The 144,179-nt window shown below is 41.4% G+C and overlaps 1 protein-coding gene and 1 non-coding gene across 5 annotated transcripts; both read right to left on the reverse strand.

Annotated features, from left to right (window-relative positions):
- Positions 1-51,624: 51,624 nt before the first annotated feature.
- SIEL (ARM repeat superfamily protein) lies at positions 51,625-103,542 on the reverse strand. 4 transcript variants are annotated; one of them, XM_087398887.1, is made up of 9 exons: positions 102,479-103,542; positions 102,217-102,291; positions 78,764-79,039; positions 68,621-68,812; positions 61,132-61,272; positions 60,570-60,659; positions 52,951-53,199; positions 52,722-52,828; positions 51,625-52,622 (listed from the first exon to the last, which is right to left on the reverse strand). In XM_087398887.1, the coding sequence occupies exons 1-9, from the start codon at positions 103,463-103,465 to the stop codon at positions 51,719-51,721; spliced, it is 3,021 nt and encodes a 1,006-aa protein (XP_087255013.1). In that variant the 5' UTR covers positions 103,466-103,542; the 3' UTR covers positions 51,625-51,718. The 4 variants fall into 4 exon arrangements, with proteins under 4 accessions (XP_087255013.1, XP_087255006.1, XP_087254998.1 ...); XM_087398880.1 differs by having other exon boundaries at positions 51,626-52,631; positions 52,960-53,199; XM_087398872.1 differs by having other exon boundaries at positions 51,626-52,631.
- A 13,349-nt stretch (positions 103,543-116,891) lies between these two features.
- Positions 116,892-116,980, reverse strand: LOC147903423 (small nucleolar RNA Z43). Its single transcript, XR_015540832.1, has one exon. It is a non-coding gene; the product is annotated as a small nucleolar RNA Z43 (small nucleolar RNA).
- Positions 116,981-144,179: the final 27,199 nt, after the last annotated feature.

A 144,179-nucleotide genomic window follows, 5' to 3' on the forward strand; every position in this document is an offset into this window, starting at 1 on the left:
TACTTTTTAGCATCTACATTAAAACCAATACGAACAAAATTCACTCTTAAACTTCTACAGACATTTTTTTGTTTACAAGTATGTGTTATCTTTATACAAGAATTATCATTATTATATAAATAACATAAACCTTAAGAAAGAAACATAAGTATGCCCCTAACTATCTCTGTCCATTCTCTGTTGCAGGTTTGTGACAGGCTGAAGTGTCTGGAGCCTCTTTTCAGTGAACAAAACAGTGTATGACAAGTGGTTTATGCATATAAAATCAGTGCAATACCTCATCTGAGGTGGGAGAAGTGTCCAAGACAGCAGTGTTTTGTGCTTCGTCAGCTGATGATGCACTGATAAAGCACTTGTGGAACAGCTGCATCATTCTGAAATTACTGTTTTATGCCTATTTGAGCATGGTATAGTGTGTCAGAAGGTACAGTAACTGGAGGGAAAATTTTCTGTTTTGCTGCAGATTTTTTTTTTACAGTAAAAACAGCACTATTGTGAGTGCTCCTGGCTCTTGATAGAGTAGGTTTTTCTGAGAAATCAGAATTTTATTTAGTCATTTTTTGACTTACAGGGAGTCAGGTACTTTCCTTATCTGATATGACATCAGGGGGAAGTGAATCATCAATTCTGAACATAAAGAAATTGGAAGGGGCACACAATTATGCATTATGGGTAGAACAGTGTTTGAATGTACTTCTGCTAAAGAAGATTTCTAAGCCCATAAGGGTGAAGGGTGTCAAGCCATCTGGGATGTCAGATGATGAGTGGGAGGAGCTTGATTTGTCCGCTAGGGCTGCTATCATGCTTACTCTCAGTGATTCTCTTGTGTTCAATGTTCAGGCTGAAAAGACCTCTTATGGCCTATGGCAGAGGCTAGCAGAGTTGTATGCACAAAAGAGTTCAGCCAGTAAGGTTTATTGGTTGAAGAAGCTGGTTGATCTTCGCATGAAGGAAGGTACAGCTATGACCTCACACTTGAGTGAGTTCAATGCCACCTTTACACAGCTGATTGCACAAGGGTTGAACCTTGATGAGGAGTTCAAGGCTACTTTCTTGTTGTGTACCCTCCCTGAGAGTTGGGACACTTTCAAGACCACCCTGTCTAATTCAAATGTCACTCTTATGTATGCTGATGTGGAGAGCTCTCTCCTTATGGAGGAGATGAGCAGGAAGAATAATGTGGGCAGCAAGTCTTCAAATGCTTTGCAGGTACAGGAAAGAGGCAGGACTCAGCAGAAGGGGAGATCTGCTGGAAAGTCCAAATCCCGCAGTCAGTCCCGAGGCAAAAAGGATATTGAATGCTTTTACTGTGGCAAGAAGGGACATGTGAAGTCTAAGTGCTTCAAGTTTATACGGGATCAGAAAGCCAAGAAGGCTGAGACAAAGGATGCAGGCAGTGGAAGCAAAGGCAAAGGCAAGGCCAAGGCAGATGACTTGGATGCAGTGAATGTTGCAGCAGAGGACAGTGAAAGTGACAGACATGATGTTTTATGCTCTTCTACTGTAATTGCACATACATTGGTTATTGATGGCCATGACATGCACACCTGGCTCTTGGATTCAGGTGCTTCTTTTCATGTTACTCCTCATAGGGAGTGGTTTACTTCCTACACAGGTACTCATGGAGCTGTTCACCTTGGGAACAACTATGCATGTCAGATTGCAGGGATTGGCAGTATACAGATAGTATTCCCTAATGGATGCACATTTATGCTTGATGGTGTTCGCCATGTGCCGCAAATCAAGAAAAATCTGATTAGCACTAGCTTGTTGGATGACAGTGGTTACCACACCACATTTGGGGATTCCAAATGGGTGATTACTGATGGCCAGGTTGTAGTGGCTGAGGGTTATAAGAGTGATACCTTGTACCCTCTTTATGTTTCCAGTGTAGGTAATCATGTTGTTGCCATAACCGAGCTGCCAAAGGTTTCATTGTGGCATAGCCAATTGGGACACATGTCCGTTAAAGGAATGCAAGAACTATCACGTTTGGGTTATCTGTCGTCTCTTTCATTTTCAGATTTGCCTACTTGTGATCATTGCATATTTGGCAAGCATTCTATGACTCCTCATAAGAGGAGAACTCCCCAAAATAGAGCACCGCTTGATCTAGTGCACACTGATTTGTGTGAGATGCCACAGCTATCACTAGGGGGTGCAAAGTATTTCATTACTTTTATTGATGATGCCACACACAAAGTGTGGGTCTATTTCTTGAAGCATAAAAGTGATGCCTTAGATGCTTTCAAGAAGTTTGTCGCTCAGGTTGAGAATCGGACAAGTCGCAGGCTGAAATGCCTCAGATCCGATAATGGGGGTGAGTATGTGTCACATGCTTTTGTACAGTTTTGCGAAGCTAAAGGCATTAAACAGGAACTCACAGCCCCTCATAATGCATCTCAAAATGGTGTGAGTGAGCGGATGAATCGAACTATTCAGGAGAAGGTTCGATGTATGTTGTCTTATGCTACATTGCCCAATGGCTTTTGGGCAGAAGCCATGCAAATAGCAGTTCACATAATTAACAGGTCGCCGAACAAGGCTTTGGAGTTGAAAGTACCAGAGGAGGTGTGGTCTGGCAAGCCACCTTCATATAAGCACTTACGTGTGTTTGGCTGCAAGTGCTTTGCTCATATATGCAAAGAACTGTGCACCAAACTGGAGCCAAAGTCTTCTAGATGCATCTTTATGGGTTATGGTGATGAAGGTGAAATGGGATACAGGTTATGGGATCCCGTCAAACGGAAGATTATATGCAGCAATGATGTCATCTTTAAAGATGATAGTGTACACAAAGAACCCATGCAACCTGTGGAATACAGGAGGGTTGTTTATGATGATGTCGGACATTTTGTTAGGAGGAGCACCCGTGTACAACGGCCTCCTGACAGGTTTGTTCCAAGAGCCAATAATGTGGCTGATTTTATCATGCTGACAGATTGTGGTGAGCCTTCCAGCTTCAATGAAGCTATGGGAAGAACAGAGAAAAGGAAGTGGGAGAAAGCCATGCAGTCAGAAATGGACTCCCTACTTCAAAATGATACATGGGACTTGGTGCAGCTACCTGCAGGCAGAAAGGTTTTGCCATGCAAGTGGGTTTACAAAGTCAAAGTGGATTCAAATGCTTTACCAAGGTATAAGGCCAGATTGGTTGCCGAGGGATTTAAGCAAGAGAAGGGCATTGACTTTGATGAGATCTTTTCCCCTGTAGTCAAGATGACTACTTTGAGAGCAGTGTTAGCTCTTGTTGCTCATGAGGACATGGATTTATGTTAGATGGATGTGAAGACTGCTTTTCTTCATGGAGATCTCCATGATGAGATCTATATGAGTCAGCCAGAGGGATATGCTGTTAAAGGGAAAGAGCAGCTTGTGTGTAAGCTCAAGAGGAGCTTGTATGGACTCAAACAGGCACCAAGAGAATGGTACAAGAAGTTTGATGCCTTCATGCAGTCCCAAGGGTATCATAGGTGTGAGACCGATCATTGCTTGTACACCAAACGGGCAAAGGATGGCAGTTTGATGCTACTCATTCTATATGTGGATGACATGCTGATTGCCAGTAAATCTCAGCAGGAGATTAGTGCTTTGAAGAAACAATTGCATAAGTCTTTTGACATGAAAGACTTGGGTGATGCAAACCATATTCTTGGCATGCGGATTACTCATGACAGGTCCAAGGGACTTTTGTTTCTGTCACAGAAGGAGTACATTGACAAAGTACTGCAGAGGTTTAAAATGGAGGGGGGGAAGTCTATTAGTACCCCGTTGCCTCCACATTTAAAACTCAGCAGTAAGGACAGCCCCAGATCAGATGATGATAAGGCTAAAATGGCCAAGGTTCCGTATGCATCTGCAGTTGGTTCTTTGATGTATGCCATGGTTGCCACTCGTCCGGATATTGCTTTTGCAGTGGGAGTCATCAGCAGGTATATGGCAAATCCAGGCAAGCGGCACTGGGAAGCAGTGAAAGGTGTCTTGAGGTATCTCAAGGGTACCAAAGACTTGTGCATATGCTATGGTAGGCAGGATGCATTGGTGCATGGTTTTACAGATTCAGACTATGCAGGGAATGCAGATAACTGGAAGTCTACTACCGGTTATATTTTCACATTTGCAGGAGGTGCATTGTGATAGTCAGAGTGCTATCATGTTGGCAAAGAATCCGGTCTTTCATCAAAAGACCAAGCACATAGATGTGAAATACCATTTCATCAGGGAGGTACTGGAAGACAAGCGACTTGAGCTTGTGAAGGTGCATACTGATGATAATCCTGCAGATTTGCTCACTAAGAGCTTGCCTATAGAGCGGTTTGCACATTGCCGCCACATCATGGGATTAGGATGAGACCATTCTTATTTTATGGTCTTGTATACAGTAACTATATATTGCTGTAATTTTTATTCTTTTCTCCCCTTTAGGCACATTCGCCTTTAGGTGGGAGGTTGTTGGGGTAAAGGCACATTGCCACCCTTTTATTAAAGATATGACACCTATGACTATCTTAAGACAGTCATAGGGTGAAAGCCATTAATAATCCTAATAAAACCTATGAGTTTGTGGTGTGGCTCAACACTTCACACCCACATCTTTTGTGTCTCCCCTTCTCTCTCTCTGCCTCTGTCTTCCACTCCCCCATTCTTTCCCTCTCATACATTACTCTAAATCTCGTCCTTGCATCTATTCTTTCTGCTTTGGCCACTTCATATCTCTCAATCCACTTCTACATCTCAGAGCTATTGAGGATACAAAACTTATTGAATTTCTCCATTTGCTCTGCGCTCATCTTTCTTTCAATCCCTTTTCCCTGGGGAACCTCACCAACGATGCGATCATCATCCTTGTTATGCCAAGCTTGCGGCATATCGGGATGCGTGGATGCAAGAAACTCCATGATATATACTAATGACTCTTGCACAAGCCATCCCTCTGCCATGCTTGCTTCTGGTCTTACTCTTTGTCTTACAAATCCCTTCAAAGTTTTCATAAACCGCTCGAGAAAAAACATCCATTGACTATGAACGGTACCTGCAATAGCCACCTCATCAACTATGTGCACAAGCAAGTGGACTTGAGTTGCCATAATGCTCGAGGGGGCTCAAGCAAGCATACGGCTTCGATGGATTCCACCCTAGCCTTCTCGATGCTTGATATGGAGATATCTTTTTGAGATATCCACCTATTTCACATGTCCATGTAAGATATTTTCATAATCAGTCTACAGATTAATCAGCTTAAATTGAAGAAGATGCAATCAATGCGATTTGATAGTAAGCATACCTCACAATACCACTGATCTTGAATATAGCATTTCTAACATCTTCTTGTAAGCACCCTTTTATTGTAATTGGGAGGATGAACTATCAAAGCAACAAAGAAGTCATGTCAACAATATAACATAATCATAATTACGCTAATGCATCACGATTATCTGTACACTAATTCTACAGCTTAGAATACCTGTAAGACCTTGTGCCAATCATGGGACTTCAGCCCACTAAGCTTATTGTCCTTTACAAATGCTCCTTTCAAGCAACGCATGTACCCTGTCGGTGTTTGAAAAGAGGCAATGTCCGCCTTGACCGCTGCCTCCTCCCTCGTAGAGAGGATCCACATTGCTTTTAGGAGGACAACTTTTCCCGAAGCATGCACTTGGGGCCACAAACGAGACATCCTATTCATAGCACGCAAGTCTTCTTGCACTTCTCTCGAGTCTTTGGAACCAACCAAGTGTGCCCAAATAGTAGCCCCCACATTCTTGAAGATATGCATGGGATCCAAGAGATGATTGATTTGTAACTGACCCCAATAAGGAAGCTCGTGAAAGATCGATAGCCTCTTCATACCAGGAGGATGTTCCTCTCCATTCGCCCTCCAAGCTTGAATCCAGTCACTTGCCTTCAAATATGATGGTGGTGGGTCAAGCTGACCTCCATGTGTGAGATGGTCCAGTAGAAGGTATCGAGCATGACCTTCATAAACATTTTTCCTCATATGTTTGGAGTATCATGCAAGCGATTTCAAACCCGATCCACAAACAGGACAAGCATGGTACCCACTTGTAACAAGTCCTGCACGCATGCATGAATGTGTTAGTATAAGACATGCATGTGAAAGAGAGTCATAAAAGCATAATCCTATATTATAGGGAAGTAGCAAGCTAAGGGTGTCCACTTTTTGTTCACTCCCCAATCCTTAGGAGGTGGAAAAACAAGCTTTTTAGCACACAAAAATGTAAATCTCACCTACTTCCCTATGGATCTAGTCTTTGAAGTCTTCTGACATAACATCACACTTGCTATTGTGCACACAATCGTATAGTCTGATCGAAAATTCGATGCACACACAAAAAATTTCTTTGTGTCACATGGCATGGTTCCAGGGTGGTCACATGTTTGTCACAAACAGAGAGTGTCATATTAAATTCTAAATTTCTCACTCATTTTAGATTAAATGTTATTAAAACTCTGTAAGTGGTCTCTTTGCATTATCTAGAGCTTAACTTGATTTATTGGTAATTTGTTGAATGATTTATCTAATTATAAATAATTATTTATAATAAATAAAGTCATAAAATACATGCATTTTAGTAGCACACCACATTTTTTTAGTATTTTGAATAATTAAGCAAATCCAATTCAGTGGAAGGTTAGTAGGCACATAAGGGTGTGTGGTTGAATCATCAAATCCCAAATCCAACGGTTAGATTTAGGAAGATTGAAGTTTAATTTTTACTTTTACTCCTTAGAGGATCAATAAGGAATATTAAAAATAAATCTAGTAATTCTCAAACATGACCAAACATTTCAAAAATGTCAATATTTTTAGTCCTCTGCATGATGAATAAGAGGAAAAAGTTTTGGTTAAATTTGAGTAAGGGAAACATATGATATGGCCTCCAAGAGTGAAATCTCCCTTTTGTGGGGGAAAAAGGGCCACCAAAGCCTAATACCAAGACAAGGTAGGCTTGGTATTAGGCTTGGTGAGGTAGGCTAGGAGCATCACTGACCCTAGTGGCAAGCCTTTGGAGTGTGCATGCTGCCCATGCGGAAGGCTGAGTCATTTATTTTTGCCTTGCAACCATGCCACGTTGTTAGACAACGTGGTGCCATGTCATCAAGGAGATGTGACATCACTCCTTGCCATGTCACCTTACATTGCCACACGTGCAGCCACATGTAACACCTCATCATTCCACATCATGAGCCATGTCATCACACCTTGCCACCTTGGCATACCTTATCAACCTTGCCATGTCACCAATCCCTCCACCTCAATTTGCCATGTCAATCTACCATATCATGAATGCCAACTCATCATGCCACATCACCTTCCCACGTCATGGAAGAGACTATATTGCCACATCATGACCATACATGGTGCCACATCAGCCACATGTATACACATCACGATGTGCGAGGCATAGAATACCTCGATCAAGGTATATGACCTGCGTGAGGCATAGAATACCTCGATCGAGGCATATGACTGAGGGGTATGTGCTATGACCGAGGGGTACCTCGATCGAGGTTTATACCTATGTGAGGCATTGAATACCTCGATTGAGGTATATGATCTGGGCATAGCATACCTTGATCGAGGTATGTGAAGGTACAAAACTGGAATAAAATCAAACGATGCAAATATTCGAAATTAACGTTGGATTCCAACCAATTAGTTTCGATCTTAGCACCTTCTCCACCAATAATAATGAAGAGCAATCTAGTGGATGAGAGTTGAGGCTCTCTATAAGACACCACGTTTTGGTTCATTTCACCCATTCTTAGCCATTCTTGCCTCCTCATCACTTTGTCACACCTTCCATCCTACTTTCAATGAGAATGGGTTCTCAAAGCCGTAGAGCTAGTAGACGTGAAAGATGTAGGAACCCCCCCCAAATCTCATTGACGAGGAGCGCAAGCGGAAGGCTCGTGAGTGCAAGAGAGCCTCTAGAGCTAGAGCTCGCACTGCCACCACCGATCCACCTCCACCTCTACCTCTACATCCCACCTCCACCTCCACCCCCACCCCCACCCCCACCTCCATTGTCCCCCCATCCTCATCCGCTCCCCTACCTCTAGCCTCCGCCCTTCCCCTAGCCACCTACATTTTGGCCTCCACCTCTACCTCTTCCCCCTCCACTCTCCCCCCTCCCCCTCCCCCCATTCCCCTTGGCGCCTCCCTTCCCCCGTCCACCCTACCATCTCGCATTGATCCCCTTGTCCCACCTTGCAGCAGCAGTGTTGCTTCATGACGTGACTTGCCGAAGTCCACTATCCATCATCGTACTAGCAAGATTGTGTAGTCTTTTTTTTGTGACCTCATGCCAGCTTCGTAATCTTCTCTTCTCGCATCCCTGATTGATCATCCTGGCTTGGTAGAGTGTAGGAGGCTTGTTGGTCTTGGTGCACGTAGAGATAGGGTTGTATCTAGCGAGGTCCTTAGCAGTGTTCGACGTTCCTATGCTTCTATTAAGCATAGGAATTCTAGTGATGCCTTGGCAGCACGTCGTGCTATTGTGGCTGCCATTAGTAGACCTCATATGATAGGCCATGTGCGTACCGCTTCATGTCTTCTTCAGATTGCACCGTGCACATTGCGAGTAGGCATGATTAGGAGGCAGAGTCTAGAGGATAGTGAGACTGATGCTCTTTGGGCTTCGAGTGGTCGTGCACCTCACAGCGATAGATTGTTGGATGATTCCACTAGGTCCTTCATACAATAGTTTTGGGAGGAGCATTGCAGAGCATCCCCGGTGTTCAAGAAGGCATTACAGAAGAGGGTGTCACGTGGTGTGTACATTGAGCATGGTGCATGTTTTTGGAGTGTACCCAAACTGAGTTGTACACTCAGTTTGTAGAGGTGCACCCGGAGTTCAGGATTGGGTAGAGGTCATTTGAGCGATGCAGGCCATAGTTTGTGCGATGCTCTCAGGAGCGTGACACATGCTGTTGTCGCTACCATGTGGATTTTGGATTGATGTATGATGTATTCCGTTCCCTTGATGGTCATAGGGGAGTGGTTCCTACTAGCCCTCGCGACTTCATTCATTCCATATTGTGTACACGAGATGGTGATGCTTTATTCCACTCCCTTGATTGTGTGGAAGGCAGGTGTACTTTGTGTGGTGACTTTGCTAGAGTGCCACGAGTTGCACTAGATACTTGTGATGTGCAAATGGTTCGTTGGCAGCAGTATGAGTACAATACCTTGACATTAGATGGTGATGCACAGTCGAGGAGGTTGTAGCTTGTGGGGAAGGAGACACCACGTGTTGTATTCATTGACAGTTTTCGAGGGAAGCTGTACCACTACATACGCCACTCGCACACTGCGAAATGGGAGGATTGTCAGTTCCGTGCATGTTTGAGGACATTTCCTACAGGGGTGGTTGTCTCAGTGGTGGACTTTGCGGAGAATTACACCTTTGCACCACAACATGAGATCCAATCGGAGTATTATTTCTCCGAAGAAGTGACGTGTGATTGAGTATTGATTTTTTCCCCGCCTCATTATATTGAATTGTTTTAATAGTCATGTTTTTTTTCAATGCCATATTGCAGGTTGCTATATTTGTGCACATTAGCTATCGCCATGCACAGGCTCATGTGGATCGCATTGATAGCACCATGGACTCACGCATCATTGTGCGAGAGTATCACTTCTACATTAGTGATGATCGATCGTATGATGCCCATTTTGTGCAGCATTGCTTCACTTTGCATGATAGTTTCTTGAGGGATCATGGTGTCACATGGTAGCAGTGCTATATTGAGTTCCAGCAGATACAGAGGCATGGTCGCTATATTGAGTTCCAGGAGTACATGGAGGATCAGGAGGCATACATGTATTCTCATCTTGTTGTTGGGATCAAGATTACTTTAAGTCGTGTTCGCACTCGCAAGGCGACATCCACTCCACGATGGCACCTTGTATTGGTGGATCACGAGAGCATACTTGCAACTATTGGCATGAGAGCTGATCCTGAGGAGTAGCACATTACATATCATATTTTTTGGGATCATCAGTTGATCAGATGGTTGTATACATGGACTCATATTTTGTATTTCACTCTGATGGTTGTATACACGTTCATACACATCATTGTATTAGATTCTATTTTATACATGATGTCTAATGTCTTCTCAATGGGATTTGTTGTGTTTGTAAAACAAAAAAATTTTTATTAGTAGTAATGTTGTAATTTGTTTTGTGCTTTAGGACATTTTAAAAATGTGACTAAGAAAATTCGTGCATGTACTAATGAAATACGCATGTGGACTTATCTATTGGTCCCTACTAGCATGATTACATATGAAAAATGGTGCACGTACTAACGAAATACACATGTGGACAGTTCTGTTGGGGATGAAACTTTGCACGACTCTTAGGTCACCCTAGACATACATCCATGCAAGATTTGGTCTCCAACTAATTTGGTATGTGCCACGTGGAAGGTCATGCATACATTTTTACAATCCCTACTAGCATGACTCCGGCAAAGCTATGGCGCACGTACTAACAAAATATGCATGTGGACTTATCTGTTGGGGATGAAACTTTGCACGACTCTTAGGCCACCCTAGACATACATCCACCCAAGATTTGGTCTCGAACTGATTTGGTATGCGCCACGTGGAAGGTATAATGCGTACATTTTTACAATCCCTACTAGCATGACTACGTATGAAAAATGGCGCATGTACTAACGAAATATGTGTGTGGACTTATCTGTTGGGGATGAAACTTTGCATGACTCTTAGGCCACCCTAGACATACATCCACGCAAGATTTGGTCTCAAACTGATTTGGTATGCGCCACGTGGAAGGTATAATGCGTACATTTTTACAATCCCTACTAGCACGACTACGTATGAAAAATGGCGCATGTACTAATGAAATATGCATGTGGACTTATCTATTGGAGATTAAACTTTGCACAGCTCTTAGGCTACTGTAGACATATATCCACGCAAGATTTGGTATGCGCCATGTGGAAGGTATAATGCGTATATTTTTACAATCCCTACTAGCATGACTACGTATGAAAAATGGCACACGTACTAATGAAATACGCATGTGGACTTATCTATTAGGGATGAAACTTCACACGGCTCTTAGATTACCCTAGATGTACATCCATGCAAGATTTGGTCTCGAACTAATTTGGTATGCACCACGTGGAAGGTACAATGCGTACATTTTTACAATCCCTACTAGCACGACTGCCTACGGCAAAGCTATGGCGCACGTACTAACGAAATACGCGTGTGGACTTATCTGTTGGGGATGAAACTTCGCATGACTCTTAGGCCACCCTAGACATACATCCACACAAGATTTGGTTTCGAACTGATTTGGTATGCGCCACGTGGAAGGTATAATGCGTATATTTTTACAATCCCTACTAGCACGACTACGTATGGAAAATGGCACACGTACTAATGAAATATGTGTGTGGACTTATCTGTTAGGGATGAAACTTCGCACGACTCTTAGGCCACCCTAGAAATACATCCACGCAAGATTTGGTCTCGAACTGATTTGGTATGCGCCACGTGGAAGGTATAATGCGTACATTTTTACAATCCCTACTAGCACGACTACGTATGAAAAATGGAACACGTACTAATGAAATATGCATGTGGACTTATCTGTTGGAGATCAAACTTTGCATGGCTCTTAGGCTACCATAGACGTACATCCATGCAAGATTTGGTGTCCAACTGATTTGGTATGCGCCACGTGGAAGGTATAATGCGTACATTTTTACAATCCCTACTAGCACGACTACGTATGCAAAATGGCGCACGTACTAACAAAAGATGTATGTGGACTTATCTATTGGAGATTAGACTTTGCACGGCTCTTAGGCTACTGTAGACGTACATCCACACAAGATTTGGTGTCCAACTGATTTGGTATGTGCCACGTGGAAGGTATAATGCGTACATTTTTACAATCCCTACTAGCTCGACTACGTATGAAAAATGGCGCACGTACTAATGAAATATGCACGTGGACTTATCTGTTGGGGATGAAACTTCACACGGCTCTTAGACTACCCTAGATATACATCCATGTAAGATTTGGTGTCCAACTGATTTGGTATGCACCACGTGGAAGGTATAATGCATACATTTTTACAATCCCTACTAGCTGGGTGTATTTGCACAATTGAAATTTGATCTTCATTAGAACCCTCTTTAATAAGATATCGTGTTCTATCAAGTAATGCTAAGGAAAATCTTTCCATGTTACTAAACACTTTTAGGCTCTAAAGCACAGAAGCCTTCATTTTAAAATGTCCAAGCTCATACCTATGTTGCTACACTCTTTGTATCTACACACTAATTTGGATATAGTACTCCATTTTGAGCTCCATGCAAAAAATATGATGGTTTGAATTCCACCAACTCCCTAATTAACCCATTTTGCCATTTGTACTAACAAGATCCACTTTTTGCACCACCTTTAATAAAAAAAGTTATATTCTACATTGTTTCATCATGTTATGGATTGACATGATCCCCTCCATTAGTATTGACCCATATTAATTTCTTGTATTTGATAAAATCCTCAAATAGCAAAATCTCGGATGTTTTTATTGAAGTTATACTTATTTATTAATATAAAATCTTGGCAAAAGTTTTTTGAAGTAAAAGATGTAAATCTAGCAGAAATTTATTTTTTGTAGCATAAAAGTTTCAAATCCTGGCGAGCGTTTCAAACATTTATTTCTATTAGTCCATACAAACTTTTGACACCAATATAAAAGTTTCACTTCTTAACGAAACTAACATGAAAAAATCATCCATGAGCACAACAGAGGCAAAAAAACATTATTGAAAAGCTTTCAAACAATCTCAGGGAGGTCACTAAGAAATATGTACAAGATAGTATGTGCGATCAATGGAAGGGGTTTTATATTTTTATGGAGCTATAGAAAATATGCATATATAAGGTGTTTTTTAATTCAAAATTTATAAAAGGGGTGTATCTTGGTTATAAAGACCTATGGGTAGGGGGTTTGCCTAATATCCCTTGATCACACATGCTATAAAGCATTTTTACATAGTGGTCCCCTTGGGCAAACAAGTAGCTGAAGATTTCTTGATTGAAGAGGTACTTTGCCTGGGTAAAAAATATGCAAGAATACTAGTAAACAAGAGCTAAAACCCATGAGGCATAAGGCATTCTATAAGAGTCTCCTAGCCTCCCGTACCTACAAATCCACAAATTTCCACACTTTTTTGGCACATAGGTAAGTAATCAAAAGGCATATTTTGTAAAAGCTTGTACCTTTACCTTTCCTCTCACTTTTACAATTGGTGCACATTAATTTGTGGAGGCATGCTTTATTATGGTTACAGAGTTTTGTTCAAAGGATATCTCCTACTGAGAATCCCATGGGATATAAAGTCTATATCAAACTTAATTGTATAAAGCTCATGTTAGTACAGATACAAATCAATCTTCTACCCAAAACAAAAATAGAAAAGCTTCCAAACAATTGTAGAACAATAACACAACTAATTTTTATAACAAGTCCATAGGCCAAATAAACTACTAGAAATACAATACGCTCATACACATCATTTTTAATCTTGATATATGAGTCTTTTAACTTTAAATTTGACAAGCACTTCAAAGAATGATAGGATGAAAGCAATTTTAGAGCTATTTTAATTGTCTACACTACTACACATGGGCCTTGTTCCGATGGTTAAGTGCCAATGTTTGGCATGCACAGTGCGCTAATCGTCAATATATATGGTAGGTTTAAAAAGGTGGGTGTATAATGACCTTTACTAGACTTGTAAATGGTAGGTATATACTGACCTTTTATAGAAGTGTAAAAGGTTGGTATATAACAAATCTAAGACACTTTTCTATACTAACGTTTTACAGAAAGTGTTTTTCCCCATACCAACCTTTAAAGAGAGTGTTTCCCAATGACAAATTTGTTTTCTTTTCATACATCTTTGAGCTGTACATTAAGTTTGAAGCATGTACATCAAGTTTGAAGCTCATATATTCATGTCCAAGTTTGAGATGAAAAAAGTTAATCAAGAGCATTTACATCAATGGCTTCATCCTGAGCTAAGTCCTGCGTGCCAAACAAGTCTATCTCCAAATCTATACCGAGTTGATCCCCTATATCATCATTGTACTCTGGCATCGTACATTCACCTAAGAATTGATCTTCTTCAATAAAGTCGGGTGATTCTTGATCGTAATTCCTCTTGACTCATATTGTGATCTTTATCTTCTTCACTACATCCACCTGGATCAATTGGATCTGGCATTGGTAGTGGCATCTCCATATCCACATCTCTATCTTCAAAAATCTATTTACTTCGTGGTGCAACTTGGATCATGTACCACATTCTTGGATCAGAACGATCCGGATGAAAAACCACCTACATTGAAGATGGGTGTCAAATGCCATCAATTATATGAATTTATACTTAAGTACATGTACCAATTGATCTTAAAAAATGAAAGCATTCAATTAATAAATCATTAGTATGCACCTACTCACAATGCTTGAGAAGAAAAAAAATATCACTTTCATCGGTCCAGAGTTTGGTGGAGTGTATTGCAAAGAGACCACTAGTGTCTTTCCTAACTATAGCATGGGGACCGTTGTAAATAGTTGTAAACCATTTTACATCAAGAATGAAAATACTAAATTGTATGAAACCAATTTCATAGATTTTGCATATGGTCCCACAATAATCCAACTATGAGGAGAGAAGATTGGTATCTGAAGCACTTGCTCAGCTATCTTGTGTGAAGTTAGCCATGACTCCACAGTCATATGTGAATCTCTTTGAATCGATGCATTCCACGCAAAAATATCATCCATATGACCATAATGCAATGTACTTTTTGTACTGCAAAAGAGCATCATTAAAACAATGAGGACTCTTCTATTTTATAGTGTATATTTCCACAAATAACTTAATTATGTCAAGAGTACATGTACCAATTGATCTTTAAAAATGAATGCATTCGATTAATAAATCATTAGTATGCACCTGCTCACAATGCTTGAGAAGAAGAAAAATATCACTTTCATTGGCTAGAGTTTGGAGTGTATTGCAAAGAAACCACTACTGTCTTTCCTCACTGTAGCATGGGGACCGTTGTAAATAGTTGTAAACCATTTTACATCAAGAATGAAAATACGAAATTGTCTGAAACCAATTTCATAGATTTTGTGTATGGTCCCACAATAATCCAACTATGAGGAGAGAAGATTGGTATCCAAAGCACTTGCTCAGCTATCTTGTGTGAAGTTAGCCATGACTCCACAGTCATATGTGACTCTCTTTGAATCGATGCATTCCGCACAAAAATATCATCCATATGACCATAATGCAATGCACTTTTTGTACTGCAAAAGAGCATCATTAAAACAATGAGGATGCTTCTATTTTATAGCGTATATTGCCACAAATAACTTAATCACGTCAAGAGGTAAGAAACTTACATGCATCATACATCCAGATGATAACTCTCGCTCGCGCTTATTTATTGTCTCTCCATCGTGTTCGGCTTTATGTAGAGCCAGTTGTAGCCAATCAAGTGAAATTGTTTTAAATACCCCCTTATGTAAATTATCTTTTGTTAAATTTAGATATTAAAAACATTCTTCTGTTGAACTCGCGTGATAAGGTTACATATGGTGAGTGACCCCCCCGAGGCATAACTTGAAAGCGTTCACACTGTCCATGGCAAGCCCAAGATATAAGCTACATGGCTCCCTCACAAAGTTCGGCCACTAGTTGTCTATGTGCTTCCAAGTAGCACAATCTCTAGGAATACTCAATGTATCATCAGTGGACTGATGTGTAACATGCCAAGTCATCAACTCCACTATGGATTTGCATCGAAACATGTGTTGTATTCTAGCAATGATGGGAAAATGTCTCAAGACCTTTACTAGGATCTAGTCTCGATCTGCTCACCCTGCAAGTCATCTCTATATCATTATTCCCCACACTCTGGACAACTATCCAAATCTCCATGCTCACGAGGAAAGATAATACAATCATTACAAAACTTTATTTTGCACACTTCTCTAGGGTCCAGCTAGGTCTCTGCAAATCTTGTACAAGGAGTCATCCAAAATAATAGTATTGGCTATCGACAAGTGAGTGAAGTTGTTCTAGATGGTCAGCAAGTCCTTGAATAGAACAGACTTTGGTGTAATATTGTGACTGTCTTCCTGCACCAGGACCGTTATCTTTCGAAATAGTTTGGCAAAGCATATGCTTAGGATGTTGGTTACTTTTGTTCTTCTAGCTATGCTCCAAATAAAAATTCAAACCATGACAAACAGAATTCCAAGAAGGCAGCAACATCTTTACGAATAAACGCGGTCCGCTGTCCCATGTGCCCACCATTTCTTTCCGTCAATGTGCATAGGATGGGGGTGCATCGCCATGATATGACTCAACGACCTTCACTAGTAGGCCATTCAAATCTAAGATTACATCTCTTATTTCTTAATGGAGAGGCACTGGTACCACTATCAATGGAATCACTGGAGGTGGAGGAAGGGACAGGAGCTACGAGTGTGATCCATCAAAGGGATGTCTACAAGTCTTGAAGGCTTTGGCTTCAGTCTTTCCAATATGTCTAGACACCTCTTGTGAATCTGATCCCATTTTTTTTCTTCCCTCCTCTATTGCCTCTTCTGCCTCCTAGTGACACATTTTTGGCATGCTTTCTTTTCATGATGGTAGCTGCTAATGTAGGTGGCCAACTGTAAGCCTGCTTCCCTTTTTGCCACATACATCGAATCTTGGACCACATTGTTTGGCTAAAATACATCTGGATAGATTAACATGATAGGTTTAAGTACAGGAATCCAATAGTCAATCACATTTTAAATACAGTTTTTAGAAACAATATATATGGATAGAAATTAAATACAAGTTTAAGTCCAGAATTTAAAATAGGTTGTAAATACAAAGGATAAATATAATTTAAGAACACATGTTGAAATACCTATTTTAACTATTATGGAATCATTCAAATCTGGACATTTTAGTTTGAAGGACACTTGAACAACTCATTTCATCCACATTGACATTGATGGTGAACTAGTTCAAATCTTACTACATACAAGACAAGGTCAATGACAAATAAATCCACTACAGTGTGCTAATGCTCTTAATTGAAAGCACATGTAAATCAGAGGCAAAATTTCAATTGTGTAACCACAAAATCATACAAGTCTCAGTGATGAATTCAAAAAATGCTTCAAATTGATAAACTTTGCATAGATCCATACAAGTCTCAGAATACTAAGTTTTTTGTCAAAGCTCTTGATATTGAGCATGCCCAATAATAGATACAATGTAGGCTATAAGTCTTCACTGCCCATAGGGCCATCAAGGGCTACAACTTCTTGCAGGCTCTGGGCTTTAAGTTGGGATCATGTGAGGGAGGTGTTTTTGCTTTTGGACCAGTAGCACTACCTTATGGAGGCATCGGTGTGCTCTGCTTTTCTACTGGGACATATGCAGGCTTGGCACTGGAGCCTGTGGCAATTGCAAAACTTTTTTTCTTTTGTTCTCAGTTGGCAGCTCCGCTCGTGGTCTCTGAGGTTCTTCTGCACCTTGGGACATGTGAAGGCACAGACTGTAAATTTTAGGCACATGTTCATCTTTCGACTCTAAATTACTGAAAAGCCAAAACTGTCTCACCTTTCTCCAATCCATCCGTCTTTTGTTTCTTTGCTCTTTTGCTAACAAAACTCTGCAGCAGCAGGTCATCCTCCTCTATAGAAACATCCTGCCCTGAAGGTTCATCCTCCCCTGTAGAGGATTTCTCTTTCTCTTTCTGTTCAGTGGATGGGAATTCCCCTTTCCACTATTGTGCATTTCACTTACATCCTCCTTCCCTATGAAGAAGTCAAGCGGAGACAAATGGTCACGCTCAGGCCGCTTCTGTGATGAACCTGCTTGAGACATTTGCTACCTTGCAAGTAACAATAGTCAAATGACTGAATGTTAACAAGACTTAAATGCAGGAAATAGTCTCTAATAGTGCTTATGTTATTTGCAACTCTTTTTTGAGCTCTAATAGTGCTCTACTAGTCCTAATTCATGCTGCACTTATGCCTTTTAGTGCAAGTTAGTATTTAGTTAGTGCTATAATAGTGCTCTAATAGAGCTTTCTACATTATAGTACTCTAACAGTGCTCAATTAGTACTTACTAGAGTCCCAGTACCTATTAGTCCTCTAATAGTGCTGAAATAGTGCTTGTTAGTGATCTAATAGTGCTTCTTAGTGCAGTAATAGTTGGTTTGATCTATGCAAGATCTTACTAGAGTTCTGATACCTATTAGTCCTCTAATAGTGCTATAGCAGTGTTGTAATAGTGTCCTCCAAGGCTATGCTATAACTTGATATAGTCCAAGTGCCTGGTACTATTCTAATAGTGCTCTAATAGTGCTATAATAGTGCTATAATAGTGCTTGTTAGTGCACTATTAGTGTTGGTCAGAGCTATGCTAGAACTTCTTAAGAGTTCAAGTACATGTTAGTCCTCTAATAGTGCTCTAATAGTGTCGTAATAGTGTCCTCCAAGGCTATGCTATAACTTGACATAGTCCAAGTGCCTAGTACTACTCTATTAGTGCTATAATAGTGCTATAATAGTGCACTCAGTGTTGGTCAAAGCTACACTGGAACTTCTCAAGAGTTCAAGTGCACGTTAGTCCTATGATAGTGCTCTAATTGTTTTTAATAGTATTCTCCATGGCTATGCTATAACTTGACATAGTCCAAGTGCTTGGTACTACTATAATAGTGCTCTAATAGTGATCTATTAATGCATGTTAGTGCACTATTAGTGTTGGTCAGGGCTACACTAGAACTTCTCAAGGGTTCAAGTACATGTTCGTCCTCTAATAGTGCTCTAATAGTATTCTAATAATGTTCTCCAAGGCTATGCTAGAGCCACACTAGAACTTCTCAAGAGTTCAAGTACATGTTAGTCCTCTAATAGTGCTATAATAGTGTTGTAATAGTGTTCTCCAGGGATATCCCAAAACTTGATATAGTCCTAGTGCTTGGCACTACTGTAATAGTGCTCTAATAGTGCTTGTTAGTGCACAATTAGTGCTAGTCAAAGCTAAGCTAGAACTTCTTAAGAGTTCCAGTACATTTTATTCCTCTAATAATGGTCTACTAGTGCTACAATAGTGCTTGTCACAGTGTAGTAACACTGCAAGTCAATGTGTGTTGGTACTTGTTATGTGCTCCAATGGTGCAGGTCAAAGATGTGCTACTACTGTAATAAATACTGTAAGTCCTATGCTAGAGATCTAAACAATGTCCAAGGTAGTGTTGGTGAAAATTTACCTCCAAAGCTGATTGAAGCATGTAGTTTTGTGTTGTGGTTGGTCGATGTGTACCTACTGTTAAATTACACGGTGCAGCGGAACAGAACTGAACAAAGAATAGAGAGTACATAGCAAACTGAAGATGAAAAAATTTTCCTTCAATACTAATGTAGTACAAATGATGGCTTTCGTCCACCCGTGCACTCTCATAGTGGAGCTTAGATGGCGATCTAGACAGATACTAGGTGAAGAGCTACTAGCTGGAAGATCTCTGCTAGAAGATCTAATCTAAACTGATATGATAGAATGGACTGGGGAGGTCGCATCTTTATAGCTATGAGGGCGGTAGTCGGATCAACGTAGTCGGTGGAACCGACCAGTCAACCTAGTCGGTGGAGTCGACTAGTCAACCTAGTTGGTGGAACTGACTAGTCGTCCATGGAATATTCAAGGAATATTCCCTATGCCATCACCTCGGGGGCTCTCGCCCCCGAACCCCCATCAGGGGGGCCACTGGCCCCCTTGGGACCCCCCAGTTAAGGGCCAGCTAGCCCTCAAGCCCCAGTAAGAATAAGGGGCTCCCACACAATCACCTTTCTACCATCAACGGTCTCATTGATAGACCTCATCTGACATGCAAGTCAAGATCCATCCAGTGTCCCAGGCTCACACATGGCTTCTCCTCATATGGGGGCCTTACAACTTGAGCACCTTGGACCACTGGTGGTTACTAGGAGGGTGAGGCATTGAGAATATCTAACACCCCCCCTCAATGTCCACCTGTAGGTGAACTACCTTCTTGGCCCAATGCCGAGTCTCTGAAGATGACCTTGAAGTTGATCCTTACCGAGTGCCTTGGTGAAGATATCTGCTCCATTTTGTTGTGTTGGACAGTAGACCAATTCGACTATCCCATCCTTAATCAAATCATGCACATAGTGATACTGAATCTCTATATGTTTTGTGCACACATGGAACACTGGACTTTTAGCAATGGCCATGCAACTTTGATTGTCGCACCTCAGCACAGTTGCCTCATCCTCTTGCACTCCCATGTGCCATAAGATCCTCCTCAGCCACACTGCTTCACAAGTAGCAAAACATGTTGCCTTGTACTCAACCTCGGTAGAAGACAATGCCACTGTTGGTTGTTTCTTACTGATCCAAGAGGAGATACCTAAACCTAAAGAGAAACAATATCCAGAAAGTGATTTCCTGGAATCAACATCTCAGCCCAATCTGAGTCATAATGACCAGCCAAGGAAGTGCAGTACCATAGGTGATGCCATAATCAAGAGTGCCCTTCACATACCTGAGCACCCACATCCCTGCATTCCAATAATTCTCCTAGGGCTTATTGGAGAACCTACTCAAAATGCCAACAAAACTGATGTCTGGTCTGGTGTTGCACAGATAGATTAGACTGCCGACCAACTTCCTCTACCTCCCGATGTCTACTGGTGGTGAGGCATCTTCCATAGATAGCCTCGCATTTACCTTCATAGGTGTAGCTATCTCCTTGCACTCGGACATACCAAATGCCTTCAAGATCTCCCTTGCATATTTTTGCTGAGAGATGATCTTTCCTGGCTCTTGCCATACTTCAATCCCCAAATAGTAGTGCATTAAGCCTAAGTCTGTAATCTCAAACTCTTTGCTCAACGCCTTTCTAGTCTACTGGATCATGTCTTCATAGTCACCTGTAATAAGGAGATCATCCACAAATAGAACAATAATAGCATATTTTCCACCTTTCTTGTACACATACAAGTTAGCATTTGAGGCACATCTTTTGAAGTTTAATTTATGAAAGAATTTTTATATCCATTGGTACCATGCTCTTGGGGCCTATTTTAGCCCGTACAGAGCCTTCTTCAGCTTACATACCTTGTTCTCAGAATGGGGGACCTCAAACCCAAGTGGCTGAGCCACGTACATCTCCTCCTTGAGGTCACCATTCAAGAATGCTGATTTAACATCCATTTGATAAACTGGCCACTTTTTATGAGCAGCCACCGATAGTACTATGTGAATAGTGGTCATTCTGGTAGTCGAAGCGAAAGATTCCTAAAAATCAAACCCTTCAACCTGTGAAAATCCTTGTGCAACCAATCTGGCTTTGTACTTTTCCAAAGTGCCATCGTCCTTGTACTTTACCTTCCAAACCCACTTGGTGCCAAAATAACCTTTCTGCTAGGTGGTCGATCTACCAGCTCCCAAGTTTCATTCTTCGTGATGCTATCATATTCTACTTGCATAGTGTTTTTCCAATCTCAGTCTGCAAGTGCTTCCTCCAAACTCACAGGCTCCTTACCTCTGTAATAGTCTCAGCCATCAAGGCCATATTGACTATGTGAGCAGAAGACCTCCTTTGCTCCTCGGTTCTCTGAGACCGCCTTGGTTCATCTGCATGCTGCTCAATAGACATAGGCATCTGGTTATCATGGTCATAGAGTTGCCTTACCCATTGCGGCAATGGCTTTTCCGGTGGTGTAACAATAGGTTGGTGACTTATACCTTCATCATCTGATATTTCCTCCTCCTTTATAGCTCCTGGGACAGGTCCACAGTGAATTACCTCTTTGCTTGATGATAAAGTGGAAGAGCTCTTCTTTGCCTCCATTGCATGTGGCCGCTCCCTAAACACCACATCGCGGCTCGCTATGATCTTCTTTGCCTCTCGGTCATACAACTTATAGGCTTTCTTGTCGTCACAATAGCCTAAAAAGATACATTTGGTGCTGTTTGGTTGTAGCTTATTTCTCTCTTTGTCTAGTACATGTGCATAGCATTCACACCCAAATGTTCTGAAATGGGAGACAGATGGCTTCTTACCTGCTGTAAGCCTCATGTGGTGTTTTACCTTTTAGTGCCTTTGTATAGCTACGATTAAGGATGTAAACCGCAGTATTGATAGCCTCAACCCAAAAGTGGTTTGGTAATCCAGCACCTTTCAACATACACCTCCCATCTCCATGTTGGTCTGCATTCGGCATTCAACAACTGAATTTTGCTAAGGCATATGTGGTGTCATCGTTTGTCGCTTGATCCCTTTGCTCTTGCAAAAATCTCCAAACTCTATAGAAACAAACTCACCACCACCATCCGATTTGATTTTGTTCACTTTTCTCCCGGTTTCATTTTCAACAAGTTGTAGCCATTCTTTCAATTTACCAAAAACTTGAGCCTTTTTGCGAAGAAAGTACACCCACATCTTCCTACTATAGTCGTCGACAATCAATAAAAAATAGGAAGATCCCCTCAAGGCCTATGTAGGCATCTTACCACACAAGTAAACATGCACCAACTCTAGAGGAGCATTTGCTCTATTCTTGCTTTCTTATGGGAATGCCTTTCTTTGTTGCTTGCCCATCATGCAAGCTTCACATGGTTCTTTGATTTCTGTGACTGCAGGTAAGTGAGCAACCATACCTTGCTTCTGCATCTCCTTCAACACTGCAAATCCGATGTGGCCGAATCTTTCATGCCAAAGTCTACTTGTGCCCAATCCAACGGTGGCTGTAAGAGCACTTAGCTCACACAGGTTGTTCCTCCTTACTCCTGTGCCAACAAGATTGCTTGCACTATCTAGAATTTTTGCTCCTACCTTGTTGAACTACACCTCATGGTCAAGGTCAGTTATGGAAGCAATTGATAGCAAATTTCTCTTGATTTATGGAACATACATCACATTAGATAGTTTCTTAACATCTCCATTTACAGAAACAAATGAAACCGTACCTATACCCTCAATAGGTCATTTTGCATTACTACCAACCGTCATGGTGATGGGTTCCTGTAGAGGCTGCATGGAACAATATAGACCCTTCTTACAGGTCATGTGACAGGATGCACCACTATCCCAACACCCATGAATCATTGGTTGAAGCTTCTTGAACTGAGGAACTCTCTTCCTCTGGCCAGAAATAGATCCACAACTCTAATTCCATTGTGTTAGCTGTCTCTTTCCCCTTATCGGTCTTCTTTAGGGTATTATTCTTTTCATCTGCTTTCTTGACCCGTCAATCTGCAATCACGTGGCCCTTCTTCTTGCAGTAGAAGCATTCTCCCTGAAACTTCTTCTTGCCGCCCTTCTTCTTTTTATCACCACTAGTAGAGGACTCACCTTTGGTGGAGAAACCACCTTTGCCTTTTGCAGTGGCAGAGAACGCAACATCCCCATTGCTACCTCCATCTCGAGCTTTAATTCTCAATTCCTCCTCCATATAAGTAAAGCACAAAAATCCTCAAATGACAATGGTTGGGGTCTGACATGAGTGTTAAGCGCTATTACCAATCCATCAGACCTTGGTGGACATATCTGGAGACACTGCTGAGCTAGCTCTTCGCTAGTCTTTTGTATCCCATCACCAGCCATCTGGTCACATAGATTTTTTATTCGGATTATGAATGCCTCTGCTATCTCTCCTTCATTAAACTTCTCAACTACTGTTGCAAGCTGATTCTCTAGGTTCTGGATCCTTGTTTGATTCCGCATCTCATACTGACTCTTCAATATGTTCCAAGCCACAGTTGCCTTAGATGTATGCTGAAAAGGTCAAAACACTATCAGTAGTACTTGTAACCAGGGCACACAGAGCATCTGCGTTCCTACATTTCCAAGCTTATAGAAGGTCGGCATTAGGAGGTATCATACTGCCCAAATTTGTTGGGTCGGGGGTTCCTTGTGGTTCTGAGTCAGTCCCCAATATTGTCTCCAAAAGCTCATATGAATCCAGAATAGCAGTAATTTTAAACTTCCACAAAGTAGTTCGTACCATCTAGCTTGCCTTCAGTGAAGGCTAATGGGCAAATCCTCAACGCCTAGATTGTTGGTGCAGCGGGTGCAGCTGTAGTTGCTGAACTCAAGCCGCTTCCTATTGCCATCACTCCATATGCTGTTGAAGCCCTCGCCTCTCTTCTACTCTTCGATACTTAGAGCCACCTGGGCTCTGATACCATGTTAAATTACACGGTGCAGTGGAACAGAAACTGAACAAAGAATAGAGAGTACACAACAAACTGAAGACGAACAAAATTTCCTTCAATACTGATGTAGTACAGATGATGGCTCTGTCCACCTGTGCGCTCCCACAGTGGAGCTTAGATGGCGATCTAGATAGATAATAGGTGAAGAGCTACTAGCTAGAAGATCTCTGCTAGAAGATCTGATCTGAACTGATCTGATACAATGGACTAGGGAGGTCGCCTCTTTATAGCTATGAAGGCAGATTTGAAATTCTTCGACCTGGCATCTTCTATGCCTGGGGTTGGCCACCCTTGGCTACTCCCATCAAAACAAATGCTTCCACCAACAAAAGCTTGGGAAGCTAGAGGAGTTCTATATTTCCTCTTGTTGTCATTCTTCTTGTTCCTGCTCAGCCTTCCTGCTCAGCCACTTGTCAAACTTTTGCTAGAGCTTGTCTTTATGTTGGACCAGGGAGATTATGCTCTTAACAAAATCTGCCCAAGCAATCAACCCTATGTTTGTACAACCATCCTGTCCATACTCATGAGCAAATCCTCTCACAAACGAGAGGGACAACTCCAGGTTGGATCGGAGGTTCTTGATAGACCTTCAAATCAAATTCCAGAAGTTGGGAGTACACCTCGGGCCTGACAAACCAGCACTTTATTTTTTCTTTCCCCTGTCGAAGGTGGGGAAAAACAATCAACCAGAACCTATCCAGAAAATCAAGTTCTATGAGTTGGCGCGTGTTCAAGCCCACCAAGCTTAGGCCATACTCTATGTGGAATTCCTCGTTGGTCTTGCAAAACACCTTCTAGCATGGAGTGTCAATGTGGGGTGCTTTAAACCTTAACATTGCCCCAAAAATTGAATTGAATACTAATACTACAAATTTAAAATAGACACAGTTAGACAAAAATCTTATATGGACTGCAAAAAAGGAAAGAGATATGCTATTAAAGACACAGTTAAAACAGATATATATTGTGTCACACTTACAAAAACAGACAGATAGAGAAACACACTTACATAAATAGATAGACAGATAGATTGTGTTACACACCTACAAAAATAGACATATAGAAACACTTACACAAACAAACAGACATAGGAAAATTTAATAGATATAGATATATTGAAAAAATACTTTGACAAGAGGTTCAAGCAGAGGATTATTCATACTATTGTTCAGCATCTGCATACTTGGATTTATTAGTGTAGCTCACTAGGATTTCTATACAGTTCTCTTGATTCAGAGTGTAAGTTAAGAAACAGTAACGCTGATTTGTTGCTACATGACATTCAACAAGACAATAGCTATGCTAAAGAGGATTCGAAAAGGCAAGACACAGAAGTTTCATCACCAACCAAGCTCTTCTATGAAGTCTTTATCTAATAGCGTCCTATCTTTGCAGCTCATTTTCATGCATGCACAAGCTGAACATGCATTTGTATTGATGGATTCTCTTCCTCTTATCATTATAGAGGGCCTCACCACATTAGTTTTACAATGGAGGGCTCCGAGCTCATTTAAAAGAAACAACAGCCTTACATTTCAAAGCTTCACAATGGATGCTACAAATAAGTAAGGAGCTCGTTTTTACAGAAAGAATAGTCCTACGTTTGGAAGCTTCACAATAGATGCCTACAAGCAAGGAGCTTGTTAAAAAAAAAGAACAGTCCTGGAGCTATGTCATCTCACCTGGTCCACTTCCTCGTGCAAGAAGGATGTCGTTGGGTTTTATTTGTAGCTCGATCCAGCTCATGATCAACAATAGAAGAAGCAAACTTTAGTAGAAGGAAGAAGAAGACCAGGAAGGAAGCTTTGCACGTGCTGCATAGGGCTTGGTTCATGCACAACTTTCGTTTTGTCTATGGGTGTGTGTGAGAGATGGAATCTACAGTCAATGTAGTGCATGTCGCCAAAATCATAACAATTCGTTACATTGAGTTAGTTGGTAAAGGCTTTCACTCATCCATAATTCAATTACACACTTTTTAAAAATATTGTTCGCCCCTCTACTTATTGCTAAAATATTACTATTGGTGCACCACTATTTAGCACATGCAATTGTACCACCTTACCATGCACCCACCCTATGACAAGCATGGATGGTTGGCATAATCCATACCCATTGTTATCAGCATCTTCTTCGCTTCATCTCTTGATGCGGGCATGGTATTTGGTGCAAGCAACATCTTTTGGAGCAACCTATCGCAATTCAAACATACATAGGCTTCGAATAATGAGAAACTATGATGATTCTCAAAACATGTGTGTGTATGGGGAGGAGCTCGCACTAGTACCGCCTTGTACCGTCGATATATGACAACATTATACCATGTTCCATTGGCCGTTGTTGAGGATATACAAAGTTGGTATATACTGACTCTAGGAGCTAAAACTCAAAACCTATGCATTGTCGCCCCTCACAATTCTATTGCGAGAAAAGCAAAACCTCTTTCGGCCATCCCGTGTGATTCATATGCAAAGCCACCTTCGTTCCAAACTTACAGTGCTTTATGTGAACAACAAGCTGCTCACAATAGTCTGGAATGGCTTTCTAGCCTTCCTTGCGAGTACTTATTGGATTTGCTTACAGAGCCTCCAAGTACCTTGTCGGATTTACCATCGCTTTTGATGAGTATCGACACTGGAGACTGGATCCAGTCTAAAGCTGATGGAATGGGAAACAAGGTGACTTTTCGTTTCACCAGCAGCAGCACATGACGGATACCAATCTCCTGAAAAAGCGGCTTTGAATGTGTGTCAACAGCATTTCATGTGTTTAGGAGTTGGGGACCACATGGGGACAAGGACACTTGTCATCCTCCTATGTTTTGAAATCCCTAAAAAAGGGGAACCCATTTTGGTTGCCAGGGTCTAGAGGCCATGGTCCAGGATGGGAGAAAAAGTGGCTACTCCCATTGTAAATCCATCCTAGACCATTTGGTCTAGGATGGGTGTAATGATGACAAAAAGATTCCCATCCTAAGCCCATGCTAGCCCCATCCATGTGCTAAGGCCCTAAGTATGGGCTTTGGAGAGCTCAGAGATCAATGCTCACATTCGGAGTCATGCAGGGCAGGCAGCGTGCTTGTCTCGCAAAAGTTGCATTGAGGTGAAAGGAGCAAGTCACGGTTGGAAAGGTGATGATGCTTGGTAGAGGAGGAGGAGGAGGAGGAGTAGGCGGGATGCGAGGTTGGGGTGACGGAAGGCCAAGAGGCATGGTTGAGGGAAGGAAAGGGGAAGAAGAAGAAGAAGATCCATCATCAGAGACAACTTACAATACTATTGAAATTGTGCAAAAGGGTGGAGAGTCGTGGCAAAATGTAACTAGGATGGCATGAAATATGGAGGTTATTATTTTGGAGATGGTTGTGGTATTAAGTCTTTCTTTGGTTTTTAATCTCACAAGATCACATAAGTTTTCTAAAGTGAGACCGAGAGGGAATAAAGGCCCTAATGCGGATGCTCAAAAGCAAGCTAAAAGAAGACCAATCATTTTCAAATCCCCTAATGTAAGATTGTTTGGGGAATCAAGGATTATTATAAGGGTTGTTGGATGATTCTTTGCATGCAAAGAATTAAGTGCCCATCTTTAAATGTCCCACCTCCCATCATCTCCATGGCTAGTACATTAGAAATCTTGAATTACTTCTTTTCTTGTGATTGTTCTTATCTGGTTACTTCTTTTTGTGAGATAACTTCTTTTCTTGGCCGTCCTTAAATGCCCACCTCCAATCATCTCATGGGGAGTACATTACAAATCTTGAGATTACTTCTTTTCTTGTGATTGAGAAGTCTTGAGAATACTTCTCTTCTTGAGATCAAATTGTTCTTATTGATTACTTTTTTTCTTGTGATTGTTCTTATTGATTACTTCTTTTCTTGAGATTACTTTTCTTCTTGTGATTGCTACTAGCACTGCCTTGCAAGGTGACTCTTTTTGAACGCTTTTGAAAACAAGTGTCCTCGCAATCAATTTTGGACACTCATCCTATACCCATGCCTTAATTCACTCCTTATTCTAATTTTGCTCCTCCAACGCTCCATAAAAGCTACAAACATCAATAGAGCACATCATGTGCTCCTCAACGCTCCATAAAAGCTACAAACATCAAAATAGCACATCATGAGCTCTCTTGTTCTCATCTGATTTCAAAATCTCTTTCCCCAACACTTCTACTCTGAAGAAGATCTCCATGCCTACGCATTCCGACCCATCCCCCGCCTTGCCTCTCTTCCTCATTTCTATGGTGGGAGCTCTTGGGCTCATACCTTGGTGGTTTCGTAGAGAAGAATCCGAAGATAATTCCGGTCTTGAGCTAGGTGATTTTGCTGGCCTTGCCGTCTTTTTAATTCCCGTGGGAGTTCTTATCGCGCTGCAGTTGCTATGTGATCAGCCATCTTCTGCTAGGGTCTCTTCTCCATACGATCTTTCTCAGCGTTCAGCTACCGATCGTTCTGAGCCTGCCTGCTTTGCTTGGGGTCTATTCGGTCTCTTTATTATGCTCCTCCTTTTGGTGCGTTGGAGTCAGCGGTAGGATTCTCAATAATGCACGCTGCAAGTTCTTCGACGTCAAGAAGCAACGCTAATGGTCCATTTTCCTTTGCATTTGATTGACGGAAATCTTGAGGTCCATTTTTGCGTCAACATTCTCGCTGACGGATGAGCATTGCCAGCGAAGATTCAGATGGGTGACAAAGTTTACCGCATCCAAGTACTTGTGCTGTGGAATGAGGCAAAGCTTGAATTCTCTCGAGTTCTCTATATCAACTGCACCTAAGCTACAGAAGCAGTTGTTAAGGTTAAGAGAGCAGAGTTTCGGACATCAACGATTAGAAATCGAAACGATATCTTGATTGCCTATGTACTCTATTTCTTTCTTCTATTTCCCTTAGAAATTTTCCATGTGTAATGGTTTCACAAGATAAACAAATAAGCTTGAATTCTCTCGAGTTACCTATATCGACTGCGCGTAAACTACACAAGCAGTTGCTGAGGTTGAGAGAGCGGAGTTTCGGACATAAACGACTAGAAATCGAAGCAATATCTTAATTGCCTATGTACTCTCTTTCTTTCTTCTAATTTCCCTTCCAGTATAATGGCTTCACAAGCTAAACAAATCAGATGAACCATTCACACATCCTCAGAGTAGCAAGAGGATTCATCATAAGTAGGTAGAGCGCAGGAGATTAATTGGAAACAGTCTATGCAAGGAGATCTACAACGGCAAGCGAGAAGCAAAGCGTGCAAGAAACGCGGAAGATAATAAATGCGTATCTCGCTCTGCGTCTCCTTTGTTTCCTCCATCGGCACCTCTAATTAATCTGTCCGTGTCAATGTGTATGAGTAGCTGGCTCGCTCGCGCTCCCCCTCTCCCCCTCTCTCTCTCTCTCTCACACACACACACACACACACACGCACGCACTCACACTCACGTCTCTCTGGTCTACGAGGACGAGGTTGCACGAAACCATGCAGTTGTGTCCCGACGAAATGCTTTTTTGAGTTCCTGTAAAGACCTCCCATTATAGCCTCTACTTGCGAGTGTGCTGACCGATCGTGAACATAAAGACAAGTTCACGACAACACTATGTGTATAATGCATCCGCGACCATGCAAACCATATGGAATAGGCTCGATACTTTGCATGTGCATCAACATAGGTGAGATTGACATGTGTGCAAATGATCGTGCCTATCCACGTTCGAATAAGACATCCTACTCACATCCTAGAGCATGTTTTTTGAACATTGTGCATGATACTTGGTGAAAAAAATAGTGTAATGTTTTACCGACTATGCAAACCATATTCTACAGGCTTGATACTTTGCTCGCACCTCAAGATAGATGGCATTGACACGTGTCACCATCGTACACTCGCGCATTTCGCGCGCTCGAATAAGGCATAATGCAAACCATATCTAATGGGCATGCTACTTTGCATGCACTTCAAGATAGGTGAGATTGACATAGTAGCACTCACCCGTAATTATGAGAGGCTGCCTCTTGAACCCCTGCTTGGCCCATCTTGCAACCACCTAAAAACCTAAGTGTTATTATCAACCAAGCATGTGAATGTTTTGAAAGAGTTTCCAAACCGGAGCCCTCGCATAAACAGGCTCTTACTTTTTTTAGGGTTTTGGTCACAAAAATCCATACAATTCACATTACATTAAACCTAGATTTTTTATGAAAAGTGGGTTACTCGGATCAACATTGACTCCCACTCCTTGTTTCTTCCATTTCCCTTTGAACTCCTTATGTCTATAGTCGAGCAGGCTTCTTGTTCATTTAGCTAGTTCTTATTTTCTTCACCCTTACATTGCTTTCATTCCTTCTCCATGTAAAAGATTGATATTCTAGTATCCGCTTCTATCAAGGATGCTTTTGATTTCTACTTTATTGTTAATATTTGGTTTCTAAAAAAGGACGTTCATACTGCAATATGCAAAAGTATAAATTAGTATGGAAGAGGAATAGTACTTTGTACTTTCAAGAAGAACAAAGTAAGGCAAAAGCTAATAGGGTAGAACAAAATCATGGCAACACTTAATGAGATTTTGACAATATTGGATCTTTGGTAAGTGCCTATCCCACTTAACAATAACCAAGTCTAACACACAAAGAAATCCAATAAGCTTATGGGAGAAGGCACACTTAATAAGTGATGTTCAGTGAATGAAGTAGGTTCCTTACTAAGAGAACTTGGTTTTCTCTCATTAATTGATATTCTAGTATCCGCTTCTATCAAGGATGCTTTTGATTTCTACTTTATTGTTAATATTTGGTTTTTAAAAAAGGACGTTCATACTGCAATATGCGAAAGTATAAATTAGTGTAGAAGAGGAATGGTACTTTGTACTTTCAAGAAGAACAAAGTAAGGCAAAAGCTAATAGGGTAGAACAAAATCATGGCAACACTTAACGAGATTTTGACAATATTGGATCTTTGATAAGTGCCTATCCCACTTAACAATAACCAAGTCTAACACACAAAGAAATCCAATAAGCTTATAAGAGAGGGCATACTTAATAAGTGATGTTCAGTGAATGAAGTAGGTTCCTTACTAAGAGAAATTGGTTTTCTCTCATTAATTGGCCACAAGTATTTATATTTATCTTAATTACTTCATTGATAATACTTTACCACATACCCCTTGTCATTTTCCATGTGACATTAGTATGCCACTCATGCATAAGAAAGTGAGTGATGCCTAGTGGTATCTACCAAAGAGATTCTTGGAACCAAGGGGTCTAAGCATGGTTAGGTGACATGCTTTTTGTGCTTTATGAAAGCACATAGCACATTACTTATAGCATAAATTATGTACCTTAGTATATGAAAATTTTTTAATATCAATGTTCTTTAATGAACTTACAATATTGTAAGAGTCAAAAAGCACATTTTATCATTGCAATAATTTTTGAAGGTCTGAAATATGTGTCCTATACCACTAAAAGCAGTAAATGTCCCAGACAGTGCTTTTTGTGTCACCTTCCCATGCTAAGGCCAACAAATTTTCCTCATAATTGCCCTTCATAAAGAGGGTGGTAATGCGTTCAACAAGCTTCCTAAATAAATGCATAAATGATTCCCAAGTGGTAGGCAATGTTCTTATGCCTTTGACCTTTATCCCTTTTTCCTTTGTCCTTAAGAGAATAGTTTTTTCTTTGGTAAAAATCATATTGATTCCTAGTGGTGGACAATTTTCTCATGCCTTTGTCCTTTTATCTTCCTTTACTTTTACATAATGAGGTACCTTTGTCTCTTTGTAGTTTATACTCTCTTTTGATACATTTAAAATGTGCTTTTGTATTTCTTCTTATAATCACATTTTACTTTTTTAGGGCGTTTTCAAAGGCCTTCTATGATAATTTGAGAATTCTAAATTTAAAACTTGATGAAATCAATTCTTTGTATTTCAAAATAGATGAAGGAATCATAAAGCTTACAAGGAGGTCCAATTTTCTTAACTAAGGCTATTGTAAACATGATAGAACCTTGACAATGTTGGTAAAAGGATTGATATCTTACATAATATTATAGGTGTTCTTTTCATTGTCTCCTTTATAATTTCCTAAAACATGGCAAAAAATTATTGTAGGAAAATGGGTCCCCCCAATTAGAAGAATTCAAAAATGTATTTAATAGTGGAAAGGAAGGAGTGAGGAATATAAAGGAAAATTGCACTTACAAATTTTAGTCTACTCTCAGGGAGTTCACCTCACATAATTTTAGCATACCATGTGCATTCAAATGAGGAGTATTTAATCCAAATTTTTCCAAAAATTAACAAGTCTTAGATTACAAAATCAAGAGGGTTTTTTAATGTGTTAGTACACATAAGTAAAGAGGGGAGGTTTTATTGGGGGATACAATGCATCTTAGTTGAGAGGTTCTTTAATACCCCTTGAATGCACATGGTCCACCCTTGTCCTACATTGAGAGAATAGTTTTTTGTCTAATTTTGGTCTACTCTTACGGAGTTCAACTCACACAATTTTAGTGTTACACCATGTGCTGCAAAATGAGGAGTATTTTAATTCAACTTTTGGAAAAAGTTTAACAAGATTACAAAAACAAGAGGGTTTTCTAATTTAGTACATAAGTAAAGAGGGGGGGTTTTATTAGGGGAAACATTTTCGTTGAGGGATTTTTTAAATACCCCTTGAATGCACATAGTACACTATGGTCCTACATTAAGAGAAAAGATTTTTTCTAAATAAATTTTTCATTCCATGTTACTTATTGGCACTACTAAGAAACATTACACTCCTATACTTTTTTCCTCAGGGTTTCTTAGCCAAGAAGTAAGATTGAGGGATGTCATCAATTGACATCAACATATAGTCGATGAGTTGTGACTTCAAAGTTCAAAAAGTGTTTTGTAGAATAAAATTGATGAGTTGTGAGCTCAAAAAGTATTTTGTAGAAAGAAAATTATCTCTTTTTCAATATGCAATAGACATCTAACTACAGAGACTGTGCATTACTTATCAAGTACTTATCTTAAAGAGACCATTTTGTGGATTAAACAAACATTTTTTTAAATTTATAATTATTATATCAAAGCAACATCTAACTATTAAATTATTAAAAATGATCTCTCTTTCAATATGCAACAGACATCTAACTACAAAGACCATGCATTGCTTATCTTAAAGATACCATTTTGTGGATTAAACATACATTTTTTAAAATTTATAAAATCACTGCTGGTGGATGGTCTTAACACATTAGTAGGTCCTTAGTTTGTTAGTATAGTCTTGTCATCTTTGAGCAAGAAGTGTTTGGAGGTATGTCGCTAATTGACATAAAAAGCATAGGAGTGTGAAGCCCCCCCCCTTCCAACATCTCTCTCTCTCTCTCTCTCTCTCTCTCTCTCTCTCTCTCTCTCTCTTTGTGGTTTGCCAAAGTAAAGTTTAGGTAGTCATGTGTGTATGTATGTGTGTGTGTGTGTGTGTGTGTGTGTGTGCATGTGCATGTGTGTGTGTGTGTGTGTGTGTGTGTGTGTGTGTGTGTGCATGTGCATGTGTGTGTGTGTGCGTGTGAACACATGCGCATATGCATGTGTGTGTGTGTGTGTGTGTGTGTGTACATATGTTACACACACACACACACACAACTACCTAAACTTCACTTTGGCAAACCATCACAACTGGGCCTCACTTCTCGCATTGGCAAACACCTGTAGAGGATCCCATCAAAATAATCCACACAGAAAGTGCCATAGTGCCCAAAATCAAGACATAAGTGTGAATATTGCTTGTATTGGCACTACTACAAGAGCAAATGAACTATGTGAAGTCCATATCATAGGTGACAACACAAAGTGAGTATAGATGAATCTCCTACGCTAGATCATATCCCCATGGATGCATAACTTCCTAGTCCCTTATAGAAAAAACTAAGAGCCTTATGGGCTATGTAACCCATGGAAACACCAATCAATCAAACAACTTGACCCTCTCATAGCTTCGTAATGCTTGCTCAACTACAATGGAGGAATCAACATATCTTACCAACACTTGAGACATCCACCAACCTCAATTGAGAAATCAACATCATGGATGACTTTTTCCTATTAGTTTCATTAAAAACAGAAACTTTTATATTGGTGTCGAAAGTTTGTATGTCTTGATAAAAACAAAGCTTTGAAAAATTCGCCAAGATTTGAAACTTTTTTAAGAAAAGATTTAAAGTTTCACCAGGATTTACAAGTTTTTCTTTAAATTTCAAAAGGAAATATATAAAATTATAATATGTTCTACAAATATTGTGAAACTAAAAAATCTAGCTCAATAACTTTCTCCAAAATTTTATATTAATATATAAGTATAGCTTCGATAAAAACATCCCTGATCAACATATTTTACCAACACTTGAGATATGTTGAGAAATCAACATATCACAACTGAAATCAACATATCTTACCAATACTTGAGAAAACCCACCACCCTCGATTGATATGATCAAAGGATGACCCTATTCCTATACATAACATATTAGTTATCCTAGATAACCATATTACCACACTCATCAAACTCTCCATGCTCCCACTTAAACTCCAATTGAGGAATAGTTATACCCTAATCACAAGAAAACTCACCACTTAATGAGGTAGTCAATCAAACGTGCAAAGAAAAGCAAGCGATCGAATAAAGCGAGCAAAGAATTATCAGAAAACCATGCATGATGTACATGGTATGTAAGCATGCACATTAAGACACCAAATTCAAAGTACAATGAGCTAAAGAAGCAAACTAAAAAATACATATCAACATGGCAACACAAATGCATGTCAATCCACACATGTCACTTCATCTAAAATCACCATGTACTTCTTGCAACACTCATCATCACTAAGTTGATGGCTAATCTATGTTGATCCATCGTACATGCTATTTGATGACATCATTATCACCATCACTCCACATAACATGGTAAAACACTACATTAAGACTCCAAATTTAAAGTACAATGGGTTAAAGAAGCAAACCTAAAGCATACATGTTAACGTGGCAACACAATTCCAACTTTGATAAAAGAAATTTTGATTTTTGGTTGCATCATTGAAAAACAATATAGAAGTTCAATTGATACAATGGAATGACTATAGTCCAGAGCCAATATCTCACTAGCCATCAAAAGGATTATTGATAGGTTTATGGCATAATGATCTCCACCAAAAGATGACAAAATATGAAGAGGGGAGAGGAGAAGAGTGGAGATGAGGAGAGAGGGCACAGCTAGAGAGCACACCACAAATGACTAACTGTACACTAGAATTAGTTGAAAAAATAGAATATATACAAACCCTTTTAGGGTTAGGGTTAGGGGATCTAACCCTTTCCTTTATAGCACTCTATAAGGTTAGTGCTATGCACATATGATCACGTGATGGTGCTATGCACACATGATCACATGATGTTGAGCGTGAACTCTCAACACCTTCCCTCAAGATCAACATCATGAAGTAGGCCTTCCCTCAAGATGATGATTCTGGGGAATCGAAGAAGGACTGAGCATTACATTCCATCACACCCCTTTAATGGGAATGTCCTTCCTCTGCATCAAACCAAGAGCTAGTCGGTGTTTCTTGAATAGCTCTTTACCGAGTGGTTTGGTAAAGATGTCTGCAACATTCTCTTTGCTAGCACAATGCTGCAGTGTGATGTCACCAAGTAACACTCTTTCTCTAATGAAGTGCTCTCTGACATCAATGTGCTTTGTCCTGGAGTGATATACTGGATTTTTGGCCAATGCTTGAGCCAATTGATTATCACAGTATATTGTTGTTGGCTTTGACTCATCAAAGTAATCTGTTTCTGACAATAGTCTCTTGAGCCATATAGCCTCACATGCACTTGTAGTGAGTGCTCTATATTCTGCTTCAGTCGAAGATAAACAAACAGTTGGCTGTTTGTTTGACAACCATGATATAGCACCTTGACCAAGGAAAAATGCATATCCCTATGTCGATCTCCTGGTCTCATGATCTCCAGCATAGTCACTGTCATAGTATCCATGCAACCGTGGATGACTTCCTCTGTATTCTATCCCAAACTGTCTTGTACCTCTGATGTATCTCAAGACTCTTTTGGCTGCATTCTAGTGAGACTATTTTGGATTTGCCATAAACTGTGCTAGTGAGCTTACTGCATAACAAATATCTGGCCGTGTGATTGTCAGATATATAAGAGATCCAATGAGTTGCCTATAGTATCTGTCATTGACTGTAGGCTTTTCTGAATCTTTAGTAAGTTTCAAACTCTGTTCCATGGGAGTGGCTGCAATCTTGCAATCTGCCATATGAAACTTCTTCAAGAGACTGTCAACATACTTGAGTTGACTCATGGATGTGCTATCCGAATCTCTCCAAAACTCAATTCCAAGACAATAGTGCATAAGTCCAAGATCTTTCATGTCGAACTCTACAGATAAGTCTTGTTTTAATTTTCTGATGAAGCTATCCTTGCTTCCTGTCACAATCAGATCATCTACATACAAAAGTGCAATAGTAATATCTTCCCCTTGAACTTTGTAGTAGAGAGTATGATCTGCATTGGACTTCATGTATCCCAGATCAGAAAAATACTTGTCAATTCTAATGTACCAACTTCTGAGTGCTTGCTTTAAGCCGTAGAGACTTTTCTTGAGATGGCAAACCTTGTTCCCCTTTCCTGGTTCAACATAACCTGCGGGTTCTTGCATGTAGACTTCCTCGTCTAGATAACCATTAAGAAATGCATTCTTGACATCAAGCTGATACACATTCCATTTACTGAGTGTCGCTAGTGATATCAAGAACCGTATGGAATCCATCTTTGCTACTGGAGCATAGGTCTCATCATAATCTTGGCCATATTGTTGTGCAAATCCTTTTGCAACTAATCTGGATTTGTATCTCTGAATACTGCCATCTAGATTGTATTTCACTTTGTATACCCATTTGTTGGCTATGGCCTTCTTTCCTGGTGGAAGGTCGCATAATTCCCAAGTGTTATTTTTATACAAAGCATCCATTTCTTCATTCATAGCAGTTTGCCATTCTGGCTTGTCTACTGCGTCTTCGAAGTACACTGGTTCTTCTGTAGCCATGATGGTAGTCATAAGAGCATAGTTGGTGGTTTCCACCTGAATTGCTTTGCCTTTCTGAGCATATGTCAATCTGGCTGGTGGTTTGCTTTCCCTAGTAGAGACCGTCTGAGCTGCTGTGGCGCTGCTTGGGGTGTTGCTGGCAATTCTTGCTCTTCTTCATCAACCTGTTATGTAGATGATTGTGAAGTCGATGCTTCTATCTCCTGTGTAGGTGAGGTTTTCCATTTTGATTCCTCATCGAAGATTACATCTCTGGAGATAATGACTTTGTGGTTGATGGGATCATACAATTTGTATGCTTTGCTTTCTTCACTGTAGCCAACCATGATGCATTTGCGTGACTTCGCATCCAATTTCCTGCGATGATCATCATGTATGTGGGCATATGCTATGCAACCAAATATGCGGAGATGCCCAATGCGTGGCTTATGTCCAGTGAATGCTTCATAAGGAGTCATACCTTGTATCGGTTTGGTAGGAAGCCGATTAAGCAAGTAGTTAGCTGTAGCTATTGCTTCTGCCCAATATTGATTCAGAAGATGCTTTTCACTAAGCATTGTTCTAGCACTGTCTGCTAAAGTCCCATTCTTCCTTTCAGCTCTAGCATTTTGTTGAGGAGTATCTGCACATGTGAATTGTCTTCGAATGCCGTGATTTTTGCAAAAGTTCATGAATGCTGAAGACATGTATTCACCTCCTCTGTCTGATCTCATGACCTTGATCTTTCTGCCTGTTTGGTTTTCTACCATGGCTTTGAATTCTTGAAATCTGGCAAACACTTCAGATTTCTCTTTCAGAAAGTAGACCCAACAATATCTGCTGTAGTCGTCGATGAAGGTCAAGTAATAAAGCGAACCATTGATGCTGCGGGTCTGGGCATAACCCCATACATCTGTATGAATCAAATCAAGAATACCTCGTGCAGGAGAGGTACTTCTGACAAAGTTGGTTCGCTTTTGTTTGCCGAAGCAGCATGCTTCACAAACTTTTCCAAGAAACTGTAGCTTCGGAATCCCAATTGCCATATTTTGATTCCTGAGATCTAACAAGTACTTGAAGTTGACATGACCATATCTCTTGTGCCATTTTGTAGATAGTAGCATTTGTTGCATTTGAGCTGACATGGCATGCTTATCTGGTACTGTAGCTAGCATCCTGTATAAGCGTCCTTCCTTGACACCTTTTGCTACTAGCTGACCTCTTTTGGATTTGTCTCTGATAGTGCATTCATCACTGTCGAAGATGACTTTGTAGTTGTGTTCCGTCATTTGACCTACTGACAAGAGGTTCTTGCTGAGCTTCGGAACATAGGGCACATCTTTGACTAATCCTTTTGTACCAGTGAAATTGTTGATAGGGATAACACTTGTCCCTTGAATCGGATTCGGTGTATCATCTGCTGTGTAGATGACATTCTTTTGACCTTCTAATGGCTTCATTTTTGTGAACCATTCCTAATGATTTGTCATATGAGATGATGCACCGCTGTCGATGTACCAAGGATCCTGTTCCACTTGGTCGACTTGATAGTTGAAATCCTCTTTAAAATCAGTGTCTAGGTGCATTGTCTAGGTGCATTGTATCAGTCTGATGCAATTCCTCACTTGCAAGAAACATATTGCCATGTTCATTTGCAAAATGACTGTGACTAGAATGTCCACCACGATGATTTCCTCTTCCTCAGGAATTCGCTCGATTACTGCTGGATTGACCGCCTTGGTCGTACTGCTTCTTGCAGCAATCTCTTTCATAGTGTCCAAACTTGTGACAGTAGTTGCATTGAATGTTTGACACATCGGTGGATGCATTCCCTCGTCCTTGAAATCTTCCTCGGTTGGAATGATTTCCTCTTTGCTGATTTTGATGTTGCTGAGGATGATGCTGGTGCTAATGCTGATTCTGACTTTGATTTTGTTGATGATGACCACTTTTCTGATATGATCTACCTCTGTTTCTACCTTTGCCTCTGCTTCTGTTTGAAGCTGTGAATGCCTGATCATTAGAATGACCTTTACATGCTTGAATGGCCTGAGTCCTAAGTTCTTCACTAAGTAGAACTGACTGAAGTTCTTCCAATGTTGGAATTTGCCGTTGGATGGCAATACTCTGGACTAGATTCTCATATCCTTCTCCTAGTCCATTCAGGATTACTTGAACCATTTCTGCGGGATTCATAGTCTCTCCTGCTGCTGCAAGTTGATTGTTGTAGTCTTTGATGCGGAGTACATAAGCATGATCGGTTTCACTGCTGTTGCGGAAACTCTGGTTGATCTGGTTTCTCAGGGTGAGAATCTTGGATGTGTTCTTGGACTCGTAGAGAGCTGCAAACATATCCCATGCTTCTTTTGATGTCTTGACTATGTTGAGCTGTCCTAGCATGACATCTTGCACATTCTGCTTGATCAGGTGATAGGCATACTTGTCTTTCTTATCCCATTCTGCTTGAGCTCGGGCAATGGCAGGATTTGCTACTAGTGCGAAAACTGTTTGTGTAGATGTAGATCCCGATGTAGATCCTGTTGCTGGTGCTGTGACAACAGATGGAGTAGAGCTACTGGTGGCTGGATCGGCCAATGGTCTAGGTATAGATCCATCGACATACTCCATTTGTCCTGAAGCACAAGAATGGTCTCCATTCGGTATTTCCATGTACTGTAATTGGAGTTGTCTAACTTAGCAGATGCCTCCAGATTGAGGTTGCTAGTCGACATGGTGCAAACAATGTACTCAAAAAGTGTCCTGGAAAACTCTGTATGAATCAACTGCAAATACACTGAAGATGCCAAGTGAAATCTATGTACCGTCGGTGAAGATAGAACTGCAGTATATAAGATCTGATCTGTGTTACAAGGCTTGTGGCAATGATGCCGGGAATAGCCAAGAGGCTTTACAAGGCTAAAAATGATGTGCACGATGCCGTGAGATAGCCAAATAGGCTTTACAATGGTGGCATATGTGTGTGAAATCAAGTGCTATCTGCCCACCGAATCAATCTGCAATGCCTCTGAAGTCTGCTCACTGAACTGATGAACGTAAGGTTTCAGGTAATGTAATGATGTGAAATCGGATGTGAGCATATGGACTGACTCCGAGTAGGTACTAGTCGGGAATTTCGAGCATGGCTTAGATTGGCAACTTGGGGAATTCAAAGCGTCCCCTCTATGGCGATCTAGTCTAGTCTGATCTAGATCTAAACCAACCGTCGATCGATGAAAGAGCAGCAAATAATTCCTTTTCTTTTGTTCTTTTTAAGTGCTGGGTCAGATGCGTCGATGTAGAGGCAAATGTGCGTGAAGGAAGTGGTTTTGTCGGCGAGGCACAAATGTGAGTGTAACTTGCGCCGAAATGTGCGCGTGATGTAAGGAGCGCGTAGACCACGAAAAACCGAGCAACTTTTCTTTTTGGAGCACCCTCAAATTCTTCCTGGATCAAGAGATACGACTTGATCTATGTGGAGGGGCAAAAGGAGTGCAAATGGTGCTCAATGATGATGTGTCACTGGAGTCACATGCAGTGATGATGTGGCACTGCGCTTAGCAAGAGGTGTGCTAGTGAAGCTCTATGCTGAGGTGGCAGGAGTGTGCACATGCAGTGTGTGCATAGTGTGCCTGGCAAGGGACTGTGCCTGCAGGGGTCAGTGCTGAGGTGGCACTACTGATGTGGTGGAGATGACGTGGTAATGATGACGTGGCCTGATGATGTGGCCTGGTGATGTGGCCTGGTGAGGTGGCCTGATGATGTGGCCTGATGACATGTCAGGTGATGTGGTAGGTGACATGTCACTGATGATGTGGCAAGTGACGTGGTTGATGACATGTCACTGATGACATGGCAGGTGATGTGGCAGTCGGTGGTGATGTGGCAGTCGGTGATGACGTGGCACTGTGGATAAGGGTGCCACGTGGGTGGTCCTTGACCAAGCTCTAGGGTGTGGTGACCCTGAGGATAGGGTCCACGTGTCGTAAGAACAACGACCGAAATCTTTTGAGATTCTGACGGAATCTCAAAGATTCCGTCTTCTTCTTCGATGGAGCCCTCTGGAGATCTCCGCTCGTTGGTGGCGCCCGTGTTGCAGTAGATGGAGGCGACCTTTGCCAAGACTAGCGCAGCTCGTGGGTGTTCAGTTGTAGAGTGTTGAGGAGCTATGAGGGTGCCGTCCGCGCTGGAGGCAGTCTTCGTTGAAGATGCCGTTCGTTGGTGATGGAGCGCAGGCCAGCAATGGAGCCTTAGCTTCGATGTGGGTGGCGTTTGCCATAGAGCTAGGAGCTAGAAGCTGGAGGCAGTCGCTATGGAGCTTCGCTTGAAGAAAGATGTTTGAAGAACATTGTGCAGAGGCTGGTGAGGCGGTTGACGCGCTGGTCGTCGAGGAGTTTTTCGTTTGGAGTCTTGGAGCTGGTTGTGAAGCCGTCGGGTGGCTGTAGAAGGAGTCACTGCATGCTATTTGCTGGCAGTTGGAGGAGCCTTCGGTAGGCTACGTCGAAAATGGCGATGGAGGTAGCCTGTCACTACTGCTGAAGTTGATGGAGAGCGCTAGATGGAGGCAGCCGCTGCTTCTACGATGATATGTGGGTCGTTGTGGCTAGTGGAGTTGCCAAGAGCTGAGTCGCTTGCTATGCAGAAGGGCTTGGAAGAAGCCGGTGAAGAGGCTTGGAGCTCTGATCGTCGAAGAGCCTTCAGAGGCTCAAGGCGTAGCGCTATGAGAGCTAATGGCAGCCATTCGGTGGGCTGCGCTGGCCTTCGATGGAGAGGTTGCATGCAGTTGGTCGTCGAAGATGGCTTATGCGAGAGCCTTTAGAAGAGGCTGTTGATGTAGTTGTCCATCCTTGTTGTGATGTTAGCAACAAGTCGAGCTGCCAGGCACTAAGGCTAGATGGTTGAGAGCCTTAGAGTTGTAGAAGGTCCTGTAGAGAACCTTTGATCGACCACTAATGTAGAGAACATAGAGGAGCAGCTCTCTCTCTCTCCCTATATTCCTCTCAAGCATTACACTCCCTATATTTCTCTCAAAGCATTACTCACAATCTCTCGGAATCACTCATAAGATCTCAATGGAATGAAGAGAAATCCTCACATGGAACCCAAGAAATGAACGGAAATCTCTTAAGCAATGACGGAAATTTTCTCTCAAATGGATGGAATTTTCTCTCAACGGAAGTGAAGGGAATGATCTCACAATCACTCAAGAGAACTCTCAATCTCACAATCTCTCTCACACTCTCAAGAAACTCAATGTCTCAGCGGAAGACAAGGGAGCTCTGATACCATGACAAAATATGAAGAGGGGAGAGGAGAAGAGTGGAGATGAGGAGAGAGGGCACAGCTAGAGAGCACACCACAAATGACTAATTGTACACTAGAATTAGTTGAAAAAATAGAATATATACAAACCCTTTTAGGGTTAGGGTTAGGGGATCTAACCCTTTCCTTTATAGCACTCTATAAGGTTAGTGCTATGCACATATGATCACGTGATGGTGCTATGCACACATGATCACATGATGTTGAGCATGAACTCTCAACAAAAGATGCATCCTCATGCTCCAACCTAACACGTTTGCTACGATGTGCATGTAGCAACGGCTCTACAATAGCTTTCACTACACTATCATCAACATCAAAAGAAAACAAAGGGAAATAGAACGTTTGGCATGCTTAGCCTTACATAGGTGCCCATATCCCTAAAGGGAATAAAGCTACCCCTGATAAGTAATTAATATGCCAACAATTTGCGAATGACACAAACCTTACCCCTAGGAACAAGGTGCAAGGCATCTAGGGGGTACTGAAGTGGATTTCAAGTAAGTTGGCTAGCATAAGACTTGTTCCAAATCATTGCATTTACCATATTGCAATCTTCTACCCCTTGTGTTGGTCCCCTTCATAGATAGGGCTTGAGAAATTTATTAAGCTTTGCATATCTTTTCTATGGGGAGTGTAATCAAAATATCTAAGGTAAGATGGGCCTTCTACATCAAGCCTAAAGTTGAAAGTGGGCATGGTGTTGTTGACATAGAACAAGCCCCCAAGAAACTCTCAGCCTCGATAATTAAGGCTATACTCAATCATTTGCAATTGCTGCTTAGGAACACCAACATAGCAAACAGATCACAACCCCTAAAGGGAAATGATAACCTCTACTCTCTATAATCCCAAATCTTGCATCTCAAAGGGGACCCCTTGTGGAAGTATCTTTGGAAAGCATTTGAGGAGATTAAATTTTCAAAAGATTTTTTAGGAAAGGGAGCATTAATGGCCCTTGATTCCATTTTGTCTTCATGATTTTTTTCTTTTTGAGCAAAGGAGAATTGTTTTATGTTATTCACATGTCATTTGTACATCATTATAATCTACATGATAAACAGATTAGAAGCTTTCGTGAAGAAAGCAACATTAGTAGGGATTCCAAAGCACAACAAAGAATGTAATTTCAATAAAGCATTAGCAAGCTGTAGTCACTCCTCTTCCTCATATTCAAGAGTAATCATCTTAATGATGAAGATATTAGCACAGCTAATCTACATGATAGACAGATTAAAAGCTTTCGTGAAGAAAGCAACATTAGTAGAGATTCCAAAGCATGACAAAGAATGTAATTTCAATAAAGCATTAGCAAGCTGTAGTCACTCCTCTTCCTCATATTCAAGAGTAATCATCTTAATGATGAAGATATTAGCACAGCTAACCTGCTTTAAAAAAGGGCTTCAATGCTAGGGACAGGTATGGGATAAGGAAAACATAGATGGAAGACATGGTAGTTAGGTAATTAGGAGAGAGTTTGCCTTAGCAAATAGTCATAGGATCTTATCATGAATAGGATTGCCCTATGGCAAGGGGAATCCAGTAGAAAGGAGGCACTTAGCTAGTATACAAGATGGAATTTAGCTAGCTAGGTAGTTCTCTCTTCACACCTTCCTCCACTATTGAAGTTCTATTAAAGGTTCTAAATACTAGATGGAAAGTCCTAGACAACATGGATAAATGGAGAGAGAGGTTCCATAGAATTCAAGCTAAGAATATCCTAGAAAAAATGTCTACCCTTCTTTAGCTTATCCTTCACATAGCTATTTGGACCAATGCCACAGTTTTGGCCGTAAGAAAGGAGATGGTAAGTGTAGGAGGTGTCCAACTAGTAATGAAGTTGTTTTCCACCTTTTTGTAGCTTTCCCTTAAGCAAGGAAAGTGTGGAAACTTGTATAGTTGCTCATAGGAAAACCTGATTGTAAACATAGCTATATTTCTTTCTATAGTTGATTGTCTTGCATAGTAAGCATTTTCCCAAGTTCCATGGAGTTTTAGTTCTTCATTCTCATCTTTTGAGAAAGGATAGTACAAGAGTAGTTGTTCATGATAATAATTGTCTAGATCCTTGAACTTGTTGAACTTAACAAATCTAAGAATCTTTGCTTTGTTTCTTTTTTAGAGTTATTATTAATGCGGTTATATTGTGATGCAAATGTTGCAAGGCAAATGTTATCCATTTGTTGCCTTCTACAGTACTTGTCAGTGTCACATGCATTTTTGTTGAGTCATTCTCTAGCTTTGTCATTAGTTTGTCATTGCATTTTAATATAAATTCTCTCTTTTGTTTCTCATTTGTGTTGATAAAGTGGAACCCTCTTGTTTACTGAGCATGCACGAATGCATTACCCATTTTGTGCAACTTTTCCTACATGGAATTGTTTTCTTGCATGCATGTTCTCATTGTGTCTTCTAATTTTTGTGTTATTGTGCTGTCCATTTGTGATTTTTTAGGTATAATACGATGTTGTAGCATATGGATCCATCATAAATTATTGTATGTCCATGTTAGATTGCCTTAGGAAGCTAATTTCCTTATTAAAATGCATTTGTGATGATGTATTTAGGTTCATGTATTAGAAACAAGTTTGGTTTAGTTATGTGTGATTTTGATGAAAGTATATATGAATGTAAGTTTATTTGAAGATGATGTAGCCATTCTGAAAATGAAATTTTTGTCTCACTTTGCAAGTTTCCTGAACTTTCTTGTGTATTTGTTGATATATTGTTCTTTCTTTACCTTGTAAAGGAGTAAGTATCAATGTTTCATTTAATGGTGGTTTAGGGTATTGGAATTGAAAAAGTTTATGTCTTTTTTAGTACAAGTTTTTGTATATTCATGTGTTTGTATTTCTTTCATGTTTTCATCTAATAAATTTTTATCACATGTTATGTGTTCATTTATGAATTTATTATCTCATCATTCTTGTTAAAATATTGTGGGGCATTTTCAATTCACAAAATCCATGTTCATGTTAGCTTCCTCTACTCTAAAAGTCTATGACAAAAAAATAATCCATGACATTTCCAAGCAATGTTTTGTCTTTCAAGATTAGAGATAACATTTTTTTGTAGCTTATGGATGTAATATCTAGCACACAATGTTGGGCTTAGATCTTCAAATGATTCTAATTGTGCTTGAAGGGGTTACTTGAATTGTAAGTTGTTTTTTAGAATCAACCAATGGATCCCATAAGCATTCTGCATATGAAAATGTAATAAAGAAGGTAGGTGGGCCTAGCTAATGCATCATTGCGAAGGCATCTTTCCATAGCTTCTCTTTGTAGTTAAGTGATGTACATACGTTCTCAATGCTTATGTAAACAAAATGCACATATTATTTGGGAATTTTGATACAAAACCGAGGTCCATATAACTTGTTATCATATACACCATTTAGATTATGAAACTGTTGATAAAACTACATAAACTATGCCTAAAGAAATATGATGAACAATTGGATTACCTATAAGAACAAATAATGCAATAATACTTTCAAAGTATGATAAAATACTTAAACAAAATTTAGAAAAAGAAAGGGATAGAGTTTTTTAAATGCAATCGAGTAGAAGCCAATAATGAAGTCTTTATTGCAAAGACAGGAAGATTACAAAGCACTACTTGAAAAGCAAGCTTGCCATTCCACTGATATGAGAAACCAGTATGCTTCCTCAACTCAAGGAAGCAATGAATCTAGTGACCAAGTTGAATATGTTTGTCAATTAGCATCCTCAACCTTCTTGTTGAAAAAAATCAAACTTCAGCCAGTGCGTGTTGGTGTGGAGTACCTCTACAAATGGTCGAGGAAGCTTCAAAACTTTGTCCATGATTGCATGTTTCAAAATGACCTCAACGAATGCTCCTTTGGCAATAGTTATGATAGCCTTAACCTTTGGAATTTTATTCAAGGAAGTAGGTTTGTCACAAGCCAAGAAGTACCTTTTCAAAGTTCCTTGATACCTTGTTGCCTTTGCAAACCACACATGCACTCTCATACCATGATGAGTTGATTCCCGTAATGGACAGAGTCCCCACTAGTTGTAAACAAGATAACTTAACCTTTCAATCAATTTGTAGTTGGATTGCAATTATTTGAATAAGAGAAAATATGAAAAATTGGACCAAGTCACTAAGAATTTAAAGCAAATTCTATTGCATCAAATAAAGAACCTGGTTGCCGTAGCCAATTTGTTGGATATGGGTGTTGAACACTCGTGAAAGGGAGATTGAGAGGGAGGCTTCCTTAATAGACACAACTATGGCAATGTCCAGCATGTTTAAGGCAATGTGTTGCAGGTTCTTTTTACAACCCACATTATGCAGAATGAACTGTGCCTCCCCAAATGTCATAAAATTTTTGGCAATCTTAACAAAGTCGGAGTGCCAATTGCTCCAAGAAGTTAACTACGAGGGGTAAATGCATGTCCAACCATGCAAATAATATTCCAAGGGTATGATACTTTGCACAAGCCTTAATCTTACTTACATTAAGCCTATGCAAAGTATCATGCCCATCCAAGACACAAGAAGCATGCTTTATCTTTTTAATACTCATGCACGATGCAAGGTTTCAAGTAAGTCAACAAGTAAATATGCATGTCCAATTGTGCAAATGATATTCCAAGTGTATGATACTTTGCATAGGGCTTATTCTTATTAAATTTAGGCTTGTGCAAAGTATCACATCCATCAAAGTTACATACATAGGTTAGAAGTACACCCCTGCATGATTCATGGGAACAAAGATGAGTAATATAACATGTCTACGATGAGTTAGAGACCCGCTCTACGATTGTGTCTGAAAGTTGGGACCATAGAGTGCCTTTAGTTTTTAGGAATAAAATATAAGGTTTCATTTATAGATCTCAAACTTTGAGGAATTTTATGAAGATATCATTCTAATAATATACTCTCTCTCTCTCTCTCTCTCTCTCTCTCTCTCTCTCTCTCTCTCTCTCTCTCTCTCTCTCTCTCTCTCTCTCTCTCTCTCTCTCCCCCCCTCCCCCATGTGGGAGATGGTGGGTCAAAATGCGTTAGCAAAGTGTCAGACTACATTCGACTACGTGTCAGAGAACAAAAAGGATGCAGAGAACAAACAAAACCAAGATCACTTCTTGAAAGGAACACGGTGTCAGAGCGCATGTTAGATTACTCTAATAAATATATTTTGATTTGAAATCTTAATATATGTCAAAGTTTATAAAAAATTATAATATATATGTTAGATCTTAATATGTCTCAATATATTAATATATTTTAATGAGATATAATAAATATTATATTTAAATCTTAATTTAAGTACTTTTTATATAAATAAATATGACCTAAATATAGTATTGTAGTCTTTAGAGTTTAGGATTAGGGTTTAGATCTTAACTACTTTAATTATTTAAGAAGCAATTAAATTATATTTTCGTTTTTATTACTAAATTAAATGATCTTTGTTTCCAATGCAAGATTTGACTCTTGAAGAGGGTTTAGATATGGTATTGTATAGGAAAAATAAAGTGGTTGTTTTTGGGCAAATATTTAGTCTTGATCCCATGAGCTTGTGTTCCTTTCAACATTGTGATGAGAGAAGGCGCATGATAATAATCACCAAGGTGATTCGTCCCGAAGTGGATTTAAAGTATCCACAAGGAGACTTTAAAACACTTGGTGATTTATTAAAATGTCAAATTATTGACATACAGGCACAACGAATGCTTTGGGATCGGGACGAGATCATCCCAAAGTCTTTTCTTCATAATCATATTACATTTCAAACCTTTCTTGAGGGAGAAAAGGTCGATATTTTGTCTTGGTCAGGAGAAGTACTAGTAGTTGGCATGTTTATGGGCCATACTCACAATATACTTTGCATGATTAAGATTATTAAGCTGACAAGTGAAGGAATTATTCAAAGTGCAATGGATTATGGTGAATCACAGTTACAAGTGCATAATACTATCACTTGGGCAGTAGCATTTGTGAAATTCCATGTACTTAAAAAAGTATCTTTTAATGTGATGGACGACACAAGTCTAATGTACTACCAAAATAATAGAAGACGACATTTAAAGGACACTCAATCTAAAAATAATGTGCTAACAAAGAGCAATGATGTCGGTCAAAGCGCTTCATGGAATAGAGGATATCGATGTTGTTATGGGACAATCGATGCAGTAACAGGGGTCAATGATAAATTTAGTAATACTGGTCATGAAGTGCTTACTGAAATAGAGGATATTGATGTTGTTGTGGGGCAATAGATGCAGTACACGAGTCAATGATAAATTTAGTGATACTGGTCATGAAGCACTTATAGCAATAGAGGATATCTATGCCATTTATGGGATAAGCAATGCAATAACTAGGATCGATGATAATAATGATATTGGCCATGAAGTTTTTACTGGGGTGGAAGATAGATGTAGTTTGTGGGACTTGGATTGATTCAGACATTAGTCATGATATTCGCACGAAGATGGAGCCGATTCAATGACATACTTCTGGATCCAAACTATTAGCTGCAATGAACTCAACATCGTCTAGAAGATTATCATTTCCAAGGTATTATAGTTCGTCAAATAGTTCTCAAGGCCATTCAACATTGACTTTATAAATGAAGGTGCAAGAGAAATGCAATCTGAAATGGACAACGATGTCATGTCCAATTGGAAAAGAAAGCTGCTAGGCTAAAAAAGAAAGTATGTAAGTGTTAAAAGGCGACAAATCATGGCACCGATTTCGGAACCCAAGAGGCATGTAATGCTATCCGAACAGAATATACAAGAAACTATAATGAAAGTTTGTTGTAAGAAGCACCTTGAATGCAGACGCAACTTTAAAGCGAATCTTTGAAGACGATGCATTGCCACAACCTCATCTTCCACAAACAATGCCAAATGGAAGTATCGTGTGCCAATGCCAGCTCCCTCTGAGAATGACAAAAGAAGGTTGTGTCCGTTAACATAACATTACAAGACAGAGAAGAGAGAAATTTATAGAGCTACTTTTTACAAAATTTGACATGGACAATTTTGCAATGGCAAGACGCCATCAAAGCAAAGAATCGGAGTCATGTGCAAGATGCTCCAATAGTATATGCTTCTTGGAGGGAGGAAGCTATTTCAAATATCAAGAAGTTTATGTGCATCACCATTGATGGCACAGATCAAAATACAACTTTGCCTACATTCAGAAACACCCTGCCTCCATTGGATGGTAAATGTGGACTAAAAACACACTTGTGTGCATTCTAACTCTTTTGTGATCTATGGATTGATAGCTTGTATGAACATGATAGCAACCAAGTGGCAACATCCATCATGAAAGAATACGAAAGGTCGAGGATGCACGTGGATGTTTATCTCACATCTTGTGTATACAAACTAATAATTGCTAGAAAGAAAATAAGAATAGATACATTTTTGCTTTGTGCTCTATGCTAGTTGGTTTGAAAATATTTGAACAAGTGTTAGTCGATTTTCTTCTTGTTGGCCATATACACAAAGACGATAGATCTAATATTTAGTGTTATCTCCGGAGAGTTAAAAGTCCAGGGATGTTTTGACAATGGATGACATGAAACGTCGATATAGAGGTTCTCAAAAGAAAATGCCAGAAGTGGTTATCCTAGAGAGGATGGTAGATTGAAGAGCATTCATAGAGGCACATTTGAAATGAGCAGATGATGCACTATGTGGACACACCAAACCACACTACTAATTTAGCATGCATAACAACACTCCAATGATGCAGTGGAAGTACTACTCAATGGACACATATCATTTATGGAGTGCACCATACGCTTTACTAGAACAAATAATCCCCTTGGAGGAGACTACATTAGTTCTCACAAAAAACAAAGCACTTAACATGGATGAAATGAAAGGCTTGCAAGCATTCATTTCTCACATTAGGAGTATGATGCAAAAATACCAGAGCAATCTGAGGATTAGTTTAGGCATGTTCTTAAATTCATCCACACATATAGTGTCTATCATGGTATGCAAACTTGTAAATTTCCCCTATCAAGTTTTCATCCAAGGTATACGTTGTCGAATTGTTTGTATTTTGAGCACTACTTTACCGTATCAGCTATCTTCTAACTTGTTTTGCTTGGACACGCTCGTTTGAGAGAGGCTAAGATATACACACTTCTCTTTAAGTGTAGCTTGGATTAGAGAATGTAGATTGCTTTTTTATTATACTCTCATTTAATGCTAGCCTTGATCATGACTGGTTTGCCCTTGACCTTCAGCATGCTGACAAAAACTCAATACAAATTCCATTGTGTAAATGGATGTGCAAGTGTAGGTGTGTGGATATGTGTGAACATTGTATTCAAAAAATTTGAACTTGTTTTGGACTTTTTTCCCAAATCAATCACCCTCACTTGATCTTGACCTAATAGACTCCAAAAATAGTGTTTTTGCAACACTATATATATCTATCTCCCAAAATTATGATTTGTAGAAGCAAAGGTGTAGTACAATGAACGAGAAAGAGAATGTGAGAGGCCACATGTGACACACCCCTTAATATGTGGCCACATAGGACTTGATCCTTACATGTGCCCACCTAAGGCTTGAACCTTCTATTACTAGCTAATTTTTAATTATTTTATAATCAATTCTTTAATTACTAATTTCTATTAATTTCTTAATTATTAATTAATTTATACAAAGGTCTACACAGTGAGGAGTTGTCAAAACTTCAAAGATGAAGGTAGACTCAGTTGTGACAAACTAAAAGGAGGCGTCTAATCAAAAAGGAGTTACTCTCTTCATCCAAGCTGCACTTGCCTAAGAAGTCTAGTATTTCATTTTATCCTCTCCAAGACAAGTATGGAAAAGATACCTGATAGGCAACACATCACTAAAATAGAAAGAATGAATGCACTATTGGCAGGCTGCGACTCCACAACTCTACTATAGATTTTCATCTTCATAGTGCTCTTTTCCTTTACCTCACAAAATATAGATTACATGGCAGATTTCTTGGCTGCTGTTTCTTCAATAGAGACTAGGTGAATCTCCTTTTCAGGGGTGAGAGGCAAAAGAAACCCCTTGGGACCTCTACCAATAAACGTCCCTGCCTCCACAGGACATTCCAGCAGCAGGGTAACTTTTAATGTACATTTTGAAACACTCGGCAAACCATAAACCTGAATAGTGGTTGCCATGGGTTCAACTCTCTCATTATCTTCAATATTGAGAAACATATACTGTGTAAATAGAGAGTCCATTTGCATACGCACCCAAATCCTGCTGTTACATGCACTCTGATTTAAACGGGTTTTGACAGAGATACCAAGAGGCAAACCTGGCATAAATGACATAGGACGCTCAAAATCATTTCCTGGAACAAACAATTCAGCCTTCAGCTCTCTAAGGCTGTCATTGATGGAGACAGATTTTGGCCAGTATGAGGAAGCCAACTGGCGTGCAACTTTAAAACTGTTGACCAAGTCTGAGGCAGCCATGTGCTTAAGAAGTCTCTCTCTTACCCCTTCCATGAAAGGGGTAAATGGAAAACCAGCCTCTGTGAGCATCTCAATTGATGCAATAGCACAAGCCAGTTTGTTATGTTCACTCTGAACTGCCATTCCTACCTTTGATGCGACTCTCCAAACAACTGGAACCATACTCAATTCAAGAAGCTGAAGTCTCTGTTCTGACGAATGTCCAGTGAAAGTATGTTGCATGCACTTGATGACAAAGTCTAGTTTACAACATAGGTAAGCCAAATCCAATCTCTGGGTTTCTTTTTGCTGGAAATGCATCCAACTCTGTGATATTAAAACTAAGCATTGAACATAATGCAAGCTGAAAGTGGCTATGGACTTTTGATCTTTGAGCTTTCCAAGAATTGACTTCAATTCCCTTCTGCATCCACTTCATCATTTGCAAAAAGGCGAAGCATTATTGAGCTGTAAAGACAGATGAAAAAGGCGCAACCACTGAAGTCATAGAAATATTGTTTACCTTAACGTTCGACATGCATTACTAAGCATTCCACCTTCTAGCATACTTTTAGCATTGCTTGCAGTTTGTAATGTACTTGTGAGAAAATCTTTGAGATTTTTTTCCTCCTGAGGGGGAAAAAACAGTAGTTCGTTATCAGCTGTGACATTTCTATTCTTTTCTAGGCCACACTATTCTTCCCAAAACGATACTCATGATGCTCCCGATTTGTTGTGACAGTATCACTTACATCAACTACCTGCTCTGTAACTGCACCAAGCCACCTAAAAATCTGAGCTTGTGGATGAATTGACTCCACCTCTAAGGCTGGACATTTTGGTGGAAGATTTTGCCTCAAAACCCTTGTGACTGACAGGATTCCACTTGGTACAAGGGAGATAAAATTGGCATTGGATGCTGCTGCTGCTGCAAAGAGAATGAGGATGCATCCACAACGCGGTGCATCAAGGCCCACATCTCCTGACAAGGTAGATTTCATCTGCAAATCGTCCCCCCCAAATCCACCAACCAAAAAAACGGATTTGTTCAAAAGGTGAAAAAGAAGAGTGCATGTCAGTGAAAAGATCAAAACAGAAACATGAGCTGATGATGTTCTTGACATTGAATATGCATCATCCATTGTGCCTACATCATATGTAAAGCTGCAAAGGTATGGAGTGAAAGCAGGAGAGAATTTCACTATCTTTCATGATCAAGTTGGCCTCTCTCTCTCTCTCTCTCTCTCTCTCTCTCTCTCTCTCCAACAAAACAAAGGCAATCTGAAAATTCTATTAGATCAGCCAGCTACAAGTTTTGGAGCACTGCAACAAAGTACTTGGACTAGCACACAAGCTAGCTCAGAGCTACACAGTAAATCTATGATATTTTCTTTCCCCGGATGTAAAAGATCACTATTTGTTGATAGTGAGCACCGGTCCCATAGATTCTGAAGGGTCTCAAGAGGACTTTAATACAATCATCTCTCTCTCTCTCTCTCTCTCTCTCTCTCTCTCTCAGCCTTCAAAGATGAGATGAGGGAGACAGGCGGAGTGCGAGGGTCTGGAGGAGTGGCAGTACTTTACAGATCATCTCTCCTTGGAGTCATCTCAGTGAAGAGGAGGGATGTACATTCGAGGTTCCTATGGGTCCGTATCCGGCGTATAGATAGCTGTGATCTTTATATAGCAGTATGCTACTTTCCACCTCAGACATCCACTTTGCCAGGGATATACACGAGGAGGACGAGACATCTCCGTACACATATCTTCATCCAAACATCCTAGATATCTCGAGCCGCGGGGAAGTCCTTCTAGTTGGGGACTTCAACGCGAGGACGAGCACATGTTAGGTAACTCTTCTGGACTTCCGAGATGATGCCATATTGCTGCCAGATATTGACCTTAATGAGGCAGGCTTAACATAGGTATCCGCTGACAGATGGGGACTAGTCACATCATACGGTCACACACTTTTGGATATGGGCAGGATGCACAGTCTTGTCATATAAAATGGCCTTAAGCTATGGCCCTCCTCAGGTGGCTTCACTTGCTTTCCACATGGGGGAGGGTCTAGCGTAGTTGATTACATCATGGGATCCCTTGCCTTCACATCGCACATTAGGGACTTCTCCGTTTCACCCGCACCCCCAAGGGCAAATCACACCTACCTCTTTTTCAGTATGCCTGCACCCCGTCTCACGGTACCACCCATCACATCGATCACACACCAACTTATCATGATATACAATTCAATCACGACCTAGCACCCGTCTACTCTACACGGCTGTATACACTACTCACATACATTGATCGCATACCCCTACTAGAGGACCAAGCTGCTCTGATTAGCCGCTCATTCCACGAGGCTGCCCTTCACGCCTTCCCATACACCACATGCTCCACTAGACCCCCACCTCTTTGGTTCTGTGCCTTGCAATAGTTGGTACGATGAGGAGTGTAAGGCTCTTCGCCGACAGCTCCGACTCGAGGCCAGACATATGAATTTCACGGTATTAGAGAGTGCTCTCATGAGAAACTCAAAAGGTGGACGAGTTTGTCCAGAGCCTTTGGCCTAATCAAAATGATCTCGGGCAGAGAGTCATTCAACAATGCCATGATAGGCCATGTGCGGGACATCCAAAAGTCGAAAAGACGTATGATCTCATGCAACGAGATTTCTTTTGGCCAAAAATGAAAAAACATATTTATGAATATGTGACACGTTTTTCGTGTCAAGAAAGGCAGAACAAGTGAAGCCACCCGGACTTTTACAGCCCTTGGAAATACCACTAGGTAGGCGGGAGAGCATTTCCATGGACTTTATTGTAGGTCTGCCTACGACTCAAGTGGATATGATTCTATCCTTGTCGTACTTGATTGTCTTACCAAGATGGCTCACTTCATTCCAACTAGAGAGTCTGTTAGTGCCCCAGTTTATTAAACATATATTTTGTTTGCATGGATTACCCAAATCCATAGTGTCAGACAAGCATGTTAAATTTACCAGTCATTTTTAGACTGCAGTGGGGATCATTCAAAAACGGATGATCAGATGGAAATAGTCAACCAGACTTTAGAGGACATGCTTAGAGCATATGTTTCATTGAGGCAACATACGTGGGACAAGTGGTTGCCACTCTTAGAATTTTCCTACAATGATAGAAAGCATTCCTTTACAGGGTTCAGTCTGTTCGAGCTAAACTATGGTTATAGACTAGCAAATCCAACTACAATTGGACTAAAAGTTTTCCTCAAAGTTCCTTCGCACTCCAAGTCTTTGATTGCACGAGAGTGTGCTAAGTTATCACCCCGATATTGTGGGCCGCGGTTAATTCTAAAAAGAATAGGCAAGGTGGCTCGTAAATTAGAATTACCACAGGGTTTTAAGGTGCACTCAATGTTTCATGTTTCTCATTTAAAGAAGTTTTTGCACGTAGGTGACTCACTAATCGAGGGCGTTGTTTTGTTTCGGGAGATAGAGGATAATGCAAGGCGCAAACCAACAAGAATCCTGGACTGAGGAACAATGCAAGTACGCAATCGGAAGATACCCACGGTGTTGGTTGCATGGCATGGTTTACCTCTATCAGAAGCTACATGGGAATCCATATAGCAGTTGTGGAGAGTGTTCCCAGACTTTGTCATCGAGGACGCTGATGCCTGAAGAGGGAAGGAATGTTACCCTCAAGTTGAGGTAACATGACCTCAAAAGGGTCAGTGGACATTTTCCTTTAGAGGATCAATGTTTGTATTATATTTATTGGGCTTCATGTAAATGGTCAAAAGGATGAATGCCGAGGTCTTTGGTGAGGGTGACAGGGCACGGACTAAAGGGGTATAAGGCTATGGGTATTAAATGCATTAAATGTGTAAATGTGCCTAGGGGCAAGTGAATTAATTGATATCCCAAGAGAGGGGTATAAGGATGCATTTAAGAGGTACCCTAGAATGAGGACATGTGGCAAACTAGATCCCTCTAGGGAATTGTGGGCTCTGTGGATTAAGCGTGCAGGTAAATCTGTTGAGAGCTTGCTCCAAGAGAAAGGCTAGGTGGACCAAGAAGCGTGCCATCACCCATGAATCTAAATGTCACATTCAGTTTTCGGAAATAAGAGTGTAGGTGTCACATAGTAGATGCACTAACAGGCATTCCAAGGGCTAATATGCATTAAAGGTGGTAATAAGCATAGTGATTGGTGCACTATCATGCATTGCATGTGCTAACATGCATGTCCTTTATGTGTCGGATCTGCAATAGATCCTCTAATGACCCAGTTCACCTCTTGACAACTGAGCCCAATGGATGGAGCCTCAAGGCTACACTGAAACAGTGGTAGGCTGTCCATCTGTAGTCCCAAGCCTACCAACCATCTACTTGTCTGAGCATACCAGCCCCTGTAATCTCCCTCTGCCTCCCATGGCAATCAACGCCATCTGGATGTCATAGCACCAAAGTCCCTAACCCTATGGAGATAAATGGAAGGCTGCATCAACCATAGAGGGGTGGTCCCAAACGCTGCTAGTCGCTCTGATGTGGAACCGATGGCTTGTTGTGTGGATCATGCGAGCAAGAAGTAGAACCTGAAGTCTCTCTATGCATGACCAATAATCTCTCTCCCCAAAGGAATTACCATACATCCCACTGGGCGGACAAGCGAATCAAATAGAAGAGACTTGGTACTGCGGTCATGGAAATGCCTGTGAAAGCACTAGCACTCAAGTTTGGCTAGTGCGGCAGCATACCCTATGCTCTAACAAGCCTACATGGCTGGTGGCACCATGAAGATAGAGAACCCCTAGATTTGTATAGGATGCAACAATCTCCACTGATGCTCCGTCAAAAACAAACTGCTCTTGATGCGCGGCTGCACGAGATGTGTTGAAGATCATAACCTTGGTTTTACTTCAGTTAACCTTCAAAAGAATCAAGATTAGGGCACCAGCTAAAAGTGAACCTACTCCTTCCAATGACGTGATGAAGGAGCTTGTCGATCTATAAGCCAGACAAGGTTGGTGACAAAGGACAACCTTGTTTGACCCCAATCATTCTCATGATCTCCTCTAACCACCTAGCTGAAGTAGTCTTCGACTCATGATCTCCCCAATCCAATAGTCTTTGGCACCTTAGGTCTTCGATGGTGTCTCTCTCCATCGGAAGCACACCACTCTTCTTGTCAGTTGTTGTTTCGACCATCTGCTGAGCCGGTCTTTGTCTTCAAATCTTTCTCGTCCGGAATGATAGCTGAGTATTGTTGAAGATGTTCTCTTTGTTCTATGGGTTGATCTTCTCATTCATTTTGATGTTATACAAAGGAAATGGCCATCCACTCGAAATCCAAGCTCTTCGTAGAAGATGCTCAAATTCTACTTGGCATGATAGACCTTCATCCGCTAATCTTCTGGGACACCTCAGCCCAATACCAGCATTACATCCTTCTCACTCTGCATGGTAATCAACCTCCACCCTTGGGATAGCATGGTCGAGTCTATCTCCTTGCTCATGTTGGATAGTTGTTGCTTCTGCCAGCCTCCTTCGGGTGTTGAACTCCCAAAACTGCTCCACTTGTCGTGGTAGGATGTAACTTGGCTTCAGAACTCTTTGCGCCTAGCCGTGTATCTTCTTCTTCTTTCTGAGCGTGTGTCAACCATCGACTAAGGCAAAAAGTATTCAAGTAGCAATCTAAATACTTTGGGTATAGCACATACCACTAAACTACGCCACTCGTCTAGAGTTACTTGGAAAAATTTCCTATAGTAGTCCATTGAGACAACATGAGGCATGGCTTGCTAGCTTTTTACACTCAAGGATCAAGGAACCTGCTGGTTGTACAGCTTCCCACCCGGGTTGTTGGCACCAGCTTTTGGGACACTTAAAGAGTTGAGATGGGGTCCTGAGAAGCAAGTTGCATAGCAGCTAGCTGCTCCCCTTTGATTGGTCAAGCATCCCATGGATTGCTGATCTGTATCATTTTTTCACAAGTTTTCTAAAAGTAGGTTCTTGTCTTTAGAAAAGAAAAAATACTTGCCAGGAGTCTGCACCAAAAGTTCAACAAGTTACTATTGTGACACATGAGAAGAATTTATTAACTAGGAAAGGTTTTCTTCCTCCTATCTCCTCTTTTGGAAGGCTCTGTTGACATTCTAAGTACAATGGGTCTAATAACTTTGCCCGTAATGTCTACACCAAAAATCCATAGTTACCACTGTCACGCACGAGAAGCATCTTATTGTGGTTATTAACTTCTTTCCTTTTGGTAGACCCTATCCGCGTCCTAAGTGAACATGGGACCTACTAGCCTTGCCTATAATTGCTAGCATCTAGACTTCTTATACTTAATCCCATCCATCATGTCGGACCAACCATTGGGGACAAGGTCCTAAGTGCTATGTTAATGAGAGAAAGGAGAGAAGAGAAGCTCTAAGGAGGCCCTCATCTTTAGAGAATCAAACGAGTGCATATGCCAGAAATCGGATGCTAAGTATGAGCAACACACCCTTCGCCCAATCAAACAAACTTAATAGATACATCGGTGGGTAGGGATCGCAAGGAAAGCATGAGAGCATACCAAGTTCGAAAGATACAACTGTATGATTAGTTGTCTGAAGCTTCATAACTAAAGAGTTGAGAACGAGTATTATCAATACAAAGGGCCCAAGGCTCTGGTCTTCCATGTTGCTCCCTTCCCCTTTCACACCTATGATCCAGAGAGCAAGATGCCCATATGCTATGATAACAGCCCCACTATCTGAAGAAACACAAGTATGTGCTCTCTCTCTCAAGTCAGAAAAATCATGTGCCCTCTCAAGTCATGTGATGATGCCTAGCTTATCAATTGTCCCAACGCCAAATGTTTCAAAGTCTAGCTTATGCCATGGTTGTCTCTTCAACAATCTTCTATATTCTCCTTTATTTCCAGATCATCCTTGGCTATACATTGCACCTCAATAGCTAAATCGATGTCAGTTATAGGCCTCACTCTCATCAACACGTCTATCAATTGCTATGAGAGTGTCTAATCGTTCATGGGTCTCAATTGCCAACTTGTATGTCTAATAGAATATGCTTCACACTTAGTCCAACTACTAATACATCTAGTAATTCACACTCTCCCAATGGTATCATAACCAAAAGGATTCCACTAGGGAATGCAATCATGTAGTACAACAAGGACCTTTGGGCGCTAGAAGGTGGAGATGATGAATAAAAAACAACAATTCAAAGGATCGAGACCAATGTTAGAACGATAACTAAGACGTCTCACACATTTTTTTTAATGAAAAAGAAATATATTATATTCAAACAATACAGTACAAAAGTGCAATCATTATGCAGAGTTGGGAGGGCGATCTATCTCTATCCCAAGCCCGCACAAAAAACCCCAAAAAACCAACACAATTAAGGCGGAGAGAAAACACTCAATCCGTAACCTCTCGAAACCCTGCTCATGAGATGGGAGACAAGCAATCCCAATCCTCCCTACAGTTCAGCGGGAAAAAAAAACTACACAAAAACCTGCTCAGACCTGTGTAAGGGGGTCTGTTTTCCTCCAGCGAGACGTGCCTGAGGAAGAACACGTGAAGAACATGTGCCAGAAACTGAAACGAGAGCACACTATGAATGTGGATGCGCAAACAGTCAAACCACTTGGAGGGAGAAACGACGAGCAAAATCTGCTCCATGAACTGCACCGGATACGAAGAAAAGGGAATCACCAACTGAACAGAATTGAAGAGCTGCAGGCAAACTGGCTTCATAGAACCCGTTGAAGCGCTCTCCAAAAAACGCCATTCAATGAGTTGACGGGCAGTGCCCTCGATTGTCAACGGCCCTAGGGGACTGATTGTTGTGAAGAGGACAGAAGGCCGCTCCAAAAAAACCCCGATGAGCAGGGCCAGGCAGAAGAAAGGGGAAAAAAAGAGTGCAAGGGGGGGCGGGGGGTTGCAGGGCGCCCGAGCAGGAAGCCCAGTACTGCCCAAGCTCAAACAGCGAGGAATGGGTGTGGCACCAGCGCTGCCCAAGCTCAAACAGCAAGGAGCGGGTGTGGTGCAACAAAGCAGGAGAAGTCACGTATCTTTGGTAGGCCATCCTAATTGGGACAATTTTTACAAAATGTGCACTCTCAACAGGTCCATTTGTAAGTCGCACCGTGAGGAAGCCATATTACAAGCCAGATCGTGATCCAATTTGGAGCAAGGACATTGTAGAGCAGCAGTTCGTCATTGAATCAAGGAAAATATGAAGCTAACAAAACATGATTATCCACATGGCATCTTTCAAATGAGCAAGCAATTTCACCATTCAGATGAAAAGAATGGGAAACAGACATGCAACAAAGCAAACATACAAGAAAAAATTCAGGACTGTGTTCACCTCTTGCATAAAATCTTCCACTAGGAGCTGTATATATGTACTGTGAGCTCTGCCAAGCCTGTACAGTGCATAAAAAACACTGACCTCTTCCTGCGGAATAACCATGGTGATACATAAAAACGCATATCAGAACTGTACAAGCAAAACAAATAGTCTTATGGTCTTACTTCCAATCTACACCAGTATGTCCAGCATGCCTGTGCTTGAAATCTTCTTGTATGCTTTCCCAGAATCTAAAAGGTATTACAACCTTCCTTATGACTGTAATGTAAATCAGACTATGCACCTGTAATATCATCACATGATTGAACTGGAATTTAACAGAAGGGCCCATTTTATTTTGGGAGGAAGATTTGAGAGGGTAGAAAGGACCACAGATTTGGAGAGGACGGGGTGGGGGGGGGGGGGAAAGAGAGAGAGAGAGAGAGAGAGAGAGATTTACTGACAGAAAGGGCTATGAGAAAGAAATATTTGACATGTGGCCCCAACGCTGCTCATGTCAATGCTGTAAGATATAGAGGATCTGCCAAAAGAGAAAGAGAGAGAGAAAGAGAGAGAGCACCTCTGGATGCTTCTGCAAATCATTCATCAAAATTTGAATGGTAAACTTGAAGCTGTCTACACTTGGAAGTCGTATGTTTGCCAGCAGCTTTCTCCCCAAGCCACGTATATCTGCATCTGCATCCTCCACTGTCTCATGATACTGTAGCAGAAAGTCAAACATTTCAGCGCAAACAGGAGCTTCTACAACCACCTTGCAATCTGCATTTTATTGCCCATAACCACAACTGCCAAGGTGCAGAAATGAGAAAGGATAAAAGAAAAAACGTAAAGAGAAGGTAGCCAAAGACAACAAAACCTTGACAAAGAGAACAAATGATTTAAAAACAGGTCTCCTCCATAGTCCTCACAAAGATAGAAGTGCAACTGTAGAAGCTTTCAATTGACAAGCACACACGCAGGAAAGCAAGCTGTCCCAACCTTTCAACAACATCCCCAAGGGAACCAAGATAAGAATATACTCTGCCAGTTCATGCTTCAAAAAACTTAAAACCCAATGTATAGACAAGAACCGGAGACTTCTTACTACTTATGCATAAGCCATTGAACATTTAATAGCTGTCAACCCTCGTTAACAGCTGCATCAACTACACCTATAATTGAACATGAATGGCAAAAAAAGAATCACAAACAAAGCCATCTTAGGTTCAAAAAAAATCTTTGGATGGCAGAAACCTGTAACGATGATTAGAAAAGACTGCCATTCATTTGCTAGATCTATCATCATATACCTCAAAGATTGCTAGCCGCATGTACAAAAAGATTGAAAGGTCCCAGCACTTACATAAACTATGTACTAAAGCTACTGAGGAAGAACTGCCAATATGTGGCCTTAGTTCTGTTCTGCCTCGTCACACCCCTTCTTCCTTTGTCACCCATTCTCCACTGCCTCCTTTCCATTCCAATTTCTCAGCCAACAGCCTTCTCGCAAAAGCAGTTCTGTACTATTGATATTGTTCCTATAGCCTGGTTTCATCACAAACTTGCTTGTACACTGGTGACTTATTGTACACATTATTTGCAAATTATCACGCCACTCACAGACCTGCTCCAGCTGTTAGTAGAATTTCTCATGTGCAACTTCTATAGAAACCTCCACTCTTATTTTTGCTCTAGTATTCATTACCAAACATTGTGATGTATAACAAGGTGCTTCAAAACTCTCTTACTTAATTGATATGCTTTTTTTCCCACTTATTGATATTGATAGTTATTTTCCATGCCATTATGTCATGCATCTCTTTTCCTTCTTCGCAATTGCTTTTTCCCTTTCCTTGCATAACTAGACAGTCACCATTTTTACATGCTTTTTCATGATCCTCATGGTTCCACATTATGGCTCCAATTCAACTTGGCTTAGGGTCTTGCACCATTGCCGATCCCCAGGCCATCAGCAGTTAGGGCATGGGCTGGAAGCTAGAGCATGGATCTCATCAATCATATCATAAGAGAGCACCCCTATCACGCATCCTCCTCTGTCTTCTTTGCTTAGGCACATAATCATTCTTCATCTTAATTTCATTGAATAGCGTCCAACATCCAAAAGCACTGAGAAGAGACATTTGGTTTGTGAAAATTCGACTCAGAAGCCAGATTGCCATGCTCAAACAAAATATTGAGCTGTCCTTGCTTGCAGCCCTCCACAAATCCTCAAAGAACAAGTCCCAAGAGCACCTGCGTTATGTAAGGTATCACGGTTGCAGTTCATCCTGATGGATATAGCAAGCTATGGGAGTACAAAAAAGGAAAAAATCCCTACCCCTTTTCATATTTTGCAATATCCTCATGCATAAGTCTTTTGAAATATGTCAATTTAAATCATGAAAAGGACTTCTATTAAGTATGGGAAAAAACTTGAGTACATCATGCATAGCATGAGGAAAACCATGGAGGGTTACATCCCCACTCAGCCAGAAAAGAACCAGGACTGAGGCTGAATCAAACCTGTAGAACCCTAAGATAAAAAGGAACAGCCTCTCCAGTCACTGATGAAGAAAGTCCTTCTGGGAGAAGAAGCCCTAGAAGACCCCTCCATACTCAGCCTGGTGACCATCAAATGTGTATCATGTCTGTCCATATATTGGCAAGTGCTTCTATACATCTGGATCTCCAAATATGCCAGGCCAAAATGCTTGCCATGATCTCCCAACAAGTGTCCACCAAGGCATTTGCAAGTCTATAGGGAGAGTAGGGGATAAAGTCAAAACAGCATATCTCAACCAAATGATGTTGAATCGAGAAAGACAAGACAAGCCATGAGTCTCATAAAGCACTAGAGGCCCAGTCTGAGAGAGCCAAGCCGCGATGAAGAAGGGGTAGGGAACGAATCTGCGCAAGAGCTCCAAAAACCCCTTCCAAATGATCCTTGCCTGACTGCATGTTCAAAGGCAATGCTAAATGGACTCCTCAGCAAAGAGGCAAGGTGGGCAAGAAGAGGAATCCCCAAACCTGCAGCTCAACTAATTTACTGCAATCCCTCCACGAATAGAAACCCAAAAGAAAAGATTGATTTTCCCATTTTTTATTTATTTCTAGAGCCTTCTCCAAAAACATTCCGCAAATCCGTAGAGATCTGAAACTAGGGCTTCCAATCCCTAACACCAACCTAGAATCTCCTGGCATTACAAACATATACCTTTGTAAGACTAGAATAAGTCCAATCATACAAATTTAGAATTTTTGTTGTTCTAAAGATCAAAAATCTACAAAGAAAATAAAAGAGAAAATGAAAGAGAAGAAAAAAGAGGTAAACAAAAACTTTTATGAAAAGCAAAAGGAAGACATACTTAGCAAGCAAAGCAACACTTATGTCGGCATTACAAACAGTCTAATGAACAAAAGGGAGACTCTTCCCACGGTTTCCTACATCAATCCAACTCCCATTCCCCAAGGCCCCACTACAAGTATAGGGACATCCCCATAAAGTCAAATCCTCCAAAAGCCTAAAGGTAGGACCTTCATCCGGAGGTCAAATAGCATTTTGGATAGGATTTTTGTGAAAATGTTTGCAACCTTGTTTGTTGAAGGATAATGAGTTCAATGTCACTTGCTCGAAAATACTATGCTCAAGTTGAGATAACATCACCTCGGAAGGGTTGGTCTCGGCATTTCCCTTTTGAGGACTGACAATGGTAAAGAATTTGATTTGTATTACGCTTTATGTATATGGTCAAAGGGTTTCAATGTCAAGGTCCTTGGGAAGGGTGATAAGCATGGACCAAATGAGTCCAAGGCCAAAGGCTAGGTGCCCCTATTTGTGAATTGTGCCTATGGGAAAAAGGATTTAAATGTATCCCAAGGAGAGGTAAAAGGGGATATCTACGTAGGGATTTAAATAATCATCTATACTTTGTAGAAAGAACACATGACAATGAAATCGAATATATTGAATCGTGAGTTTTGACTCGGCAAGGTTGGGGAGGAATTCAAATTGCAATCACTCATGATGTCTTGAAGAAGAGTTTAGCAAGTTATTCTACTTATGTATCATTTGGTATCACAACGCAAGATTGTTGGTACAGTCTCAAAATTCAACGATGGTTTGCATTGATTCGGTGGTTGGGTAATTATGCTTTGTTTGTTGGGCTATGTTGGTCAATGAAAGCAATTTCAGGTGGAAGGCATTGCATAAGATGTTGACGCATGGTGGATTGGGAGTTGCTTAACAGTGAATTTATCGATGGAGCATTGATGATGAAGACATATCAAGTGTTGTAGTAATTCCCTGGCAGATGTTGTCGACTGCAGAGCTGGTAGCATGAACGAACAGTAGTAGAAAAGAACAGGAAAGGGAGTGAAAAGCGTTGTTGGAAAATCAGGTTGGAGACTGGTTGTGCAACGAGCGATGAAGGCCATCCTCAATTCAAGGTTGGGGATTACAGAAAGTGGTTGCACATAGAGTATAACGGATTGACTATGATTAAGTAAAGCATATGAACATGGATACCTTGGGCGTCGATGACACACAGGGTGATGAGAGCGTTTTGGTAAGCATCCTTGTGTTGTGCGACGGTGGTTATCATGATTGGTATCATTATGCAAAGTAATTGGGGGAAAACAAGAGTATGTTTTGATGTGTGTTTCTTCCATGATCTGGCCTTAGAAAAGAGCAGAGGCTACAGAAGCTATGCACTGGATAAACCAACCACGCAGCCCTCTATGCCTTTTTTTAATTTCAGTTTGTTTTGCTTTTGGAATTGCAGTTATTTTGGGTTGCAGATATTTCGTTAGAATAGGAAAAAGGCACTACCTGTGGTGAGCTTATAGCTTTGCAGTTGGGTCTTGGAAATTGTGTGTAATTAGATTATATATGTATAATAGTGAATTTTGGATCTGTATAGAAGTGATATGATGGGTACCAATGACGAAAAAATTCATAACTCAAGAAATACAATTCCAATGAGCATGGTTCAAAGGCAAATATTTTTTATTCACATGCAAAAACAACAATCTGATGCCAAAGCTGGGAATTCCGATTAATTCATATATGCCCAACGAAGACGCGCACCGACATAAGAACACACAGGCCAGAACTTGAAAATTCAACGAACTGAAGACAAAAAGGCAGTAGATACGGTGCACTCGGATGCCAAAAAACACTCATGTCCCAAAAAAGTAGCCTACAGCGATCAAAGGAATCACAGGGCATGCAAACCTCGCATATCAACCGGGCAAAACATCGCCCACAAAACCTAGCCAATGTGAATCCCTTTGCTGGCACGAGACATCAAAGGTATGTAGTCAGTGAGATGAGGTGGAGCGTCACTGTCACTTTCACTAGGAGTCTGCTCGACCATCGGCCCCTTCCCCAGGCGGCGCCAAGGGCTAGAAGCACACTGTGGGAATAGCTAGATGCCAGAACATGGAGTATCTGCAGCGGCCTGGATGCCTGAACTTGAGTGCTCATAGTGTCATCAACGCCAATGGTGTCATCACTACCAAGGTCCGGACTAGGTACATCAATGGCCCAATCCGCGCGAACATGGACAATCTTGTCGAGCTAACATCGAAGTACCTCGGAGCGGGGCGCGGTGGATAGCAAATGTGTAGGTCTGAACGGGGCTCGGTGCGAACTGCATCAGTCGAGAAAAAGATATTGCTGACATCCGTGGCAGTGATCGAGGAAAGTGAAACCATCGCACGCCATAGCGCGATAGAATGTGAGTACTCCATGTCCCTACCCTAGTGTGGAGTGACCCATAATGCAGACGGGTAGTACTTGCCATCATGTAAAATCTTGACAAGACACTTATCCAACGTTGCTCCAAGCCTAGATCCCATTTTGTACTTCCAGTACATGAACGCCCTCTCGAAAATATTCAAACTAGTCAAGCAAACGCGGCTCCCCACATATCGGATGTAAAGGTCCACGCCGGTCTACAGGTGTCGGCACTAATATTCTTCCAGATGGTCTAGAAGTCTGGCTGCTCATAATCTTCATGGAGATTCTTATGCTTCAACACATGATCAAGCCTCCAACCGGACGCCAACCTATGTGTCTTTGGATAAGCTGATTCACTCCTTGGATGCTTTTGGCAGCAATCCAGCAAACCATTTGCAGATGCAGGTGAAATAATATGCCCCCTCCCCCCTCTCAACGGAGCAAAGACTGGCAAGACAAGACTCAGACAAAAATCGCTGCACACCACGCAAGACACGAAGGTCAATATCAGACCAATGGACTCCTACTGAGACACAACTCATAAACCTTGGATGTGTCTATCTTGGCGGCAAAGACTAGCTTCTTGGGCCTTCTTATTGGTCTTTTAACGCTGCTCGAAGAAAACCAAAAACAGAAAAACAAAAACAAACAAATGACAACCCATTTCCACACAACAACTACTAGAACAAAATAGCAAGGAGTTGTTTGTGCCAATATATTTTTGTTTATCTATAGCATTTGGGAGAGTGTCAAGGCCACTCGTAGGTTGTTGCACGACTTGATCAACTAGCGGCAATACGCTTTAGTGAACTCCCATTGGTTGTTGAGGTGAGCCGGACTCCATTGAAGGTTTCTAGCAGCACGGTTGTGATGGGAGTAAGCTTTTTGACTCAAATACTTGAGCTTGCCCTTGTGGGCCTTGGCATTGTAGAGCAAAACTAGGTTGCCTTCATTGATTTCTTTGCCATTGAGGTTTCTCTCAAACCATGCCTTCCTCTATTTTTTTGTTGTCATGGTAGCCATTGGGAGTCACGCCTTCTCAATCATGTTTGTTATTAATGTACCTTAGGTTGCAATGAATTTTGAGTCAAGAATTGTGCTATCACTATAGAGGCTCCACTAAGATATAGCTGCTACCTTGTACGCCCACTTGATAATAACGATTTTTGCTTCTTTTTTAGGGAGAATACCCTTCGCTTCTGTCATTATTGTGCCAACAACTAACTTGCTCCAAGAAGAATCATGAAGACAACCATGACTTATGTTTCAATAGCAATGCCCTACACACACTTATTTGACGGGCTAGAAGTGCCCCACCACCATCCCACATGTAGGCACATAGAATGAAGCTCGATAGAATAACATAGCCAAGGAATAAAACCCCCTACACCTCAATAGGCAATTTGCATGTAGGTGCAAGGCAATGACCGTACGACAACAAAGTTCAAAGCATGGTACAATGCTAAAGGGGACCAACCAATGAGGTTAGAAGGTTCTTTATCCCTTCTTTCACAAGGATTCATAATGGTGTACCTCCACAAATGTCCTCGAGGACTTGAATGCCCAAGCAAGAGGCATACAAATATACACTAATTCAAGGCATAACGAATAACAATACGTTTTGTTGCAAAAATGAAGCAAAATTTTCCACAAAATTACTTTTGAAAGGGGAAAAACCATCACTTATTCCAACTTTTATATGAGCATAGTCACTAGGACAAGTAAATCAACTAAATTAACTTTGCAATGCATTTCAAATGTTAAGCCACATCGTAATCTTCTCAATTATAACTACTCTCACAACACTTCTATGAAAACCTGGGACTCTTTGTTAAAGAATGAGATCCCACCAGAGGGTATCCCGCACCAAAAGATTGATAGTTGAGCCCATAAATTACACGCAGAAGTGTTTCACTATGGAATCAAGCTTCATCAACATGTGTTCACTTCACAACCATTCATGTGTGTGCAAGCCAGCAAATAGAGTGTGCACGTGGAGGGTTTCCAATAAAAATGCCAAATCCCTCTTAACCAAAACTTACAAGAGTTAAAAGATTTTAAGATGTTTCAAGCTTCTTATGAAAGCCTACATTTAGGTGCAAAAGTCACATTAGATACGAATTAGTATCTAAATAATTTTAAAATACAATTTGCAACTCTTTGGTTCCTTTCTAAAATGACCCTTTACATGACTCAACTCAAAGGAATGACACAGAAAGAAGCATTTTTCAAATGAAAATATGTATGAAGATAAAGAGCCACAAATATAGACAAATCAAGTTAAATCGTATAGAGTGGGATAGAAGTACAGTGTCTTAATTCATCATACCGTGTGAAGATGGTTGTCTTTGACCATAATGCCCCATTCATGTGCCACATGATACAATGCAAGTATAGAGCTTGAGCGCACATGTTTAGAATCATCATTCAGCATATCCACCAGAAGCTCTAGAATGTTTTCCCGAACCCTTGGTGAGCAATCACAAAGCTTTGCAAGAGCTCGCACAGTCAATTCTCGAACCTGCTTTGTCAAATTAGTAGAGTTCTCTCTCTCTCTCTCTCTCTCTCTCTCTCTCTCTCAACCCAGGAGAGGAAACGACCATGGGAAGATATGATACAATTTGTAAAAGATCTCTACCAAGCTGTATGGCACTGTTATTGAACAAAAAATCTGCAGACGGGAGGAGGCACAAGGAATCAAGGCACCATCCTAGGCAAGATTTTGTCCCAAGCACTCAACAGTGGATCATTTAGTCACCATAAGAGCAGCATCGGAGGGAGCCAAGCATAAGAAATGAGCCGTCTACTGTTGTTTTGTAGACTTCAAGAAAGCCTTCGATACAGTTTCACGTAAAAAGCTATGGGAAAGATTGGAAAGGCTCCAAGTCCCTTGAACTCAAAGAGGCCACATACCGACTATACAAGAGACTATTAGCCTAGTTAGCCCAGCCACTAGTAGATGGATCCTGCCCCAGAGGAAAAGGTCATCATATGTAGCGACATAGGGGTCAAGCAAGGTTGTCCCCTCTCGCCTACTCTTTTGGGTCTTTTCATTGCTGAATTAGAAGACTCAATGAGAATACACAGCGAAGGATTCCAAGTTGCAGTGTGTCCCTGCTATTCCTCATCTATGCAGATGATGTCGTCTTCTTCGCAAAATGCTTGAATGCACTTGGCAATTTTTGCAGAAACTTAGGCATGCAGGTCAACATTTCCAAGACAAAAGTAATGGTGATTGGGACTTGACATAAACAGATGGATTTCACTTTTGAAGAGGAGCCTCTGGACACAATCATCACATACAAATACTTAAGGCTGGAACTTGAAGATAACTACAAGTGTTATGCATGCGTGGAAAAGAGAATTCTGAGAGGGCTGAAAGCTCTATACAGCTTCCAAAATAAGTGCAAGAAGGCACACCTATGGAACTGGGAAATGAGTTTCTGTATACAATGCTTGTGCAGAAGTGATTCTCACTAGGTGTTGAGCATGGGCACTCGGGCTCTCTACAACTTATTGGAGAAGAATAGAAGCATTACATAAACGATTATCATAGAGGAACTAGGGATTAAGATACAAAGAGCCTACCCTATCCTACTGGCTAAGACTGGTATGATATGTCTCGAAGGGAAAGCATTGTGCCAATACGTAGTCTACCTCAAGTATAGTACCTCTCTAAGGGGAAGCATTATGCCACTAGATGGTCTACCTCAACAAGACTGAGAAGATGAATGCATGCAAGATACCATACAAAGTAATGGAAGCTACACAGACTACTGGATGGCATCGAGAGGAATGCAATGGATGGAATTTTGGGGCATAACAGCTGTTGATATACCACAAGATACATGTGAAATCAGAAAGTTAGTAACATAGAAAATGCTATAGAAGCTATGGCAAGACTCCCGGCGGGGGGGGGGGGGGGGAATCAGTTTTGCAAACTCCAATGAACAGATATGAAATTCAAAAATACCTCAGGAAGATATATCAATGTTCAAGTTGTCGCTGCTGGAAGCACTCGTGATGTGGCTGCTTACAATTCTGAGTATGACGTACAGCTTGTGTGCAGATGCAATAGTGACTGACTGGAAGTCATGATAGGGACTTTGATCGTTGAGGTTTCATGAATGTATAGGTGGAGGGGATGACTCGATGGATTAGCATTCTTGGGGGTTCTTTGTGCATGAGGATTCCGTACAAGAAGCATAAGTACGAGCTGTTTATCATATACAAGCTGCTGGAAGGAGGTGTTGTAGATACATCATGTGTGGTTGATCTATCGTACAAAGAACGACTGTGTGTATGAACAACTCTTGGTTGACACAGAGCTACAACAAGTCAAAGCCTTCTTTCCCCTCTTTCAAAGAGTCTGGGTGTTCCAGTGTGTGTGTTCTAGTCAGATTGTGTGGGAGATTGACTTGTTATTTGTGTGCTCTGGATATCTGTTCTAGAACCTGGTTCATAAGCTCATCATCTACGAGCCCACATTGCAGCTGATCCCTATGAAGTCTCAGCTATCTAACGTGGTGAAGTACATAATTCCTAGTTGTCTTTCCTTTTTTTTCTTTATCAACGGGCACATGGACTGTGTTGAAGGCTTTGCGAAAATCCACAAAGCAACAATATACTCTCTCCTTCCGTGCCCCAGCCTCCTCTATAACACTCCTGAGTGTGAGTACATGATCCATGGTCTCGTGGTCTCGACGGAAACCTGCTTGTCCCGCTGCCCTAAGTCACTGCATCTCTGCGAACCTGCCGCCTTATGTGTCAAGTATTGGTGCATAGATCTTGGACATAACATGCCCAATCATAATGGTCCTGTAGTTTCCCGGGCTCATGGGGTTCCCTGCCTTGTGGGTGGGTGTGATAGTGTTGAGGGTCCAGGTCATAGTCACATGAAAACGCGTTTCGTCCTGTCGAAACAGGACGAAACGTTTCGTGCCGAAACGTTTCGAAACAATACGAAACGCTCCCAACGAAACGCGTGTTTCGCCCAAATCTCAAAATGGCGATTTCGCCCGTTTTAGTTCAAAATATTTACGTTTTATGTGATGTAATCATGTATCATGTTACAGATTGAGCACATCACAGCTTGATAGGTTGGTCTATGTAAATGCCAACCTTCGTCTCTTGGAGCGGTTCAAAGACAAAGAAAGTACCAGTGGGGCTGAAGGGGCTGAAGTGTAACATTGGAAGGTGAAAGGGTTGATCCTGAAGTTCTAAGAAAGCTTGAGCAAGGCTTGGCTCGAGGGGAGAATATTGATATATCATTCATCCAAAGGCGCAGCGATGAGGATATAGCATATGATTTCCTTCGAGAGGATGAGGCACGCTTTCGACGTGTCACGAGGCGGGTTGGTTGGTAGCATCATATGAAGTGTGGACATATGTGTGCCAGACCTGTGTGTCAGTTAGGGGTGATGGGGGCTTCCGCTCAAGGAACTTCTACCAAAAATCCTTGGAGTTGTTACTAAACAGTGCGTTTAGTAGCTCCTCCTCATTTCAGCAGATAAACGCTTGCTTCTTGCGGTGTACTAGACAGCGGTACTCGCGCACCATGTCTGGTTCACTAGGAAGGTTATATTTGGCCTCGAGTCGGAGTTATCAGCGTATGGCCTTACACTCCTCATCGTACCAACTATTGCAAGGTGTGGAGCCAAGAGACGGTGGTCAAGTGGAGCATGTGGTGTAAGGAAAAGCTCGGAGAGCAGCCTCGTGTAGTGAGCGACTAATCAAGGCAACACAGTGTGAGCAGCGTGTAAAGTCGTGCAGAGTAGGCAGATGCGAGGTCATGATTGAAGTGTATGTCGTGATAGGTGGTGTGTGAGATCGGTGCAGTGGAAGGTGTCGCGAGACGGGGGGGTGGAAATGCTGAAGAAGAGGTAGGAATGATCTGCCCCTGGGAGCGGTGGTAAGACTGAGAAGTCAGTGCTATGTGACATGAAGGCAGGGGATCCCATGATGTAAGCAACTACACTAGAGGACCCCCCATGTGGAAAACAAGTGAAACCACCTGAGGAGGGCCATAGCTCGAGACCATTGTAAACGATGAGGTCATGCATCCTACCCATATCCAAAAGCGTATGTCCGTATGATGTGACCGGTCCACGTCTGTCAGCAGATATGCATGTCATCCCTGCCTCATCCAGATCACTATTCAGTAGTAGTGTGGCATCATTGTGAAAGTCCAAGAGTGGTGCCTGTTGGGTGCTCGTCCTTGTGTTGAAGTCCCCAACTAGAAGGACCTCCCCGCCGCCTGAGAAGTCTAGGATATCTCGGAATATAGGTGCGCATGGTGACGTCTCGCCCTCCTCGCATATGTCCCTAGCGAAATATGATGTCTCAGGTGAGAAGTAGCACACTGATATGAAGAGAGAGATAGATTATCTGAGAGAGAGAGAGAGAGCTGTGAGAAATGGATGGCGCAAAATAAGAAAAGAAAGAGGTTTCACTAGCCCAAAAAGCCATGAAGCAATTTTTTGTCATAACATATTCACCCCTCTTAGCAGAGCAGCTGCATGAGCTAAAGTTACCACAAAAGGCCCATCAAACTACATTAAAAACTAAAGGTGGAAGTTGCGTCCAATGTAAAAGAACTCATCTAGAGAATCAAGGCCCCACCAGTCCCCCACACGCATGCTGGCAGCCAAGAACGATAGTAGAAACCCGCATAGAAACACTGCCAAATAGTGCATCAATCCATGCCTCACAATGCCTTCCCCAACCAGGCCAAGGCATAGGCCAAAAACACTGCCACAACCAAGAGAAGCTGTCCCATCCCCAAGCAAGAGCCTTCTTCTCTATCTCAATACTAACATTAAATTGTGAAGAGCTCATACTCGCATGACTATGCAAAGCACCCAACTAATCAACAAATGTACCACCTACCACGAAACCATGAAACTCCACTGAACATCAGGCATCACAACTATACCATGAGGCTTGCTCATCTTCCAAAACTAAGCCATAGCCTTTGAGGTCAACTCCACCAACATAGATCCCTCCAACTCAACCAGCCATCATCTATAATCGAAGATACCTCAACATGCTCTGCTGTCTCAACCTATAAGCTGCAATACCCTCACACACATCACTTGAGTCGTCGACAAATTCCAGGAGCAAACGAGCATCCTCCCCATCTGAAGAATGCTCACAAAAAACACCTGAAAGGCACCCACCCTCAAGCACTATGCATCATGTCTCGAATGAGAACTTCACCCTCACTCACATCCTTTGTCAAAGCATCCAAGACATTCAACATCCTCATCATGCATACCTAGCGTGCCCTCCTGGACACTCATCATCTCCTTCAATTCCTCACATACAAGTACATCATCAACCTCCTTTTCCTCCACCACTAAAAGTGAAGCCAACACAGCATCAACACATTCTGCCACAAAAGATAGATTTGCAAATCCTGCGTTCTCGCCTTACCATATTACTCAGCCACATTTTGCAACTTCCGTTCTTACTTTTCAGCAAAGAACACTTGCTTCATCAAAAGACACCTTCCCCCTCTTCAAAACATACCTTTGCAATGGTAACAATGCATCCACAAAGCACTTCACTTTAAAATGTTCCATCATCCCGAACAAGAAGCACATCTGAATACTTTGCCCACAATTCTTTGAACCTCAGCATTCTCCCCTCCCGGCTGCTTCAATCTGTTACAATATAACTAAAGGAGATTCTCATAGCTTAAATTGCTCAACCAAGGCACTAGACAAGGCACCCCAACTGCTCCTAACTATCAGAGGCAAAGACCTGTACCAAGTAAGTGCATTGCCCTCAAGAAAATCACCCAAAATATTAGCCCACTCTACCTTGGACCTCTTGTACGAGACACATGCACATCGGAAAACGGTCCAACAGTGGCAACTCCATCACAGGCAAGCCACAAACTAGCACCCAGCAAACACTAACTGAATCCCAAACTATCCACGTCCTCACTATAGCCTTTCCATCAATTCATGTAGGCATATGTAGGCATCAAATCACCATCTACACACCTCTTAAAACAGAAACAACCTTGAGGACCTCTGCAAAATAGTCAAATACAGCAACTTTGTAATGGTTCACTGAACAAGCAATATCCGTTTCAAACAAAATACCTACATGTGACAGTAGGCCAATCATTGTTCACACTTTGGGCACAGACTTGCATCAAAATCCATGGAAGAACCTGCTCATGAGCCTGCAGCATGCAGTCAAACTGTTGACTATGCAATGCTTTTTAGTTCAAGTAACGCACCACATCAGTGTCTCTGACTATCTCATGCAGCAGTGGCCATATTACAGCACACATTTGGGCATAGAGATGTCCATCTAGATGACAACCATCTAAAACCAACCAAGGAAATTGCTGCCATTCTGATCTACTTGCCCAATGGACAAACCTACTCCATCTATAATGTCTTGTTGCTGAAGATGGACAGTGATCGATTCTCGAATCCTTAAATATATCGGTCAGCAGTTCACAAGCTGATCTACTTAATGGCATGTACATTGTTAGAAATGAAATCCCTACGGAGGGTGTCCTGCAGCGGAAGACTAATAGAGCGTCCCCAAGAATTACACGCGGAAGTGTTTCACTACAGAATCAAACCTTCTTTACTTGTGTGTACTCACAACCATAAGTGTGTGTGCAAGCCAGTAAATAGATAGAGATCCAAAAGAGATATAGCACCAACAAAAGTATATCTCCATCCAAAAATGGATACAATAAACAAGGCCTGAGTCCCACCAAACCGTGGTCCTCAGTCCTTACCAAAAGCTGTACTACTATCACCTTGGCCCTTGCTCCTTTGAGCTTATGTTGACTCTCCGTCCCGTGATCCCTCCATCTTACTGCCCAGGTAGTCAGGCTAGGGGGGCAGCTTCTCCAAGCTTAGTCTGCAGTCCTCCAGCCCACTTTTCTCCTCCTGGATGTAGGCCCAAAAGTGGGTGATCTGCTGCTCCTTGCTGGTCTCTGAAGGGTGCGTGCTCCAAGTGATACTTATGGATGGAAGCCCCAAGGGCCCCCTTTCATTGAGCTGATTGCCCCCCTTGTGGACCGACCCAATGGGGGTCTACTGGCCGACCCAGCAGCCCCTATGGGCCAGCTTGCAGCCCTAACCAGCCGACCACCAGGTCCGCCTGGTTGGCTGCCCTTTTCTCCTGCTTGCTGGCCCACCCTGGCCACGTGGCCACCAGTCTTTAGCCCTGGCTTTGCTCCAGCCCTGATCAGGGCTCTTTCCTGCCCCCAATCCTTGCCCGAATAGCTTTAATTGCAGCGCCTTCTTCCTGCCCTGGATCTGCCTCTGTCCCGGTCCCTTCCAGGCCCCAGAACAGCCTCGACCAGGTCCGTACAGGCTCACGCAGACACCCATACCCATGCTGACATCAGCACCACATCATTGCCTTTTTTCCTTGCTGGAGACACTGTGCAATTCCGCCCTCTCCATCCCTGGACAGCCTCTGGACCTTGCTGCCTCAGATCTGCCCACCTGGAGATGCCCTCTTTGCCAGGTACACTCCTCTCTTTCCCGTTCACATGGCAGCCTGTTGCCCATGTGGCAGCCCCAAAACCCTCGCTTTTGTACTATGGTCCACCCCCCGATGCACTCCTCATTTGGGGGCTCACAGGTGTGACCAACCCTAATCCAACATACACGACCTGACATATGCTATGCAATTAGTCTTGTACCGTCTTTCCACCACTGGAAAGAAGCAAAGCGCATGTTTAGGTAACTCAGTGAGACAGCAACTCGTAAACAAGGAGATCAAGGAAAGCCAATACCTAGAGCTACAGCTGGTTGTGTTCTGTGATCTGGATTGGGGACGTGACTCCAATTGAAATTCGATCTTTGGACACACTTTCATGCTGACTTTGTCCTGTGTATCCTGGTCCACAGGCAACCCTGGCCTTGTCTATAGCAAGGGTGAGTATATTTCCATTATTTATTGTGCATATGAAGCCATTTCAAAACTAAGATGGTTGTTGGAGGATGGTTATTCGAGGATGTCCTACAATGATCTTTTGCAAGAATTAGAGTACCATTGCATTGGCCAAGAATCCAAAAGATCATGACAACAAAGCATATTAGCATCTGGTACCACTACATTCGACACCAGGTGGAGTTATGGACTGTCTTTCTTTGACCCTGTAACGGACTTATTTTCCAAATCCTTGCTTCATCAGGAGTTTGAGAAATTCAGAAACTATCTTGTCTTTCTGAAGTCAAGACCATCCAATGACGGGGAAAGGTGATGTATAGGTCATTGGTTCATCAAGATCCATGTAACCTATGGTGTGTGCATATGTTTGTACACATGGGGCAGCATTCGGAGAATAGGATATATATCTGGATGAATCCAAGGACATGCCTAAACTCATGCTCTAAAAACAAAACAAACAGTACTATTTTGACCTCATGACAGTCACTCAAAATCATGCATAGCAGGGACTAGCTACTAGGAAGCCCTACCTAGATTGTCAAATCCAAATGGACAGTGAACACTATGGTATAAACATTTGCTCTTACACATATCACACACCCACGAGCATCAACTAGACTTAGGTCTTCATATCAGCTTCTGTCAACACTGTGGAGGTGAAGGGGAACCTCAGCCGTAACAAAGGTTAGGACCACAGGAAACCTTATGGGACTTAAGATAGTGTGTGATTAGTCTTTATGGTCTTGGGGTGGCAACCCTGTTTAGGATTATGTATATAATGTATCGTGTTCTTTGTAGATGTGAAGAAGGTGTACATTTTTTATGTGTCCATCTCCCTCTGCTTGATTTGTATTGCTGCCCACATTTCAGTAGGCCCATATTAAAGCAACAATTGGCCGCCTATGCACGGAGCATAATTTGTACCAATTCAGTTCACATTGCGAAGTATGATTTGATTCGTCTTTCTTGCTGTGCAAATTCTAGATCTTAGGCTTCTTCGTTCTCATACTTGTGTCCATGTTGGAATGAGATCCCTTAAGCTGCAGCCCGCCATATACAATTGCCCCATGCAATCTTTACAATGTACAAGAGATGTATCCTTGTGGTTAGGATGGAAGCTAGGCGAGCTATGTAAAGCTACACTTTTTAGAAGTCAATTTTTTGAAGTAGTGGACACTGGAGGGTTTAGCTTAAGTGCTATTAATATATAGCTTCCATAGATTTTCTAGATCACGGGATTCTCCTAAAGATGCTCCAAATATAGTATAGGTGTATCTAGGCTATATTGAAATGGAGAAATATACCTAGAACATTCCCAAACTCATCCTCTAAAAACACAACATAGTGCAGTTTCAATCTCACGATAGTCACTCATAAGATTGAAAACCATAAACTCCATCACGCATAGCAGGGACTAGCTACTATGACATCCCCACTAACGTCATCAATGCCCCACACTGGGTGTAGACCATAGTATAAAAGTATGCTCTCACACATACAAATCCACATACCCACACATACTTGAGCATCCATTTATACAAAGTCTTCGTACTGAGTTTCTGTCGGCACTCCGGAGGTGAAGGGCAAACTCAGCCATGACGAAAGCTAACACTAAAGGAGAAGGCTAATCAAAAAGTAGCCCAAATCTCTTCATTCAAGCTACAACTGCTTGTGAAGTCTAAACGATTTCATTTTAGTCTCTCCCAAACGAGCATCTAAATCTAAATCTAGCTGATAGGGCAACGCACTATTTAAGATAGAAAGAATTATCGAATTATATTGAAATGGAGAAAGCCCACCTCGAGAAGCAATTCATCAAGAGGCAAAAACAAATTAACAATCCAAAATCTCCACCCATCAACTAATGATTAGACAAGGATGAGATTACCTAGGGCATCTTGGCTGCTATATCATGTCTTGCTCTGTTAGCATGCTGTATGCCGATAGATCAAGATCTCAAAAGATACAGTCATGTAGAAGTCCACGAGGGCAAGCCAAGTGCAAGCCATTTATATGGCAGGTTCCTAGCTGACTCTATTGGGAAAAAGTTGGCCCTGGTAGCTCTAAGTCAGCCCTTCCTAATCGGCCTGTAGTTGGCAAGTTGCAACTTTCCACCATTTGAGTTCCCGTTTTATGTGGCATGCCTAGGAGTCAAAAAGGAGGAACCCCTCCCAGAATTAAGGGCACAAAGATCCTCAAAATAAGCACATTTAGACGAAATTGAAGGAAATATGTATATAGTTTGTATCCCCCTTTTATGAGGCCTATCTAAAGTCAATAAGGAGGAACCTGTTCCAAATTTAGGGGCAAAAGAAGCATCACATTAAAAATGTTTAGACGTAGTTAAAGAAATCAGATACAATCAAATGCATGTTTAGAAGCCAATGTATTCATCATTGCTAGCAAGGCAATCACACAAATAGAACCCTTCTTATCTATCATTAGGTTTCAATCTAGAATAACACATGACTCCACTTACAAAATTGTGAGGCAATAAAGAGAATAACAGCTTAACTAACAATGCATTATTCCACACCTCAAGGAATTCATCTTCAACGCCATGCACAAAGGCTCCCATAACCAATTTGTCAAGGATGCTTAGACCCTCCTCGAACTTTGAAATATCAACGTCGCTTTTTGGAATTGTGATGACTGACGATGCTGACAAATCTTTCTCCTTGGCAGCAAGTCCCAAAGGCTTCTTACTAAGTGCTTGAAGAAGTAAATCTTCTCTCACATTGGTCATTTTGACAAGTGTCTTGCATGCTTCAATCCTGACGGAAATATCCATATCTATCATCATTCTACAGACCTGAAAGACAACTCCAATTAAATCACAAAATCAAAAAGCAAGCATGCCCAATATCGCCTTTGTGAATTCATGACCTCTTTGACATTTCAATAGTAGCTTTTATGTTATGAAAAAAAATCATACACATACCACATAACATTAAGGGTCCGTATGCCCTCTACGTCTCATTTGTAGTTAAAGGCCAAAGACATATATACCTTGGGACTCTCTGACAATTTTGATTTATCAAGAGATAGTTAGGCTACTAGACCCTTGTGTTTTTCATGGACTCTCTCTCTCTCTCTCTCTCTCTCTCTCTCTCTCCCAGGTTTGTGTTAGTCTCTATTTTTTATGGAGATACGACGACATAGAGAGACCTTGTTGCACTAAACCAAACAGCAAGAGGAGACACTACCACGTGAGACTCAAATAGATCGAGCCTGCGACATGTCACAGATTCCTACACATTTGAGTCTACCCTCGGACATGGCTAAGTAGAGGAGGGAGATAGATGATATGAGAGCTCCGTGGGTCAGTGGGATGAGATGACAATGAGGAGAGATGCAGCCAGAGATGCAGGCTCCACCTGGCTACTTTGCGACAGGCCAGCCCCCCCGCTTGGCCACTCCACCTTGTCACTTTGCCCCTGCCTGGCTACTCCACCCCTGCCTAGCCTCATACCACCTACTAGGACATACACTTTGATCACAATCTCTCACCCACTTACTCTACTCGCTCAACTCGTCCACCACCTCTTGGGATCGTCCCTTGGAATAGTTGGTATGATGATCAGTGTAAGGCTTTGCCCCGTCAATTCAAATTCAAGACCGAACATATCGAATCGAAGACGAAGCGTGAGTATCATCGATTGGTTCACAAGGAGAAACATGCGTTTGTTAGCCGGAGTGAGGTGTTACTAAATGTTATGTTTAGTAACAACTCTAAAGATTGACAAAAATCCCTTGAGAGATGGTCCCCTTCACCTCTCACAGATACTCAGGTTTGGCACGCTTATGCTCACACATTGTATGACATTCTGAACCAGCCTGTTCCTCACCTCTCACACTCACCTCACCCCACATCTTGGAGTCTCTTCAATAAGGGAGGTATTAAGGACGTTGCACATGGGATTAACATCCCTCAAGATGACGTAGATTGCCATGGCTGACATTATCCTCCTCTATGGCCTTAGTAGCTTAGGGTGACCACTGATGCTGGATTGCACGCATAGGCACGTGGTTTGAGGAATTGGGGTTTCACATGGATAGACTCCCCCCTTCCAGTTTAGCCTTGACATGCCGTTTCTCCCACTTCTGTATCATGAGGTTAACCAAGTCATACGTAAGGACCTCTTGCAGCTACATGCATTCCGGACCTGGTTAGAATTGAATGAACTCCCGGTGAAGCTTAGCTTCTACAGAAATCACTGCCTATGTATTTCTGATGAGGGTTTTATCTATCCTCTTGGATATATTGGGATTCACCTCCCCCATTGATTGAGGATTTCTATTGGGCAGTTTCGGGTTTCTTTACATCGACTTCGCATTGAGAGTGGGCGAGCGGAGGGACTACCCAATGAGAGGCTCATATGCACTCTACGTGAGCTACAGGAGATTGAGCCAGAGGAGCATTTCATCTTCAAGTGTCCAGTATATTACGAGGCCGCTTTTACTACCTCTTCAGAGACAACTTTGGGCTACTCTCCCACTTTCTTGCCTTTCAAGACCAGAGGTGTTTGCCCTCTTTCATCCATGAGGCACTTAGACATCGAGAGTGCTTAATCATAGCATAGAGGCAAAGACAAGATGCACTAGCAGACTCTTCTCAAAGCATGATCATTGAGTTTTTTCAACTAGACCACACAGGTTATTACCACGCAGGCCTAGGCATAAGCGAGATCCGGAGCCAACGTCTCGATAGAACTGACAGAGGATGGACACACAAATTGCACTTGGAGACCTCCCTTCCATGTTCAGGGTTGGGTTCTGGTCGACTTGGGTCGTCGTAGCCCTAGTTCGACGAAGAACCTCTACAAAGAGACCCCATTGAGATAGTCAACATCACTCTATCTTTGACTAAATACTACCAGTGTCCCACAGGGCGCTGGGTCCTCCATGATATTGTGTTGGATTCTGCTTTGTACTCTGATGACATATGATGATAGAGGTGGTGGGAAGGGTCATATAGATATGGACATTACGTTATGACTCGGTATTGAGGTTCTTGTGATTATGTAGCTTGTAGCATGTAGTATGGGTGATGATGCTTGTTTAGTAGCTTCACCCTTCACCTTGTTTGTACTTTGTTTCTCACAGTCTCATAGACCCATCGGTCTTCTGAAGGCTTTGATAAACCATCTTTCTTTTTTTCTTTGTTTCTTTCTAGTATCTATGTTTGCCGGATCGTCTCTCTTTGTGGTGGGAGGCGTGGTCTTCGTGATCTGTATCTGGTGGGCCATGTCAAGATTGATGCCTCTGATTAGGCGATTCCCTCCAAGTAGAGCTCTAATGGGTTGAACCTCCATCTTGCATGGGCTGACCCGTGGCGGAGCAGCTGGCTGGCTTGAGACGGAGGGGGCAAGGTGGCAGAAGGGGCTAGGCCCGAGCAGAGGAGGTGGGTAGGGTGGCTAGGCGGCAAGCAATAGGGAGGGGTGAATAGCAAGCAGCGAGCAAGGAGGGGTGCGTAGCAAGCAACAAGGGGGGAGACATTGATGAGAGAGATTTTCGCAGCTTACAAGAGAGCCATCATGACACCTGGTTATGCATTTTGATTCTAAGGCTGACTACTAGCTTTATCTTTTGAGCTTTGAGTTTAGTTTAGTATAGTATGTGGCAAAGGGCCTTAGCAAGCCCTCTGCTTCCAGCCCATAGTGGCTTGTATGCTACTCTGTGATTGTACTTTGTCTCACACGCCCGCGAGGCCTTCCGAAGACGGTAATCTCTCTCTCTCTCTCTCTCTCTCTCTCTCTCTCTCTGCATTTTGCATTGGTGTGGATGCTCGTTTAGTAGCTCCACCACCACAGCTCGTTTGTACCAAGATTTTCACAGTCTCATAGACCCATCGGTCTTCCGAAGACTTTCATAAACTCTCTCTCTCTCTCTCTCTCTCTCTCTCTCTCTCTCTCTCCCCCCCCCCCCGATTTGGCACTGGCTCAGTCCCTATTTGAGACTGCACCACTGCATGAAGTACCCATCTGGAACTATTTCAGTCCCAATTTGAGACTGCGCCACTGCCACTATCAATCTGCAGGACTGCAAGACACAAAGCAACCAGATTCAGATCCAGCTTCGTCTAACCAGCTCCAGCTTCGCCCAGGCCTCCAAAACTGCCATGGGACAGACATTAGCACCAAGCAAGTCAAGAAAAGAGTCGCAGGTCACCTACAGATGCACCATTGATCAGGTTACAGAGACTCGCAAGAATACAATCTCAAGAACACCCATGCTGCTCTCAGGGGGGCTGATTGTACTAATATGAACAGTAATCAACCTGTGAGAACAGCTTTTGCTGCTCCCTTCTCATAAGCAGAAAGAAATTGGAAAATATGCTGTACAATGTGATGCCATTTGAACTGCAGGCACCCACCTAAGACAATAATGCATTGATCAGAGAGGTAGAAAAGCTGAAACCGGTCTCTAATCACTCCGAGGGCAGTGGAACTAAACCTTTCATCACTTCAGCACTTATTTACAGCTCACAAAAGCATATATCACAACCATTAACCATTGCATGATCACCATTTGGCATTTAAGCATTTGTTCACAAACAAAACCACTGAAAAAGGGATGGAGGCTAGAATGCCCCTGCTCAACAAACATACACAAGTGCACCCGATTGGCCCCAAACACCGTGGCGCCCCTTTCGGTATTTCTTTATATTTCACAGTGAAATGATTACAAGTTGCATTTGGGAGACCTTCCCTGCAACTGAGCACGCAGCCCCAATTCACTGAGCCTTCGCAAGGCTTTCAAGCATAGAACACCATCACATAAGTACACTTAACCCATAGGCTCAACCCAAAGGCATTCTCTTTTCCGAGTGCAATTCCATTGGCTGTCCAGATGCAATCACACTGCACCCCAGCTGCACTCTCTTTGAATGGTTTCCAGATGGCATTCACAAAGCTTTTCAAAGCTCCAAAATAAAATCAGCAAAGTACCCAACCAAAGAATGACTCATGTAGCACTGCTTGGGCACCTGTGAACCAAGAAAGAGGCGGCACACGAGGCCAACCAATAGCTTATGGCAAAAAGAAATTACAACAGCAAAATCACAACTCACCAAGCCCTGAAAACTCGAACCAAGCCCTCAATTGCCAAGAGGACATAGTAGCCAATGCCCAATTGCATTCTCAGCCAAAGAGGAGTGCAAAGGCATGAAGAAAGAGCATTTACAAGAGCCGACCAACAAGAATTCCACTGAAAAATGCAAAAAAAAACACTTCTGTTACGAAGAAGTGGGAGTTCTTGGGCTCAAAAGAAGCGTGCTTCAGAGAGGAATGCATTGAGAAGGTTTTGAAGAAGTTTCATCGCTGGAAAGTCCTCCAAAATTGAGAAAAACCAGTCAACCAGCGTGTGGGACCACTCGAAATTCAACAGAAAGCTGTAGCTTTGCAAGAGGAGAGGCTCAGGAGGCTGTAGAAGCAAAAAGGTCTAGAAAAAGCCACTTTAACAAATTCGACCAGCAAAAGAAGTGCTTAGCTCTGCCCGTTCTACCAAATGCACAAAGGAAAAAGCATATCATTGCGAAGGGGACGCAGAGGGGAAGTCGAGGAATCCAAACGGAAGTCGAGGAATCCAAATGGGTGAGGAGTTATAAAGAAAAACGAAATTCAACTGAAGAAGGCTAAAAAACCAGTCCAAAATCTTAACAAAGGGAGAAGATGAGAGAGCAAACCACACATGTGAAGTTTAGAAGGCCCAGGAAGGTCCAAGAATGGCAAAGGAAGGCACTAGAGCCACCTGGAACTCTAGGGGGCCCACTAAAGGTACATGGCTCTCTAGGGGGCTCATTAAAAATGCAACATCATCATTTCCCAACAACCACTCTTTTAGTTCCTTGGAATGCCTTTGGGCCTAGGGATTAATTACGCTTATGTGCTAGGTACCATGCCGTGTTTAATTACACATTATTAAGCCCACGCTTGGACTTTTAAAACCAAAGTTGTCACGGTCTTGTAGTACATTAAAGTACTTAGAATTTCACGCCCCCGTGACATACCCCTCTTGAAACAGCAAACCACAGTTTGCTGCTCCAAAACACAGGAGCGAGCATGAAATATAGCATGAAAGAGTATATAAGAAAGCCGCAACTATAGTATATAGAGACAGTGAAAATATGGCTAGGAGAGGCATGCATCCATCCATAGACACTGCTCAAAATCTATGTGATCCTCAGCGATCAATAGTCAAGATGCATCAATATCATGAAGTCTCACAGCAAAAATACTGTCAGCTCAGTATCTCGGATGAAACATACAGTGTCATCAAGCGACCTCATGAAATCACGGTAAGCCTGTCTGTACTGAGGGAGTGTAGGTGCTACCCCCCTCTCGAACACCAAGTAATGCTCCAGACACTCGCTATGCTGAACTACCTGTAGGAGCCTAGACCGCAGTCGGCTCTAACTGGAAAGCATCAAGGTAAAACTGCAATATTCCAGGTGAATCTGCCAGTTCACCTTCCTCCATCCATTTTGCATCAAATGATAGGTAATTTTGAAATTTTACCAAGTAGCGACGAATAACTTTACCCTTGAGCTTTCTATCTCTGTGTGCTAGAATCTGCTCTGAGACCAGAAGTTCATCATGTTCTTCCACTTCAGGCTGTACCTCATCAGGTAAATCCTCAGAAACATCTCCATGATATTGCTTTAACAAGCTCACATGAAAGGCATTATGTATCTTCCAATGCGGAGGCAACTTCAGCCTATAAGCTACCTCGTTTATCTTTTCAAAAACCTGGAAAGGACCATAGTAACGCATGTTCAGCTTTGTGTACAACCTTTCCTTGCCTTCCTTATTTTTCAACCTTGCCTTTTGAAAACCCAGCAAAACCCAATCACCTTCTGAAAACCCCAGCAAAACCCAATCACCTCCTGTGAATACCAATTCCCTGCGGTGCTTATCTGCTACTCTTTTCTGCTTGTCCTGACTTCTTTGCAAGGCATATTTGATCTCCTTGTAAGCCTCTTCAAGGCTTTCCACAAAACGATCGGCTTCGAAGATTTTCTCTTTTGTATGCAACATAGTCACAAGAAACGTTTCGTCCGTTTCGTTGTTTCGAGGTTTCGACAGGTTTTGTTTCGTTTCGTTTCGAATCATCGGACGAAACGGATAGGTTTCGAAATGATACTTGATATATACAAGGATAGGGGCAGATAAGACATGTTATATTCAAGTTTAGAGTGAACAAAGAGAAATACAAGTGTCAAGTGACAAGTCCTTAGTCAAGACACCCAGTGTCTAGCCTCTAGGTAATCCAAAACACAAACACATTCAGGAATCAGAATTCAAGTCTCCTTTCTCAAGTTTCAAATTTAGACCAATTAATATTTATGGAGTCAAAACTTAAAAGCATATTGACATTGGACATTGGATTCTAGCATCTAGACTCTAGAGATATGAACATCATTGATTCATTGAAATTTGAATCTAGATATATGAGTCATTACTTTCCAAAATGTCAAGTAAATATAAGTTCCCAAAATAGACATATGAAATAATAAGTTCCCAAAGTGACGAGTTGTAAGCTCAAACTTCAAAGTTCCAAAAATGAGTAGCATGAGTGATAACAAATCATAATTTGAAACTACTCAGTGCTCACTACTCTCTCTACCAAGTTCACTATCACTATCTGCATCTTCATCTGTGGATTCTGTGCCATCGGAACTCTCTTCCTCCTCTACCCTTGCTACCATCTCCTCAAAGGAATCACTACTATGACCACTAGTAGCAAGGGTACGACCACGATCTCGTCAGCGTCTATAACAGCGTGGTGAAGATGAAGTGCCAATGCTTGCAATCAAGGGTGGTGCACTAGTAGATGCTTGTGCAATAACCCTTGATTGCGAACGTGTGACACGTCGAAAGCGTGCCTCATCCTCTCGAAGGAAATCATATGCTATATCCTCATCGCTGCGCCTTTGGATGAATGATATATCAATATTCTCCCCTCGAGCCAAGCCTTGCTCAAGCTTTCTTAGAACTTCAGGATCAACCTCTTTCACCTTCCAATGTAACACTTCAGCCCCTTCAGCCCCACTGGTACTTTCTTTGTCTTTGAACCGCTCCAAGAGACGAAGGTTGGCATTTACATAGACCAACCTATCAAGCTGTGATGTGCTCAATCTGTAACATGATACATGATTACATCACATAAAACGTAAATATTTTGAACTAAAACGGGCGAAATCGCCATTTTGAGATTTGGGCGAAACACGCGTTTCGTTGGGAGCGTTTCGTATTGTTTCGAAACGTTTCGGCACGAAACGTTTCGTCCTGTTTCGACAGGACGAAACGCGTTTTCATGTGACTATGGTATGCAAAATGGGAGGTATCTTCTTGGCACCTTCCACTCTTTCAAAAGGTGCTTTACCTGTGGATGTGTGCACCGTATTATTGTAAGCATATTCTAGCAAAGGCAAATAATGCTCCCATTTGCTTTTGTGGTCTAAGACATAGCATTTAAACATATCTAAGATGGTAGAGTTTTCCTACTCCGATGGTCCATCGGACTGAGGATGAAAAGATGACGAAAAATTCAGCGTAGTGCCCATATTTTCAAACAGCCCTCTCCAAAAGAGGCTGGTCATCCTCGGATCTGTATCACTGATTATGGATTCAGGCATCCCATGATACTTGAAGACATGCTGCAGAAACAATTTGGCCATTTGATCTGCTGTAATTTTCTTTCTTACTGGCACAAAGTGAGCTTGTTTGCTAAACCTGCAAATTATTATCCACAATTCATCATGTCCAGTAGGAGTATGTGGAAGATCAAACACAAAATCCATAGCTATGCTTTGCTATGGTTTATCCGGAATTGGCAAAGGGTGTAACAACCCAGGTGCCTTCTGCCTGTCAAACTTTACTTTATGACAAACCATGCATGTTCTCACATATTCTTCCACATCTTTCCTCAAAGATGGCCGATAAAAGTATTGCTCCATTGCTGTAATTGTTGTAATTCTCCTATGTCCTGCATATAAAGGAGCATGACTTTTCATTATGACTTTCTGTCACATCTGATCAGTGACACAGAGTCGTTCATGCATCAAAATGAAACCCTCTTTCAACATATAGTGATCATGCCTTTGACCATCAGAAAGCTGATCATAAATAGTTGAAAAATCAGCATCATTAACATACTGATCTTTCATCACATCTAACACATTTGCAAGATGATAACGGGTTCAAAACACAACTTTTGCTTCAGCTCTTCAAAAGCTGCATTTTCCTTTGGTCCCCATCGAAATGGTACAGCTTTCTTCTGTAAAGCATGCAAGGGAGAAGCAATTTCTGCAAAGTACTTTATAAACCTCCGGTAGTATGAACACAACCCAAGGAAGCTTCTGACTTCATGCAGATTTTTCAAAATTGGCCAACTCCTTATTGTGAGAGTTAAAATAATGATGTCAATCTAATGTGCAAGGGGGCAGCAAATAAATGAAGGGTAGTACAATAAATGTGTACCAATTGTTAAGGTACAAAGAGTGGTATGAATAAATGAGGCCCTAACATTAGGCGCCGTATGTATGTATGCAGTTTTCAGTTTTAATGCAAGTTACTCTTTTGGCTTCTCAACGTGTCTCTTCGCTCCTCTCTTTCTCTCTCTCTTTGATCTCATTTTCAGCAAGCTTCCTCGCACTTTAACATGGTATCAGAGCAGGAAGAGTGCATGAGAGTTGGATAGAAGCGATCCCCTCGCGATTGCGCACGGTTTGACGCGAAGAAAGTTGAAAGCGGATTCCAGAAAGCGAAGATATGAAGATTTTGCGTGTTCAGGTTGTTATTTGATCAGAAAATTTAGTTTACAAGTAAGGAAAGGAGGAGCCCAAGTGAAGCAATGCAAGGGAAGAACACGTGCAGAAATTTTGCACCCAAAAAGTGACGAAAATTAGGGTTTCGAGCCCTAAAACGAAGCGTTTTGAAATCGCATTGTAGCTGCCCTGTAGGAGAGGTCTTCAGCATCAGCATTCACCAAAAACAGTATGAAAAAAAAAGTCAAAAAATTTGGGCGAAATCTGAAAAATCTCGAAATTAGGGTTTTTTGTCATTTTGACCTTAAAAATGGAGGCGTTTTTAGGTCGCCCTTGTTCAGCAGCAGTCTATGAGGCAAAACGACCAACATTGAAGAAGAAATTCTGAAAAAGTTTCAAAAACTTTAAAGAAAATCTCGAAATTAGGGCTTCTGCAATAAAAATTGATGAAAATCAGCCCCAAATCAGAGGGGTTTTGCTTCAGCAACAAAGGAGAAGGTCCTTGCTATGAAGTAGATTTGAAATCAACCCTAAAAGTGGAGAGAATCAGCCCAAGGAGGTAAAAGATCCCGGAATTAGGGTTTCTGCGCAGTTTCCAACCCTAAAAGTGATGAAAAATCAAGCCCCAAGTGGAAGAAATCAGTAAATGGATCTGAACTATCTCGAAATTAGGGTTTCAGCCCTAGTTTTGAACCTCAAAATGGAAGCAAACAGCCCCGAGATGATGGAGAAAAGATATGCCCTGTTTTTGTGATGAAATCAGCGCTGTTTGTGAAGAATTTTGAAGCCACAAGTTTTGTGGAACAGCGTGGGCATGTTGGATTGAATTTCCAGCCCATGAACGAAGTGCGAATCAGCCCCAAGAAGGTGAGAAAGCAATCAGCCCTGTTATGGCGAGAAAGTGCCCAAGTTTGATGGGTAGAAACGCCACACAAGTGACGAAGAATGAAGCCCTTGACTCCAAGGAAGAGATGCAACAGCCCGCATGGCTTGATTGAAGATCAAGCGAGAAACAAGTACATAAGAAAAGGGGCAGCCCTATGGTAGGTGAAGCCACGAAGAGAGGGCAGCCCATATGTGTTTGCAAGACGTGTCAATGAATGAAGAAAAAGACCAGCCAAGAACAGCCCAAGATTGAGTGCCATGAAGGCATGAAAGTGAAGAAGATTTGCAGCCCAAAAGACCAGCCAAAGACCTCTAAAATTGAGAATTTGAAGACCCCAAAACAGTAAGGTATCCGCTGCGTGTTTGAGGTGTATTTTGGGGTGATTATTCTAATTTGTTGCTTGCTGTAATTCAGTCAAAATGGCGGACAGCAAGGTTGATTTTGTGCTCCCAGAAAGTGGGAAGCTTGATGGCAAAAACTATCCAATTTGGAAGTTTAAGATGAAGAATCTCTTAAAGTTGAAAGACTTGTGGGAGATTGTAGAAGGCAAAGATGAAAGGCCTGATGTGATGAAGCCAGTAACGGTGCCCAATATGACACCTCAAGAAAAGAGGGCTGAGGATAAAAGGTATGAAGAAGAACTTGAAGTTCAAGCAAAATTTGATAAAAGAGCTCAAAAAGCTCTTTGTTACATCAACATGAATGTGAAGGACAGCATCATTCCTCAAATAAGTGGTGCTACAGCTCCAGATGAAGCATGGACAACTCTTCAAACTCTATTTGAATCAGGAAATACAACAAGGTTGTTGTTCCTTAAACAAAAGTTGCATGCTTTTAAGAAGGAACCAAATGAGCAAATCACTGCCTATTTGACTCGTTTGAAAGATATCACTGACCAATTGCTCTCAGTGGATGAGGTTGTAACAGATGTGGATATGGTAAGCATAACCATGAGTGGGCTTACTATGAATGAAAGCAATTCACCATGGCAACATTTGGTGACTTCCCTAATGGTGAGGGAGACCACTCCTAACTTTGAGGAGTTGAGTGCTCTCTTGCTACAAGAAGAGTTAAGAAGACAAGGAAGCGGGACGAAGAGTTCCAAGAACAAAGATGAAGCATTCACCATGAGAGGAAGACCATGGCGTGGCCGTGAAAGAGGTGGATGGAATCGAAACAATGAAAGGCAAAATCAGGGCAGGCATGAAGAAGGGGGAGATTCGAACTCCTCCTATCAAGAAAGAAGGCAATTTACCCCTTGAGGAAGAGGAGGATATAGAGGCAACTTTTGTGGAAGAGGACGCAGCTCCTACACTTCAAGAAGAGGCCCGTGTTACTATTGTGGGAAGGATGGTCATGTGGAGAGTGAATGTCGCATAAAACAGCATGCACAACAATCAAGAGGGAGAGGCAGAGGCTTCTCAAATTGGCAAAGGCAAAATAGCAACAACTTTGCGGGAGAAGGAAATCAGAATAATGAAAGAAATAGCAAGGATGAGTTTTTGTTGATGGCTGATCATACAAAACAGTCCCACTATCGTGGGGAATGGTATGTCGATTCGGGTGCCACAACACACATGACCAGCAATGGTGATTGGTTTTCTCAGTATGTTGATGAAGAAGGCAATAACAAAGTGTTTTTGGGTGATGATTCCACACAAAACATTCACGGACATGGCGACATACCTATCAAGCTCAAAAATGGTGAGATTGGTACTCTTAAAAATGTATTGTGGATTCCTAATTTGGCAAGAAATTTGCTTTCTGTGGGCTGCATAACAGATCAACACATGAGTGTTGAGTTTTTCAAGCTAGTATTGATGTCTCAAACGGAGCAAACCTCTCAGCTTTGGCATAGGAGGTATGGTCATTTAAATATGAAAGCACTTAAGTATTTATTTGACAATGGCATGGTCACAGGAATCCCAAAGATTGGTGAGATACCGGGTGTATGTGAGCCTTGTGCCTTGGGCAAGCATGCAAGGACTCCATTTCCAAAAGCAAGCTCATGGAGAGCAACGCAAAAACTTGAATTGATACACTGTGATTTGTGGGGACCGGCTCAAGTGAATTCACTTGGTGAATCACGTTATTTTATGTCCCTTATTGATGATTATTCACGCAAGTGCTGGCTGTATTTTCTCAAAAGTAAGGGTGAAACTCTTGATGTGTTCAAGCAATGGAAATCTTATGTGGAAAATGAAACAAGTATGAAAGTGAAGACTCTCCGCACAGATAGAGGAGGTGAGTTCATGTCAAATGAGTTTGATTTGTTATGCAATGAAAGTGGTATGTTTCATCAACTTACTACAGCTTATAGCTCTCAACAAAATGGAGTAGCGGAAAGAAAGAATCGCACTGGGGTGGAAGGAGCACGATGCATGCTCAAAGATTCAAGATTGGGACGTAAGTTTTGGGCAAAGGCTGTCCACACAGCCATATATTTGCAGAATAGATCTCCAACAAAAGCGCTTGATGATATGACTCCTGAGGAAGTCTATTATGGTAAGAAACCAAATGTGTCTCATCTTCGTGTGTTTGGATGCTTAGCATATGCTCATGTGCACAAGCAAAACAGGCAGAAATTGGATGATAAATCAATTAAGTGTATCTTTATTGGATATGCAACATGTTCAAAGGCTTACAAACTTTATGACCCTGTGAGTCAGAAGGTTATAATCACACGTGATGTGTTGTTTGATGAGACAAAGAACAGCGCTGATTTTCATTTGGTGGAAGAAGATGAAGATCCCCTCATTTTCTTTGAGGTTGATGAAGATACGTGCGACAAGAAAGATGAAGGATTCAAGGCAGCTCAAAACAGGCCAGCAAGTATCAATGAAGGCATTCCGCCTCAAGATGTGCATGAAACAGTCCCAAATATTCCAAATGTGGTTCCCATGGATGGTGTTGATGCAGACAATCCACAAAGTGTGAAGAAATTGCCCAGATGGTATATTAAAACTATTGAAGATAGTAGTACTTTGGAGCAGGCTGAAAGTAGCAATGATGGGCTGAGAAGATCACAAAGAATCAAGGACAAAGGTACGTCACATGTGAACTTTGCTTTGATGGCAAAAGTTCTTTCTAATGATGAACCCACTTCATTTTCTGAAGCAATCAAAAACAACAAATGGAAAGAAGCAATGGAAGAAGAATACTCTTCTATCATGAAGAATAACACTTGGACACTTGTTGAGTTACCTCATGGGAAGCAGGCCATTGGTACTAAGTGGGTTTTTAGGATCAAGTACAAGGCAGATGGCACCTTGGACAAGTACAAGGCAAGGCTGGTTGCTAAAGGTTATGCGCAAAAAGAAGGGATTGATTATAAGGAGACATTTGCCCCAGTTGCAAAAATGACAACCATACGATTGGTTTTGGCAGTGGCCACTCATCATGGGTGGTCTGTCGCACAAATGGATGTCAAGTCTGCCTTTCTCAATGGCATTCTTGAAGAGGAGGTATATGTGCAACAGCCCCAAGGCTTTGAAGGAGAGGCTTGTGTGCAAGCTTAAGAAGGCGTTGTATGGCTTGAAACAAGCTCCCATGGCATGGTACTCAAGGATTGATGAGTATCTCACAAAGAATGGCTTCATGAGGAGTAAGAATGACTCCAACCTTTATGTCTTTCATGAAAATGCAGATTTATTGTTGATCATTGTCTATGTGGATGATTTGGTAATCACAGGAAGCAACACCTCATTGATTAAGCGCATAAAGAAGAGCTTGTCAATTGAATTTGACATGAAGGATTTGGGACAGCTTCATTACTGTCTTGGTATTGAAGTTTGGAGGCAAGAAAATAGTATGTTTCTTACCCAATCCAAGTATGTGAAAGATGTACTTGAAAGATTTGAAATGGCTGATTCAAAAATAATGCACACCCCCATGGAATTGAATGAGAAGCTAACCTCACGTGTAGATGAAAAGAAAGTGGATGGCACAGGTTATAGGAAACTGGTTGGCAGTCTCATTTATGCTACTATCACGAGGCCGGATATTTCATATGCAGTGAGTGCTCTAAGTCAGTATATGGCAGATCCAAAGGAAAGCCACATGAAGGCAGCAAAGCGGTTGTTGAGATACATGAAGGGCACTTATAATTATGGTCTCGAATTTGTTGCATCTTGTGATTTATTGCTGGCTGGTTATTGTGATTCTGATTGGGCCAGCAATGTTGATGACAGAAGATCTACCTCAGGATATTGTTTCTCACTTGGTTCTGGAGTTATTTCATGGAAGAGTAAGAAGCAGCCCACGGTTGCTTTATCCTCTACTGAAGCTGAGTATATTGCAGCAAAAAGTGCCGTTTGTGAAGCAGTGTGGCTGAGGTGCTTATTGGCTGAAATACATGAAGTACAGGTAGGTGCAACAGTGATTTATTGTGACAATCAAAGCTGTATTCAGATTGCTAAAAATCCAGTATTCCATGCACGGACGAAGCATATTGAAATTCATTATCATTATGTTCGTGAGAAGGTGCAAGCAAAGGAGATAGAGCTGGTTTATTGCTCTACTGAAGATCAAGCAGCAGACATGCTTACTAAAGCATTGTCTCGAGATAAGTTGGAAAAATTCAGAAACATAATGAATGTAAAAGAGAACAGATTGATCATTAAGGGGGAGTGTGAGAGTTAAAATAATGATGTCAATCTAATGTGCAAGGAGGCAGCAAATAAATGAAGGGTAGTACAATAAATGTGTACCAATTGTTAAGGTACAAAGAGTGGTATGAATAAATGAGGCCCTAACATTAGGCGCCCTATGTATGTATGCAGTTTTCAGTTTTAATGCAAGTTACTCTTTTGGTTGGTTGCATGGCATGGTCAGCCTCTATCCGAAGCTACCTGGGAATCCGTGTACCAATTGCGGAGAGTGTTCCCAGACTTTATCATCGAGGACGCTGATGTCTGAAGAGGGAAGGAATGTTACGCTCTAGCCGAGGTAGCATGACCTCGGAAGAATCAGTCGACATTTTCTTAAAGGATCTATGTTTGTAATTATTTGTTTGCACTTCATGTAAATGATCGGGAGGGAATTAATGTCAAGGTCCTAGGTGAGGGTTGATAGCACCAGACTAGGTGGATCTAAGGCTAAGGGCCTAATGCAAGGAATGTGCCTAGGGGCAAAGGATATTAAAGCATCCCAAAAGAGGGGTGAAATGTTGCATTAGGAAGGCCCTATGATGATGACATGTGGCATCTAGATCCATCTAGGGAGATGGGGCTTGTTGAAGCTAGAGAGAGAAGAGAATGAACTGTTCACGTATGCTTTTGGAATTTGAATTTTCTCTGTCAGCTCTCATGCTTCAGCAAGGTTGGCTGGGAGGAAAGATATGGTGCTATTCCCTGATTTGTCTGTAGTTAGAAGTCAGTGTCTAACATATAAACAGCTGGTGAGAAACAAGAAAAGCATATTTCTCAAGAGCAAACAACTTGAGAGTTTTGAGAAGCTAAAACAAGATCCTAAAATGGTTTTTAGAAATCACATGGCAGCAAACCTCAAGAGAGGAAAGCATCATGGTACGACATGATACAATTCATCAAGGACCTCTATAAAAGGAATAGGGAAGAGAATGTCAATCGTGACTTTTCTATCAAAAAAGCAAATGATGCCATAACAGAAAAAGACATGGGAAAGGGTCTGAAAAAGATAGCAAATGGAAAGGGACACACAAGGGTTAGTGGTAGAGATGCTAACATGGAGAGGAGAGAAGACGAAGAAAATGCTCACCAAGATTATAAATACAGCTTTAGAGTAAGGGCACCCCTCAGAATGGTAGCTTACTAGGATTGTACCGATCCACAAAAGGGGGGGGGGGAAGGGAAAAACTATCATACAATCAAAATGAGCAGCCTAATGGCCAAGTCATAAAGCGCTATCCTTGAGCAAAAAATCAGCATATGGGCGGAGGCACACGGGGTCAGGGGACCATCCCAAGCTGGGTTTAGCCCCAAACACTCAACAATATACCACTTAGTTGCCATAAGAGCTGCATCGGAGGGAGCCAAGCATAAGAAAGAGGCTGCCTTTTGCTGCTTTGTAGATTTCAAGAAATCCTTCAACACAGTCCCACGTAAGACGTTGAGGTAACAAGACCTCAGAATGGTCAGTGGCCATTTTCCTTTGGAGGATCAATGTTTGTATTATATTTACCTGGGCTTCATGTAAATGGTCAAAGGAATCAGTGTCAAGGTCTTCGGTGAGGGCAACATGGCACAGACTAAACGAATCTAAGGTCGAGAACCTAGGTGCACCTAAATGTGTAAATTGCCAAGGGGCAAATGGAATTAATGTTATCCCAAGAGAGGGGTAAAAGAAGGGTGCATGGTAGGGGCTTCCAATTAAGACATGTGGCATCCAGATTCATCTAGGGAGATGAGGGCTTTGGAAAAGCTAAGCTTGTGAGAAAATGTACATAATGAATTAAGCAGGCTTCACTAGAGGTTGGCTGGGTCGAGAGATAGCGTGCCATCACCCGTGAATCAAAAAAAAGATTACATTCAGACTAGGGAGACGAGAGCATAGGTGCTTGACATTTGGTATCAAAGAAAGTGATCAAAAAAGAGGGATGAAGGTGTGGACGAACGATGCGCGCGGAACATCAGGCTGTGCTGAATTTTGGTTGGCGAGACTGTCGCTTGGCTTCTTTGTTTAGCCTTAGCAAGCTACAGCTGTGAGGCCATTAGAGGAGCAAGTCGAGGCTTACTACAAGCCTTTCAACTATGAGGACTACATCAACTTCAGAGTTACCAGCCGCGCAAGCCTCGACGCCCTCAGCCTCTATAAGCCTAGGGCTGATGCCTTCGTCGTGAACATGGGTGATGTCATGAAGAGGATTTGTTCTTGATCGCGCATGGACTGGGAGAAGCTTGTGTCTTGTGATCGAATTACATGGCGTCTCCGTAGTGTACATCTGGAAAGAAGATCCGGGTGTTTGGCGAGAAGAAAGGGACCGAGGCGCGATCTAAATTGGAACAGGCCAAGCGAGTCTGGCGTGCGAGCAGGAGTTCACGTTCGTGAAGACCGCCATAGCGTTGGCTTGTGAGTGGCTGATTTTAGTCGATATCAATCAATCGCAACGATCAATTGCTCAGTAACAAATTGACCACGAGGATTTCATAGGTGAGGTCAAAGGAAACTTTGCCCCAAGGTACAGGAACTCACGCCACCACATCAGCCTTCGATTGCAGTTCACTACGTTTGCAACAACCTGCAATGTGAGATTCAAAAGAGAAAGAGCAAATTCACAACAGTACCTGTTTATATGCCAAGTTGTGGGGGCTCAAGGGTCTCAAGATACAAACGGTGCTGGAGTGACCAGGGGGCTCTCTATACCTTTCTGAGTTCAGTTTGGTTATGCTATTAAATGTGTTTGGATTTCATGTTATTGTGAAAGTACAGCTTTGCAGTTGAAAGAGAGGATAGTCGCATGAATTTTAGTTGAGGTATTTGGGATTGCAGCAGTAGTTTTTTTTATTACTGAAATTGCAGATATTTCCCTTATATAGTAAAAAGGTATTTGTTTCGGTTGTGAGTATTTGGAGCTACGTCTCTGTACCAGTATTGGGTTTCAACTTATACATATCAAAATTTTAGCTGGATACAGTGTTTTTTTTTTTTTTTTTACCAATCGGCATAAAACCGCTTTTAGGAGTAGGTTTGGACACTGAGTTTTTGGTAATGCCGTTTTGACTTATCAATGCTCCCGCTACATTCGTCATGCTTATGAACGATTTACTACGCCCATATATCAGAAAGTTTGTAGTACATTTTATTGACGACGTTCTTGTTTTCAGCAAAAGTATTGATGAGCATTATGAACACTTGAGAATAGTGTTCAGTACTATATAAATAAAAAGAAAACTGTACTATGTATGGTAAGACTTGAATATTTAGGATTCTTTATTAGGGGGTGGAAATGGATCCAAAGAAAGTGGCTGCGATATTGACTTGACCTATCGCTCAGAGTTAGACCGCTTTGCGATCATTCTTGGTATTTGTCCAATTTTATCGAAGGCATATCAAAGGGTATTCCGAGATAGTATCGCCATTGACTGATCTGACCTCAGATAAAGTACCTTTTATATGGGGACAGAATCCACATGAAAGTTTAACACCATAAAACAAGCTGTGGTCTCAGGACCGGTGTTAAAAATAGTTGATCCCCAGAAACCGTTTTTCCTTGAAACTGATGCAAGTGGCATTGCGGTAGGAGCAGCTCTCCTCCAAGAGGAAAGGCCAGTAGCCTTTGAAAGCAAGAAGCTTTCTCCCTCTCAACGAAATTGGCCAGCTCATGAATTAGAGTTGTATGCTGTTGTCCATGCTTTGGAAACATGGAGACATTATTTGTATGGATCAGAATTTTATGTCTATATTGATCATGATACTCTGAAACATTTTTGTAAACAACCTGACTTGAGAGGCCACCAAGCTAGGTGGGCAGAACTCATGCAGGAGTTTAACTTCACGATTCAATACCGAAAAGGAAAGGATAATAAAGTTGTTGATGTGTTGTCACGCATCATGCATAATATGAGTTTCACGGTATTAGAGAGTGCTCTAATGACCGAGATTGGAGAAACTCAAAAGGTGGACGAGTTCGTCCAAAGTCTTTGGCCTAAGGCTCATGTGCTTAACCCGGGGAAAAGGGTGACCTAGCATGTAGAAAAGGCCAAACTTATGCAAGATATACCATAAGAGATGGTATGCTGAAAAGAAATGGCAAGGTAGTAGTACCTAATCAAAATGATCTCAAGTAGAGAGTCATTCAACAAGCCATGATAGCCCATGTGCGGGACATCCAGGAGTCAAGAAAACGTATGATCTCGTGAAACGAGATTTCTTTTGGCCAAAAATGAAAAAACATATTCACGAATATGTGACCTTGTTTTTCGTGTCAAGTAAGTAAGGTAGAGTGGGTGAAGCCACTCGGACTTTTACAGCCCTTGGAAATACCATTGGGTAGGTGGGAGAGCATTTCCATGGACTTTATCGTAGGCTGCCTACGACACAAGGTGGATATGATTCTATCCTTGTGGTAGTTGATTGTCTTACCAAGATGGCTCACTTCATTCCAACTAGAGAGCATGTTAGTGTCCCACAAGTGGCGGATTTGTTTATTAAACATATATTTCGTCTGCATGAATTACCCAAATCCATAGTGTCAGACAAGGATGTTAAATTTACCAATCTGCAATGTTTGAGACACTAAGGACTAAGTTGGGAATGAGTAGTGGGGATCATCCAGAAACGGATGGTCAGACGGAAATAGTCAACCAAATTTTAGAGGATATGCTTAGAGCATATGTTTCATTGAGGCAACATACGTGGAACAAGTGGTTGCCACTATTTGCCTACAATGATAGAAAGCATTCCTCTATAGGGTTCAATCCGTTTGAGCTGAACTATGGTTAGACCAGCAAATCCAACTACACTTGGAATACCTCAGAAAGTGCCTAGTGCCGCAAACTTTGTGTTTCAGATGTGGGAGATGCTAGCACTTGCGAAAGCTAACATCCGCAAGGCTATGGATAGAGCTAAGGCGTATGCAGATGAAAACAGCTCCGTTAAAGAATAAAAAGTTTTTCTTAGAGTTCCTTCGCACTAGTCTTTGACTGCAGGAGAGTGTGTGAAGTTATCACCCTGATATTATGGTTCGTGGTTAAATTCTAAAAAGAATAGGCAAGGTGGTCTACAAATTAGAATAACCACAGGGTTGTAAGGTGCACCTTGTGTTTCATGTTTCTCATTTAAAGAAATTTTTGCATGCAGGTGACTCACTAATCGAGGGTGTTGTTTTGTTTCAGGAGATAGAGGATAATGCAAGGCGCAAACCAACAAGAATCCTGGACCGAGGAACAATGCAATTACACAATCGGAAGATACCTACGGTGTTGGTTGCATGGCATGGTTTACCTCTATCAAAAGCTACTTGGGAATCAGTATACTAGTTACAGAGAGTGTTCCCATACTTTATCATCAAGGACGTTGATGCCTGAAGAGGGAAGGAATGTTATGCTCAAGATGAGGTAACATGACCTCGGAAGAGTCAGTGGACATTTTCCTTTAGAGGATCAATGTTTGTATTATATTTACCTGGGCTTCATGTAAATGGTCAAAGGAATCACTGTCAAGGTCTTCGGTGAGGGCGACATGACACAGACTAAACGAATCTAAGGTCGAGGACCTAGGTGTACCTAAATGTGTAAATTGCCAAGGGGCAAATGGAATTAATGTTATCCCAAGAGAGGGGTAAAAACAGGATGCATGGTAGGGGCTTCCAATTAAGACATGTGGCATCCAGATTCGTCTAAGGAGATGAGGGCTTTGGAAAAGCTAAGCTTGTGTGAAAATGTATGTAACGAATTAAGCAAGCTTTACCAGAGGTTGGCTGGGTGGAAAGATAGCGTGCCATCACCCGTGAATCAAAAAAAGATTCCGTTCAGACTAGGGAGAAGAGAGCGTAGGTGCTTGACACTGGACAAGCTCCAAGTCCCTCAAGAACTCAGAGAAGCCACATATTGATTCTATGAGAAGGTGTTAGCCAAATTAGCGCAGCCACTTGTGGATGGGTCGTGCTCGAAAGGAAAAGCTGTCATAAGACATAGGTGTTGGAAAAGTCACCTCCCCATCTGTAAGCCCCCATATGAGGAGAGCGTCGGGGAGGTAGACTTAGGGTTAGGGCTGCCATATGGGCAGCATATTGGCTGCCATGTGGGTAGCGAACTCAGAGGGGAAACCAAGAACATGGGGTTACCACATGGGCAGCACATGGGCTGCCATGTGCGCAGCACATACAAGAAGATACCTGGCAGTTTCAAGCCAACATGATGGACAGCAGTGGTACGAAACTGCCACGTGTTGTTAGCGATTGGCTAGAGGGGATTGCACAGGAATTCAACAGACGATGATGTCAACAACTGTATGTAGCCGTGGAGCAGGCTGTACGCAGCTGCAGGAGCAGATCTATGGCTTGGACAGGTCTGCAACAGGAGCAGGGTACTGGCAGCATCAAGGCGACTGACTGGAGCATGTGCAGGGCCAAACAGAGGGCCTGGAACTGCTCCGTACAGGGCAGATCTGCCTGGGCCATTGGCTGGATGCCATGTGGCCAGGCAGGACCTGCAAGGCCTCAAGAAAAGAGCCCTGTCAGGTCAGTTTTCACAGACCAAGGGGCTGGGCCCCAGTCGGTTGTGGAGGCTACAAAAGTCAGCCAAGATCAAGGTTGGCTGGTCGGTGTTCTTGGAGGGGCATTTACCATATAAAAGGGGAGCCCTTGGGGCTCATAACTCAATGCCCAGGGATCCACTAGAGGAGCAGATTGGACATGCAGAGAGCCTCCTCCAAGGACCAATTCAGGGACAAGGGAGGTGGTCATCAGCAACTGACAGAGAGCCCACAAGGATCAAGACCCTTTCAGGGACAAGAGAGGTGGTCATCAGCAACTGACAGAGAGCCCACAAAGATCAAGACCCTTGGCTGTCTTCCGGGGAAGCAAGGAGAACTAGAGTCAGGAGAAGCTTGGTTCTCACCATTGGCCGACTGCCAAGTAGCAAGGAGGTCAAGTCCTCTAGGCATTCACTGACTCACAGATAGCTGTTCTGGAGAATAGCTTGGAGGTGTGTTTGTCGGCACGGTGACTAAAGTCTACAAAAGCTCGACGAGGAGCATGCAGGCATAGGGATCTAGAATTGCCACGGAGGTAGTAGGACAACACCTTTTGGTAAGGACCGAGGACCACGATTTGGCGGGACTCTGGGGTCCTTTTCTATTGGACGGAAATATATTTTGTTGGTTCTATATCTCTGTTGAGGCATTGTCTATTTACTGGCTTGCACATATGTATGTTGAGTACACAAAGTAAAGAAGTTTCTGGATTCCGTACTCAAATATATCTGTGTGAATTTATCGGCTATTCTATCAATCTTCCGCTGCGGGTACCCTCTGTTGTGATTTCTGACGGAGGGGTCAAGCAAGGCTACCCCTATCCCCAACCCTTTTTGGTCTCTTTATCGATGATCTGGAAGAGTGGATGAGAATAGACAGCAGAGAAGGCGTTCAGATTGCACGATATGATCTATTAGATGCGTAGTCTTCTTCGCAAGAAGCGAGAAGGACATGCAAGCACACGATGCACTGGGGAGAAGAAAATAGTATGGGAAACATGGTCCCATCCATCTTCAAATGTATTTTTATCCTATTTCCTTCCCATCATGTGCTAACAGTCAAAGAACTAGGGATGGGTTAGGCAGGACAGGATACATGGCATCATTTCATGTGTTTAGGAGTGGAGATTAGGACTCATGTCATCATTCCTTGCTTTCTAATCCCTAGAAAAGGGGATCCCATTCTGGTTCCCAGGGTCTTGAGGCCAGGTCCAAAATGGAAGAAAAAGTGGCTGTTCCCTTCCTAAACCCATCCTAGAGGGAGTAATGATGACAAATAGATTCTGATCCTTAAACCATGCTAGTCCCATCCATATGCTAAGGTCCTTACACACCACAAAATGATACAAGGAGTTTTCTTGTATGACTGTTAGGCTCAATTCAGAAACAGGCGTGGACAACAGATGTTCAGAAAGAACATGTCCGCATTTCGAGCGTGCGCTCCTGGATTCACAAACCAGGGGACAGGTTTAACACAAATAATAAATGTTCCCACATTAGTTACTAGGTATGAATGGCATGGTGGTAGGGTCCTTGGACTGTGGGCAGATTGTCAGAGGTTCGAATCTTATTTGAAGCACTTTAGCTTGTTCTTTTGTAGGCGGACACCCTCATGGGCGGTCTTGGGAGGCTGCCCAAGAAATTTGCCTTTTTCTCATGCCACGCAGGATTGCCGGCAGACGTGTGTGAAACTCTTGCAACCTAGCTTTGAAATCTTATTGGTCGAGATCCGTTTTTCATTCATGTCTGCGGACGAGTGTGAATCCAGCCTTAGCTAGCGGGGAATAGTAGAACTAGTACTGAACAACAAATCTGTTAAACAAGTGTACTGTGGTCAATCCAAAACGTGATGCAACATTAAAGGCCAGACGGCCCCTTCTCAGAGCATCGTAGGTCATAAATGAAAAACCTCTACTAATGAGCCAGACACCTGTTAAACCCATGTTTACCAAACATGATGCAACATCAAAGGCAAGAGGCCCAACATGACAAGTGTCTTCTTTGTGCAAACTTGGTTCAAACTTCTTAAACCCAAGCTTACAGATGTCAATCCCACCATCCCTCTTGCGCTGCCCAAATCCATTGCGCACATCACGAAGTCTTAGCAAAGTCGAAAAACCCAAAGAATATGAAGTATTTGGTCTAATGGCAAAGTAGTGCACCTGTATAAAGGCATCATCATTACTTTGATCTGAGCCTGATCCTTCCTCCGGTTGCTCTTCTAACCACAAACCAATCTGATATTTTGTTTCAAGAAAGGTTTCAGCGCGTTATCATTACAAAATCCATTATCGCTCCGGTTGCTCTTCTAACCACAAACCAATCTGATATTTTGTTTCAAGAAAGGTTTCAGCGCGTTATCATTACAAAATCCATTATCGAACTTGATTGCGTAAGATCGGACATCCAAGATGTTTTTCTCACCACTTGAAGCGCAAGCGAACGCACTGTTGCGTGAAGGTCTCCAAGAAGCACACACGCCGCGACATAGCAACCTTTCGTCAAGGAATAGCCTTTGCTGCGGATAATTATTAGGGATTTTAGAGCGGCCGTTCTCACAATGACGTCGGGATCCCGCGTATACTCCTCAAATATGCGTATTCTCATGTCGTTTGATTCCTTTCCAGAAACAGTTGGAATCCTTTTAGCACCTGGATCTGTAACCATAGCCATTGCGACCAATAGCAGGACATGAGCTCTAATGAAGGGGTTACGACTGGCTAAAAGTTGCGTGAATTGTGGATTCAATGCATCCAATTGAACAGCCCCAGTTTCTTCCGCAATCCGGTAGAGGGAGCGCAATATTTGAAGCTTTAATGTACTGCTTTGACGGCAGCTCAAAGGCAAGCCTTCTGCTGCAATGTAAGCTTGGAGAGTCTGCACTAACAACCGAGCCTGTTCAGTTGTTCCCAGTGCAACTGAGTCTCCTCTCGTAGCAGCGTTTTCCGGTGCAGACTTCCTGCAAAATTGGCAGCTGGTTTCCAATTCCTCTCCGGCTTCCATGCAAATCGAAGCATCGTCTTTGTCCGCTTCGTGAATTTTCCCCGAGTCAAAAGCGTTACCGGGCTCCTGGGACTTGCAACACATAATCGCAAGCGAAGCGAGAACTCTAACGATGAGCTGCGCAACGTGAGGATCCTCTTCCCTCCAGAGGTAGGAACGAAGAGTCTCGCCGAGGAGGAGTCGTTCCTGGAGGGCACAAAGCAAATCCAAATGGGAGTGGAGGCAAGAGAGAGCGTGCAAGCGGGAACGGCAGTCGGGATGGTACAAGAGGGAGGAGAGCGGGAGCAGAAAGGAGGGGAGGTGATGAACTTCATAGTCGTGAAGCTGAGGGAGAGAGGAGCTTGAGGAAGGAGAGAGAAGGTTGTCGCCATAGCCAAATCTGTGGAGGTGCTCCCTGGAGCGCTTCATGGCAAGCTTTTACTCTTTGCAAACTCCTTTCCCTTAAGTTCTTCACTTGGCAAACACAAAGACATTAGTCCTTGGGAAACGAGAACACCCAAAGACACTCTTGAAAGAGAAGGGGAGTATTCCCAAGTTTGGAAAGCCATGGGGTCTTATTCCTAAGTTTGCTTCATTCCAAGCTTACATCAACTGCTCCAAGTGCCCATTGTTCATTCATGGTTCTTCCATCTCCTTCACTACATAGACGATGTCTTCACTACCGCCCCTTAGTCATCCCGTTGCTAATTTATGTTCACGAGCACCCTTTCACATCTCCCCATCGCTCCACCTTCTTTAAAGGCCAACTCGTTCCTCGTTGACCGCTTCCCTTAACCAATCGCCTCACGAATGTAAGGCCAACATGTCTGTCATGTGGAAGGTCACCCCGAGACATCTCCTAACATAGCTAGCCTCCAACATGACCTGGTAAAAAAGCTCCGACTGCCATGGACCTCCTCAGACCTTGGCAAGCTTGATTTACCAATGATCCGGGACCTCGTGCTCTCAGTGACGTATGTTTGTATCTCATGTAGTTCTGTCCCTCATACAAGGTGACTTTTTTTTGCTCATGAGTGTAGGCCTTGGGCTTTATGCCCATTTTTTGGCCATCGTTTTGTATCTGGACTCTTTTCCTAGGGTCTACCCTCCTTTTAATAAAATTCGACTTTTTATCGCCAAAAATACATGTGTGTGTGTGTATGTGTGTGTGTGTGTGTGTGTGTGTGTGTGTGTGTGTGTGGAGGAGGAAATAGAATTTTGGAAGATGGCCACCCAGTAGTCATCATCGGGCTGCTAATCCATGTGGAGGAAATAGAATTTTGAAAGATGGCTATCACACCACCCAGCATGCTAATTTTTTGGCCATCGTTTTGTATCTAGACTCTTTTTCTAGGGTCTGACCCTCCTTTTAATAAAATTTAACTTTTTACCCCAAAAAATACATGTGTGTGTGTGTGTGGAGGGGGGGGGGGGAGAGGAGGAAATAGAATTTTGGAAGATGGCCACCCGGTAGTCATCGTCGGGTTGCTAATCCATGTGGAGGAGGAAATAGAATTTTGAAAGATGGCTGTCACACCACCTGATATGCTAATGTATTTGAAGGAGGAGATAGAATTTTAAAAGATGCCTGTCAGTTGTGGTTCACACCACCTAGTAGTCATCAAGCTACTAATTTATGTGGAGGAGGAAATAGAATTTTGACAGATGCATGTCAGTTGTGGTTCACACCACCCGATAATAATCAAGCTACTAATTTATGTGGAGGATGAAATAGAATTTTGGAAGATGGCTGTCTCATAACGATGTCGTTCACCCCACCCGGTAGACATTAGGCTGCTAGTTTATGTCACCTCTAAGGTTGGTTCACACCATCCAGTTCCCTGCCATCCTAGTAGGCCCGATGGGTCCGGACACCAACACAAAAAATTGGTATCACGGCCCATGCAGGCTGCCAACTCCTCCAATCATTACATGATTGGCCCATTCCATCTCTTCCAACTACTACACCAATCACATGTTGGTGGCATAAATTACCAGCCTGATGACTGCCGACTGGTGTGAACCACCACACCCTGTGGCCATCCTCCAATTCTATATCCTCCTCCATGAGTTCACATGCTGGTGATTTTGTGGGGCATGTGTGCATGGTCAACTGTTGGGCTCCTTCTCTACAGTAGGGGCCAACCCAAAAACTAGTTTCTAGGTACGAGCTAACGAGGACAAGGTGGTTTGCAAACTAGGCCCTAAGTTTCTTTCTTTCAAATACTTTAAGAAAAATCCAAGTTTCCTTGAGAAATTTAAGGTACTAAAGACGAATTGAGAAAGAACAACCAAAAAAGGGATTGACCAACAAATGTGGTGTGCTTCCTCCAAAATTTTAGAAAACTTGAGAAGCCCCATATATCATGGTGTAGGAGACTTCTTGTTCTACAACCCTACCCTACCCTTACTATCCCTTAAGTCCCTTGAGGTGAGAATTTCCAACCCCAAAAGGTTACCCCTTTGCAACTCTCCTTCACATATTATCGCCTCTCTCTTAACTCGGGCCCCTACAAATCTCTAAACTACATAATGCCTTGAAGTCCTAAAGAATACGTAACAAAACTACCCATTTTCTCACTTCATCCATCCTTACACTCAAATCCTTTCTCTTTTATCTTTCTCCTTACCATTTGATCAAAAGTCTCATCATAGCCCTTCTAGCTAGAGCCCACGTAGTACAAGGATATTTGTAACTTCCAAACACCTTTATCCATACAAGGAAAAGATCTTGAACTTAAGCCCTTCTTCTTGTTCCATGTAATATCCTCCAAGGCACCCTCAGTGTCAAGTTTACCATAGTCCTTTAGGTTGTGCTCATTGTTAGCTGATGTCACCACAACGTCTACCATGCATGTATATCATTTGATATAAGATACTACATCCATAGGATATGGCCATGTTCTAGTTGCCAAAAAGTAGTTTTTATTTATTTGCAAAATGTTATGCTTGGCACATAAACAAAGGTAAGCACCATTTTAAACTTGCAAATATGCACGGTTTGTGATAATCTTAGACAATACTATTAGTACTATCCTTAACATAGGGGGTAGTGGAAATGTATGAATGCCTTTGCTTTTATTCCATTTTTGAATTTTAAAGGTAATGTCCAGGTACCTCACACCCCCTTCTTATAATAAGGAAAGTAGAGATATAGACCTGTAAATAGAAGGGGAGAGGCAAACTCCTCCAATTGAGCCCTCATTATTATCCCCCCCATATTGGGCAACATCAAGAATTGATTTTAGTTCTTGCCAAATATGTACATGATCTTTAGTTCTATATGTACATCGACAAAGGCAAGCCCTGTTCTAAACTGACATTTACATGCTTCCATGCGATCTTGGGCATTTTGTTCACAATAAAGGCAATAGAGAGATAACCTTGTAAAGGAGAAGGGGAACTCTCCCAATCATAACCTCATTATTATTATGCCTCCTTATATTAGGCCCCCTTTTTATCTCGCCTACATTAAAACTTTGAGAGTCGATGGATGCAACCACTTAGATGAATCTATATACTATTCACAATACACAGTAGAAATCCATGTCTCACAATAAAGCTAAATAGAAAGAAGGTAGCATAGTAGCAAAAGAGAGAACAAGGAGGAATAGCTAGGGAAAATGAAGATTGAATGGTTAAGGAGAAGAGAGTCAGGGGAGAGGCTAAGTCAAGTGTAGTAAAAGGAGAGAAGGGGTTAAGTTGAGAGGCTAAATTGAGGGATATGGGGTGGCCCTAAGCTCACAAGAATGGAGACAGAGGGGTACAATAGATTGTAGGAGGACAAGAGAGAAAGTAGGGGTAAGGTATGAGCAAAGAGGCATCAAGAGACAAAGAGAGTGAGATAGTCCCCCCCCTCGGGCAACCCAATGCAGGGTTCATGATCCCCAAAGAAAAATCAAGCCTCTCCTCTTCATATTTTAACACCTCTATAATTGAAACCCTACTAAAAGAAACTCATAAGATTTCCCTTTTTTGTTGATAGAAGGGGCATATTAGTCCTCTCTTTATGTTAATTAAGCTCATCCACAAGTGGTGCATGATAATACGACATTGATGTCGTACTTCTTGCTTGCAATGAGTGCAATGATAGTATACAAGTTAATTGTTTCTCTATTCGTCTTCATGTTACGAAATTGTTATTTTGATATTTCTTGCTATGGAAATTATTTAGTCATGTGACTATGGTAGAGTATTCCATAGGAGTGCATTGGGCACGGCGGGGATTGTAGTGGATGCTTTGTGGGGGTTTAGTTGGACGCCTAATTACCTATGTTTTGCTAGGCTAGATGGTTAGCATTATGGGTGATTCCATGTTAATACTAATGTCACTAGTGTTACTGGTGTTATTGCAATTGGTCGCAAGGTGTGTATTTTGATGTCTTGATATCAAGTGTACAATTGTGTTGGGATTAGTTGGTGGATTCACCAATTGATTGTAACAACTAACACAATTGGTGACTTGAGCATAGATGATGAGTTGGATAACGAGGAATAGAGATGGTGAAGATGATTTGGATTGATTGAAGTATCGAATGGTTGCCACCAAAGGCCATGGGCCATATTGTAAAGTAATGAATATTAAGCCATGGGCTAATTTATTTTATTAATTGTGGATGAGGGCATATTAAGCCTTGTGATATTTTAAGCTCATGGAGCTATGTTGAGCAATATTATGGACAAGGGATGCTTTTGGATGTACTATTATTGGCTCTTTGCTTTTTGGGAATTACAAATATATATACTCTAGATGGGAAGCAAGAGCCACCATATAGGAGGGGGCAAATTTGACCCCATGCAATGTCGCTCTCTCTTTCTCTTCTCTCCCCTTTGTAACAATGGTATTAGAGCCTAGTTATGCTCTAGCCTGCCTGTGGGAGGCAAGAGACATGATTTTCTCCAATCTGATAACATAGTCATTCTCAGAATTTTCTTCCTGATCATTTTCGACTACTTGATCGCAAGGTTTTAAGTTCGTATGGAAAAGTTGTCAAATATGCTTTAAAAATCAATGCTACAATTTCAATTGACTTGCACTAGCTTGTTCAAAGGGTATGTGCTAATTCTTTTGAGTGGTTGGATCACTATATTCTGACTTGAGGTAAGAAATTTGTGGTTGTTCTTTTCACTGCCTACTATTAATGAATTGGTAGAAGCAGTTTTTGGATAGGAAGATGAATAGCCACGACTTGAGATGACTTAATCTTAGGGCATGAGGGCAGAAAAGATTCATATTCTTATAGAATGAATGATATTTGAAGTAATAGTAGCATCATGTGTTTTCAAGAATTGAAGTCGTATGAAAATCGCAATAGGGATGTCGCTCTCTTAAGCAAAAGACCACGGCTTTTTTATTTCAAAGAAAGCAATATGATTAAATCAAGAATCGAGAGCCATAGGAGCGCACTGGACGTGACGAGGTCCTAGTGGATACTTTGTGGGGTTTAGTTAGGACGCCTAACTACCTATGTTTTGCTAGGCTAGACGGTTAGTATTATGCATGATTCCATGTTAATAGTAATGTCGCTAGTGTCACTGGTGTTATTGCAGTCAATCGCAAGGTGTGTATTTTGATGTCTGTATATCAAGTGTAAAATTGTGTTGGGATTAGTTGGTGTGATGATTCGTCAATTGATTGTAACAACTAATACAATTGGACGCTTGAGTACAGATGATGAGTTGAATAATGACGAACAGAGATAATGAAGGTGATTTGGATTGATCAAAGTATCGAATGGTTGCCAAAGGCCACGGGCCGTATTGTAAAGTAATGAATATTAATAAGTAGTGGGCTAATTTATTTTATTAATTGTAGATGAGGGCATATTAAGCGTCGTGATATTTTAAGCTCGTGGAGCAATGTTGAGCGATCCCTCTAATTGCGGACAAGGGATGCTTTTGGATGTACTATTATTGGCTCTTTGCTTTTTTAGAATTGATGGGAAGCAAGAGCCACCATCTAGGGGGGGCAAATTGGACCCCATGTAGTGTTGTTCTCTCTTTCTCTTCTCTCTCCCACTTGTTTCCTTGTTCTTGGTTTCTATGGTTTTGGTAAATCATGAATTTGTGATCATATTCAATTTAATTTTTGTAACACTTCAACTTGGACACCTATCATTGCCATATGTAAAGGGAAAACTTATGGGCTAGTAATTGACGTTCACTTGATACACATTTCGCTTAAATGAAGATGAATAATCAAGATTTCTAGCAATAGTCAATGTGGGAAGAACAATGAACATACAAATCTTTAAAACAAGGCTATGTTTAAATATGGTGGCTAGTACTATTCTTCAATAAATCATTCCTTCTATCTCTACCCTAAACCCATTAATATTTTTTTTATTCTTTTCAATCAACATCCTTATGTTATCAACATAGTATACCTATACATAAAACTAAGATAAGGTTGAATGGTAGCATGTGCATCAAACTCATATTTGCATCACTTAGTTGATACTCTAAAAAATTAACACAACATCGTGAGAGGAGACAACATGAAATAGTGTTGGATGAAGCTCACCATTTGCTCACCATTTAACTCCTTTAAATAACCCTAGCAAACTGAATGGCCATTATTAAAACATTTTATCTATACTAGATTTAAGTTCTTGAAAATGACATATCTTGGCATACCAATAAACTAGTCTTCACTTTCAATAATACTTGATGAATTTTTCTTCATTTTTATGAACAAGTTACATGGTAGAGAAAAAGCTAAAAGCTTCCTTTAGAACTTGCAAGCATTCAACTCGTATTCACAAGTTTCAAAGTCATATCTCAAGTTATGCTTAGTAATTAGATCTGTATTACATTGCAACAAGAAATAGAGGGACTCATAGTATGAGCAATCGAGTATGGGCTTGCTATGCTCGCACATGGTTAGTCGTATTCCATTCATGTGACCAAAGGCATGACCATCATGCATATTCTTCAATAATAAAGGCTCCTCATTTGGGGGGTGTGAAAAGGGGGGGGTATAAGTTGGGATGAATAGAAACCTAAATAGAGGAGGTGAATTTTTCTTTTTTATGGTGTTAGTATTTCTTTACTACCTTACTCCTACAACTTTATGCAGTCTAGTGTTAATACTCCATGAGTGACTTTTAGGAGATGATGTTCAAGTAATGCTATGGTTGCTTGCATCTTGCTAGACCAAGACACACAATGAGCATTCAACATGAATGTGTATCTTAAAATAGACTCACATTTGGGCCTCCCCCTTAATCTGCATCACAAAACCCCTCAAGCTATGGCTTTTTTCATTTGGGCCCTCTTTCATATATGCCAACCTATGGTTGGTTGTCCCACTAAGGTATCTAAAAATTTGCTTCACTCCATTCCAATGGTGGACACATGACTTTTCCAACCATGAACTAGCTCACAAGAACTATTCATAGCAAATATCAAGCCATGTTGATGTTTTTAAGTAGATGAGCTTACCAATGGCATGTGGCTATAATGAAGGATATGAAAATGATGCACTTTCCAACTTTTGCAATTTGCACCCAATCTCATAGTTATACTTAGAGATATAGCATCCAACATTCCAAAGTAATCCAAAATGGAATCAATGTACCTTATTTAGCTAAAAAATATGTCCTAAATAAAGTAATATCCCTAGCAATTAATGTAGCCAATTAATTTTCGTAAGAATCGTCACATTTGCTATCACATTAAAAAATGATACTGAATTTGTCTTTGAGAAAATACCTCTTACAGCAACTGAATAATTAGTACCTAACTTGGAAAAACTTGCAAAATGTTGCTTGCTCAGATCTTATCACCCATGTTTTGGAGCTTAGGACCTATTCCCATTACTAGTTATAAAGCACTAATTAAGGCTCTTAATAAAGTGTCTACATCAGTGTGCATTCCCATTATCATTTTTAGAATGTAGTTAAGTTAAATCTCCTAACTACTTGTTGAAAATGTTTGTAAATGTAACCCCTTCAAAGTAGGTACTTTAAGGACTTTTAAGAAGAGAAAGAGTTGGAATCATGGTCAAGATCAACTAGGAACTATACAACATGGGCACTCATTTGAAAGGTCTTGAAAAGAAGAATCCATGGTGACCTTAACTTTAAAGAAATGACTTTGGATCAATGAGATCAACCATTTTGCATAAAAATACCCTGAAAGTTTTATTTAAGACCAATTAGTGCATAACATAATGGGCTACCAATGGGAATGTAATTTCCATTTTAAGGTTAACTTTAACTTAACATAACTAGTTATGTTCAGCTCACTAACATAACCTAATTGCTAGTGGGAAAAGGCCCTTAGAAAGCCAATACCCCTTGAAGACATATTGCTATAGATCCTCATAGTCAGCATACAAGTAGTAGTCCTCTCCCTTAAGCATGCATTTTAGCTTCTCTAAATGATGGTTAATGTTGTTATTCCGCCATAGTAGTACTTAGTTTTCCATTGCTTTGCCATTCATTCAGCTTCCTCTACCCCAAAAGAAACTAGATGGAACGGAGAGTTGTGAACCCACTTGATTTATAAAATTGTACATAAAAATGTGCCTTACTTTATAGCAGGTATGCAAAAACTTTGATAGGGTTAGTACAAAGCTTAGAAATCCATAGATTATCTATAGTAGTTTTTGACAAAAACTACTATAGATGGTAGAGCTTTGGGAAGTTATGATGGCTTCAAAATTTCAAGAATGGACTTGCGCAACATCAAATCGATAAATCGATTGTGAAATCAAAGGGCAGGAAATTTTGTGAATCAGTTCATGAATGTACATAGAATTTTATAAAGTTATAGAGTTAACAAGACATAAAAATGTACATAAAATCTTATAAAGTTATAGAGTTAACACGACATAAAAATGCCATCGAGCACTTTTACGTCCTTCTACCAAACTAGTGCCAAGGTGTTGAAACAAATAATATGCGTATTAAAGCTCCACCACACAAAAGCATAAGAAGTAAATATTGTGTTCTACAGTGGAATGCAATACATGTGAATGCAATTTGATGTCACACTAACTTACCCAAAGAAGCACAACTACACACACTAGGTGGGCCATGGGCACTCAACATGGTGATATCCAACAAATGCCACTTTCCCACATTATTGAGAAACAATTCTGCGATGGCCAAACATTCAAATGAATATCTAGGATTAGTATTAATAATTTCGCTAAGTTTTTCATGAAAATAGATTTTAGATGGACGGTTCATGCAGGGACTTACAAGCATGGGTGGCCGTTTTTAAAGACTACTAAGCCATGCATGTGAGCTTAAGGTTATCATAGAATCAACCTGCCATTTTTAAAAACTATCAAACATGCAATAAATCACAATTTGAACATTTCTATGATTATTCATATAGCTACAATGTCGATCTTGTGAAAGTCTATCGACTAGGGTTAGAACTACATATGCTTTTAACCCTATCATGTATCAAAGCATAAAAATCTTTGGCCTATGGACAAAACTAAGTCTTTGGGATGAGTTACTGAATGTAGGTGGATGGGATGGCCAAGACACCACATGAAGGATTGAAAAAGTTTCCTCCAAGAAGGTGGGAATTAAGGGGGTTATTGACCTTGCAATCTTTAGCTTCTATGATCAGCCTCTCATTTTTATTTTCCCTCTTTCTCCCCCTTCACAACTTGCCCAATATTAAGCCTCTCCAAGAAAGGCAACTAAGTATACCCTCTAATTAATGATCAAAGCAAAAGACTCTCTCTTTTCCATAATTGAGAAATAGAGTGGGAAAAGTTGAAGAATTCAGATGCTCACATTTATGCAAATGATTCCCCATTAAAAAAGATGTCTCTTTGAAAATGTCGTCTCCTTAAAGTAACTCCTCCATGAGTGGCCAAGCCACGCGAGGCACATGATACCATATCCCCATTGCCCACACAATGGAAACCCCTTTTGGTCAAGAGAATATTATATCATGATGTTCTTTAAAAACTCAATTTTATCCTAGAGTTATTCGAAATTCATATAATTCATCTTCTTAGAGGATGCTTCACAAGCAAGTGACCACATTGCTAAGAGAGAGTGGAATTAGTTATACCTTGGACGTTGTTGAAACTTGACTAATATAAATATATATAAATCTAAATAAATAAATCTAAATATAGATATTTATTTAGATTTATATATTTTTATATTAGTCAAGTTTTAACACACAGAGAGAGAGAGAGAGAGAGAGAGAAAGAGAGAGAGAGAGAGAGAGAGAGAGAGAGAGAGAGAGAGAGAGAGAGAGAGATGTCATGTATTCTCTTCTCACACAAGAAGAACATTATGTATTCATGTGAACTTGTTTATTTCCATGGGGCAACATTTTGAGAGCAACTCTTGAACATCATGCCTCATATTCAAAAAGAGGAAGTAAAATATCTGATGAAGAGATAACCGTAACTTTTGCATTTGCAAGTCCTTTCATGTTGATAAAATAATTGAATGGTCAGCTTTCAAATGATTTACTTTGTTCAAGGAAGAGATGGTTTTCTTCTTTTTCTTTCTCCTCTTCTTCTTTTGCATCACAATAAGAATAAGAAAATCTCTTTTGGTTAAAGGAAGAGATGGTTAGTTCAATTATTATTGTTCTTCTTTTGTATGAAAAAAGAACAAGAGAATTTGCTATTTAACAAAGGAAAAACTTTTTATATGACCTTAGAGTGGGAGGGTCCGTATTGACCTTCTACGACTAATGATTGGGGTGACTCTTAAAAAAGGAGGGTGAGCCAAGCACCCAAGGGTGGTATGAAACACCTTGAAGTGGGAAGGGCCCAATATACAAATAATTGGGAGGAGACACCCCTTTGGAGAGGATCATATGGGAGTTAGGCCATATGAAATCCACAAACACCATGTTATGCCATTGATGGGCTAGATACATCTTGAAAAGGTGGATTTTCATGACTTGTAAGAGATTATGATGAAGCTCAGTGTGTTACGATGCTAGATACGTTCATGACTCCTAAATGAGTATCATTGGCTAAAATTTGATCTCTAGTAGGATCCAATTGAGCATCTGAAGAATTGCAAAAGTCTTCACATGTGAAGACTTAAGATTGACTATAATTAGCAAAAGTCTATGTCAAAGCTTGGTGGTTGCTATTGAGAAAGTTCACTATTGAGAAAGTTTGCTGGCTCACAAAGCAAACTAACATCTTGCGCGGATAATTTTTCCAAATTATAGTAGGAAAAAGTTTGTTGGCTCACATAGGCAAATTAGCATCTTGAGTGGATAATTTTTCCAAATTATAGTAGGAAAAACTATCAAAGCCTACCAATTAGCTTAGTGTAACATAATATTCTTAGTTCCTTAACGTAGCATGTTTAAATAGTATAGTCCTCCTATGATGCCGTGTCAACTAAAGTTATGTTAACCGCTGTTCCTTTAATATGACATTTTTTAAATCATGTGCTGTATCAACATTCTAAGGTGGTGGTGACATGCTTAATTTGAAGCTTAACGTGCTAAAAGAGCTCTCAAAGAATAGATCTAATTCTTCCCCAAATGATATTGATGAGTGTACTATTGACTTGGGAAAACAGTCATGTAGCTAATACATGCTTTAAATCTTTGTAAGAGTGACCTTTTTTATTAAGTTCTATCATGGTTAGGCATCTTTATTACGCTATCTCAACATTGCTTCTTTCCTCCTATCTTATTTTTAGAGTTGTGCTCTTTATAAACAAAGAAGGATGTTGATGCACTTGTTTTGGGCTTCAATAATACTTCACTAACTACTCCATTCAACAAATGGAAAGACCACAAGGCATTTTTGAGAACCTCAAAATGTCTTCTACATGCAATAAGGAGTCATTGTACCTTCAAGATGATTATGTGCAACTCAAATTTATCTAACTTTTTTAATACATTAGACAACTTTATTACAACATCTCAACATTGCTTCTTTCCTCCTATCTTATTTTTAGAGATGTGCTCTACTTAAACAAAGAAGGATGTTGATGCACTTGCTTTGGGCTTCATCGATACTTCACTAACTACTCCATTCGATAATTGGAAAGAACCCAAGCCATATTGGAGGACCTCAAAATGTCTTCTACATGCAATAAGAAGATTATGTGCAACTCAAATTTATTAAACTTTTTTAATACATTGCTAGGAAATAATCGAGGAATGAGTTTTCACCTTGAAAGCTAATTATGGAAACATGATTCTTTTACATTCTCAACTACAATGCAATGTTGCTATCCTTGGAATGTTACAAATTCACTCTAATTCAACCACCCTTTTTCAATACAATTGTTAGAGAAAGACGAATGTGTTCTTGCACTGATAGCTAGTTATGGAAGCATGAGCCCTTGACATGCTCTATCATGATGCAATGTTGCTATACTTGGAATGCTACAAATCCACTCTAGCAATGGTTGGAATGCTCTTTGCTTGAGGTTTTGTGCGAGAATCACCACCATGTTTTGCAACTCCTCTCACTCTACCATGGGACAAGATCATTGAACTAAGGAAAGTCAATGGTGAATACAAGCAACTTCAAAGTTGGATATGTGTAAGATGAAAAGCAAATCATCAAAATTGTAGGAGAGCTCAAGTCAATGGTGAATACAAGAACTTCAAAGTTGGATATGTGTAAGATGGAAAGCAAATCATCAAAATTGTAGGAATGCTCCCGCATAAAACATAGAGATTGGAAATTTGATTTCACTTATGGGAAAGGCTCTTTAAGTCAAAGTTATGGTCAATCTAGAGTTATGTAGAAATAAGTATGGTGAGCAAAGTTACATGAGCATTGCATGTCTATTTGCATAGTGTTTTAAGATAGCCTCATTTATTGTGAAAATCCTTATCAACATAGACTACACTTATCCAAAGTATCGTTCATAAAGGCCACCCATTATATCATCCATTAGCAATTGATGCTACAACCCCATACACACCACCTTAGCCTTTGAAAAATGGTGAGACTGCAAGCATAAAATTAATTTGGAAAAACATGTTTGAAAACAAAAATAACAAGCTCTGAATAGAATCAAGGGAAATTCAAGGTTGACTAACATAGTAATTAATGTTTTAGCATGTGATCAACAACATCATTAATGAGAATGACATTGATCATAGTGAGCATCCATGATAAGTGCAAGCTAACATAAAGGAGGGAGAAGGTTCACTTTATATTACTGCATGGGAACCTCAAAATAAGGTAAACAGTATATACACACACAAAACACGATACACATCCTTTGTGCGAAGATTTGTTAATCATTCTGTGTTGCCTACCAGGCCTAATCTAATCATGAATTCATTTTGGAGAGAGAGAGAGATAGAGAGAGAGAGAGAGAGAGAGAGAGGTGAAACAAAAGCAAAATTAGAAGGGACAGGCATGGGGTGAGTGGCAAGGACTTGGCGTAAAATTACCAGAGGGACACTTTTTGAGAAAAAGTGTAAAAGAGAGAGCTGCCTTAGCAAGCAGTGCTAACAAACCAAGATTTGTAACCTTCTCTGTTATTGTCCTTCATAAAAAGATCGCCCACCCAGTTGTAAACTCCTCCGTATTGTCCTTCATAAAATTGGAGCCTTTAGGCTCATCAGCACTACCCTGCAGCTCGAAAAACTTTTCAGGCAGTTAAAAGTGTACCACAAGTTCATACACCTTTTCCAATGGGTTGCATACCACAACAATTTTACAAGCTGATGACAAGCAAACTGCAACTCAAGGACTCAGACACGTTACTTTTTCAGCAAAGCTACAAGCTATTCAGCCGAACGAGACCTTAAGAAATCATCATAGTCCCGATTTCAAGCCAACGCAGGCACCACACATCGTGAGAGCCCGAGCTGTTCGCCACTCGCAGAAAAACCTTAGCAATGCGATGAAAACGAAGTGTTAACAACAGGACTCAGGCTATGGGTGGTGATCTACAGGGTGGTCATCAGGGCAGAGAAGCCAGTAAGACCAAATCATCCAATCGTTCATCACAGTCCCGAAGGGCGAAGCGGCGACCAACTGAGGGAAGAGCTTTGAAAATTCGAATCAATTGCTCCATTCCACCTCAGAGCTGTTGGTCTCGTAGCAAAGGTGAAAATCAAAATCAAGAGAAGCATAGAAGAGAAACGGATTAAGAGCACTTCTTGGAGACGACGGATGCCTTTCTTCTTTTCGAATGATCCTTCTATAGGGCATTTGAACGAAGTCAGCCCTAACCCTAGACCGAACCCTCCCCTTAATCGAACTCTAGTTACCTGCCCTCCACCACATGCTCCACGCATGTCACCCGCAGCCAAGGCACATGCCTTGCCTCCACCACCCACATAGGGTTTGGGAAACTAGATCCAGGCTGTATCAATTGCTCAAAATTCATGTGATCTCCTCATAGTTCACAATTGAACCTACAATATAAATGCGAAGATAGCTTCTGAAGTTTTAAATGCAATTGACATGTCCTTAAAATTAAATCTACAAAATAAGTCTCGATTTTATTATTAATTATACTTCAATAGCATTCTCCGTTCAACAATGGCGCTTTGATTCATGTGCATAACCACATGTGGAGGGACAGTTGGTAGTACATAACAACACATGCACATAATATCCACACGTTCATGTGGGGCCCGGGGGAGGGTTGGCACACTTCTTCTCCAAAAATTATAAGACCAAGGAATGGGCCCTTCCTTGGGATTTGATTCTGTTGTTCTTTATAATTGGATAGCATTTTGTATTCAGCAGATAGTACTTCGATGCAAGTACATAATCACATGTTCATCTGGAGAGTTGGCACAGTAAGACCAAGAAATGCGCTTCCTTGGGATTTTCACACATCAAACTTGGAAGATTGCATTTTTTATTTCGCAGATCACACAATCGAATGCTATCTTGATAAATATTCTCTTCATTTTCTCATGAACAAAGTCACATATTATAGCAAAAGTACCTAGTTTATGAATGTGCTCGTAGATGACAACGTGCATCAATCACTTGCAATACATGTATGGAACCCACAATGTAAATATGAAGACATATTACAAAGTTGAAATGTGAGCCGAAAGTGTGAAGCAATCTCTTGAGGTGGCCAATTATTGAATCAAACTAATAGAAGAAGGGGAAATTTTTAGAGAATACAATCTTTGAACTGTGGTAATAGAAGATGGATTTTTGTAGCATGAGTCTTGTTTCGTTGGCAAGAATGAGCGCAAAACTAGATGGATTAGAGGTTGCTTGGAAGGAGCTTGAACTTTAGGGATAGCAAAAGTGTAAAGAGACCAAACACACAAATAGGCGGTGTTGTTCTTGGCAGCTCGTGACGAGCTACAAAGAACATAGAGGAGCTTGGATGCTATGTTGGGACAACGGATTTCAAGAAGCGAGCAATAAATTCCTGTGAATGCCATCTAGCTTATATTCTAGTAGTAGCTAGGGCCGCATGATTTTGTGCCATGCTTGCAACAACAATACTATGGCTGAGAACTCAAATATAGGATAACTAAAGAATTTGAGTCAAATTTAGACAATGGATTGAAGAAGCAAAGAGAGGATTCATGCGATATCATCAAACTGTAACACACTTGACAAGGGCAGAGGCATCTCTCCTTTGCAACCACAAAGTCATCAAGTTGTAGCATGCTTGACGGTAGAGGAATCGCTTTAATCAACATCAAGCAATTCCACTGAGGAGTCTCCATAAAGGCAATCACAAATCATCAAGCTACAATATGCTTGAAGAGGGTAGAGGCATCCTTCCATCCTTGAGAAGGTTGACTAATTTATGCATTGAATCTCAGTAAAGGCAACCACAAAGTAAATGCTGCAAGGAACATGAGCATGAGAGAGAGAGAGAGAGAGAGAGAGAGAGAGAGAGAGAGAGAGAGAGAGAGATCTTGAATTAAGAAGATGATGCCCTAGGAGCTTGCCAACCTATTGCAGCTCTTGTGGAGTGACTTCTGGCTTATAGAGTAGTAGTTGCTTAAATATGGCTTTGTGACGTACTTGTGGCAATACTATGGCTATAGACGGGGCTCCATGTTTGAATTGCACCATCCATGTCACTTGCTTAATAGTAAATATGGGTTTCAGTGGTATCAACTTGAAAGGAGCTTGAGCTTGAGGAATAGTGAAAGAGTATATCAAACCGCTTCATCATAGTGGTACCCACAGCTACTAAAAGTACCAAACATAAGCTCAACACCGAGTGCAACTAAGACTATATCAAGGCCTCCATGAATCAAAACCTTCTTGATACATATTATTCAAAACACTTGGAAAAATCACTACATGACAATAAAAATTCAAACATTCCCTATGAGAGTACACCCCTCGTGCATCAAGCATTGAGGTCAACAAAAGGCACTTCAATTGCCTTGTTCCACCAACCTCACTTCGCCCTCCACAAAATTGAATCTTGCCAAAGACCCCTTAGCTAGCTACAATGCAAACATATAAATACATATAGCCTAATGTGATTTGCCAATGCTTAAGCTTTGGTTTCGATCACCTTTGTACATGCTTATTGCTTCCAACTTGTTGCTGATTCCCCATGAACACACATTGATGCAACAAGGATTATACTATAAAGAGGCATCCTTTTTTTGCTTCGAGGAGAAGTCATGCCCGTTACATGCTCTCATGGATGTATCCATCATAGATCTCCTTTCTTGTCCTTTGCAACAAATGACATCCACCCATAGCCAAGTGCCCCAAAAAAGTATCCAACCATCCCTTTTTAATTCAAACTTCCTCTAGCTTACAAGGCCTGTCATGCTTCTCCTCCCTTTGCCTATGTTGCTCTCAGGTTGTTTTCCATGTTCCCCCAATCCTCGAGTGCCATCCCAATGCCATCTTGCAAGTGGCAAAAATAAGTTGTTCTATCTGAAGTGGCAGAGAAATGCACTAGTACCATTTTTGTTTCAGTGGATGATGATAACATTATCCCTTAATGAGGTTATGGTGAATTTCTTTAAAAAATCATTAGAGAATGGCACTAGTGCCACTCTCCAAATTCTGATAGATCTATGGAAAGAACTTCAATTCAAACACATTGTAAAAACAAACATAACAATACATTGGGTTCATATCACATGAAATCAATATCAATTAAGAAGGTGGCAATGTTTTATTTTATTGAAATGGTTGCTACTACTATTTTTGTACTAGGATTGACATACCATGAATCCCTTTATACATCATCCAGAGACATAACAACCAGAAATATTAGCAATATCTTTGGTAGCTGTAGGAGGCAAGGGCCCCATTGGCTCACCATCATCTGAATCATGTGGTGGTGGGGCAAAGTGGCACGTGTTTACAATGGCCTTTCGATTCTGAAGCAAAATATGATCTTTAGATCTTTTGTTAAAAGATCAAAACAAATGAACTCGACTTCCTTTTATGAAAGAATGGCACTAGATCCATTCTCCAAAATAACTGAGGAAACAAACTTGAAACTTGAAATGAAAAATATGTTTGGAAATTTCATGAACAAATGTAGCAATAAAAAAGTAGGAATACTTACACCCTAAGTTTTGGCGATCTGCATGACCTTTCACAAGTGCTAGGGCTCGCTTATTTGGTCACCCAAACGTAGTCCATTGTGGACCTCAAATGCTACAAGATATTAATGTATGGCTGGTTATTTAGGATTGTTTGAGAGCCTCCATGTTAGCCATCGATGATATCTTGGATCTCACACTAACATAGCATTAACAACAATCCACAACTTCCTCCTTCACTACAAGACACGGGCCACTTTTCGACACTGATACTGATGCTAAATACAAAGAATCCTTTTTTAAAACAAGTGAAAAGTGTCAAAAAGTCCATCGGTGTGGACGTCGCAAAGAAGTGCGGGTGTTGGTGTCACTATCAGTCAAATATGCCCAACAGTGTCGATATGGGCGTCGGTGTAGGCATCAGTATATACTAACACTGTAGTGTTGATAAACATGTTAGTATATACCACCGTTTTTACAAAAACTAAACAAAAATTATGTGGGACAGGATGGGGCTTGTTTCAGTCCCATCCTGCCACACATAAATTTTTTCCCCATTATAATCACGATTTAATGTTACAAATACAGGGGTGTGCATTACAATTTTGCAAAGAAAGTCTACAAAGTAATGGCAATATGCTATAAAATGGCAAATCCGCTGATGTAATGCAATGCGCTAATGCGCTACAAAATGGCAAAGGCGCCGAACTCCAAAATGGAAAATCCACCGATGCAATCTACTACAAAAGGGCATAATAGTAGAAATATTGAACCACTAAATGTCCTATCCTACTATTTCTCCCCCTTGTCCTCCTCGCCCTCCTCATCCTCCTCACGGTCAGTCTCTAGTTTGCATGCACCCTCCTCATCCTCCTCACCCTCCTCACCCTTGGTCTCTCTGTGTCGCCCGATCCCTTGCCCTCCTCTTCTGTGTACCTAGTTGCTTCTTCCTCAGATCTCGTCTCTCCGTCCGGATCTTCAGATGTGTCGAACGTGCCTCCCTAAGAATGAAACAAGTTAGGAAAACTAAGAGCATGATTGTAAGACGATGGTGATAGTCAAACGATAACAAAGAGGAATAGGGTAAACTCACATGACGCGCCGCGCCACCCTTTCCCAATTGATGTGGGCTCCTTCTCTCTCCTTCTCCTTAAACCATGCCCTGGCTCCAATCCTGAAGGCCCTTCTGTACTCCTCGTTGTCTGGAGGCCTTCCAATCATAGATTTTTGTGAATCCAAATTCAATTAGTTAGATATGAATGACAAGACATTTGAACAATTGAACATATTAGAAATTCAATAGAAGATAAATATATACCTACCACCCATGCCTCGTTGCCGAGTCTGCCACCACTCCCGAGGTGCGAAGGACCTACAGTCTCTAGGTATATCCTCGCTGCCCTTTGCGGAGGCTCAAACACATCTAGATTCTCCCTGTGAAACTTCTTCGCTCTCTTCCAATCCTTCAAGTCTGCCCACCTTGGCTTGTGCTTACCCCCCTTAACAACATCCCTTAGTTTGTATCTACTAGACCTAAGGAGCTCCCCCATGTGAGTAAGCATGGCATTTTTTTAAACTCAAACCCTTTAGGATTTGGAAATTGTCTCTTAAGGGCTTCTATGTAGGCTTCCTTGGCTTTTTTGTCTTGTTCTTTCCAAGGTCTAAATATATCATTGGGGAAGTGGGTGCTCACCAACCTCCTTATGTATCTTGTGACCGGCTTCTAGTCCCCATCCTATTTTGCTGTTCACTCTATAGGAAAGGTCCTCGGGCAAAACAAGTCCAAAGGATTCGTGGTGGATGGAGTAGCAAAGCTAGAGCGAGGAGGGGTGGAGCGAGGAGTAAGGGAGCGAGTGTCTCTGGGGTGCTGTGGCCTATGAGTGGAGAGGGCAAGGGAACTCACAGGTACTGCATCTCATTAAGAAGGGGAGACCTGTAGGGATGTGAGTGTGTAGACTCATCTACATCCCTTGAACCACCACAATAGCTTCAACCCTTACTACTCTTTCTGGAGCTACGATGGGTACGCCTAGGTGATGACCCCTCAGAAGGGGCTATAGGGGATAGTTGTTAAGTAGGCAAAGCCGTTGATGTCACTGATGAGAGGTGTAGGAGAGGGAATAGCTGAGGTCCTCTGGGATAGGAAAGAGAAGAATTTCGTTGCTTCTGCCTTGCTCATGGATGCAACAACCTCAACAGGACTCCCAATGAAGCCATGGGTTGCTAGCAAAGGAGTTCCCCTAGGGGTAGTCATAGGGGTAGTCCCGAGAGAAGTTGGTCCGTGGGGAGTCCACCCAAGGGTAGTCATAGGGGTAGGCCCCTCAGGAGTCGGCTCAATGGAAAAAAAGTCCTCTAGAGAGTACAGACCATGATGTCTCCTCCTATGAGGGGCCCCATGATCACGGGCTTCATACTCTTCGGACATGCAACGTGCTGACATGTCTAATTTTGGGGGATTGGACAACACAGACACAAACAAGAAAATAAAGACAAACATGAGCGAGTAAGAAGCATGAATACAATTTACTTAAAAAACAATACTTACACTTTACTTAAAAGACAATTTACGACTTAAAACTCAAGTTAAAAGACAATTCGTAAGACTTCATCGTATATTATCATATATCTCCATAAGCTATTTACCATATGTATCCAAAAGAGTATTTATATACCAAATTTGGGTCTAAAAGAGTGTTCAAGTACAAAACTTATATCCAAAAGAGTTTTCATATAAAAAAATTCTCACAAAAATAGTATTATTAAACAAAATTTATTTCCAAAAGAAAGGAGGAGGTCTACTACTTTGCATTACTATCCAATCTCATCATGCCCAATCTTTTCTGCTACATGTGATACGAAAGTTTGGATTTCTCAATTGATAGCAACATGGGGAATCGGGTTGGGGTTTTTGGAAGACTATTGTGGAGGAGGGCGTTCCATTTTTAATCTATTTGAAAAAAAAGAACCAAATACGGGCATATAAAACACATTACAAATCATATCAGGGCACTCATTCAATATCTGTAAAAGAATTCAGGCTACAAATAAGCTACATTCACATTCACTTCTATTCAACAAATTATATATATCACACAAGCCAATATATTCCTAAAAGATGATTCTAGAAAACTTTATTGCATCCACTCTCCTTTATTCCACAATCTATGCCAATCATGTCCCCTATCACCCTATCCACTTTATCCTCCTCAGCTTTTATTCGTAGCCTTTCCCTTCTCTGCTTCATCCTCCCTCAGTCTTTAAAGTCTCCCCTCCTCTCTTTTTTGTCTCACACCATTCCCTTGCTATATCCCTTCTCACACCACTCCCTTCTCATCATTCCCCTCCTTCCGCTTTGGTACTCATTGCTTCCTTCTCGTCGCTCACTTCTAGTCACTCTTTGATCTCTCTCTTTGCCACTCTCCATGGCCTCTAGCAAAAAAGCTATGGTAGCTTGCCTGGAGGAGTTGTATAATCATGGGGAGGTAGATCCCTGGTGTGCATCTGTGTCCGAACATGCATGACGAGGGGGAGGATCATTCCGACTAGGACAAGACTGATCAGGAGATCAATGAGGATGCAGAACTTGATCCACAAGGAAGGCCACATGCCCAAGGAATCTCCTTGGGTTAAGGAGCAAAAGAAAAAAGAGGTGAAGGTTAAGAAGAAGAAGATAGATGACAAAGAAGAAGGTAGCACTTCATCAAAGAAACGATGAAGAACGTCTTTATAGTTTATAAAGTACTCAATGTAGTCATAGTTTCTAGTATATGAGAGGGATCCCTCTCTTGGATATTTTTTGTTACCCCTCTTGGATATTTGTTATGCTCTATGCATGATGAGATTATGTTGTATCCCTCTCTTTGTTATTTGTTATTTTTAATGGAAGAGAGGATGGAAGAGGAAAAGAGAGGGGGAAAAGAGGATGATAAAAAAGAGAAGAGAGGATTTAAGAGAGGGGAGAAGAGAGGAAAAGAGAGAAGAAAAGAGAGGGGGACAGGAAAAGAGAATAGAGGAGAAAAAAGAGAAGTCTAGAGGAGTGAAGGAAAACAGAGGATGGAAGAGGTAAAGAGAGGGGAGAAAGAGGGGGGAAAAGAGAAGAGAGGGGAGAAGAGAGGAAAAGAGAGGGGAAAAGAGAGGATGGAAGAGGAAAAGAGAGGGGGGAAAGAGGGAGGGAAAAGAGAGGAAATAAGAGAGAAAGAGAGGGGGGAGAAATTGTTGAGATATCGAGCTCCACTCGCAATATGCCAGGGTGACCGTTGTGTATTTATGTCACCGACTTGTTAGTTGCAGATGCGGTTGGTACACTGCCCACGAATAATAGCTGGATGACAGCTATCCTTATCTACTCTAGTTTGTGGCTCAGTTAGTATGCCACCTTAGTTATTTGAGTTTGGTTTGAGACCCACATATAGGGTTCTTCTATTTCTTTGTACTTGAGTTCTTTTGGCTTTCACAACTAAGAAGAGGAAAACTGTTTTTAGCCTCCACCTTTGTGTGTATTTCCCCATTGTGTATGTGAGAAAGCTGCAAGTGAGACTCCTTCCCTCTCTCCCACTATCTTCACATGGTATCAGAGCCTTGTTCGTGGTAAGGAGCTCAAGAAAGCAAACCAAGTTCGTGGTGTCCTAGTAAGAGGACCAGTGTTGCTTTCCTATTTCGAGTTTGGGAGCAAATCTCTGCAGGTAGCAGAGCCAAAAGTGCAAGAGTGCACTATCTCAGATTGAGATGCCCTTTGTGGTGTGGTGAGAGCGCAGTATATGCTGCGGGCAAGGGCAAAGCCCTTGGTGACTTTATTTTTTTGATTCGAGGCCATTTCGGGGCCCGTTTTGAAGGCGGAAGCTCTTCGCAGGCACTTAGAAAAAGGCCCTGTTTTGGCTATGCGACCACTGCTCGGCTAGTCGGTGAAAAGTTGCCGCAGAAATTGCATCGTATGCCTGTGTACAAAGATATTGGGAGTTGCAGAATCATGCTTGTTGCCTGTTGATGCAAAATCGTCACTAGAAAGTGACTGTGTGGTGAAATACCACTTTCGTCAGTTTTGCAGATCTGCCCGTGTGAGGCAAAAGCTGTGTTTTTTGCAGTGACAGAATATTTTGCAGTGTTCTATAATGGCATCTGATTCTCTTTCACAGATTGTCACTGAAAAGCTTGATAAGAAAAACTTCCAGGCATGGAAGTTTAGGATGACGAATTTCCTTATGGGAAAAGGCTATTGGGAGTTCATTATAGGAAATGAAGAAGAACCTATTCTTCCTAATGTTCCCAATCAACAGGAAATGCAGGCATTTAAAGGATGGCATGAGAGAGCCAGGAAAGTTATGTACTGGCTATCTATTAGTATTTTGGACTCTATGATTGTGCATATTCAGGATGTAAGTACACCAAAGGAGGCATGGGATACTTTGGCAAAATGTACAGCACAAATACGCAAGCTAGGAAAATGCAGCTCAAACAGGAGTTGCACAATGTGCAGAGAGAAAATTTGAGCGTAAATGACTACCACATGAAGGTGAAGAAAATTGCAGATGCACTTGCTTCCATTGGGTCGCTAGTGGAAGATGATGATCTAGTTTCTGTGACCTTGAATGGTCTAGGAAAGGATTAACAATTTCAGACATCCATTGCCGTCCGTGAAAAATTTCCTGACTTTGAAGAGTTGTTTGCTCTTCTAATTTCTGAAGAGCAGAGAAATGGGGGTGCATCTTCTTCAAGAGGAACTTCAAAAAAAACTGTCTTCTACTCAAATGCTGGAAGAGGTAGAGGCAGAGGTAGAGGAGGCCGATCTGCAGGCCATGGTAGAAATCAAAATATGCATCAAACTCAAGAAAACCAGTCCTATGCAGGAGGACGTGGTAACTCTAGAGGCGAGGGGAGCCAAAGAGGCCGTGGTGGATGGCAGATAGCCCAAAATGCAAACAACAATGTTGATGCTACTATTGTGGTAAAATGGGTCATATGGCTAAGGACTGCTACAAAAAGCAGAATGAAATTATGAATGGAAAATTGCAGCAAGGCAATTATGCATCTTCCAGTAGACAGGGTGATGACAGAAATGAGCATCTATTTATGGTGCAGCATATGACCAATTCTGTGACAAGTGCAGAAGAACGAAATGATGTGTGGTATGTTGACTCAGGTGTGTCAAACCACATGACAGGTCATGCAAAATGGATGCAGGATGCAAGGAAAATGGAAAAGCCAGGATTTGTGGAGACTGGTGATGATACTGCACATCCTATTGTGCAGATTGGTAAAATTCCTTTGTCTATGCAGGATGGGAAAAAGAAATACCTGTTCAATGTATTTCATGTCCCGAACATCACCAAGAACTTGGTTTCTGTTGGTCAAATGGTTGAACAGGGCTTGTAGGTCAGATTTAATCCTCATGGATGCTTTGTTGAGGATATGAAAAATAATGATCGCTTGATAGCAAAAGGAAAGAAGAAGGACAGGATGTTTACGTTGGATGCGAACATGCCTGAATTGAGTGCAACAATGTTTGCACATGGGACCGGTGTAGTTGCAGATATTGATATCTGGCACAAACGCATTGGTCATGTTAATATACAGCGACTTAAATCAATGCAAGCCCAAAATATTGTTGCAGGATTGCCTAAATTCAAGGTTGCAAAAATGCACAAGGTTTGTGAAGCCTGTCAATTTGGGAAACAGGCAAGGAAACCTTTTCCTAGGCATGTTCAAGAGAGTAAAAAGCCATTGGAATTAATCCATTATGATGTGTGGACTACTAAAGCTGCATCTATTGGAGGCTATCACTATTTTGTCACATTTATTAATGACTTTAGCAGAAAACTTTGGGTGTATTTTATGAAAAAGAAAAGTGAAGTGTTTGGGCACTTCAAAGCTTTTAAAGCTATGGTTGAAAAAGAAACAGGCCTGCAAATAAAATGCCTAAGGTCAAATGGAGGCGGAGAGTACCTCTCAAATGAGTTTGCAAGGTTCTTGCAGGAGCATGGTATAAAGCAGCAATATTCATGCAGTCATACCCCACAGCAAAATGGAATTACAGAAAGGAAAAGCAGGCATATTGGAGAGGTATCTCGGGCCATGCTAAATGAAAAAGATCTACCAGATTATTATTGGGCTGAAGCAGTTGCTACAGCAGTTTATATAATGAACAGGACTCCCACTGCAGCAATACATGGCATGATGCCAGAGGAGATGTATACTGGTAGGAAACCAGACATTTCTCATTTGAAAATTTTTGGTTGCATTGCCTATGTCCATGTGCCAGATGAGTTGAGGTCCAAGTTGGATCCAAAAGCTGAGAAGTGTGTCTTTATTGGTTATTACTGCAGCAGAAAGGGTATATAGATGCTATAACCCTTCTACACGTAAGTTCACAGTGAGCAGAGATGTTGTTTTTTATGAGATGAGCAGCTGGTATAAACCAGTAAATGTGATGATTGATGTAGATGCACAAAATGGTAATGCTGCACAAAATTCACAGCAGCAATCACAAAATATCAGTGGACCTGCAGTGTCCTCTAGCAGTGGTTCACATACTTTGCCATGGACAGGCAGATTGAGATCAGGAGAATCTCCTCAAAGCAATGCAGAGAGTGGTATTGTGATGCCAAAAATTGATATTTTTAACTTGGCATTGATATTGTTTTTCACTATGTTTGATAACAGTTTGAGTATCAAGTGATAGCCTAGCGGCTCTCACTTATTTCTATTTTCTATGATATTGTATGGGATTGAGAGGATGAGTGGAATGGCTCATTGTAAATACCATAGGTATGAATTATAAATACCTTGGTATGGGGTGAGAGTTATTTGTGTATGGGATATTATGAGTTTTTTAGAAAATAGGAAGAGTGAGTCATATAAAGAGGTGGGCTCATGTCCATGTATTCCAATAATATAAGAGAGGCCACATGCCAAGCATGTGGAAGGCATGTGGAGGAGTGTGAAGTCAAGAGGAATCCTTCTAGAACTCCTATGTGGAATAAGGAGGATGTGGACATGTGGAAAAGAGAGAGTCCCTATGGGCTCCATGTGAGGAGACTCTTGAATTTCTCAATATTTTAAGAGTCTTGAGCATCTTTTGATGGGACACATGGCAAGAGTAGCCAAAAAGGACATGGATGGAGACATACGTGCTTATGTGATTGATGGGGAAAGGAATCTATAGGCAGCAATTGTAAATGGGTGAAGGAGGGTAACAAAATCTCTATAAAAGGAGCCCTCCTCTCCCTTGTTCATCAATCTCTTCCACCATTAGGCCTCATATTGCTGTAGCTCTAGTCTCCCCAAGCCTCTTTCATGAGCCTTCTCTCCCTCTTGTAGATATTCTCTTATGTAGACTCTTGAGTCCATCTCTCTCTAGTTTATTCTCTCTCTATGAGTAGTCTTGGAGCTTCCGCTCCCTCTTGTATGTATGAAACCTCTTCTTCTCCCTTGTGTTTGTAGTGTTGAAGTGGATTCTCACTCTATTTGTAATGAAGGTCACTTCAGGTTCTCTCTCTCTTGAGTGTCTCGTCCCTTTTCTCTTTTAAAGCCTTGAAAGTTCTTTCTATTCGGCTGCTCACTGTGCATACATGGTCCATTTGTTTCTTGAGCCACCATGCAAACTTCTTTCCCTCTTCTAGGCAAAATATATGAGGGGTGGATTGTTGATGAAGGTGGAGTCTTGAGGAGGCGAAATTAGCCTAGGGGGAGGGTAGTTTTCATGACAGTTTGATCCCCTATTAGTGTTTTTTTCATAACTTTCTGCTCGGTAGTTCGATTGTAATGAAATTTATATTAGCACAAAGCTCTTTTGAAGGCGCATGTTTCTATGTGATCAGATCTTGAATCAGATACTGTTGCAAAAAGTTATGAGTCTCTGTGTTTGACAGCCTGTTTTCATGATAGTTTTTACCCCCATCTAGTAAACTGTCCATAACTTTTTGGCCGCTTCTCTGTTTCTTATGAAACATATATCAGCGCGAAGCTCTCTTTAAGACGCATGTTTGTATGTACTTAGATCTTGAATCAGATATTGCTGCAAAAAGTTATGAGTCTTTGTGTTTGATAGTCTATTTTCATGATATTTTTACCCCCTTCCAGTAAACTATCCATATCTCTTCAATCGTCTGTTTGTTTTCAATGAAACTTATATCAGCGCAAAGCCCATCTCAAGCACATCGCTTTGTGTGATTGAATCTCTGATATCATGTCTCTACTAAAAGTTATAGGCCTCTATGTCTAATGACAGTTTGTAGAGTGTTTTGAGCTAAGTGTAAAGGTGTCTATGAAGGAGGTTCAATGTTTCCTCGGAATCTACCCATCTGACCTAATCAGCCCCTTCAAACTCCTCGATATATATCATTTCATGTTATGTTGGGCCGTAAGATCTTCTTTCAACAATGTATCGCTCTTCTCTTTGGCATAGACCAGCTCGCTGAGATTATGGCCTCTGCTGATCCTTTCCTTCTCCCTATGCTTGATTACAACATCACTTGGGATGTTACCATCTTCATTCTCATATGAGGGAGGAAAGTATGGTGTGGTATCTTGGCATAAAAGATTCTTTCTAATGTCCCATTCTCAATGAGGAATGTAATGTTCAGTCCTTCTTTGATTCCCCATAATCATCATGTTGAGGGAAGGCCTACTTGATGATGTTGATCTTGAGGGAAGGTGTTGAGAGTTCACACTCAACATCATGTGATCACGTGTGCATAGCACCATCATGTGATCATATGTGCATAGCACTAACCTTATAGAGTGCTATAAAGGAAAGGGTTATATCCCCTAACCCTAACCCTAAATGGGTTTGTATATATTCTACATTTTCAACTAAATCTAGTGTACAGTTAGTCATTTGTGGTGTGCTCTCTAGCTATGCCCTCTCTCCTCATCTCCACTCTTCTCCTCTTCCCTCTTCGTATTTTGTCATGTTGGTGCTTCCACACTTGGAAAAAAAATTGTTTCTTCATAAATTCCACCAAATAAGTGTCAAAAACTACCCAATACCTTGTAGAATGAACCCTTACAATGAGCTGGGCATCTCTAGGCATGAGTTAAACCATTGCAAGCTAGGATATACATGACATCTACTATTTTGCTTATTTAGGTTGATCCTTCCTCAATATTTGAATAGGCCTTGAAAGTAGCTCAATAGTTATTTTCAGAGTCTAGAAGCCCCAAGGGGGCCATTTTGCCTCGTATAGGATGTGTATTAATCAAGGTGTATTAATAAGAAAACCCCTTAGCTATGGATTTTTATAACCTATGTACACCACTTCTATAAATTTTGAGATCATTAAAGTATCCCTTATGTATGAAAGTATCCCTTATGTATGAATTAAAAAGTCCCATATGTATATATATTTTATGTAACTCTATAAAACTATAAAACCCCTTTTTTTGATCACATGTGCTATCTTACATATTACTTAGTGCGCCCCCCCCCCAAGCTTGAGCATGAGTGAGTTCAATGAATTGGTCTGTAATTGTAAGATAGAGATAAGTCCTTGAGGGTATTTTTCGGATGCATCTTGCATTATATGTTCATACCATTTCAAGGAAGTTTTTGCAAAACATCTTGCAATATATATTGATGCCCCTTTGAGGGTTGAAATTTTTATACATATTTGGTCACTCTTTTATGTTGACTTGTGGTGGACCAAGAATGAGGGTAACAAAGCCCCATTCTGCCTCACCAAATTTCTTTAAAGGCTACATGATGTCGATGCTCGATGGATATTTTGACACTATTTATTTGAGTAATCAGATTGGTGCTAATGCATATGCCAAATGGTCTTGGATATACTAATGGTATTGATGCATATACCAAATGATCTTATACCGATGGTTATGCTAGTGCTTCCACACTTGGAAAAAAATTGTTTCTTCATATATTCCACCAAATTAGTGTCAAAAACTACCCAATACCATTTAGAATGAACCCTCACCATGAGATGGGCATCTTTGGGCATGAGCTAGACCATTGCAAGCTAGGACATGCATGACATCTACTATTTTGCTTGTTTAGGTTGATCCTTCCTCGGTATTTGAATAGACCTCCAAAGTAGCTCAATAGTTATTTTCAAAGTCTATAAGCCCCAAGGGAGACATTAATGTAAAAACCCCATATAGCACATGCGATCAAGGTGTATTATGAAAACCCCTTACCTATGGATTTTTATAACCTATATACATCGCTTTTGTAAAATTTGAGATGATTAAAGTATCCCTTATGTATGAAAATTTTCACTTTTTGAATTAAAAAGTCCCATATGTATGTATATTTTATGTAACTCTATAAAACTATAAAACCCTTTTGTTGATCGCATGTGCTATCTTACATATTACTTAGTGCATGCCCCCCTGAGAGTGCTCTCAACGGAAGCAAGAACGGAAGAAGGAGAGAGAGAGATAGAGAGCCACACAAGTTTGGTGGGTGCACAACCACCCTAATCTTCTTTTTCATTCATTTTTATATGTGTTTGAGTATTGTACATAACTGGGGTAAAGGCACAGTGACCTTTAACCCCCACAACCTCCCACTTAAAGGACAATGTGCCTTTAAGGGAGAACAAGCAGTGAGCATACTATCCAATGCCCATCAATACACGACAATACTCAAACCGCTGACTAGGTAGAATCTTCGTCAACATATCTGCAGGGTTATCATCTGTATGAACCTTGACAAGCTCTATGCACTTGTCCTCAAGTACCTCCCTGATGAAATGGTACCTGATCTCAATGTGTTTGGTCTTTGCATGAAAGACCAGATTCCGTGCTAGCTGAATAGCACTCATGGAATCACTATGCAATGTCAGTACACCTGTATGAATCCCCAAATCTCCCACTAGTCGATCAAGCCATATAGCCTCCTTGCAACCCTCTGTGGCTGCAACATACTCAGCCTCTATGGTAGACAATGCAACGCACTTCTGTGCGTGAGACATCCATGCCACTGCACCACCTGCAAAGGTGAACACATAACCAGAAGTGGATCTCCTACCATCCACATGCCCTGCATAGTCTAAATCTGTGTACCCAAGTACACGCATGTCTCCTTTACCAAAGCAAATGCACATCTCCTTGGTACCCTTCATGTACCTCATGATGCACTTAACTGCCTCCCAATGCCTCTTTCCTGGATTAGCCATATATCGGCTAACAACTCCCACTGCAAATGCAATGTCTGGTCTAATAGCTATCATAGCATACATAAGACTCCCAACTGCTGATGCATAAGGAACCATGGCCATCATGGCCCTTTCCTCATCTGATTTGGGACTATCTGTATGACTCAGTTTCACATATGGAGGCAATGGAGTACTCACTACCTTCCCCCCCTCCATATTGAAATGCTGCAATACTTTTGTAACATACTCTTTTTGTGAAAGCCAAAGGAGTTTCCTACTCCGATCACGCGTGATGCGTATACCAAGAATATGACCTACAAATCCCAAATCCTTCATATCAAAGGCCTCATGCAACTTGGCCTTTAAGGCATCTAGCTCATAAGTATTCTTGCTAGCCAATAGCATATCATCCACATATAGTGCCAAGATTATCAGGCTACTATCCTTAGCCTTTTAGTGTAGAGGCAGTGATCAATTTCACTCCTTCTAAAACCCTGGGACCGAATGAAAGCATCAAACTTCTGATACCATTCTCTAGGTGCTTGCTTAAGACCATAGAGACTCTTCTTCAGCTTGCAAACTAAATGCTCTTTGCCCTTTTCTTCAAAGCCTTCCGGCTGCACCATGTAAATTTCCTCATGCAAATCCCCATGCAAGAAAGATGTCTTGACATCCATCTGCATAAGCTCCATATCTTCTGATGCCACTAGTCCAAGCATGAATCTAAGTGTGGTCATCTTCACAACTGGAGAGAATATCTCATCAAAGTCCACACCCTTCTCTTGCTTGAACCCTTTAGCAACCAAACGGGCCTTGTACCTAGGCACATCATCACCTGTGACCTTCATTTTGTAGACCCATTTACATGGCAATGCTTTCTTTCCATGTGGCAAAGAAACCAAGTCCCAAGTCTTATTCTTCATAAGTGAACTCATCTCTGATTGCATAGCATACTCCCACTTGCGTTGATCCTCACGCATCATAGCCTCTCTGTAGCAAGAAGGCTCCCCGCAATCAGTAAGCATCACATAGTCTACCCCTGGAACAAACCTATCAGGTGGTCTAGACACTCTAGATGATCTTCTCAAAGGCATTTCAGCTTGCTGTCCCACCTGCATATCAGCCACATTTGCCTCATCATTTCCACCAATAGATGATCCATCATCTACCCTTAATGGTATACCTGTGGGAGTACTTGGTGGTACCATTTCTTGCACATTTGGTGCATGGACAGCTTGCTATGTATCAACATATGCAGGTGGATTCACATCCTGGAAAGTGATTCTCCTCATTTCTACATCCCTCATGGGTGCCTTATGCATCTTCTTCTCATTGAAGACCACATCATGGCTACGTATGATCTTCTTTGCTTCTGGATCCCAGAGATGATAGCCTATCTCTCCACTTTCACCATAACCCAGAAAGATGCATTTCCTAGACTTAGGATCTAGCTTCTTTCGAAGCTCTTTTGGCACATGTGCATATGCCTCACACGCAAATGAGAGTAAGAGGGCTTCTTGCCACTCCATGCCTCTTCAGGAATACCACCATCCAAACTCTTACTAGGTGATCTATTGATCACATGCACTGCAGTCTTCATTGCCTCAGCCCAAAAACCACCAGAAAGACTTGCATTGGAAAGCATGCATTGCAACCTTTCTTGAATGGTACGGTTCATCTTTTCTGCAACTGGATTTTGCTCTGGAGTACGAGGGGATGTGAGCTCCCTCTTAATCCCATGTGTATCACAGAAATGCTGAAAGTCATGAGAGAGGTACTCTCCACCATTGTCAGTTCGTAGGCATTTAAGTGTTCTACCTGACTGATTCTCAACCAAGGCCAGCCATTTCTAAAATACCTAGAACACATTACTCTTCCGAGCTATAGCATAAGCCCGCACTTTCCTAGTTGCATCATCAATGAATGTCACATAGTATTCAGCCCCGCCTAATGACCGTGTAGGCATGGGACCACATACATCTGAATGCACCAAATCAAGCATTTCAAACTCTTTCTTTCCCTTTCTTTTATGGGCTGATTTAGTCTGCTTCCCATAGAGACAATGCTCATAAAATTCAAAATCAGAGAAACTCAAATGCGGTACATAACCCAAACGGCATAAGAGTTTCATTCCATTCTGGCTCATGTGCCCCAACCTGGAATGCTACAAAGAAGTGCTTGGCTGCTCGGTTATTGCAACAACATGATCAAATACCCCTGATACATGTAAGGGATACAAAGTCCCACACTTGGCACCCCTGGCCAAAAGCATAGAGCCCTTCTGAATTTTCCAACTCTAAAAGCCAAAAATGGTGTGAAAACGAGCATCATCTAGCTGACCCACTGAAATAAGAATGTTGGTCAACTTAGGCACATGTCTCACATGTTTCAAAACAAATGCAGACCCATTTGCAAAAGATAACTTTATGTCACCTGCTCCCACTATGTCACATGCATAGTCATTTCCAAGATGCACACAACCTGTCTTTCCACTGTCATAAGTGGAGAACCATTCCCTATGGGGAGTAACATGGAATGAAGCACCAGAATCCAAAATCCAATCTTGGGAATATGCATCATCTGAAGTGGTAAGCAACTCTGCAGATAAACTAGACATGAAGAGAACATCATTGTCACTATCATGTGTGACTGCATTGATGTCCTCGATCTTCACTTTTCCTTTGTCCTCCCTTGGACTCTCTTCCTTTTGATTTGCACCCCAATTTGCATTCTTTTTCTTATCCTTTTGCTCTCTTTTCAGCTTGTAGCAATCCTTTTTCATATGGCCCTTCTTGCCACAATGGTAACACTCAATGTTCCGTGCCGTGGATTTGCTACGAGACTTCCCTCTTTCTTGGGACTTCCCCCTGAACTGTGATCTGCCCCTTTGCACATTTAAGGCTGCATCCTGCTTGTTGCCATCCATAGACTTCCGTCTAATCTCCTCGGCCAACAAGCTACCCACAACATCATCAAATTTCAGTACTCCACTAGGTGCAGAGTTACTGACAGCTGTACGGAAGGTATCCCATGAGGATGGCAATGAACATAAGAGAAATATTGCCTTAGTCTCCGCATCAAAATTCATTTTCTGAGCCTGAAGCTGGCTGAAAATAATATTGAATTTATTCAAGTGAGAAGCAATGGATACCCTTTCCTTCATCTGTAGTTCAAACAACCTCTTCATGAGGTAAACTTTATTAGAGGCAGTTTCCTTCTCATAAGTGGCACACAGTTTCTTCCACAAATCTTCCGTAGTCTACTCATTTACTACTGTGAAGTAAACTGACTCTGCAAGATGAAGTCTAATAGTAGACTTTGCTAATGCATCCAACTCATTCCAATCATCCTCAGACATATTTGCAGGCTTAGCTTCAATCCCTGCCAAGGGTTTAATCTGCTTCTTTTGAATAAGCACATCCCTTATTTGTTCTTTCCACAAAGAAAAGTTAGTCCCATCAAACTTTTTAATGTTGAAAAACTCCTTTTCAGACATGGAAGAGGATGCCATGATGCAAATGAAACAAAATCCCAAATGCTAGTGCCTGCAAGAGAGAATCACACTAAATACCAGGTGCACCCAAATGTGTATGCCACAATAGAGTGAAATATCACCAAAACTCAAAGCTCAAAGCATCAAAAGATGCATCTGACTCATGTGCATATACTATGCATCCATATGAGCAAATCTGGCCCAAAAGAAAATGCCAATAAGTGCCAAATGACTTAAGCATGAACACCGTCCACTGGCATATGCATCAATAATGTCTCATCCAAGAGAGCATAGCACTATCAGTGCATCACTTGCAATGTTTGAAAGCTGTCCCTCAGCATAAAATAGCATCCATGTGCAAAGCATCCATAAAAATAGCATCCCACAAGGCAATTTGGGCCTATTAGTGCATCGAATAAGGACCGCAATGCATCCAAATGGCCTATAAATCATTCACTACAACCCAATGCATACCAGGAATGAGCACACACTGCTCAAACTACAACCAGAGTGATCTACATAAGGTATGCTCAAGAAATCATAGTCCCACGGTAATGACTGCTACTGAAAATAGAACCTGAGATGCCTCAAAACATGGGCACCATTGCATAATTGGACTCAGCAAGAAAATCTGCAAATATCTCTCTTCTGCGAGAACTCCAAAATCCCAACCGATGAGTGAGAAATGGGAGTCAACACTTATCCACTGCCATGTGGCATAAATCTAAGGTTTAAAAACCTTAGAATGAAAAATGCATAACAGAGAGACGAAATCGAATACACAGAGATCTATAACTCTAAAAATCCTCCACCAAATCACGCAAGAACTAACAGGTAGGGGTTTTTGGGTGTCCGAAATGCAATGGGATAGACGGTTTTGGAAACCGTGGTCTCAATCACTAGGTCCAACACACGGACTGAAAAACGTTTTTGGAAATAGAGCTATTTGTAAACTCCACCAGAGTGCGAATAATGAGCAACATAAAGGTTTTATGACCTCCTGAGTCCACCGGAACTGACAAATCTGCAAATGGTTGCTCCAAACTTGAGTTCCAACATGCAGGCAAAAAACGCAGGAACTGACACAGTGAGTCAGAAATCCAATGAAATGATCCCAGATTCAAGAATGAAGGTGTTTCCAAGCTCCTAAAGTGAAGTGGACACTAAAAGCAAGCAATAGTTGCCTCTACAAGTCAATACGGTGTCTCTATCGTCGAACGGAACAGGGAAAAGCTCAAAAAACGACTTTTTCTTTCAAACCACTTAACAGGCTCTCAAAACCACTTCGCAAAGCCAAAGTGACTTTTCCAAAGGTTCCTCCAAGGTCTCTGCACACTCGGATGCAAGTAAAGTCACCCACAAAGCTTCCCACAGAGCTTCTCCTTCCTCGCACAGAGCTGCTGAGCTTCAAGCATTCACGCATGCTCAGCTAGATCACCCGGGCTCTGATACCAGTTGAGAGTGCTCTCAACAGAAGCAAGAATGGAAGAAGGAGAGAGAGAGACAGAGAGCCACACAAGTTTGGTGGGTGCAGAACCACCCTAATCTTCTTTTTCATTCATTTTTATATGTGTTTGAGTATTGTACATAACTGGGGTAAAGGCACAGTGACCTTTAACCCCCACACCCCCCCCCCCCCCCTGGCCGCCGCCCCAAGACATATTGGTAGATATGACCATCTTCTTCCCAACTGTGCTGATAGTGTTTGATCCCTGGTAATAGGTGAGAGTAGATGAGTGTATATATTTTTGTGATATCCTCTCTAATCCTTGGATTGAGTCAAAAGAGTTGATTATGGGAAAAGCAATGTGGGTATGCCTCATGGGGCACCAACTCAATATGTAATATGTTACTAGCCTCATCCAAAATCCAGGGTGTGGGGGGACAAGGTCGATAAATAATATGCATGTATTTCCTTTAAAAAGTTCAAATATGCAAGGGAAAAATATGAAAATTTCATGTCCCCCACAAAATATAGGTATATACCTTGAAAAATATGCAAGATTTTAAAATTTATACATGTTTTTCATAATATGTGAGGCCCAAGAGGGCGGGGCGGGGGATAAAACAAAAAATACACTTAAATATGAAAACCCATCTCCTTTCAAATTAATGTAACTTTTTCATGTGTTACACAAATTTCAAAGTGTAAAGACATATTTAAAGCTCTTTTAGTGTAGAACACAACCATGTTAATTTGAAGGATTTCTACTCATGTCATATTGTTAAATTCATCTCATACTTAAGATTTTGATGGGTTTTCTTACTAAACAGAGTTGGTGCCCTAAGGTACACCTCAAGGTAGAGACATCAAATAGATAACAAATCCCCATGTGAGCCATTGCTCAATCTTTTTCCAGGTGGCTCTAATTTTTTTAAATGGTTAGCATTCTAGGGCATTCAAAGAAGTGATGAAAAGTGTCCTTAATGGCCCATTGTGCATAGATAAATTCAACCTTCGTGGCTGGGTGTGTACATCATTGACATCAACTGATCATTTCCTTATTGCATTCACAACAAGACAAAGCACCTATAGACGCACACATAGATGCATTTAATGAACTTAAAAAAAAACTTATGGGCACATCTATTCACACGTCTATTTGCGTGTCTAGAGACCCGTGTCTAACAACATGTCTATATAGCAGACAGACACGTGTATAGATGTGCATATAGATGCATAAATAGACGCTCTGCTAGAAAATTTAAAAAACAAACAGACGCATCGTTAAATGCATGTATAGATGCATTTATAAACGGTCTTATAGACACTTTTATAGATGCGCAAATAGATGCTCCTCGAATAGACAGACGCGTATATAGATGTGTATATAGACGCACTGATAGACATGCTACATAATATTTTTTAAATTTACAGAATGCTGTGTATGTTGTGTATGCTATGTAGTTACAGGAATCTCATTCCCACATTGTGTAATTCAATTCTTACAGCCAACCGCATTTTAATTAGCACTCTTGTAAGCATGTCTATAGCCAACAATTACAATTCTAAATAAAACATTACAACTCCAAAACGTTTAGTTCACAAGGCATTAATTGATAGAAAGTTGCATAAGAAAATTGAAAGCTCAAAAAGTGCTTGTATGTACATATAGCATGAAGCTAAGCCACATCATGTGGCTTAAAGTACAAAAAATAAGAGGAGTGTATATATAAGAGGCACAAAGCCAAGCCAGTGGCTTTAAGTACAAAAAAGAGTAGCTAGCACTACTTCTACGACTAATTTAAGTTCTCCATGTCCTTGCTCCCTTCCACGCTCCCTTCTGCGCTCCCTTCTCCACCTCCTTCCTTGTCTTCTTGTGCAGGGGCCTGTAAACAAGGGACAACATATATCAATGTATGAAAAATCAAATCTTTACTTATAATATTGACATTATTTAATTACTTTCAAATACCTCGGGGGGCGCTCCAGTAGCTTGGATATACTGCTCCTCAGTAATCAACCCGTCATGATAGAAGTGCTTCCATGTATCTCCTCCACGATGGTGGCGGTGATAGGCTGTCTCGATAGGAGTAGGGTATCTGCCCACGATATCAAGTTGCAAGACGACACAATTTGCGGAGGGGTTAGTACAAAGAAACAACCTCCTAATAAACTACATAAACAATATAATTTGAGGTCGATACTTACAAATTGGGCCTCCCATGATTCAACACCCCCTGCTCCAAAATGCATGCTTCCATATTGCTCCATTTGGATCCTTCGTGCCTCCACGTGCTACACACTGGGATCCTCCCTTGTTGACTTCATTGCTTTCTTCCACTCATGCTTGTGAGTGGTGTGGGGTGGGCCCCTTGGTGGTTAACCTCCCTCGAGCCTGGCAAGCTCTGCTAGTGCCTGCCTCTTAAAGTGAAGATTTTTTATTGCCAAGTATCGTAATAACCTTTGACTTGGCCCATTTATCTGTGAACTGAAGATTGGGGGGGTTAGGATACCTAGAGCGAACAACAGCAAGGGTCTCATTAGCCAACCTCTTTGGCTGGTCTTGGTAGTGGATAAAGCAATCTCTATAAATGTTATCAATTACAGAGCGCATGAAGGCCATGATGTCCTTCCCCCATGCATCCATCAAGATGCCTCCTATCTGAGTGATGTCATAAAAGATTGTACCATCACCCAAAGGCACGTCTAAATCATTTGAATCATCATCGTCCCCACCAGCACCCCTCCCAAAGCATTGTGCCATGCATCTCCCACCGCTCTCCCTGCTACTACGCCTGCTACCATGTCGTGTCAAGCTAGTACACTGGCCACTCGTAGCTGGAGACTGCACGGGACTATGTGGACCACTCGTAGCTAGAGAACCGAGTCTTGACTACATAGGAGTATGTCAACAGCTCTGCGAGACAGAAGGACCTCCTGACAGCATGGGGGAAGGGGCACAAGATGGCATGGTGGAAGGGGCATAAAACGGCATGGGGGAAGGGCCTCGGCTGTGTAGCCACCTGGGCTATGCTGACTCCGCTGCGGTAATCTCAGCTGGTGTGGGGTTGGGGTGGTTTGGAGTCTATAGTGCCGACTCCTGGGGGGTGTTTAGAGTACCCATCATGCAGCCGTATAACTCCCCAGGACTGGGAGGGTGCCCTAAAAGATTATATAACTCCCTAAAAATGGCCTCCCGGAGATTAGGTGAGCCTGAAGAGCTTCTTGGCCACATGATGAACTGGAAAAAAGAAAAAAAGAAGATTACGGATGAGCTGAGAAGAGAAAAAGAGAGAGAAAAGGGAAGGGAAGAGAAGAGAAGGGAAGGGAAGGGAAGCGTCTAAAACTGTCGGAGCACATCTATAGATGTGTCTGAGAAGCACGTCTATTTTCGCGTATAACAATGCATCTATAGACATAGCTATCTGTGTCTAAAAACAGACTAGATGTGCCTGTAGACATGGTTTTAGATGTGCTCTGAGATGTGTCTATAGACGTGCTGCGACAGACGGACTATTCTAAAAAGTGAAAAAGGACATGCGCCCGACATAAACGCGTAACACTGATACTAAAATCATTTGTTTCTTAGATACGACAAAGGACAAATCCAAAGAGAGCAACTTCCAAAGAAGATCAACCATAAAGAGACTTACCTTGGATAGACGTATGGAAGTTTCTTGTCCTTCTTCAAAGTTGCTTCTCTTCCTTGTTCACCCTCTTCTCCTGTAAGCCTGGAAGTAAGTGTGGGTGCCTTCCTCTTAAGTGTAAGCCTGGAAGTAAGTGTGGGTACCTTCCTCTTAAGTGTTGGACTGTGGATGTATTAATAGCAAAGCAAGCAAGCCGCGTGAAGCTTACGTGAAGAAAAGCAAAGCAAGTGCGCTAAAAGTAGATTTGAAAACCGTGTCTATAAGTGCATCTAATGGCACATCTATACATGCGTCTAAATATGCGTGTAATTGCACATCTAAATACATAGAGTAGACGTGGTTTTAGACACGCCTATAGATGCGCACCATAGAATAGATAGACACAGTTTTAGACGCGCCTTTAGATGCACCACAGAGTTTTAAAATTAAATATTTGAAGAAAAGCAAATTTTTTTGGGTTGTTTATTTGTAGGATGTCTTCATCTTCAACAAGTAGCTCCAGTGAGGATGAATCCCTCCGTATCCACTATCACGAAATGTGGTTGGAGCAAAAAATCAAATGTATGTGTGATCGATGTCGAGAAAACATGTATCATGCACGCAAGATTACACTCAATCACATCTCAAAGTATGGAGAATGGGATGCGACCATAAACATGGTAAGTGTTAAAGAGTTAAGGTTGATTGAGATACCTATGGGTGTTCATATGTTTGAGTTATGATCCCATTTTACTTTGATATAGGATGCAGTGCCACACCAGCATATGTTGCCCTATGCTTGTTGTGAGGAGGCGAAGCGTCGACGATATGAGGTGGGATCTTCAGGAGGGACTGTTACGGATGCATGGAGTGATGGTGATAGTAGCCCTCCGTCATTACCTCATGAAGCCGTGGAGGAGGTGTTTGATGATATGGTGCAGGATTTATATGTCCATCAATCCGAAGGGAGGGATGATAGCATGGAGCAAGACGATCTTTTTACCATAGCATCGACTCCACTGTTTAAGGGTGCACATTCTCTATTCTACGTGCCTCCCTTGAGTTACTAAACTTGCAAACCATCTATGGATGGAGCAATGCAAGTTTGAATGCATTACTCAAGTAATCTTTAAAGTCTATTTTGCAAACATGGTGAATTATGCTAGTGGGTCAATTACTCGAATGCTTTTCCTCATTTATGGTCTTCACATGTAGGCTATTTTGTAAAATGCTTCCAAGGGAGAATAAATTACCGACCTCAAGAGATACGACAAGGCAACATGTGACCTCTCTTGGAGGATTAGATTACAAGCGCATCCATGCATGCGTCAATGATTGCATTTTGTTTCGTGGACTACATAAGGATGCAAGAGAGTGCCCTACTTGTGGAGAGGCAAGATATAGAGTAGATCTCAAAACTTTGGACGTGCCTCGTAAGGTTATGCGACATTTTTCCATAATCCCTTGCATCCAACATATGTTCAAGTGCAAATCCATTGTAGAGCTCATGTCATGGCATTCCTCCCATTGATCAATTGATGGCAAGTGGAGAACTTCCCCAAACTCTACTACATGGAAGCATATTGAAGACACATGGCCAAGCTTCAAGGAAGAACCTAGGAGCTTGAGACCTGGATTGGGTATTGATGGTGTGAACCCATTTGGTCTCAAAAGCACCTCCTATAGTGTATGGCCAGTGATATTGGTGAATTATAATCTTCCACCCTCTATGGCTATTAGGAAAGGACATGTTATGATGTCCCTTCTAATTCCTGGGAAACATAAAGTCAAAAATTCTGATGTTTATTTGGAGCCTTTGATTGACGAGCTAGAGATACTTTGGAGAGGTATCGAGGTGCATGATGTGAGCATCCTCCTCGTCATGAGACTTCAACTGTAAAGTAGTCTTAATGTGGACGATGCATGACTTCCCAGGTTATGGCGAGTGTTCAGGTAAGCATTGTGTTTTTAATTATGAGCACGCAATCGATGTGGCACCTTGAACCCACCTTCAACTCTTAATTGCATCTATTGTTCAAGTCTTACTACATCGGGTTACCATGCATGTCCTGTTTGTGATCCTTCTCTAGTTGCCTCATGGGCAGACGCATTGAATAAGGTCATCTATGAGAATCACCATCGATTTCTCCCACCTGATCATCCTAGATATATTGCCCCTTGGAATGAAGTCCTCCTCACAATCACTCACTGTGGGAGATTGGATGAGAATTTGGGATGGTTCCATGACTCCACCACTTGGCATGAGCCAGTAAGGGTTTGTAACTATTGTGTGCTATATTGGCTAGAAATAAAGATTGCCCGCTAACACCAGCTTTTGTTTAGATACTCCATCTTTTATCATTTACCATATTGGTCCCACCTCAAGATCAATCACCTGCTTGATCCCATGCATATCTTCAAGAATGTGGCATTTACCATTTGGGAGCATTTGAATGGGACACGAGATTCCGTAGGCATAAGGGAGGATCTACGTACCATAGGTAGGATGCGTGAAGCTTGGCCACAAGAGAGACCAAATGGGCATGTTTTTTTTACCTTGTGTAAGCGGAGGTTATCAAAGCTAGAGATGGCGATGGTGAAGCATGCTATTACTACAATTCGTACTCCCACTGGATGCATGAGGTGTTTGAAGGGAGCCTTTACAAAGAGCAAGAAAAGAGGTGTAGAGCAATTATATGGCTTAAAATCTCATGATTGGCACAAGATGCTCCAAGTAAGTATTTTATGTGCATAATATCTTTTTCCTTTTAAATTTGTGAGTGAATAATTATGAGCAACTAATCAACCACCTCCTCGTGGGTTCAATTCTACTACCTACTAGCATTTCTCATAGTGCATCGAAGGACGTGAAAGATTGTATTTACAAGATGGGCGAGCTTGTGAGGTACTTTACATGATACAAAATATGATGCGTATCAACGCTCCATGCAAGGTGTTCATATTGCTAATATGGTGTACTTTTTCATTTTTAGGTATGTGAGCTCAAAGAAAATAGATCCCACCATGCTTG

The sequence above is a fragment of the Dipteris shenzhenensis genome, chromosome 3 (genome assembly GCF_047967505.1).
Source record: "Dipteris shenzhenensis isolate YYH24624 ecotype China chromosome 3, Dip_SZ_1.0, whole genome shotgun sequence".
NCBI lineage: Eukaryota > Viridiplantae > Streptophyta > Polypodiopsida > Gleicheniales > Dipteridaceae > Dipteris > Dipteris shenzhenensis.

Coding starts and splice junctions, on each gene's coding strand:
- SIEL (XM_087398872.1), bottom strand. CDS start 103,465: ATGAAGCGCTCCAGGGAGCACCTCCACAGATTTGGCTATGGCGACAAC. Junction 68,813..78,763: donor TTGAAGATGAATTCCTTGAG/GTGTGGAATAAT, acceptor TTGACAAAGCAG/GTTCGAGAATTGACTGTGCG. Junction 53,200..60,569: donor TGGAAGATTTTATGCAAGAG/GTGAACACAGTC, acceptor GACGATTTGCAG/ATGAAATCTACCTTGTCAGG.